Source organism: Rhea pennata, chromosome 3 (assembly GCF_028389875.1).
Source record: "Rhea pennata isolate bPtePen1 chromosome 3, bPtePen1.pri, whole genome shotgun sequence".
Lineage (NCBI taxonomy): Eukaryota > Metazoa > Chordata > Aves > Rheiformes > Rheidae > Rhea > Rhea pennata.
Genome location: NC_084665.1, coordinates 89471784 through 89608209, shown reverse-complemented (window position 1 = coordinate 89608209; position 136426 = coordinate 89471784). Strand labels below are relative to the sequence as shown.

The window sequence follows — 136426 nt, the reverse complement described above, 5'->3', positions numbered from 1 at the left end:
ACTTTGATCCTATAACATCTGCATGAGGGATTTTCATTAGCCAGTGCTGTCTCACAGTCCCTCTCCTAAGCTGCTTGGGGGCCAAAGCATTGCCATCTCGAGTAAAGGGTTACTGCTACCTAACTCCAGGTGTTTCCCTTGTGTTGACTCCAGCAACCTTCTGCTCTGACACCATCAGCTTGCAAGGCTGTTCCATGCCTTCCTGTTTTCAGTCTGGCTGGCCCCAGAAGTGCTCTACATGCTCTACGATGCCAAGGTTCTCCCTTCCCACTGGGTGGAGAACATCTCATGACACTTTGCTCCTCCTTACTGGCTGGAGGATACAGCTGAGCCTGCATCTTCCGGAGCAATGGGAGTTTGGCCATGTGTTTGCTTCAAGCAAGGTCTTTCGGGTTCTTAGATGCTGAGCTAATGCTTCTTCTCCAGGTCCATTAAATTTGAAAGCAAGAGCTACATGCTCTGAAAGCATGCTTGAGGGACACCTTCTAGGCAAGAAGCATGTGCCAGCAAGACTGCAAACCAACGTTCCTGTGGGAGAAGTCAAGTTTATCTATTCATACGTGCTTGAGGCCTGGGCTGCTTCAGACTATTCTCTACCGGTAGTACTGGATCTGAGATTCAGCCTGCCTAAGTATCTGATTTGCCTTCACTGTGTAATGTTTTCTTTCTTTCGTAGTGTTTTGCTTAATATTCTCTAAAGCTTTGTATCTCATTTGTTACTTGTTAATCTGAAAACACTGTATAGCATTTTGAATTTGAGCTCAGGGGTGTAAAGGAGCTTGTCTTTCCCTTTTACTGTAGGTGATATAAAGTCTAATTTGTTAAAGGGAACTTTCTGTATTTGTCTTTTTTAGAGGAACTTTTAAAAGAGTAATCTGTGCAGTCTGTTTTCCTCATACTTGGAAAAAAACAGAAAACAGAAAGTGAAAACTCTCACGGAGATGCATCACTCTGCAAAACTAAGAATTAAAGATAAATGTCACAGATTTCTTGTGGAACAGTTTAATTCATGTCAAATACTTCAAATAGACATGGTATGCTCTGGCATTATTTCCGACATAAATGTCTGCAAAAACCTGACCTCACTAAATTGTGGAATTTTCTTCTATATAGCTAATGCTCTCTGTTCATCTCTCCTCTTATGATCAAACGAAAAGAATCCAAACTTCATTTTTACAGTTGTCTAACCAAACGCATAGCGTGCACAGAGCCCAAGAGAAAATTTCTGCTTACATCCTAAAGTTCTATAGTCTTAAACACTTCATAAGCGCTCTAAAACTATTTTTAAAGATCTTTACATGTGTTAAGCATAAATGTCTTTGGAAACTACACCAACAAAATACTGGAACTAAAGTACTAGCAGCTGCATCCTGAAATGCCTAAAGCTGCTGAGTGGTCTGGGGAGGAACAAGCAGAGGAAAATAGAGGAATAAGGGGCTAAAAGGGACTGGCTGCAAGCAACCAGACTGCTGGTCACTACACTTGTCTGGCCATGCCCTGCACCTGGTCCCTCCAGTCTGTCTTATCTTCTCACTAAACTCCACTTCTACCTGTTCACCTGGGTGAGGGGCTCCCTCCTGTGTGCACATGTGTCTGGAGGTCTAAGACTGGCTTTGGGGACCATGGGTCAAAGGGGCCTGTGTGCCTCAGGTGCCCACCACTAGAGAGACAGGGTAAGTGAGGGGTCTGTATGTGCCAGCCCCTGACCAGGGGCCATGAGCCCAGAGTGACAGCGGATGGAGAGCCTGGAGGAAGTATAGGTTGTGTGGCACGTGTGGCAGTGTGTGAGCACTAGCAAACAGCGAGCCAGACTGGCCAGCGAGTGGGATAAATGGCTTGGGAGCCAGGTGTTGAAGCAGCCGTAGATCTGAGCCAGGTACAGGGAGATCGGAGGCCCTTTGAATAGCTCCTGGAGAGGCCAGTAGGTGCAGCCAGCTACTGGGAGAGCCGTGGGCCCTGGGGGCCAGCAACTGGTCCAGTCTCTGGACCAGCTACCAGAGATCCACCTGCCTGCAGATCTGTGTGTAGGCACAGGGAGGCCAGGGGCCTGGGTCAGTTACTGCATAACTGAGTGTCCATAGCCAGCGACTGGAGGGATCCATGTTTGTTTACATACATATATATACATACATACATACGTATGTATGTATATATATGTATATATAAACTGATAGGCTTTCATCCTGATCAACTAGAGAGAGGAACAGGATGAGGCCATTGGTGGTGCTATGTTTGCATGAGTGCTGGTTTTAGTCTGTGATGATCTGTATGGCTGGTTGTGCATGTATATACATATTTATATATGTATATACATATACATGCACTCTGTGTGTGAGCGTCCATCGGGAATTCATGCTCAGCCTCACTGCCAGCTGGACATAAGGACACAGAGCTGCAGCAGGCTTGTCTCAGCTGGGCTACAGGATTCGGTAACTCCTAACAGTCAAAAATGAGTATTCCGCGACTTGCATTTTGGAGAACCAAGCTGAGGATGAAGTGCTTCAACCCCTCACGAACAAACATTTCATGTCCTCTTATGACAACAAAAAAGTAGAGGTTTTGTTCTTTTCCAGTGGGGAGAGTAGAATATAGTCATCATATACACCTGCAATGCCTTGTTGGTAGCATTTCTTTCAGGAAAAGAGAAGTCACCCTGTCTTCTAAGTATCTAGCTAAGCCTGATGTAAGGATTGTAAAGTTTCCATTCTAGTTGTATGCACAGCACAGTATTAATAGTGGCTGACATATGAACAAAAAAAAAAATTTTATATTCTGTAGGTTTCTGCATGTCAGATACTTAACTGTAACAAAATCTGTGAGTAAATAAGCTGTTAGTAGCTAATAAAAATTGGGACTTCACACATACAAGTGCTCCTTTCATTGCATGAAGCAGAGACAACATATGTTTGTTGGCCTGATTTGGCTTCTGTTTGCAAAGGATTGCTGCCTGAAGTACACTACCCACTTCACTTGCCCTCTGAATCAGAGCAAGCGTGAATACACGCTTTTTGAATGTTTGTCTGAAGGATGCAAATGAAGAAGCTTTCAGATAACATCTGGACCCTAGGGTACCGGTGACAGCACATATTAACAGCTGAGTGTATGAAACGAAACCCAGAATGGGGGAGCTGTACTGCTGTAATGGGTAATGCAGGAAGCAGGATATCTCTATCAGGCATTCAGGATATGTTTAAAATTACCAGAATGTACCACAGGTTTTGTGTCTCAGGAATAGTAAAACCTTCTGTCTAAGGCAATGTTATAAAAGACTGAAAACTGGGTTATCTAATTACTGTAGCTGAGCAGCTGAACTGATAGGGAGCTGCAGAGTGTGGCTGATAAGCAAGTAATTAATAAACAAGAGACATCTTGCTCATTAGTGCCTCAAAGGTCTGCAGAATAGAGCTGTAGTGGCTTAAAAGGAGGATAAGCAGATTGTCGGATGTCCGACTCAGCAACAGATCAGTGCGATGTTTGCTGCCAGTGAAAATATGGTGGAGTAAGGAAACATGAGTGACTAACAATAAACTGCATTAAGTGACTGGTGGGAGATACAGGTGCTGGTACAGCTAGTATCAAGACAGCATTAATAGTATTAATATTAATACTATTAATGCTGGCTAGCACATAAATTACATGTGTGTTCTTGGGATATCCAGGAAAGGGTTTTGCCTGCAGAAGTGACAGGAGTGGCCAGAGGGAAGGACAAATCTTCTCCAGTGCAAGACGCTGGGATTAGCAGTTAACACATTACCTTAGCTGTCTTTGGTCCAGTGAGATAATCAAGAGTCAGACAATCAGCTTAAGTAACAAAAGCTAGCAAACTAACTCCAAGTAGAAAGGTAAATAAAACAGCTGTATCCCAGCTGTGACATGGCTTGTCCAAATCTTGAATCTTTTGTAGCTGAACGTTGACAGTTTTTCTTACTCTTTCCTAAACCTGTCTCTAGCACTCACTCTGGTTTTGCTTCTCTTAAAGGTATGGCTGCCTTGTGCTTGTTACTGGATTATGCCTTGGTTTCTTACACTTAGATTCTTCCAAAATACAGCTGCAGCCCTGTCATGTTTGTCCTAAAACTTCAACTTCTTGGCTGACTAGAGAAAAATCCTACCCATCAGGGTGTCTGAGCACCATAGTTTGCCATTAATTTTTTCTTAAGATCATATACTTCTCTCTTCTTCCAAACTTTTAAAAAGGCATGAACACTTTTTGTTTGCTTCTCTGAAAATTCAAATCACATTATAATAGGAATATTGCTGGTCAACATTCAGCTTGACTTCATTCTGCTCTGCTTGTGCCCCGCTCCCTTTAACCTGACTTAACCTGATATTTACAGTATTTAGAAGTCTGTTCAATTATGTGAAAATTTATTTTTCCCAGGTACATTTGGGGAAGAGAGAAGAAAAGGAAGGAAGAGCAACTCTTGCATACTTCTTTATGTGACACACAAAAAAAAAAAAAAAAAAAAAAAAAAGAAAAGGAAAAATCAATTCTTTCTCTTTGGCTTTGCCTGCACATTGCATTATGCCATGCAGCACATAAGATAACCCATCCAGAGCTATTTTGAGTACCAAGACGGAGAACTGTAATAGAATTATTGAGATTTGTGTGAACATAGAATGAAAGGCAATGTCTGGGTGTGGAAGCATGAGAAGGAACAAAGGCAGGAGCAGGGCTATAAGAGCAGCATGTGCAGCATGTGCTGCTGGCAGGTCATCAAGATACTAGCACATATCAGCTTGTGGCTTCTCAGGACACCAAGACCGGGAAAAAAAAAAGGACAGTGAAAACATCCTGATGACTCACAAGGATGGGACAGGTTAAAGCAACCAACCGCTGTCAGCTCCTTCAGGGTTCAGAAAGACATGTCTAGACCAACACAAGGTTATCAACCCAAGAAGATAATCTTGGAGCCTACATGTGGTGAGGACTTTATAGGCAATGTTCTTTGTCCTCTGTGTCATTGCACTAAATCCTGAGCAGACCACCTGGATACAAGCATCTTTTTGCTTCTGAGTATGTGGTTATGTGAATGTGAGTTAAATCAATTTTGTTTTAAATTGAATTTGCCTGTGGAATGCAATACACAAGAAATGAACCCTATATAATGTCTTTTTGAGGAGGAGGAAGGTATAATACTGAAAGAGTATTGCAAAGGGAAATCATAATGCTAATTCGAGTCTTTCCACTGGTTTGTCATTAAGTAGAAACCAAATCATAACACAGAGGGTTTTGAGAAACTGCACTCTCAAAGCCAATATTCTCTCAACTCTTTTTTAGCTTGATTAAAAACATAGAGCTTTATCTTTTGGGCACTGACTTACAGCATATTTAAGGTTCTCTATGGCTGAGATAACTTTGCAGTCTTCATAGTAACACAGGTAGGTGCTGACTAGTGTGTTGGAAATAAATAATCCATATAACTCACCTATTACTTCAGCAGAGAAAGTATGAAAAATTTGTTACAGAAACTTGTGGAGGTTCTTGCCAAGGTATAGTAGGTGATGTCATGGCTGAACATGCATGCAAGTCATCTGAAGATGGGCACTCCTAGAAAAAGCAAAATGTAACCTGGTGCTTATGAAGAGTAGCTTTCAGAAGAGTTGCTGGAAAATGGTAGAGGAGAGTATCAGAGAATCTCTGAGGCCTGCAAACTCTTTAACTCAAAACAGGCAGGGTGCACACATCGCAGGTGTGTCAGAGTGCTAACCTGTGCATGGAAACTTCATCAGCACGTTCCCAGCACTGGTAAACCTGCTGTCTCAATGCTCACAAAGTCAACACAGAAACTCAGGCATCAATGTTCTTCAAGGGACTGTGGGGCTAAAAGTGAGCATTTTGGGCAGGGTCATTTGTGGATATCTCTTAGTCTCTCCCCCTTTGTACAAAAGGAGGGTTTCCCCATTAAAAATGGAAAATTGCTCTGGGCTGGGAGTTGTATATTGAAAACAGATGTTCCCCTTCACTTTCTGAATCAGATAATAAACACATTCTCTTCCCTACTAAACAGAGATTAGCATTATCTTGAAGTAAGGCCATATTTTCACAACATAAAGTCTCTACGGTAAAACTGAACTAAAGTGTTGTCTTCCCCACCCTCTTTTATCCTGGCCAAAATTTCCTGCAGTGCTGTGAACTGGATCAGGGACCTGGCTCTGCTGTAAAAGGGAGCAGCTGCACTGCAGAGTGTGTATGTGCACAAATATATGAAGATCTGTTATGAAACAGGACTTTTGCTCTTGTATCGATAGAGAAGAGGGCAACTGCTAAGTCGGCAAGTCGAATGTGTTATCGTCAGTCACCTGTGGAACGCAGAGGAGAAGCTGGCCACTGCCATACTGTGTGTGTTGAGCTCTTCCTAAAAACTCCTTCCCATGAGTGATTCCATTTTTTTTCAAAACTTGCTTCTCAGCTAGACACCAGAAGTCACATTACTGATTAGTTGTGAGCAACAATCTGGATGAGTCTAGATTTAAAGTCATCTATCTTAAGAAAGTTTCTTTAAAGGGTAACTCTCCAATTCCTCAAAAGAAAATAAAGCAAACTGTAAATGTGTTTGGCTTCTGACTTTGATCTATAAACATGGAGAACCCAAACATTGCATCCTTGTGCTGAAGAATGAGAACCAGAAACTGAAGATGACAGACTCCATCATTGTGGAAGGGAGAAGTAGATCGTTTAAAGAAATCTTATTCCATCTCTCTCATTCCTCAATGAATTCAACCAGTATCAGAAAACAAGTCTTAAACCATTATTATCTTGTAGCTGGTTTATATTAGTTACCCATTCCATTCAGGGATTGTTTCAATATAAATAGCAATTTATCTATAGATAATTGAGAATGGAAACTGAATAATATCCAAGCATGTACATACCTTCAATATTATCAACCTCTTGCTTATTGAAGAGATACCACTCTATACAAAACTTACTGGCATCTCTGGACAAGGGCTCCTATATGGTTTGGAAACTCTATTTGCTGATGAGAAGAATCTAGTCTGCATCATGAACTGGCCCGATAATTTCTTCTTCTGTTGCAAAGCATGTTAGATGAAAGCTATTGCTGAATCAAGAATATAAACTTGTGCAATCTCACACAGCATGTGAAAGAAAGTGTGTTGCAAAGCATGACTCTACGGAGAGTCACATGAAAAAATGCTGTAATATTTGTTCCAGTTCAGTTAACTGAACTTTGTAGCTGAAAGCTCAGAATTACTAATATAACTTCCAAAGAAAATTTCTTACGCTCTTAATTCCGCTGCAAAAATTGAATGTTTTGGCAGGCAACTAGAGACTTCCTGTCTGACTGCTGAGAACCATAAAATATTATAGAAATGCCAGCCACCTAATGTGCTGCATATGAGGCATGCACTGTAATTCACTGACAATATTACTACCGCCAATTAGAGATGCAAGTACGTGACGGAGACGTTCATCCCGTGTCTGCGCTGTGCAGACTGACACGCGCTCTTGTGTGCTTGCCAGTTCTGAACTGAACCCCCTGGCGACTCCTCCGAGTGGTTTCACTGGGGACAATGAAGAGTTGGATTCCTTTCCTAGTATGACATGGGACCACTTTGATCTTCATCGTGCCAGAGAATTCCTGGAAAGTTGCTGGAACAACAGGTAAAGCTCTCTTTCATTCCATTCAAAAGGAGAATAACCTGAGATCCTCTACGCACACCAGCAGAACTCTTTCAGTATAAGCCCCAAAACTTTGTAGCCTTAAATTCAAGGTTAAGATGTTGGAATGTACACTGTTCAAAGGCCCTCCTGAACAAAAAGCTTCTCATACTGTAAAATCGTGAAAGCCTTGGGTTTGCCTCTTTCCGTGCTTGCTTCTGTCTATTGAGTGACTTGTTAATGGGTCTTGAAAGTCTGGAGGATGAATGAAGAAGATATTCAGGGTGTTGAAAGACTGCTTTGAAGACCTGAGCTCATTTGGGAAGGGAGTTATATGGGTTCAACTCTGCAAGCAGTTTCTACAGTCTCTGCTGCTAACTCTTTTTTTCTTTAGTAAAATTATTTTTCCTATTAGAAAACTAAAACTGCCTATCTTTTTTTTCCCCTAATAAAAAAATTTGTTTTTTGGTTACTCTCATCCTGAACATATAATCCATACGCATCTTTTCCTAATTGCATTACAGTCTTACTTAGGACGAAAAGATATGAACTTCTGCAAATTACGGGTCTGTTCTCATCTAAATATCAGTGCAGGAAGTAGACTGGAGAACCTGAGAGACACATTACTCTCTAGACCCCAGGGGAAGAGCAAGAACAATTACAACTCCACGGGAAGAATGGCAGCTGCTGCTTGAGGGTGGCTTTTTCCTGAATTTCAATATGTTCCTGTCAGATTTTTTCTCTCTCAGGCACCAAATGTTTCGGTAAATCCCATCTGCGGCATTAAGGAGTGTCTGAGCTTAAACACGCTCTGCAGGTTTGTCACTGTAGCCAATGCTCAGCAGTGCTGCTGCAGAGCTCCTGCCAGAAATCGCAGCACTAGCGCTCTTACAGCACCTTCTAGTGACTTAGCTTTTTAACAGTGGAAATCGTGCTTCCTGTAGAAAATCTTGGAGGCATAGCAATAATCAAAATGTGCTGGCCAAGCTGAACATCAGCTGGCCTCAGTGTGACTTTATACCAAGGCTGGCAAAGCTCTTCACCTTTTCCCTTTCCCTGCAGGTTATCTGGATGAAACTGGTGTGTGTGGACTAGAGAAGTGGTGAGCTGAGACTATCAAAAGGATGGGCAACAGTTTAAGAGCCACCCTCTTCAATATACACTTGAGGCAGGAGCTTCTTGAACAATATTTGGTAGCAGTTTCTTTCTCCTTTCCCCTAGAAGGGATTGTCCTGCGGTGACAGAGTGTGTATGTACATGCACAGTATGCTCGCAGAGGGGAGAAACTACACACTTTTTAGAAGCATTTCAGTGGCTTTGACTGATCTGCCTAAGTCACGGGAAACTAGCACAGGCACAGAGGAGAAAGATCAAAGCTGGCTATCTAGCATCTTTGAGGAATAACTATATGCATATACACTCATCTCTCGGCTTTATCTCACTCCCAACTGTATGCATAGCCCATTTCTCTTACCTTTTAGGTTTTCCTCTTCGTTTCCTGGCTCCAAATGATGGAGTTTTTCACTCCGCTACTGCCAAGACTAACAAGAAGGAAACATCTTTTCACTATCCATAGCCCTTTAGCTAGATCAAAGGATTTGGGCGCTGACGATCGAAAGAGCTTTCGCCTTCATGCTCTGGCCAGAAGCTGCTTCTGCATCTTGCTCATGGCTGCTCTGAGTTGCCAGGGTAGGGAATTCAAACCACTGCCTCACCCCACAGGTAGCCCCAGATGTGGGGGCTAAGAATATCTCTATTGGAGGTAGGAGATGTAGTGCAGGAACAAAGCAGGAGGCAATTTCATGCCTGCGCTGAGTACAATAACATTCCTGTCTGGGAGACTGTAAACGTTTGATCTGTTCTTCATATTTTAAGGTGTGGTGTTGGCAGCCTCTACCTGGCTGGGACATAAACAGGTTTATTGTTAGATATGCCCGTTGATATGTCGCTATTAATTCAAGCTCAGTTTCACACTGTAGGTGTTTCTTAGGCACTTTTGGAAGAATTCTGTTACAGAGAGGATTCAGATCTGAGCAGGCTGTAAACTTACATAAGTTCTTTGGATATTTTGTGTTTATTTACCCATTTAGGTGTCCATTATCTAGAGTGCTGTGAAGCTCCCAGGGAAAGCAAGAGGCTGAAGTAATGACCAGTGATCTTTCAGCAAAACTTGTTTGCAGAGTTTCACAGGCATTTCTGAGCGCTTCAGGGGTTCACTATTCAGAGTTATCCACATAACTTAGAAATAATGTACCTCTAATGCTAGTGAGGGTTTTCACCTTTAGAATTATTACTTTAGGAGGAAGAGAGTATTCTTCAGCATGAAGAAAAACAGGATACTCTTTTGCAGAGTGGTTCAGCTTGCTGAAAAGACAAAAAGTCTTCTGAAGTAAAGAATCCCATCAAGTACAGCCATTAGGCTTGGAACTGACATGAAAATCCTTGCTTTGCCCAAAGTGTCTATTTTTAGGAATATATAAATTACTACTTTTTGATAGCATGGGTAAATTTCAATCCTGAGTTCTGTCTTTGTGTTATACACTTGTGCTGACACTTAACGTGTATGGACTTTTAAATCTCAACCCAGAGGCTATTTTCATTTTTAATTGATCCTTTTCCTAATTGAACTTCTTAAAGAAGTTGGGAAACTTGAAGTTGTACACTTAAATTTAAATCCTAAATGGTCTTCAGGTTATAGCTTCCGACAAACATGTAGGTAAAATCTCTGGATGTTCTCTCAGCCTGCTGTATACAAGCTTCTCTTCTCTGCTGGTATCATAAAAAGGGAAACACAGATGACTTTTAGTCTTTCAAATACTGTAAAGCAAGACTTGCACAATTAGGTTAAGCTGGTAATTGTGAGGTTAAAGGAATGTACTCAAGAATAGAGAAACTATGTGAATTTGAGCTTGGAGTAGCATTTCAAGAAAATCTCCATTACTTAAATTTCAGCAATAGGGTGACGGACAACAAGAGAAAAATAAATGAAGTTCAAAAGGATGAGCAAAGCCTAGCTAGAGAGAAAGCCCTGAGAACATCAACTAAAACCACAGAAGAACAGCAAAACAATGACTTCCTTGCCTGTTCAGAAAAATTCTACAACATACATGGCATTGGTTATCTCAACTGTTTGCAAAAACAAAGCATCCCTTGGTGACATTATTGCTTTGTTTTCCAAAGACATTTACATACCTACTAGGAGCTCTGGGAGAGGTTAATTAGCCTGCTCTGGGATCAAAGGTATTTCTTGCAGCTCTCCACTCTTCCTTCTTTGAGGATTCAGACCAAGAGATGACTATTAGCATGTTAACGTCCCTCAAGCACAGGTACTCATGCATGCATGCCAAGAGTTATTAAGTATCTTCCTCTGAGGCACAGCTACAGACACCTCTAGGAGAAATTCTGATTAAAATGAGATTGAGTACTGACAAAGCACTTTAGTGTGAAATTTTGCTTGGAAAGTTCATGACTAATGCAAGTCTCTCCACCAGCAGCAGGCCAGGATACGTGTAATGGAAGGACTCTCCTTTGAAAGCTTGAGGACACATCACACAGCAGTTTACATGGATATAGATCAGGCTCTGAGAAGCTTACTGCAGGCTTTTCGGTCACCAAGAAAGAGAGGTAATGTGGAAGTGTGATCTGTAGCTGGATAAGAATGAGCTGAAAAAGACGTTAACTTAAAAAATGTGGAATGGTGACATTCCCATAATCAGTACGGCATCTGTTTTTCTCTTTCTCTCCTCTAACAGAGTCAGAAACACAGCAACATCCTTCCAGTAAGGAAATTCTGAAGGATTCTCTCCTTCGTCTGCAAACTTTGTAGCTCTGTCTCTGTAATTTGGAAGAAGTTCCTATTGCCTGAACTGAGAAGAAATTCCTCAGTTCTTCATCAGCTGGTAATCTCACTGGTGTGGGATGCTGTCCAGCAGCAGTTTCTTATACTTATTCAGCTTGCGGGAATTTTTTTTTTTTTTTTTTTTTTTTTTGCTTTTTCCTTTTGCAAATGACTAATCTTAGCATTGATTACATGAGAAGGTGGTCTCCTCTAAAACAGAGTGTTAACATTTCCGAATTTTTATTGGCTATACAGACATGAGAACAGCCAGTTCAACCCATGAAAATACCACTGCGTGCTTCTGGCTGAACTGCAGCTCTTGTGAAACACAACTCAGAAGGTAGAGATGGGATCTACACGGTCTCTAGCAAGTAGCGTTTCACTAGTGAGCCCCAGGCCTGGTTTTCAGCAGCTTTTTTGTTTGTTTTTTGAGTGATGCTTAAGGTAGAAAGCCCTTGATCTCTGCTATTTTTATCAACGCCTTTGACTGAAATGTTAATGTAAATGGTGTTTAGGAGCCTTAGGTGGTGATTCACCTTGATACCGCTGAATAATGCATCTTTTTTTCTGGAGTTTCCAGTCGAGGCACTAAGCACGGTATGCCTGGAATCTCTCCCTCCCTCGGCACAGCAAATGCCAGCCTCAGAGGGTTTGAAGGCCAAATAATTCCCTTCTCCACCCTTGTCTGTAACCTGGCTAATACAGTGTGTCCCTTGTGCTTGAGAAATGCGCCCTGCCGACAACAGCACATTTGTTAACTGGGTGCTCCACAGCACTGTTTTTTCTTTTTTTTTTTTTTTTTTTTTTTTTTTTCCCTGAAATGCTCAAATTCAGGTGAACCTGCTGTGCTGGGCTATCTGCGTACAAAGCCTGGGAGGATTTTTTTTTTTTTTTTTTTTTTTTTGATTGTTAAGTTCAAAGCCAAACTGGAGTTCCTTGATCGGCAAAATCTTGCTGCCATGCAGTTTCACACTTTCAGCATGATGGGGACAACTGCCAGCTTTCCCGAGCGGAGTACCCTGCGCAGGGTGCGAGAGCAGCCTAAGCTCCTCGCTTCGGCCAAGGGGGCTGCAGCGGAGCCCCTCGGGGCTGACGGGCCGACGGGGCGGCCCCGCGCTCAGGCCGGGCCCCCACGCTTGCGAGCTGCGGCTCCTTCCCCCTCCAGCTCCCTGGTGCAAGAAAAACCCAGCGGTAACTGTGTCTCGGGACCAGCAAAACCGTCGGTTTTATTAGAAGTAAATGCCTCGGGCACGCCACTAGGGGGAATATTTTACCTATATTTCAAGTTAGTACAAAGCAGACTATTTTTGAGGCTTTCCAAGGAAAAGACAAGACTTTAATTCTACTTGCAGCAACACTGGGTAAACTCTGCCTCCACTCCCAGGAACCGTGTGTGAACCCAAAAGTTAACACTAGCTCTAGGGGAGGCATCCAGACAGTTTGACTACAAAGTAGTTTGTTTTGTAGTCAGTGTAGGCTGCAACCTAAAGAGTTGATGATTTCCATGGAGACAATTTGCTTTTTATAAAAAAAAATTAAAAATCGACTTTTTTTTAGGGAACTGGAAATGCTTGGGAGTAACGGAGGAGAAGAATGACACACCTGTAACCATGCTTATAGTCTACAAGGAATAATATATGGTCTACTTTCAGGACATGTGCAAAGAGTGAATGTGGCCTCTTTCACTCCTGCGAAAGGAGTGAGGTGACACTGCGACAGAGTCACTCAAAATATTTATTCCCAGGGTTTGGTCTTCTGAGCCAACTGCTCTTTGGATTGCAGATATCCTACTGACAACTGGCAAGATGGAGTTCGTCAGGGAATGTCAGTGATGTCGAGTGCCGAAGCAAGACGTTCTCGTACTCACTGTGCCTGCCACTCTTTCTGCTATCCCTTACCCTCACAATCTCTTCTGAAAGAGATACATTTCATGTATATGTACGTGTATGTACACATATATATGTATTGCATGCATGTGCATATACATATATGCATATGTCTAAAATATTGTGTGTGTGTGCATATATATATATATATATATATATGCACACACGCACAAATAAATCAAATCTGCAAATCTGCGCCTGGCAATCTTCTTGTCTCCTACTAAACTCACAATCTCTTTTGGAAAATATGTGTGTGTTGTATATATACACACAGAGAGCGTGTATTTTGTATATACATATATACATTTTGCATATATACTTATGCATATATGCCCATACCTGTTTTCTATATACACACACCTACGTGCTTATCTTTGCATATGTACATATATATTTATCTACATATAACTATACATACGTTTATATATATGTATATATTTATCTACGTATAGCTATACGCTGGGTATATGTGTTTATACACACAGATGTATGTACGTGCATAAGTACATAAATATTTTGTATATGCACATTATGTTTTGTATATAACAAACATCCATATATATATATATATATATAGCTCCACACACACAGAGAGCTATATCCACGCAACACACACGAGCAGCCGCGGGCACTGCCTGCCGCGCACCTGCTCTCCACGGGCGCATGCGCAGGCCGGCGGGGCCGACGAGGGAGGTGGGGGGCGGGGCCGAGGCCGGGGGCGGGGCCAGGGCCAGGGGGCGGGGCCGCAGTGGCGGCGCCATGGCAACGAGCGGCCGCCGCGGGGCGGGCGCGGTGGCAGGTGAGTGCGGGGCGCCGGGTAGCGGTCGGGGTCGGGGCGCCGCCGCCGCCGCTCTGAGGGGCCGCGCGGCACCACGCGGAGTGGCGGGAGCAGCGGCCGGCGCGAGGCCGGGCCGGGTGAGGCAGCGGCGGCGGCGGCGGCAGCAGCAGCAGCAGCAGCAGCGTCGTCGTCGTCGTCGTCGTCGTCGTCGTCTTGAGCCCGCGAAGGCCTGGCAGGAGCCGGGAGCAGCCGCGGCCGGGCCCAGCGCCGGGGCTGCATCTGCTGTGCTGGGCCCAGTGCTGGGCCGCCCGGTGGAGGAGAGCACGGATGTACCGGAGCGAAGAGCCGCGAAGATGTTTAAGGGAGCAGGGGAGCATCTCCCCTGCGAGGAAGGGCTGAGGGAGCCGGGGGGGGGGGGGGGGGGGGGGGGCGGGCTGATCAGCGTGTGTAAGCACCTGATGGGAGGGTGTGAAGAAGGTGGAGCCAGATTTCTCTCAGCTTTGGCCTGTGACGGGGCAGGAGAATTTGGGCATGTGTGAAACACAGAGGAGATTCCTTCTGAACATAAGAAAACACCTGTGCACTGTGAGAGTGGTCAGATTCTGGCTAGAACGGGTTGTGCGGAGAGGCTGTGGAGTCTCTGGGCTTGGAGACGGTCAAAATCTGGCTGGACCCGGCACTGGGCAACCTGCTCTAGGTGATCCTGCTTGAGTGAGGGTCTTGGATTAAACTATCTCCAGAGGTCCCGTTATTTCAACAACAAATATTCTATAATTTTGTGGTTCTTGTCAGTGCCTTTGTCATGTCTAGCAGGTGTTTGTAAACATTAAAGCCTCACATTGGCTTTCAATTGCATTTATAAATAGCATTTTGTTCCTACAGAACTGTCCGTTTTTTCCATTCACCTCTTGTCAGTTGCTGAATTAATCTTAATCACTCCATGAGAAATATTCCATATGTCAAACAGACTACCTGGAAGAATATTTTTATAATCAGCTTTCATTTTTCTTCCTGTTGATCTTGTTTTGCATTAAGTTCTTATTACTTGGAAACACTCGTGTCAGCTGTGGTCCATCCAGCCATAAATCATCTCTGCCACCTTTAGCCGACTGGTTTCTGAAAACATGAAAGCCTGAGAGGCTTTGCAGAAAATACACTGTTGTTGCTGCTGGTAAATAGTACAATGGGGAAAAGAAACACTGACAGACAAATCTAAAATATATGATGATAGATCTAAAGCCCATCATTATATTGTTCATTCAGGATGTCTTGCCATCAAACTGAAAATGTCATAAAGAAAATCATTCGTGAAATAGGACAAGAGTGTGCCAGTAAAGGACAAACTGTTTCTGAAACCTTGGTAGCTTTCCTGGTAAGAATAAATTAAATATTTTAAGTTTTTTTTATTATTATTATTATTCATTCACCTGTTTTTTCTAATAACATTCAACTTCTCTTATAGTCAATAAAGTATTAACAAATAAATATATTTTAATAGCAGAGCATATAGGTCAGAATTTTCAAACCTGGGTGCTTTTAGCTTTTTTTTTGAAAGGGGATCAATCTCAATGTTGTCATTGATAGACAACTGTATGTATGCTAAAACATTATACACTTTGGCAATCTGTTCTTACGAACCACAGCATTGTTGCAGAATATAGCCTAAATGCACCTTCAGAGCTTTGTGTGTAAAAAGATGGAGCTTCTTTCTTTCAAATGTCATAAGAACAGAATTGATAAGCTCTTGGTAAGCTTTTGTAAGAATGTAAATGGTTCACAGCAGTATTGTTAGTCTGTCTTTTTTCTTTCTTTTTCTCTAGATGAAGAAGACACTGTGGCTTTAAAAAATACACTGGGCTCAAAAATAGTATTAATTAAACATTAAAAATCTTATGAAAGAAAATCTTTCTCATGCGGCTTGCAAAATACAGCCAAGCATGCAAATATTTCCGTGTTTGCAAAACACTATGAAATTTTTATCCAAATAGTATTTTTTATATGTGCATGTGTAGTGGTGCATGCAACACCAACCTAGAAGTGTGTAAACAAGCATGATAGATTTTTATAAAATTTTACTTAGAAAAACATTTTTCCAGGAAACTTTTATGGAGCTATATTTAAATATTTCTCTGCAGAGTTTGCATCCCACGTAGTTAGATTTTTTTTCCACTGGTGTCAGAGAACTGAAATTGAAACTGTCAACACATGAAATGTGGTAGCTTTATGTCATTATCAAAGATTGCCATGGAAAAAAGAATAGTAAAGATAGTATTTGCACAGCTGGATAATCTGAAGTATATTGGTAATCCTCCAAATGGGAAAATCTGTAACTTTCCACTGTTTCTTTTAAACCACAGCTCTGTCACAGTTCCTTTTGTTCAGTAAGTATATAAAGAAATTCTTATGCATTGCACTCTCCAGTTGTTGGACTCAATCATTGTAAACCGTTGTTCCTACAAACCTATTCATTCCATCAGAAAGTCTCATGAATATGTGTCACTCTTGGTTACAGTAAAGAAGGGAGATTACAGGGTCATGAGTTGTTTATAATTCACAAGGATAACTAAAAATGGGAAGAATTAGTTTCAATTGTTTCCTTTTAAGCTAAAGAAATATTGTCTTCATGTAAGATTTTTTTAGGAAGAAAAAAAGGCAAGTCCCAAAGACTATATGTTGAGATATAAATTAATAGCTTTCTTTTGGCAATCTCTAGGTGAAAGCTGTTGTTCTAGATCCAAGAAATGACTTTAATGTGGATCGAATCCTTACAAAACAAGATGTGCAAAATCTTATCCAGGTAATTCTGATGTGGTATCGAATTCCCTGTCAGGACTTAGCTAAGACTATAGCATTATTTACTACCTGTTCCTAAAACTAAAATGCCATTTTGTTTTGATATGTAAATTTTCACACCTCTAATGATACTTTATTCTTGTAGTTCTGTACCTCAAGATTGGACTGTGTGTTCTTTCATGTTAATAATGCCTTACACTTCATAGTGTTCACTATATGTTGGGAGAATGGGAAGAAAAGGACTTTCTTACTGTTAAGAAACATGTGTCATAGTCAATGACAGTTCAGAATTTTCCTCAGTGATTTGAAATAATTCATTTATTCTGTCTCTCTTCATAGCTCTGTGTTACTAGACTGCTTGACATAACAAACCCATCTCTGGACACGATTAAGATGCAAGTTTACTTTGATATGAATTACACAAACCGCGGTAATTTCAGTACAGATAAATTATTTAACTGAAGAAATTGATTCTGAGTTTAGCATTTAATAACTCTCTGTAGGGATAATAATGACTCCTGTTAAATCACTGCTGGCAGTAAAGCAAAATAAAAATCCCTGAATAAGTGTACTACATAGGAGTATGGTGTTTAAGTGTGGATATAGGAGGGGAAAAGATGTACATTAGATTTCAGGGCACACTCATCTCATCTTATCTGAGAGATTTACTGAATGGAGTGATTTAGATTCCTTGAGATCAATTATGCTTTCAGTTGCATTGGCTTGCTGTGTCCAGCTGGGCACCCAGCACCGTACTGGTGTATCTGAGGGAGTGCCCCTACCCAAAAGTGCACAAATGTATCTGAAAGAGAGCTTAGTGTTTTATCAGTTTCCATAATTCAGAGATATAAGCAATCTTGAACGATCAGTTATCGTTTCAAAAAGACCAAATTTATCTGATTCAGAGATTTTAGTAAATAAGAATATTTCAAACCTCATGATATTGTCAAAGCCGAGTATGGTTTGGTCTGGCCAATGGTAACTTCACACGGTCTTAAAATGGGGATGCGGAAATGGAAAAAACTGAGAAAGGGAGAATGTCTCTGTTGTCACTGTAACTTTAAATCTTAAAGGGACAGGGAGGGCTGGGACAAAGATGACGTCAGAACAAGAGAATAAACTTTATTTGGGGGAGAAGTCATGAAAATGTTGTTTTATTATTTTGGGACATTAAAAACAAAAATTAGCAAAACTGAAGAGCAGCTCTAAAGCACTTTTGGAAGGAGCTCACTAAGTTCAGTAAAATTCTGAGACCCTGGGTAGTCAGATTTGGGCATGTAACTTTAGGTTTGTGCAGAATACGTGTGTGTGAATGTGCGTGATAGGTTCCTACTACCAGAGTCAGAAAGTTGCTGACTGGGCTATATAGTTCTCCTAAGGTTGGGCTAATGGGTTCTCTGGACTCTGCTGACTAATTATATCAGTTATGCTGATGTTAAACTCTGCTACTGTAAATTATAATCGTCTATAATGGTCTTGGACATCTCATTCACCTATCTAGGCTTCAGAACTCTTGAGCAGGCACTGATTCTAGGAATTGCACCCTCTGTATATGCCAAATTGCAATGAATTTACGTCGCACTTTCTAATAGTCCTTCTCTCTTAGCTGAATTACTCAGCGAGCAACATCGTGTTCTGGAGGGAAGGCTGGCCCCTGTGGTCAGAGATATCACGGATAGTCGTCCTCGTACAAAAGAAGAAATGGAGAATGTGTATCGAACAATTGTTAGCTATGTGCTGCTGTGCTCTGGCCTTGGATCCCCAACAGATATTGAAGTTGTCAGGGAGGTAACAGGTCAGTAAACTCTCAGTAGCGAAACAGGGCTTTTCTTACTGGAAAAAAAAAATTGCCTTCTCTTTGCTGATCTTTAGCTATAGATGTGGTAAACTGTGATGTGATGAATGGTGAGTATCCAGACTGGCACTGCCCAGCCTTGAAGACAAAATCTACCATAGGCTTTCCACAGTTACTTTCCTCAGTTGTTCAGCAGAGGAAGTTATTTGTTTGTTTAATAATTTTCTTTTCTGTTCCCTCAAACTGAGGGCTTTTTTCACCTTCTGTAATCCTTCCAGCTGCCTTGCAGAGTGTATTCCCTCAGACAGAGCTGGCTACTTTCATCTCACTCAGTAAGAAGAACAAAGAGCAACAGCTGAAAACTCTTACCATGCTTGTCACAGGGATTCGGTTGTACAACAAGGAACGGGGGAAGGGAGGAAACAGCATTGATGACTGTAAGTATACAACAGTATTTTGGTTATGAATTCCCAATTAATTTGTCCTGGTCTTCTTTATTACTTTAGTTCCAATGATATCCTGTCTCGTTAGATAAACAGCTTTGAACCTAAGGGAGAAGTACATGTTTTATATTTGAGTATAGGTTTCCAGGTAGACTACTGTTTAGCTATGAGTCCTATGCAGTCGAAGTGGAAGGGTGATCTGTGTTATTTTCATGTCCTGCTTTACCTCATAACTTGTTCCCTGATCTCTTGCCACTAAGTGATTGAATTGTGTAATGTTTGCCTTAAAAACAGTTAATTAAAATCTCAAAAGGAAGCTGTCAGTCCAGTTAGAATTTTCGGTGAAGTGTGTTAATTAGAAGTGATAAAAGTCGATGGGGCGTTATCTCTATTCTCATTATTTAGATAAACTTCTTCAGATTCTTACCACGTTCTCAAAAACTGTGAATCTTTTGGCTTGTTTAATAAAAAAGAGGCAAAAACCTTGAAGCCTTGTTCAGAGTAGGACAAAACTTTCCTATTGCTCTTATTTTTAAAAGTTTTACTCTCTTCTGTCCTCCAGAAGTCAACATGAGTTCTGGTAAGCTTACAATTAATAAATAAATGCCTGTTCAGGGGAAATGTTTTTGAGAATATGCATATAGCACGGAATATAGTTCAGTGTGGGGACTTATTCATAGGAAAGGTCTGCAGCTTAATTTTAGGACAAAAACTTTATTTTAAAAGACCAAAGTTTCTGGAATACAGGCTACAGCCTCTCTCTCTGCTGCTGAGAAAATTGTACTTTACTGGAAAGCAAAGCACTTGCTTTAGGTAGTATTTAGGTAGTATTTTAATTAAAGTAGCATAAGTAGGAAACGTATATTTACCACATCCAAGAAAGAAGGAGGCAATTTTTCTAGATTTTCATGATACCTTTTTCTGCAAGTCTTATGCAAAATATTTTTATTTTTCTATTTTTATAATACATACTTTCCTGCAAATGCCGCCTTTCTGTGTTGTGGTTGGCTCTATTCTAGGTTCACAGGGCCTTGTTAACAGTGTGACCAAATATTCAACTATTGTGGTTATATAGTAGGTGCGATTTACAACACGTTGTGGCCTTTGTCACTGTAATATCTGTGTTTCTGTGGCTGATTAAACTAGATAATGTTTGTTAATCCTGTTACTCTTCTTAGCTTACTATAGTACGGATTCTATTGTGTTGGCCTGTCTATGCATCACTTTTGAATAGTTAGGAAAAGACAGAGCATGAATGCTCTTAGAACAGAGGTTAAAATGCATGTCTTTATGCTTAAGGTCAGGTTAGACCCCTAAAACATATTAGCAGCAATCTTGCTGGGGTAGGAATGTTCATTGGTTTTTTACTCTGCTTATAAAACAGTAAATCAGTCGAGGTTTCTCCTGCTGTGGTTAGATTGCTTATAATACCTGAGCAAATTTACTTCCCAGTCTAGCTCTGGTAAATCTAGCCTATCTGTGCCTATAGTGTTTTGAGTAGAAACACCTAAACTCCAATTAACGTGCTGCTGCTTGCCAGTGTTTCTTGCATTAAAAATTAAATCTGAAGAGGAATAAACAACAAATCTCTGTGCTGTGCACTTCAAGAAAGTGGCTGGACCTTCTTATCTCATTTCTCTTGCAGAGATATCTGTTTGCATATCAAAACAGAGTGTAATGGATGTCCTCTGTTGATAATGCATTTTTAAAGAAAAAGAATTATTTATTGAGTATTTCATATCAGCTAAAATGTTTTAGATTAACCTGTGCCATTTTGGGGAATTTGTTTTTTTTTTTTTTTTTAAGTACTAATATTTAATTTTAGTAACTGCACAGATATATTCTTTTTCACATAGTACCTTTTTTGGTGTTTAATAACAATCTATGACTCTTGCTTAGAGCACTGTTAGATCTCCCAGAATCCAGGCAATGGGAGCCTGTTTTTGTTATTCATATTTTACAAATGAGAAAACTGAGAATTGAAAATTATGCAAATTGTCTAAAGTCTCTCAGAAAACCCATGTCAGTATTTGCAACTGAACTGCATCTATTATAAAACTAATTTTCTCACAGTCCTTGACTTCACTGTGATGTTTCTGCACTTGTAATTACTCCTCTTTGGAACCACTTGATTAGTGAGATACCTCAGCTGAATGTGGTACACAAGCATTTAAAAATTCATGAATAACAGGATAAAATTTAGAAATCAGAGTGTTGTTGGAAGACTGCTTTGCTCATAAAATTATATTGTAATGATTTGCTAATGATTTAAATCAATTGTTTTATATGTATCTCACATTTATTCTATACAAACAGTGCCAGCCATTCTGAATGAAGCTATTCCGTCAGCTACACGGGCTCTTGATGAATGTCTTAATACTTGCCATATGCTAGCCCCCTGTTTCACAGCTCTGTTGGAGTCAATGCATGAAGACCATTGTAGATATATGCAGCTTAGTTCTTTTAAATTAAAAGAAGCACTGTTCAATGTGAGACAATACGAAGCTTTCCTTTGCATCCTCCTGGTGAGATATTCTTATGTTATATCCTATTTTTATTGCAGATGGGATGTATTCAAGTTACCTATTTGTACAAGATAGAAAGGTGAGGGGCTTGATTCAGAAACCAGTGAAATCAGATTTATCTCAGTACATGAGAACTTACATAATCTGTCATGCAGAACTTTGTAACTTGCTGGTTTTGTCTACTGTCAGGTAAAAGACAAAACAGATTGTTTGATCCACTGTGGCTATGCTTCCGTTTCCCTTTTGGTTTTTATTTTTTTTCCTAGATTAACTTTGTTAGCAGAGGATTGAGAAAGTAGGATTTTTTTCTTGTTTCTATACTGATGCTTGGTCTGCTTGGACACTGTATGATGACTGGAGAATAAGTTGAATTCTGTCATAAAATATCTAGTAACAAAAGCCAGATTACCGGAAATAACAAATTAGATTTCTTAAAACCTGAAATTTGAAGAACAAAAAAGTTGGACAAGAAGACTTGTTTCTGTTAATAGCTATACCACAAAAAAAGCATGATAGAAAAATTCTCCTTGTTCAATGTTTATATCATCTCAATTTTGATCTGAAAGCACCTCCAACACATACTGAGTGATCAGAAGTCTCTTAAGAATACCACTTAAATCCTTGAAACTTGCTTTCTTTATAAAGACCATTTTATTTGTCTTTTGAAAAACTGTAGGCTTTTTATTACTTTGCTGTATATCATAAAGCTATGAAAAATATTTCTCATTTTAAGTTTTTTTTAATTCTCTTTATTGTTAAAGTGCAGAGATTTTATATAAAAAATACTAATATATGTTTGAGAGAAGTGGTGCCTGGTTTTATATACTTGAATACTTAAGGAATAATATACTTCATTGAAAGTTACGATCCATTTCATTTCTTAAAATAGTTGTCTGAAAACAGTTGATTGAAGAGATCTAAATGAATATTTAGTACCTAATACTTAATTTTTTTGACTGTCATAGTTCTTACCTGAGGCACATTCTCTTTCCAGTCTGAGGTAATTACAAGTGCTCGAGAAGTTGAAGCGACAAACACACAGTTTGCAGCAACAATGGAGCAATTAAAAAGCACTGTTCAGAATAAGGTTTCTGTGGGTACCACCGAAGTTTTTGTAAGTATTTTGAGTGGAAAACCTATTCTTCTTAATTACAAAACATTAGAAAACTATTACAATATACTTGATCCAAGTATTTTTGCATAGTTTGTGTTAAGAAGAAGGGGTTTCTTCTCTATTGTAATTCCAAGTGATTTTTGAAGGGGCAACTAAAATAAAGATTGGATCTCAAGGTAGAAGAAAAACAGGGTGCAGAAAGGGAGGAGAAAGAATTAAATGGTATTTTATTGTAAGTATCTTCAGTCACTTGTCGGTATTTGTAGATTTACAGTTATATTCTCTTGTTTGGTGTAAATACTCTCTCCTGTTTCTTGCAGAAATGGCAAGAACAAAATAATAATAGATAACAGCACATGATTCTTTTAAAGTTCTTTCAGATAGCAATATCCTGTAATTGCAATAGGACTCTGGATAACATTTTTCTAAAGAAGGTAGGTTTCTAAATAGGGTTTTCAGTCTCTCTGGCCTTCCCAATAGCTTCTGGATCTGTTGGCCAGCTTCAGCCAAGTTAGCTGGAAATCTCAAAAATAACTCAGTTTCTACGAGTTTTGTGAAAAATAAGCAACTGGACAGACATAGTTAGAACCCTCCTAAGATGAAGTCTGCAATGGGAGTGCCTCAGTTAACATGTCCAGCCAGCCAGCCCTTCCAGCTGGTCAGTTTGTGTGTGCTGCCCGGCCAGTGAGCAGACAGGTAGCTCTGTACCATCCATACTCCTTAGTTGATAGTTACAGGACGCAGGAGGAAGGTGTGGGAGGAAGAGTGAATTAGTGACAGACACCAGAAGTATTGTAAAGGCAGGTGCTTGACAACGCTATGAAGACCTGAGGTTATTACAGTAGCACAATGTAATGGAAGTGGGACACAAATCTGACAGAGACCACGCTTCATTAAATTTGCTTTTCATGGATTAGAGCATTGTCTTCCATTTTAATTCCTTGTATATAGAATGCCTGAATCAGCATGCAGCTAATGCAAATTTAGGTTATATTTCATCCTTCAAAACAAAAGATGAAGTGAAATGAAGATGAAGAAATGAAGTCTAATGTGGATGGGGGGAGGGAGATCCTGTCCCCTTTACCTACTCAGAGAATTTCTTATGCTTTCCTTAAAGGCATCTGCCCTGCAAATTCATGAGTGGCACTTTGACTGAGGTGCATCTCAGGCATAATCTGACACTCCAGTTTGTATAAGCTTGTGATTTTCTAAGCCAGACACCTTCTCATTTTGGAGAACATTTTCCCCTTTGTCCAGCTGCTCAAAGCAGTTCTTTTTTTCCATCTTTGTGGAGTTTAAGTGCCAGGTGTGTACTGTAAGATGGTCATAAAGGCACAGGAAGGAGGAGAGTAAAGAGGTGAATGAGCTTCTCTCAAGGGCAGGTCAGAGAAGGAAGCCAGGGCTATGTTCTTTGACTTGTTCTGAAAAGTCTGTTTCTTCCCCTGGGTGATAAAAGGAGCCTATGAAGATTCAGTTCGCTAACCTGAATTTAACCTTTTTGAATACACATTACCCTTTTCCTTAGAAGCTCTTTGCACTTCTCTGCTTCTTTCCTAGATTTTCTTCTCTCCTCAGCTTGGTTTGCTGGTTTTACTTCTCTGTGGGAGAGAGAATATGTAAGGTCATTTGATTTCAGGTCTTTCTCAGGCAGAGATTTTTTATTACAGAACCCTTTAAATAACTCTTGTTGTCTTCAAGAAGTTGCTGAGAAGCTGCATCCAGCAGGAATGTAGAGAAGCAGGACATTCTACAATTTAAAAATTGTAGGATAAGGCCTCTATTTATAATAAGCAGGTGTTATAAGAAACATAATAGATTTTGTTCATATTCTTTTCTTTATTCTAGCAAGAATAATTTTGATCTTGCTTCCTTTCCTTTAATTTCTTCCATTTTTTGTAACTGTAACATTTCCACAGTGTTAGTGAGACTGATGTATTCCAGGGCTAACTCAGTTGGCCATTCTTAACATAATGTTAATACGCATATAATGTTGTTAACACGCATTTCAGTTTCATTGTATCTCTTCTAAACACTCTTGAGTTTAGATTTAACAGGGCACATTTTCTCTCACTGTCACTGAAATCAACATTTATCCTAAAAGCTCACAAGTTTTTTTTCCGCATATGTGTGCGCATACATGTCAGCATCGTTGCTGGGAATGGCAACTTCCAGTTTTGTCCTGAATGTTGCACCCTCTGAAGCTTGCACACCATCATTTGGGCACATACTATGGCTTGGGTATTGTGGTACTAAGTGAATGGAAACAAAATAATACAGCCTGATATTTTTTTTTACATATGAGTGTGTTCTGATTTCATTCGTTAGCTAACTAGTTGCATTTTGTCTGATCCTAGCACAGAAATTTCTCTGCCCCATCCTATTCTTGCATTTGCAGTTATTAAACCATATTGGCAGTGAATCATTCAATTCAAAGTATGGCCTCGGCGTAACCTATTTTGAAAAGACTTTGTAGTTAAATGAATAAAAAGAATCATTCTGTCCCTGGGGTCTGGGCATATCTGCTAGAAGTTCACTTTGAAAGCCCAAGAATTACCCTGAATTTCTGGATGATGAAGGCCTTGCAGATCAGACCTGTTTCATTCATAGCTGGGATTGTTGAGCACAGCGTTTGGATTATGTTACAGGCATAAACAATTATGGATTCAGATCATTTTCTTTTTTCTGCCAGCCTCTCTTTGTTGCACTTTCGAACCTATGGACCAGCTATCAGGATGAGATACTGCTGCTAAGTTTGCTCACGAATATGACTAATAATCTGCAGCAGTTCTTGGAAACCCAATCACAGCTTTTTCCTGAGGAAGTGCTAACATCTCTTCTCGAAGGAGTGACTGTGAAAAGTGATGAGGAAAGGATAAGAGAAACCATGGGTACTAAAAATTATTACCTTTTCTTTTTCTTCACTTTCTCAGCCCTTGCAAGATTTTGTAATTTAAATTCTATTTATAGAAGGTGCTACACATTCATTTTAATAACTGGAGTTTGCAGAGAGGTTAATAAAATGAAGCCCTAGAAAGGTATGGATTTATTTTTAATGTAGTGTGGTTCAGGCTTTTATTTTTACATTTTTAATATATTTTTATTTATATGTTTTTTTATGTATAAAATTAAAATGTATCTCTTTACCAGATAGAAACATGCCTTATAAAAATGGCGGAATGTCCAGAAAGAAGAATATGTCTAAAATTATTTTTAAGTTTCTTAAGGTTGTCTGTGTCTTTTATATCTTCTGGAACTTCTGAAAAGGGGAGGTAGAGGGGAATAAAAATGCTAATTTAATGGAGCTTTGGGTACTAGAAATATTAGGGAAATCATCTTACAAGGAAATAACCTAGTTTTACTCTAGGATATCTGTAATGTGTGAGTGGGTAAAAACTAAATAGAATCATATCATCATCTTCTTGTAATCTCTGTTTCCAAACAAAATTGATATTAAGAAAGGACCCTGAAGTTAAATGAAGCTTTCTTTGGAAGGATCTCTCCTAAAGCAGGCCTGAGGTTTGGCTTTTGGGATCTTAGCACTTCAGGCAATCCTGTGAAGATAATGGGAGTCCAATCATCCTGTAACTTTATTATATGCTAACATGAGATTTTTTTTTATTTTTTTTTTAACTGCCATCCTTCCTTTGTAAACCTTTTTCCAGGAACCAGAGTAAATGTTTCTGATTTCAAGAACCAAGAATGGCTTTTTCCAGAGACTACCACTAATTTTGACCAGTTGCCAATCCAGTACCATGGTTTCTGTGCTTATGCAGTTGGTGAGAAGGGCCTCATTCTTCCAGGTATACTTTGTAGTTACTTTTTCTTTTTTTATTTACAAGTACGTAAGCACCAGTGAAAATGTAAAGTAGTGATCTGAATGCTTTCTTTTGTGCCAGATGAGGAGAACTGTATTTTCATGCATGCAATTTCCATCTCAGATAAACCTTTAAAAATATTTTTCTTTAAAAAATATTCAGATAAACTGTCCAAAATAGACTGCAGGAGAGTTTCAAGAGAAAGTAGGCTTACTCAAGAAGAAGCAGAGACAAGATGTGATGATTAGATGTTTCCTTCTGTTATCTGTGCATGTGTATAACCTACATGGCAGCTGAATGCAGTTTTTTGAGTTTTGTTAATGTATTTTTAACACAGGATAACAACAGTCATTCCTTGTATTTTGTGTATCAGTGTATTGTAAGCATAATCATGTGAGCCTAAATCTTACGTATTTTTAAACTGTGTCTAGAAAGTACCAAAATTCTTCTCTGAAGAGAATGGAAAATTGCATTCAGTGGTCAGCTAGTCATAGGATTTTTTGGTCTGGTATAGAGTCACTTGTTTTGAATGCAAATCTTATTCCAGCTAACCTATCAGTTCATGTTGCCTCCCTATTCTTTATAGGACCTATCCATATAGAATGTTTCTAAACCTACAGCTAGTTTTAGGGAGTTAGAAGGAAAATACTGCCATTTTGGGGGGCAATATTAAAAAGTATGTATTTTAATTGTAATGTAATTCACTTACATTTACTTAGTCTTGCACATGACAACAGTTGTCCTGGATCAGATTAAGAATCTCTCTAGCCTTATGTCCTGTTTCTGGCTGTGATCAGTCATAGACACTTGAAGATTATGAGAAATCAAGCAGGAATAGTCCTTCCTTAATTATATCTTTCTGTGTTCTAGCAGTCAGTGGTTGTGGGATTTTCTTAGATAAATGTTGTGTCTGGACTATTATGATGAATAATCCTTCGTTGGAGTTTCTTCATTTATCTATTTGCTTTTTGAATCCATTTAGACTTTACCATGGGATGTTCTTATTGTCAAGTTAATCCCACAATTATATGTAGTATGAAAACATACTTCTTTGGTTTTAAAGAGAATGTTTTAAACTGTGGCTTGGTAATTTTATGAAAAGTCTGGTAGTTATTCTGCTGGAAAATTCATGAATAGTCATGTTGTGTCAGTTTTGCTTACAATTCATGGTTTTAGAACCCTGTATCATGTTCTTTTTCAGCAGTTGACCCTTTTTCATGTTGAAGAGGCCTGTTTCTTTAGCCTCTCTTTCTATGAAAAGTATTCCATGCCTCTGATCACTCCTGACTCCCTTGTTCTACTTTTTCTTATTCTGCTGTGTTGGAACAAAATACAGTATTCCATAATTGCATAATGATATTGTTTGATTTTCTCACTCTCTGTTTGTGTCCTTATACTGACATTCTTTTTGCTTTTTTCATTGCCATGGAGTAATGCAACATAACATTTTCAAGGCCCTGCCTGTGATGATTCTAAGTTTTTTTCCTGGGCAATAACATCTGAAACAGAACCTGCTACTATCCTTGAGCTTAGGCTGTGTTTTCCTGTATCTGTTATTCAGCCTTTATTGACATTTAAATTTCCTGTTATTTTATTGTCCAACTTCTTAGTTACTTCATGTGATCCTTCAGATAATTTAGGTGTTATGGCTCTTGGTATAGATGGGCTGCTGCTGTGCTGCAATCAAATATTTGTTGGAGATTGTAGGGCAAACATTTGTGGGTGTGGGAAACATATATAGGAGGGAGTGTGCGTTTACTTATGCCCTTGCTATAGGAGTTCTATCCATTATTTTTCTAGATATGGAGCCTCATCTCGACTCAGACATGCTGGATGTGAACTTACCAAAAGCAGTTGTGCTGGCCTGCAGAAATACATACTTCTGTATTTAAAAGCTTACATTCAGGGATTTATTCTGATTACAAACAGAAAAAGAACTGAAAGAGGCTTCAGGGAAACATAAAATCGTAATTACAAGTGCCATTTCTGTTGGATATTATACTGATTCGCTATATTATTTTGTTTTTTAGGAAACCCTGCTATTGGAATTTTAAAGCACAAAGACAGATGTTACGTTTTCAGTTCCAAAGAATCTGCATACATTTTTGCTCAGAATCCAGATAAATTTATTCAATTGAATACAGAAAAAGCAAAAGAACATGCAGAGCTAATTCAGCTCCTCGAACTTCATCATCAGTTTGAATACCTTGCTCCATACGCACAGGTACACATTGCCCATGCCTCTTGCTGGGTCACTGATCTGTCTGTCCTTTCACAGGAAGAGAACAGATGATACCCATCTTCAGAAAAGAAGTATAATCATCTGCCTTTCATACAGAATGTCTTCAGGTCTTTAGGGTATAGATAAGAAACATTTTCTCTTAATGTTGTTTGCACATCATCTCTGCCTGGGAGGATGCATACAGCTGAAGGGTTGTGGCACTGATAAAAGCTTTTGTCCTTAGCCTAGGAAAATTCTGTGGCCGATGTTCATATTCCTTGTTTTGTAAAAGTAGCTTGAAGGAACCATAAATAAATGCAACAGAAGAAGATGAGCCAGGTAGCATATTAACAGGAGCTTCCACTCAGGAGTTCATCAGTATGTACTGGTGCGGTTGTAATGACATCTGAGGACAAAAGTTACAGGACAGATAACAATATTAAAGAGGGCTCATTATTAATGAATGTGACAGTACTACCATGTGAAATCCAAAGCCTTGATTTGGATGCACAGGCTTTTTCTGATACATTGAGAATTGTAGCTACCAAATGATGCAGAGAATGTAGCCTTGAAGTTGCCTCTGGTGAGAAAGATAATGGCTTATGTCTCTGCCAGATATATAAGAGATATATATCTGGCAGAGATATAAGCTATTCTCTTAAATAAGATTCATGATTTCGAGCCCATTCCTGGAAATAAACTGAGATGCATGCCTCCTAAAATACATTTGCTGGTTGTGGGGTCCTTTTTTATCCAAATTCCAATGATTAAGCATGTAGCCAGGATGTGGGAGGCTAAAATTCAGCTCTAGTCTAAAGGGTTTTCTGTCTGATTTTAACTGTGTCAAATATATATATTTTTTTTCACTGGGAAGACTGCAGGGCAGGCAAAAGCACTGTTGACTATAAAAATCATTATTCACTTGTCGTTCTCTCACCTGCTTTTAAAAAGTATCATGAAAAGTGTCATGTCAATATGACATTTTACTGAAATGCCTGTATTCTTCTAATAAATGCCTTTTTTTTTAATACAGGCCAGAAATAGAGAAGAATGTTTGATGAGACCAATCACAAAATGTGACAGTAGTACTCAAACTGATACTCATATTTTGCCCCCAACTATTGTGGCATCCTATGAATGGAATGAGTGGGAATTGAGAAGAAAAGCTATAAAACTGGTTTGTACTGTTATTACCAGATTTTCATGTGTAGGATACCAAACTTCAGATTAAATTATTGTAAATTGTTGTTCCTTTCAACATAAATGTATCCCACACATCTGAATGTATCCAATGATAAACACTTCTGTTATAACCAGTTGTCTTTTTTTTTCAGGTATTTTCTATCCTTGTTTCCATACTTTTCTTCTCACTCTCCCACTTCTTCCATATTTTTTTTCTCCAAACTGTTTTTGAGCAGTCCTTTTGGTGCTGTCTATTCATTCTAAATTCTTTATTTGCCATGATTAATTTCTTTATTAACAGTGAATTTTAAAGCCCTTTATCTACACTGAAATAACGTTAAGAGTTTAAAGATAATGCTACATACTTTTGCTGTAGAGAAATGTTATAATAGGGTTGGTTTGGGTCAGGCAAAACTTCATTGCCTGTTGAGTGATGTATATTAATATTGTAAAATTGTAGTAAGTGGCAGATAGAATGGTTAGGAATACCTTTGATTCTGTTTGATCCTGCAGGAAACTTTCTCTAAGCTAGCTTATCCATCTCAGGAGATATCAAAGAATGAGGCCTTTATTTTTTGCATAATTAAATATTTTTTCATTTTATTCCAATACCTCATGTTTACTAAAACCAAATCTACTTTTTTGAAAATTTTGTCTCCCTCTTCCATGTAGAACCAGTTAGGAGAGGTACAAAAGAGAGCAAGAAGGCTTAGCATAGGATATAGAATGTAAAGGAAATGTTTGTTATACAATCATACTGAAAATCTGGTAGATTGGGAACCACAGTGTATCCATATGTCACATACACAAAAGCTTTTAAAGTAATGGTATCTTTTTAAAAAGCTGCTTTTAAGGGCTTGTTAGCATGTGCAGTTGTTAAGGTATAGCACTTGATTTTCACCACTCAATCAAAATGAACTTGATAGTGTAGGGAACAACCAGTTACAAGTAGTAGTTACCAATAATAGCTGGGCACAGAATACTGCTCGTACATTTTTGTGAACAGTGCAGTTTGGAGCCTTTTGGTGTGCTGTGCAGCCTATTTCCTTTCTGCTGTTCTTTTTGCTCTTTTGCCATGAACTCTCCAACATTATATAAGGAGAACAAAATTCTGGAGTGAGAATTCTTGGCAGTATTAACTTATTTATAAAGGCTTTTAATAATAGTTGTTATTGAGGCATATAAATAGAAGCCAACTAAGTTACAATATGCCTAGCTGAAAGCTTGTTTGCTTCTCTAATAGTATGTGCTGTAGCACAAGTAAGACACATGCATTCAATGATTTATCTTCAGCATAAGCAAAGGATTAAGCACAAAGAGCACACCTAAGTCACTTTGTAGTTTCTTAGTTTAGAGACTAAGGATGTTTTAGTATCAGTTGTCCATATGAGACATTAGTGATGCTGACTGACACAAAAATTCCAAGATCCATGCAGTTATTTGTCTGCACTAACTGTGCTGAATTTAGAATACAAAAGTGATACAGTATTTAAAATTAAAGTGCTTAACTAACAGAAGTCAGTTACCATCTCATCTGTAAATTGGATGCTGGTAGGGGAGAAAAAGACACATTTGTGCGTTTTATTAGAGGATAAGCTCAGATGCCTGGGTTTTCTTTTCTTTTCTTTTTTTTTTTTTCTCTTGTTCATACTGCACCAGAAAATTTGTGTTAATATAAAGCATTAAAATATGACTTTGTTATAACATTTATTTGATGTTAGAAAGTAAAGTTTTTGATCTATGTCTGTTTCTTTGTGCAAGCATACAGTATTTCTTGCAATAACATTCATTCAGTTCTTGAGAGGGATAAGCTTCATAGAGAAACAGTATTTCATGCCCAGTCTTGCTTTAATCATCAGTCAATAGCTTTCTCAGATTAAATGCTAAAATACCTTTCTTTACATTCCATCTCTTCTGTAAATTCATTATTACTCTTTCTTCTGAAGTTTTCTTGATGACACCATGCATAAAATTTAGCTGCAGATTAAGATACCAAAATATGTCTACATGTAGGAATTTCAACTTCCATTACAGTCAGAGATCTAGTTAGCAGAGTCTGGAGAGTACTTTGGTTTGTTCTTATATGAACACCTGAATTTGGTCAATTTAATCACTCTTCAGCCTCCACTGACTGGCCTGGATGCTAGGGAATTTCTCTCTTACAGGCAAGTGCATGAATCCTACCACATGAAACTGTATTTTGTATATTTCAGTGAGAACATTATGTTACATGTTTTGCATTATTTTGCATCAATCCTGATATGAAAAGCTTATGGAAGAAGGAACATACATTTGGTGTATTAAGCGCTGACTTTGTAATATTAACACTTCATAAGAAGTGTTTTTGTAGTCATATCTACAGCAGCTGCTATGATTAAACAGGGCTTTATTCTTGCAGTCATAAATTGCCTTACATTTTGCTCCTTGGCAAGGAGATAATGAGCAATGTCCGGAAGGGAGGCATTTTCCCCTTTTATCTGATACTTTGTGACAAAATCCCCCAAGTCATTTGACAGAAACCAGCCAAAGGCTTAATCTTCTAGTTTAGTTAGCCTTAATATTTGGAATCCTCAAAGTTGTTTTCCGTCGCAGGTGCCCAAAGAGATTTATCTGCATACTGTCACGTTCAGGCTGCTTTCAGATTGATTCAAGTGAATTTGAAGCACTGGAAGAACTTAACATGAAAAAGAACATTTTATTCTAACAAAACAAAGTCTTCAGCATTTAAAAACATTGAAACAGTTACCAATGAGAAACAGAAGTGGTAGGAAGCTGACTTAAAATGGTGCCAGCTATATGTGCTGCCGTTCAAACATACTGTTTAGATTCAGGAGTTACCAAATCACAGTTGCAAGTGTGTTTTGATGCTAGGGTGAACTGTGCCATGTTATGGGTTTTGTGAAGCCTAAAATATACAAATGAATAATGTATAACACTTAATTATACACTAGCACAAAAATGTTCAAAGAAAAAGATTCTTATCTGATTTTTTTGTTTGTGTGTGTGTGTTTAGGCCAATTTGCATCGCAAATTAACTCATGCCATGCAGACTAATCTCAGCCATATGAGAAGAGAGAACTCTACCCAAGTGTACTTGCCAAAAGATGTTGGCACCCAGACTAAGCGTGAGAACTCAAGCAATGTACCCAGACCACAGATTTTCTTGGAAGGTCTCCGAGGTGGATCATCTCCTACAGCTCATATGGTCAAAGTAGATTTAACAAGAGCAGTAGATGAAACATAGCTGAAAACGAGAAAGCAAAAGAAATCCAGTAAATGTATGTATAAAATTCTCAATGTATTTCTGAATTAAAATACAGCAGATTTTACTGTGGCTGTGATTCCAGGAGCAGTTGTTTTATTTGTCATATCCGTTAGGGCCTGCAGAATGGCATTAAGTAGTAGTAATGATAAACCTGAAACACCTAGATTTTAAAAAGCAGTTTAGAATTGAGGCATGTCTGAAGATTCTGACTTAAATTAACATTTTAATGGGAAGTGTGTGTTTGGGGAATTTGAATATTTAATAAAATGATTGTGTGCTGCAACACTATCCTTAAGAGCCACGTCTTTGAATGGTTCATAAAAGGTATAATGTAAGACAAAGAGCTGTTAAGAGATAACAAGGCCAATCGTGCAATTTCTACTGAGGCATAACTCTCACTGATGGGAAGTAAGAATGAATCCCAAGACAGTCATCCAAACATCACCTCTTAACCTTAGAGCAGCAGCATCAAGAAGGTAAATCCAGCAAAGGAAATCACCCTGGGTCCTTAAGCCTGCTCATTTGTTCTGTGGATAATGCAAATGTCCTTCCACAGTGATTTGCTTTAGAAGTATAGGCTAAGGCTGGGAGGTCTAGAGGAGGGAACAAAGGATCTTGGATGGCTCGGGCAGTCATTTTAGCTCTCCAGCAGTTTCTCTACACATTGGCTAAATAGTGTGTGTAAACACACTAGAAACAATAGAAACTAGACTTCAGGGCACCCTTTAAAAATTTCTGTTTTATTTATGTTTTTTTAAAAAAAGAAAAAAGCAAAACAGGAAAAGGTTGTTAGTTTTATTTCAGTGTGGCAGTGAAATATGCTGCAGGCCTGATGAGCTCAACTGCAGCTAGCATTTCTGTTTGTGAAAAACAGAAACATTTAAGCTTTAGAATGAAACATCTTTTTTCAAAGTAAGGAGTAATGAAAAAAGGAAACCTCTCAAAAACAAACAAGTCCAAAATGAAGTTTCTGGAAAATGTGTGTGTGTTTTGGTCAGGTGCAACATGATGCATCACAATTTCTTGGTTCTTCTTATACAAAATCAGTGATAATGAAGTTAGAGGATTCCAGCAGCCAGGTGACTTTTCTGTGGTTTTCTCCAGCATTCTTTACTTGATTATAAAAGTGTACAGCTGGGACAAATTTACAAGGCATTAAAAAAAAGGGGGGGGTGGGGGGGAGCAGGCACGGAGCACAGAAGAAACTTAAATCAAGTAGTGTCTTAGTATGTTTTTTCACTTCTGTTAAAAAAAAAAAACTAATTAGTAGCAGTCAGATGTGCTGCTCATTGTTTTTCAGTGATGGCACTGTTTTTTAGATTTATTATTAAAGACATGAATGCTGTTACCAGTTGCAGCTTTTTTATTCAGAAAAAATAACCTATTGCTGAGCTGCTGTTAATGCAATACTTCATTGTTGTTATCTCCATGTATTTTTATTGTCATTTACTTTGAATATTTTAAGTCCCTTCTCTGAACCAGCAAACAGGTATTTTAAGAATACATAACTACATTTATTTAAAAGAAAACTGATGATTGAAAATCCTTTTTATCCTGCCTATTAGTTCTTTGTTTTCCATTCTAAGAAGCTACTGTAGTATTTCAAAATACCAGAGAATACAATTTTAATCACTTCAGTTTTAACAAGAAAGAGTTTACTGTTGGCAATGAGAAGTGTCTGTGTGAGATTATATAACTTCATAAAATAGTTTGGAGAAAAAGGGAGAATTATTTTTCAAAATGGCTTTATTCATGTGAAAGCAGACAGAGTTTTGAGTCTGATGACCATTGAAACTTTGCCTTTATTTGAATCTCTGGTACTTCTGTTCTTTTCAGCAGCTTTTGCATGGGAAGTATCAAGTGTACCCAGGAGGGAAAGATCACCTAAAACATAGCTTTTGCTTTTACTTTATAGCTGGTAATGAATTGTAAAGCTTGGAATTGTCAGGCTTTGAGGTTATTCAAAGGATAGCTTATCATAGCACATTGTAGTCCTTTGTATTTTTCAGTTAGTTAGGCAGGTTTGACATGTTTTTTCCATTTTAGGTTTTGCTATTTGGGAAGCACAGAACAGAGGAAGAGATGCAGATTGCAGCATAATACTTCATTTGAATTCCCTGAACTTTATTCAGTAACTTGCATGCATTGGTTCAGCCATTAAATGACCTGGTGCTTTTATGAATTATCTGTGTTGCTGCACAGCTTAAAATATTCCGTCTTTTTCATATCCTTTAAGTCTCCTCAGTTTCCAAAGCAATGCATCTTATGTGGCCTCTTTTAATTGAAATGTGTTTAATCACAGTTTACTGCTCTATATTGTGAGACTCATCTGTGATCTGAATGAAGAACCTACTAAGCAGTATCCCTTATAAAGCTGGGGATGTGTGTTGTTCTGAAATAGAACATAGCCTCTAGTTATTATTTGGTCTGTATCCTTCCAAATATTTTGGAATATATGATTGTGCATTCACAGTACAGAAACAAATCAGCTGAATAAAGGTTATGAGGGGAAGTAAATATCTAAATGAAAGTGTCTATGTTCAATCAGTGCAAATCAGAAAAAAAATTGTTGTTACAGTCTCATTAATAAAACTTCTGTCTAGGTCATCTGGCTTTCCTCTTAAATCCTAAATTACAAATCATCCTTAAACCATTTTAGAAGAAAATATGGAAATGCCCCTGCTGTGTATCTTTCAGCATATAACCTTTATTCTGAAGTTCTCTTTTTGACTTAAAGATAAAAGGTTGTCTTGGTATAAAGCAGTGCAAATCCCTTAAAGATAGGAATTCTATCCAGTTATTCTGGAGATGAAATAAGCCTTTGCATTTAATCTTCAATCTAATGTTGCTTTGAGACTACCTTCAATGTAACATTACCTTCACCTTGAGGTGTGTGCACTGTACAGACCTACAGTTCACATCCTTTAGACAAATATGTTCTAAAAAGGTTAACACTAGGGTATTTTTTTTATTTAAGGTGCAAAACCAGTAAATGCTGCGAGTAAGCAGGCTTGAGTATAATTGTTGCTCAGAATCTCTAAAAATGAGCACACTGATGACGTTTTTTCCTTTAATGCTTATTAATAAAATAACTCAGTGGAGTAAGAAGACTTAGACAGGGCTAATACAAATATTCTGCTTTTTATAGCCACACCTAATGGTGTCTTTTCTATGACGTTCTTTTGCTTGGAATAAGTCACATTAATAATTCTTATTAATATATTTTATATTTTTATTCTGCCATCCAAATTTAAGAACAGAAATGGAAAATAAAGTAAGGCCTTTCTTAGTAGGCACTGTTATCATCTAAGCCAAAAATAACCTTTTTTCTTTGCATCTTTACACCTGATCTTTGTCAGTTACGATTTTTTTTTAAATTTTTTCTGTAGCTAACTCCTTCCCCAGAGCACCTTCTCCTTCCCTCCCGGAAAGGGGCGCACAGGCAGTGCTGCGCTGCCCCCCGCCAGAACTAATGCAAGCCTGGGGCTTTTGGGCGCTTGTTTGAAATCATCATCAAGTCCGTGTAGTCCTAACCCATCTCTTCTTCCTCTGTTTAACTGAATTACAGTTGCTTAGTTGAGGGAGGGACTGCACGGCCCTTCACGGAATCCCTGCTGCCCCGCTGCCTTCTCGCTTGACACGGGAGGCGGCGAAGGGCGCGGGCGCGGGTACTGGCCCGAGGCGCCACAACAGGGCCGCCCTCACCCTCCTTCCTCAGCCCCAGCGCAAGCTCCCTAACACCCACCGAGGCGCGGCGCCCGCGGCGCGCGCGCGCCTGGGCGGGCCGGGCCGACGCTGCTCCCCGAGCGAAACCCCGCGTGAAGCGCGGCCCGCAGGGCGCCCGCCCGGCCTCCGACTCTATGGTGAAAGAGGGGGCGGGGCGCTCTAGCCGGCGCCGCCGCCGCTCTCTATGGTGAGTGGGGAGGCGCGGCGGCTCCGGCGGCGACGCCGCGGTGGTGGCGGCGGCACCCGCCCTCTCCGGGCACGATGTCGCCCCCGAAAGGTGAGCGGGGCAGGCAGCGGCGGGGCGGGCGGGAGCGCAGGGGCACCGTGGCCTTCGGCAGGGCCGTACGGGAGGAGAAGGGGAACAATTCCGCCCACCCGCCCCCCAAGACGAAACGCGACCTGAGCGCCGTCGGCTCCCCTCCCTCCCCCCCAGCGAATGGAACCGCCCTGGCCGCGGGGGAAGGGGGTGGTGGCCGCGCCGGGCGCGACCACCGCGGGGGCGGAATGGGGGGAGAGGGCGCGCAGAGGAGCGGCGCCCCCCGCGCGCGCCGCTTCCCGCCTCGTGTAACGGCTCTCGCCGCCGCGCGCCAGGCCGTGGCGGTTACGCGCGGGGCCCGAGCGGCCGCGGGCTGCCCCGCTGCGAGGCCCGGCCGCGCGAGGGTTGGGGGGGAGCCCTGGGCGTAGCCCGCCCTGAGCGGCGGTGTGGCGGCGCCCCGAGCGGCTTCGCACCGCTGAGGAAGGCGGTGGCTGCCCTGCGAACAAAAAGGTGGGGAAACTAGGAAGAAGGTGGCCAGGAGAAGGAGAGAGGGGAGCTTCTTGCAGCGTGCGCCGCGCGAGGCGGACCTGAGGTGTGCGCTGCCGCAGCTGTGCTTGGCAGGCTGCTGACAGTGCTTCGCAGGCCTGGTCTGGCCCCAGGTGGCTATTTAAAGAGTCTTGGCAGCGTGGCTGGATTGCTCTGGAGAGATGTAGGAAGCCCACGTTTATGTCCTAAGGCCTGTCTGGTGCCTTCCCTAGAAATTGTTTCAATTCAATGCGATTCACTTAAGCCCAGGAGAGAAACACAGGCAGAGAAACAACAGCTTAGTTTGCGGCTTCCACCTCTTTATTTTTGTTTACTTATTTATTTTTAAGCTGGTGTAAGTTAGGGCTGTCAGCAGAAGAGATGTGCTCCCCAGTTGTGCTCACCTTCTGTTGTCCAGTGCTGCACTGGTATTGATCCAGACATACTGTGACCCTGGCTGGGAGAATAATCTGGTTAGTTGAAAACGAACTAAAAATAGTTTTTACCATACTGCTAGAACTCTCTGTGGGAGTTACTGGTTTCATTATCATGCCCTGGTGCATTGGGTTTACTCAAATTTGCAAACTTTGCTGAATTGAAACTTAAAAAAAAACTTTTTAAAAAGACCAGTTAGTGTAGAAGAACATTAAATTTAATTTCTTATTTCAGTAGGAATAGACATAAACTCTTAACATATAATAAATAAGGGACGTTGTTAATGCTATTTTAGTGCTGTCAGAAACAATGTTGTGAATTGTATTTTTTTTGCATGTCGCTTTCTTTAGGTAAAACTGGACTGGGTTCGTTTTATTTCCTGGTTGTTATGCCCTTAGATTCCTCCTGCCCCGTAATGCAATCCGAACTTAATTTTAAAATGGCTTATAACTTGTAAGTCTCTTTTAAACATCGTTCGTCCAAAACCTAATTGGATTTACCTTTTAAAGTGGTTACTGACGTGGATAAGATTTTTATCTACAAGGAAGCAGCTAATTTAAATAATTACAGCAGCAGGGTGTATTAACTGTACCTTTCAGAAATGTTATGCAATGGAAGACTTCACTGACTTGAAAGAAAAATGAAACAAATCATTACATCCTGGATTCAGCAATTCATACCCATATTAAATGAATAAAGTTGTTATCAATCTGCCTGGAGTGACGTACTGTTAGCTCATTGCTTAGTCGCCAGAGGTACATAAACTTTGGCCAATTGAATAACATTTCTTTAGAATATTCAGAACATGACAGATAATGCCATAAAAGATGTTACTGAACAATGAACATCCATCCACCAGATGCCATATGTAGCAAAGAATACTTTGCTAATTTGAAAAAAGGCTTTGTCACTAAGTTACTCAACATATTCACGGATTTCTCCCATTATAGATGATGGTTTCATACACAGAAGTTGTGTTTAATCAGATGCTAGTGTTTTCACTAGTATAGATGTAGTCTTTACCATTCTGACACTGTGGCCAGACTATGCCATTGGCTTTGTCTGTACTGTAAAACTCCCAGGCTTTAGAGTGGAGTGACTGTATCAACTGTCTGTAGATAACATAGATGATATGTAGTCCTTGAATTGTTTAATTTACTTAAATAGCTTAGTATTTCTGTATGGGATAATTTTTCAAAAAAGGCCTGTTTGTGTGAAGTCCCATCACCATTCTGATGAAATTTCTCTTCTCATACTAACTTCAGTGAAAAATAAGGCTGAGGAAAGTGCTGCCTTGTCTGTCAAAGTTTGCTGGATTAATTCCCTTCTTTACTAACACTGAATTTTTCCTCTCTCTTTACTTTAACTAGTCTGACACTTCATGTCAGACTTCAGTGTACTTATATAGAGAAGACTGACTGTTGTTTCAGACTGAACGCTTACTGTCAGACTATTATCAAATGTATTTAGAATTCCTATACAATCTTCTTCAAGAAAAATCTTTAATATTTAACTTAGATCTTTATAGAAGTATTTCACAACGCCAGAGCTATTATTCACTATCCTGATAGTATTTGGTCTAATCATACAACTGGAGAACATCCCATGCAAATTCATAAATTAAAACGAAGGGTCTGCTGAGTTATCATCTCTGTTTTCTTTCAGAAAATGTCAGCTTGCCGTTCAAGTTGTACTGCCTCACAGTGATGACCCTAGTTGCTGCAACATACACAGTAGCATTGCGCTACACACGGACAGTAGAAACAGAACTCTACTTTTCAACTACAGCTGTGTGCATCACTGAAATTATCAAATTATTATTAAGTGTGGGCATCTTGGCGAAGTAAGTATGTGAATGTTAATTAGTATTTTGAAAATGAATCCGTACGTCTAACCTCAGACTCTCAAGTATCTGAGGTGCAGGTGCATTTGCAAATATAAGTGGAGAATTATGCTGTGGAGGAGTCATTTTAGAGCAGGTCACAAGGCCTGTGAAACCTTCTCAACTGAAACTGCTATGTAAACAGCACAATATTCAGGTGTGTCCTTTCTGCATATTTTCTATATTTGTATGCCTTGGAATGGATTCAAAATGTCAACATGGATTATCAGTGGTGTGCTGGGTCTTTAGAATACTAGTGTACATGAAAGCTTGACAAAGGGCTGTGCCTTTCAAAGTTACATAAAAATTGGACTGTTCCTACTAATAAATTTCTCTGAACAATATTAGGGACAGACATTTTGCTGCCACCATTAACCCAAGGAGTTAAAGTGGAAAGACTGGAGTAAGTGGCATTCTGGATTGCAGAAACTCTAACAGGAGTAGAAGTTGTGTACTTATATGAATACTGAAGACATATGGAGGCCATCAGTCAGCTGTCTTACTTCTCATTTTCCCTAAGTTCCATGGAAGCATCTTTATACTCTGGACATTTCCAAATCCCAATTCTTACTATTTTGGTAGAATTAGTTCTTTCAAGGGTCTCTACCTCTCTCTTTGTGAGTTTTGGTACATCAGAAGGCCTGTCTGTTTTGTGATAGAGGATCATGAACTCGCATAGTGTATTTCTGTTTTTTATCAGACCTTTTCTTCTTAACATCAAAATAGTATTTTGCTTTAGAAAGCAGCTGTAGCAAACAGCTTCTTCTTTTCTTTTCTTTCTTTTTTTTTTTTTTAATGTTAAATATAATGCATTAGAAGAGGCAAATGTGACTGGTGCCAAATTTGGAAGAGCAGTTTTGTATTTTTTTTATGCATCCTAGGCTCTTCACTCTGTCTACACAGACTATTATCAGAGGTGTCTGCTGATGAATGGTTGCACTGTGATTCTCACAATGTTGTGGCCAGTGTGGATCCAGTGATCCTGATCCAGTCTGCTTTTTGGAGACTTCAGCAGCCAAGGTCTCTGAATAATGAAGGACCTGTGGGTGGGATATGGTAAGCCATACCTTCAGGTGTAGCTTCCCAAATCTGTTCTTGTGTATGTGGGACTTAGGCTGTCTACAGTATCCCCAAGAGGCCTTGTTGCAGCAGGGTAAGTAATGTCTTTTGTTAAGGGTCAATTATATTCTGTTTCATTGAAAGTATGAATTGTCTTTTTGACTGAAATAATTTAAGACATTTACTTTTAATGCAGAAGTCTGTTATACTTGTTAGAATAGCCCTGCACAGGCAAAAGGCCATGTGGCCCTCTATCCTCCCATTGATAGTAGCCAGTACTGGATCCTTAGGAAAGGAGGATAAGCGATAGGGCAAGCACAAACTGACTCTTCCTTAGCTGGTGGCAGTCAGATGCTTATAGATTTCTCAGGCTGTGTCGGTGCACACTGTGTTTGTAGCCCCTAATGATCCTGTCCACTGAGAGACTGTCCAATTTCTCTTTTGAACTGTTAGTCGCTATAACATCTATGAAATAAGTTCTGCAGTATAATTATACAGTATATGAAAAGTACTTTGATATAAGCAATTTACGTAATGATTTCCCCAGATGTTCTCTTCTTGTATTAAAAAACATAATGAATAATTTTTGTGTCTTCATATTTACCATTTTTATTTTTGTATCTCTGCAGATCTGTATTGTATTTTCATCACTCACCTCTCTTCCCAGCTAAGGAGTCATAGTCTAATTTCTCTGTGATCATTCTTGCATCCTTCTCATCAGGTTTTCCAGTATTGTTACATTCCTTTTGAAATAGGATCCAGAGTTGCATGCAGCATTCAGGATGCTGCACATACTGTGGCATTATGCAGAGAAGTAAAGATACTTTCTGTCTTGGTCTCAGTTCCTTTCCTAAGAATTCATAACATTCTGTTCATTTCTCTGAATACAGTTAGACCTTGACCTGACACTTTTTGAGAAGTAGTCACATCTTTTCCCCGCAGATCAATAACTAGTTTAGAGCTTATTGCTCGATTTTGGGGTTGTTATCTCCTGTGATTATTTTGTGTGTATTGATATTGAGTTTCATTTGTCATTTTAGAGTCCATTCACTTAAAACAGGATTAATCTGACTAGCCTATCTTTTCGAAGGTTATAATATCTATTCTGATCTGGTCAGCTAGTCTTTTTTATATAAAAGCGAGAGAGAGTTGATAGGATGTCTCACTTGCTGGTGGATTTGAATCCTTCTTTTACTGCCTAGATGACTAGAAAGCTGTTTCTCGGATGGCAAAAGATCAGGTGAATTCTGCTTAATGTAGCATAAGCAGCAAAATTTAGCAGTTTGATAGTAATCTCCCATTTTAGGTCAGTTATGGATATGTTAATACTGTAAGTTCCAGCATAGTTTCTTGCAGAGTCTGTTTGACAGCTTCCTTTAAAATTTCTAACTATTTACTTTGTCTTGTGGGAGAGGAGGTACCTTGGTAGTTTTAATAACCATTAAAAGGTAGAGGACAAACCATTTGTTCAGTACTGTTGGATACATTTGAGTACCTCTCTATTGCTGAAGCAGCCAGATTATTACGGCAATATACAAGATACTGAAGTAGTTTGATTTTTAAATTGTTCCAGTTAAAGAATTTGTTTTCTTAGGTATTCTTACATGATGCCTTTGCTGTGTTTACTTTTGGGGTTTCTCCTCTAGAGTATATCGAATGAATGAATGAATGAATGCCAAAAGGTTGCCCTTCAAAAGGGAAGGTTATGATAGTTTTAAGCTGTGTAATTATTTATTCAATATTAGGAGAAATGACTCAACTTCTCATATTTATTTAAAGTTTAGTTGACCATTAGATAGTTATGCTTTTTTAGTTCTTAGATGATACGTTATTTCTTAGCAATGGATCAATTTTGCAAGTTTGCAATCGGTTTGCAGCTGATTTGCAAACTCTAGTTTTAACTTAAGCTTTTTAAACAAATGTATATTTAAGTTACAGAACTGATTGCTATATGTATCTCTTATTTGTTCACACCTATGAAGAAAATTGAACCATTTTTCCAAGTCAAATATAAAGAAACATTAAGAAAGTTGAATTCAAGCCAAATCATTTTTACTTCCTCATTTTGGTTGTGCAGTGTACATCTCTGAGCACCTTATTTTGTATTATAAGCTATATACAGAGAAAATTTTTATAATTTTTTTTGTGTAGATTTAAATTGATCTAAACATGATATTTGTACTGAATTCAACTTACAGTTAGAAATTTTTGAGTACATGCTCCAGAAAGTAAACCCACTGCAAAGGTGAGCTATTAGATAAAAACTGAAAGTGAAAAACTGAAGGGAAAATGCAATAGTTATTTTTCATTGATGAAATTCCATGACAGAAGTCAGAAGTAGACATTAATAGCTGTTACTGCTTTGGTTTGAGTTTGAATGTGTGATCAGTTAATTAATTGAGCATGATTTGGAAAAGAAGTAGGTATAGTTCAAATCTTATTTTTGTATTCAACAGACATTTGAAATAGATGATATTGTGTACGTAAGCTGTACTTGCATTATTACCAGCGGTTCTAGGTTTCTCTCTAGATCTTCACCTCCCTGTGCCAAGGAAGTATGAGAAATTAATTGAGGAATAAACTGATACTTTTTTTCTATAATTTAGGTAACTCACAACATTTTATGCAGTTCCATATCTTGTGCAATCAACAGTGGTCATCTGTAGCATGAACTTTTCCTCTTCCTTGTAGCGTACTACTACTCTGCAGATTTTTGTATTTGGGGCTGTCTCCTGTTAGCCAGACATGTCTTGCAGAAGACAGATAAGTGATTCACTTAGTGTCAGCAAATCTGGCCCCATGTAGAATTTCTCTTTAGGTTAGGAAAGTTCTGCATGTGGTCTTGCTTGTACAGTGGGAAGTGCAGGAAACCATACTTGCCTCTGGTAAATGTGCTGCCACTGACACTGCTTTTTGTGGCTGCTCTCTGCAGCTGCCTGTATCCAATAAAGACTGTTCTAGCCTAGCTCTCATTAAAAAAGAAGGAGAATAAGAGATGTGTCCTGGGCATCAGGCACCGAGTAAGGCAAGAGAGGGGGGAAAGTTGGATGGAAGGATCAGGAGATGACAGAGGCGCACATCTTTGGAGAGGCAAAGCTTAAGAGTCTGTAGCACGGAGTCAGGAGGAATCAGAAGTAGAGAATATGCAGGAACTGTGGAGTTTGCAAAGGAGCCTGGAAGCCTGGAGAGTTGAAAGATTGCTAATTTTGCGTATTAGGGGTTTGGGACAGGTAACGTGCAGTTGTAGGAAGAAAGAAGGTGGCACATGAGTGAAACGTGTGGAATTGGGCTCTCAGGGCTCTGAGGAGAATGTGAACCATGTGTTTATATACACGCATGGGGGAAGCATAATGAGTGTTAAAATTTAAAGAGTGGCAGAGGAATGCAGTTGAGAGGCCTGTGGAGTAATTGGGAGGAGAGAGAAGTGATTTTGGATGCTGATGCTTTTGTCAGTGGCCAAATAGGAGAAAAATGGAAAGGGGGACTGTGGGTCTAAGGGAGAGCTGAGAAGGGAATTTGAGGACTCTGGTAGCAGGGACAAGGAGACAAGAAATGTCAGCTTGGTGTATGAATAGTAAAGGAGGACTAGTGATGCAGAGGTCAGATTTTAATAAGCTGCAGAAGAGGGCAAGGAGCAGGAACTGACACATTCTTCCCCATTGCCCGCTCTCCCTCACACGCTGTACTTGCGTGGCAGAGGCATGCAAAGGCGCAAGGGGACAGGCAGCTGCCATGCACTCTGCCTATCCGTGTCTGCTGCGGGCTCAGCTTCTGCCTCAGCTTCCTGGGGCTGGCTTAAAGGTGGGAAGTGCTGCAGACTCGGGAGTGCAAGGGTGTAGTCTTTTTGGTTTTGTCTCTTTCCTGTATTGTGAGGGCCATGGCAGCACCACAGGCAGGAATTTCACTTCTAGTTTAAAGAGGAGCTGGAAAATGACAGACATTTGACCTAAGACCCAAATATTAAGAAAAAAAAAAAAAAAAAAGTGGGCAACCTTCTGACCTTCTGTCCCCACTCCCTGTTCACTTATTCCACTGCAGTGTTTATGGTTGTTGAATTTGTTACACACTAATGCATCTAAGCTCCCAATTCCAGAATGTCTTTTTCTCCTTCAGTGGATTCTACTTGTTGAGAACCTCTCTGATTTTTCCAGTTAAACTTTCTGCTCGTTAAAGGAAAAATTAACCAATTATTAAGAACAAATTCTCAGCCTTTCCAAATGATTCATTGAATTGATTTCTGTTTTCAAATACCAGGGGAATTAATATTTTATTTTGCAGAGAAACTGGAAGTCTTGCAAGGTTAATAACATCTTTAAAAGAAAATGTATTAGGAAGTCCTAAGGAATTACTAAAATTAAGTGTTCCATCCTTGGTGTATGCACTCCAAAACAATATGGCTTTTGTGGCTCTTAGCAACTTGGATGCAGCAGTCTACCAGGTAATTGGCCTTTTTTTTTTTTTTAATGTAGCTGATCTGTAAATAAGTTTCTCTTCACTGTTTCATGAGGCATGCATATTAGGTATCTGTCTACCTAACACGGTTCTCTCTTCAGCTTTAGTGTAAAAGCCAAATGGTGCTTTGTTATATGCAGAGCATGTTGTAGTGCTCCCAGTGCAGTTTTCTGAGCTCACCCACTCACTGCTGGAGATTTAAAATTCACATTATTGTAATTGAAAATGGCAAAGATAAAGAAAGCTCTATGGGAAATCAATGAATATAAAATTTTATTTGTCATTCTCTAGTTGAATTCACTATTTTATTTTCTTATTTTGGAGGAGTTCATAAAACCAAATACTGTTTGCTATGTTCCCTTTTTCTTCAGGTGACATATCAGTTGAAGATCCCTTGTACTGCTTTATGTACAGTCTTAATGCTAAGCCGCTCCCTTAGCAAATTGCAGTGGTTCTCTGTCTTTATGCTGTGTGGTGGTGTTACACTTGTGCAGTGGAAGCCTGCTCAGGCTACGAAAGTACAGGTAAGAGTTTACATGTCACCATTTCATGATAAACAAGGCTTGAGGCAGCTTATTCTATTTCACTTCACAGTAGCTGGGGAATACAGTAATGCCTCTGACATTCCACAGAACAGTATCCATTTCCTATTTGCAGCCACTTCATTTACAACATAAACATTAGCTTGATCTTTTACTTTCAAATTTATTGTACACCAGTTTAGACAGGCTTGTGGTATTGCTCTAGTCTCATTTGTTGGAAAGGCAAGTGATTGCTACAATTAGTATAAATTACCACAGTTGTCGTAATCAGTCTAATGGCAATGCAACATCATAGAAATATTTGAGTAATATATTATTTCTGGCAGTTGGCCTTGGTAGCATTGTAATTGTTGGAGCAGAAAACTTGGAATTGAAGCACTTGTGGAATTAAAAATGAAGCTCCAATGACTTTGTGGGCATGGACATGTCATTTAAGCATACCCTTTTAGAGACATTAAATTAATTCCATTCTAGGAAAAAAACAAGTGTCTTTTGTTTCTTAGGTTTTAGTTGCTGGTCTTCACCATTAATAGGAAAGGAAGGTCATACACCTGAAAAGACTGGCCACAGCCAAGCAGACAGTGCCTCTGAGCAGAGCAAAGACTGGTAAAAGTACATGTGGAAAATGAAACACCACAGTTAACTCTCATAACTCTACAGAGCTAGTCTGCAGGGCAGCTGTAGCTAACCAAATACATTTTATACTGTAATGAGAGGATAATAATTTTCACATATTGAACAGCTCTGGAATTGATTATTGTAAATTACTGAAGTGTTGCATTTTTTTAAATTAACGATTGATGTTGCAGGTGGAGCAGAATCCATGGCTAGGGTTTGGAGCAATTGCAGTTGCTGTATTATGTTCAGGATTTGCAGGTAAAGTATTATTTCAGTATGCAAGCTCATCAAGAGGACTGGGTCATTCATGATGTGTAAAATATAAAATTTTACAGTAGTTAACTATCTTTGTTGATCAGCAAGATATTAAGGACTTCATCCCCTCTGCCCATAATTACCTTCTGCTGGAGGTAATTATAAACCAGATTTATGACGTGATTACTTTACTTGTGAAACAGATGCCTAGGAGCGTGTACTGTTGGTTTTACCTGATGCAACTCAGAAGGCTGGCTTGCACATGGAAGAATCTTTCAAATCCTTAGAGTAAGAGTGAGGGGAACCTCTGTAATGACTTGCTCAGTACAGCTTATTAGTGTACATTCATTTTACAAAGTTGGCTTCGCAGTGAATAGTTCTTTTTTTTGGTGATGATCGCATAAAAAACTTGGATTTAGCTCCTCACTCTATTTTTTTTTTCCTTTTTCTGTTTGGTCATCCCCTAAAATACACATTGCTAGAGTCCTGTAGGTGATAAATCTAACTGAGATGTGGGGGCCATAAGTAAGGTAGGGAGGAAGATGAGTAGTAGGAAACCTAGATGCACTGCTAAAGCATTTCTTTACAAACAGCATTTCGCCTTAGAGTAGTTTTTCTTTCTTGCTTCTGCAGAGGGAGACAAGAACCTGAGGACAAGTGAGCTGGTGCTCAAAAATAAGGAAATACGATTACTGCTTAATCTGAAATTTGACTTTTTGAATTCAGGGACATTTTTTTTCTGGCTAGGAACTAGACTCTCCCTCCCCCACAAGAAAACAAGGTATTATCACCTACCTCTAGCACCATACAATTCTGTAAGCGTCATCTTGTGCTGTGGATACGTGCTCCTTGTTACTCACGGAAAACACTCTAGTTAGCAGGGAGAAAAGGGAGGAAAGATTTGTCTGTCTTTGGCTTTTTTTTTAGCTGAAATGGCCACTTTGAAGAAAAAATAATAAGACTATGCAGAGCTCACACAATGTTTCCTGGAAGGAACAAAACTTACTAATTCTCATAGATGTTCCCAAGCCTTGAGACAAAATACAGCATTCACAGTGAAGCCTGCTGAGTCTCCTAAAGCTCTCTGTTTCTCTGATAATATAGGTGAATAGCTGTACCTCTAAAAGTCAGCAAATTCAGACCTTTAAAGGAATGATGAGGGCTGCTCTAGAAGTATGAGAGGCATACAGCTTTCTTCTCCAGCAAAAGTATTGCAGCTTGGGTTTTTTCTGACTGTCAGCTGAAGCTTTAAGGCATCTGGGAAGACAGAATAGCTCATTCACAGAGCTCCTGGTTCCCTTGGGCCTTCATATGTTGAAAACATAAATCCTATTGAACTCATTTCCTCCTCCTCCTTCCCCACCCACAATATGAAGAAGTTATTTTGGCATCAAAACTTCAGTTTCTGGACTGATCATATTAAGTGTTTTATATAATTTCAACTAAGGCCAAAAAGTTACGTGTTTTTGTCCCTCAGAGATGGAAAATAATCTTCCTTCAAACTGCTGATCCTCTAATGATTTCCAAGTATCTGAGGACCCAATAATGAAGTGTTTTGGACAGATATAGAATGACAGATCCCTTGTGACTTGAAACAGTACTGAAGAATAATCTGTCTTAAACATCATCCACCTTTTCCAATGTCTTGCCTAATATAATATAGTGATTTTCATGTACTTACTCTTAGAAATTTGAAAACATTATTTCATTGGCTTAGTTATTGTTTTCATATTTTATACAGTTTACAAGTATAGTTCACACTTGAGCAGAATTCCTGGTAAATTGAATGAATCTGGTTGTGTTCTATAAATAAGGCAGAAAACCCAAGAAAAAACCCTGTGGATTTTTTAAGCGCTACAGTTGTTAACAAGACTGGGTTTTTTTGATACTGTTTAGACTTTTAAAAATGTGTTTTTGTGTGAGATAATATCCTATTTCCTTGCTTAGCTTTTAGTGTTTAAAGACCTGAACTATGATCTGTTCTCCAGCTACTTTATTCACTAAATGTATTTAATATATATTGTATTGAATTATGAGTTGTTTTTAATGAGTTTAAAAGCAGCAAGACTTTCCTTGAAACTAACTCAGTGATTTTGGGAGGATCCAGCACTGATCCAGGACTTCTAACGCATAGGCCTGATCTCTGTGCTGCCCCTGTTCAGCAGTAAAGCTAACAGTTGGGGAAGAATAGTATTGAAAATTTCAAGTTTCATATAATTAATTTAATTAGTAATTCAAATTCATATATATTAAATTGCTAAGAATAAATACTGATAGAGGCAGTCATGTGAACTTACTGTCTCTACACTTTATTAGGACCAGAAGAATACTTGGTAATTATGTGGGCCTGTGACAAGATGGAGTGATAGAATTGTTGATGCTGAATATTTGTTCAGAATTAGAAACAAAAAAAAAGTCATATAGTTTTCTTACGTTATATGAAGAATCTTGGGCAAAGTTAATTACCAATAAACATTTAATCAATAGGACTTGCACCAGAAAGTCATAGAAATGAATGAGATCTGAGTCCTGCAAATTGTTGTATAGATTTTGAAATGCAGAGGAAATTCTAGAGATTAGAAGAGTCCTGGTATTAGCAGCAGTAGTTAAATGATAGCTAGTGGTGATATGGTCAAATACCGGCCTGTTAATCTGACATACACATCCTGTTGAATAATGAAAAGGTAGGTAGGGAGTTCAAATAATGCAGAATATAAATTCTTTACTTGCTGTTTTAACCCCTTGAAGCTGTGACTGCAGAATGTGCCTCCATTATGCCAAGCACTCTATAAGCACAAGGTTTCACAAGGTTTCAAAGGAATTTGCAGTCTCAGTACTGATGTAATATAGTTCCCGTTTTGTGAAGGTTTTGATTTGATACTGCTGAATATCCTGATGGGGGGGGGAATCATTCTACCTCACACTGAAATACATAAATACCATCCTGAAGATAAGATACCAGGTGCCAAGGTAAAAGGCTTTTTGTGGTGCAGAAAGGCACAGAAAAAAACTTTGCTGGACTCAGGGAACTGAGTTTCTATTTCCAAATAGAAATGAGAAGTAATTTTAACAATGAAGCCATTGACAATTGAAACTACTCTGAAGGCATATAGTCCAACTTTTGATGTTACATAAAATGCAGTATATTTTGATGTATGTAAAATGATTCTATCCTCAAAGACACATTTGCAGAACATACTGGGCATTGTATGAACTTCTGTGAAACCTAGCAGTCAGTAAGATAAGATGAGTTAATAGTTCTTTTGGCTTTAAAACATCTTTACTGAAAAGTGGGTTTTTTGTGTGTGTGTGTTTTTTTTGTTTGTTTTTTCGTTTTTTAGGAGTTTACTTTGAGAAGGTATTAAAGAGTTCAGATACTTCCTTATGGGTGAGGAATATTCAGATGTACTTATCTGGAATTGTGGTGACTTTATTTGGTGTCTACATGTCAGAGGGAGCCCAAGTTCTTGAGAAAGGATTTTTTTATGGCTATACATACTACGTCTGGTTTGTGATATGTAAGTATCTTGTGGTTTTAAGCTCTTGTTATATTGTTTTCATAGAATCATAGAATCGGTAAGGTTGGAAGGGACCTCTGGAGATCATCTAGTCCAACCCCCCTGCTCAGCAGGGTCACCTAGAGCGTGTGAGACAGGGTTGCATCCAGGCGGGCCTTGAAGATCTCCAGAGAAGGAGACTCCACAACCTCTCTGGGCAACCTGTGCCAGTGCTCCGTCACTCTCACAGGGAAGAAATTCCCCCTCACGTCCAGGCAGAACTTCCTGTGCTTCAATTTCTGCCCATTGCCTCTTGTCCTGTCACACGGGACAACTGAAAAGAGTTTTGCCTTTCTTTCTGGTGAAGGGAGGGAATTGATGTTCTCTCTTGCTATCAGCTGGGAGCAACTTTCTTCCTCTGTGCTTTTGCTTATTTATTTATTTATTGACCTATGCTTTAAAAATCTCCTCTCAGCCGAGCTGAATAACAGCGGGGCGAGTTTCCCCCTTGGAGCACACGTGCACTTTTTGTCAGGGGTTTAGTGCTGCAGAGGGGGACAAGAGTTTGTTTTGCTTTTTTTAACCTATGGTATAAGTGATTGAACCTGCAAAGGCAATTCAGCCCACTGTTTCTTCCTGTTTTGAGAGACTGTTAAATTATTATTTTCTTTGGAATTATTTACTTATTCAGTTAAAAGCGTGCCGAAAGAGCACTGAATAGCAGGTAGAGCAGGTACATGAGTCATATTTTATGTACCAGATGTCAAACAGGCATGCAGTTTTGCTGTGTGTTGCTTTAGACTACATAGTCCAAGCAAGGAATACATTAATGAAACAGTGTATCACTATCTGTTACCTGCAGCTACTTTACTAATAGAAACATGTTGTCTGCTTTCCAGTTCTTGCCAGTGTGGGTGGCCTCTACACTTCAGTTGTTGTTAAGTACACAGATAACATTATGAAAGGCTTTTCTGCAGCAGCAGCCATTGTTCTTTCTACGGTTGCATCAGTCATCCTCTTCGGTCTCCAGATAAGTAAGCAGTTTTTTGGCCGTCAGTTGGCTCTCATATGCATGTTTCCTTCCTGTTTGGCAGGCTGTATACACGTCATACCAAGGCAATCCTTTGTGCCTCCTTTGAAATTTTCTGATTTTTAACTTGAGGAGTCTTCTCCCAGGAATCATAAGCACTAATGTATTATCTATGTTGTAAATGTTATATAAGGTATTTGACAACCCTGTACTGTCAAAGGGATTAATGATCTTTCAGATGTTTCGTACAATTTCAAAAGGGAAGGTTGTTCCCAGTTTAAATAGCTTGCCAATTTATATAGCTTTTTTCGTGAATCATTTTTTGATGCTGTTCAGTATGCAAATTGATCTAGCTGTATAACTGAGGCTGTGTTGATAGGTTATTCTTGTTTGTTGGCTTTAGTATAGCCAGAGCCAAATTAATGTCCTGGCTATTTCTGCTGAGGCATTGCCACATCCCTGTTAAGTGATACCCCCTGCAGATTTAACCTGTACCTTTCTGCTTGCTGTGCCCATCAATGCATGAGAGTGACTCAAACGATGACTGGGGTCATGATTTATATAGTGAATATTTCTGAGCAGAAATAGCTGATTGCTTTGGCCTGTCCTGCAGCTTCAGAGGATTTTCTTCCTGCCCAGTTCCAGGTCTGACATCCAGTAATTCCAACTCAGTCCTTCACTGTTTTTTACTTTGCTGCCATAACCCGAAATGGTATGGTGTAATGGTAGAAGAACTAACTCTGATACGGTATTAGTGAGGTGAAACTTAATGAAAGTTGCATAAAGAGAACAGCCTCACAGTTTTGCTGAAAAATAGCACCTTAGATCAAGTGATTAAAAATACCACCAGTTTTCAAAACTCACCTGAACAGGAAATGTTCTTGTTGGCTGACACAAATAAAGCATGGATTGATGGTCTTTCTGTGAAAGCCTCATTTATAATACATTTCAAATGTGTCTAGACTTATAAAGGCAAACAGAATGCTTTATCACTCAGACTATTTTTATCCCATCATGTGCTTATGAATTTATGTAATAAATATAAGCCTGTCAGAGCACATCTGGAGCTGCAAGAAGCATTTTATACTTGGTTTTCTGACCGTCACCATGTTCTTGCTGACATGTGACTAACTGAACTGGCATAGGGATTGTAAATACTTGAGAGTTTTCAGTGACAGTGTGATTCTAGATTTTACAAGTTAATACTAACAGCTAATTTTCCTGTTTCGTTCTGAGTAATTTAAATACCATTACTCAGACTTCATCTCTAAACCATATAAATTAGTCTTCTGAATGTTCTGTCGTACACGGAAGTGTTTATTATTTAAACTGTTTTGTATTTTTTCAGCTATTACCTTTTCCCTGGGTGCTCTCCTGGTGTGTATTTCTATTTACCTCTATGGATTACCTCGACAAGACACTACAAAAATCCAGCCATCAGAGACTAAGAGTTCCAAAGAGAGACTTGTTACTGTGTGACATTGTCCACAAAAAAATGGACACAGACAAGAGAAAAAACGGACTGGAAAAAAAACTTGCATTTCTTTTTTTTTTTTTTAATTAGCCTTAAGCTAGACATGATACAATTTAAGTGGGACAGAATAAAAGCAGAAGTCAGTTCTCTTTTACATGTGAAGTTTTCAGTGGCTGATGCTGAGGCTACATTATTGCCAAGGATCTGGACGAGTGTTTTATTAAAGGTATTCTTCATTTATGTTGGACAATGAAGAGTCCCATTTACAAAGAAAGCACTATGAAAGAACTGACCCTCAGTTGTATATAATGTACATAATGGAGGTAAATTTGGTTCTTACTGTGTATTTGATAAAATGCTCTTGCTATTTGAAGGCATTAAAGCTCAAAAGCTTCAAAAAATTCTATTAAAAGAGTACTTACTGCCAGTGTTTTCTTTTAAACGATTTGGCAATTGTAGTTTGATTTATCACAGGAAAAAATTGTCTTCTAGTAATACAGATCAGATTAACAGAGTATTTCGCTAGTGTTTTCATTAATAGTATTTTCTAAATGCAGCCAAGTCTGGCTGTCCTTTCATATCTTCACTAGTAGCTACCATGTTCATGCATCATTTACTTAGAAGTAATTTGAAGTAGCTCTTGCTAAAGAAAAGCTTTAGAAAATGATTTTTAAATTATTTAAAAAGTTAAAATGAAAAAAAATGTCTTAAATATCATTTAAAAAGTGAATGCAACTTACTACTTGCTGCTGCTATTAGAGGAGTGTTTTTTTTTTTTATGTGCTACTTACTTACTTATCAAACAAATCCCAGTTCTACATAGGAACATCAAGATGTAGGTATGTGTTCTTGTATCTCCAGCTTAGTAAGAAGGAATCAAATCAAGGCATTAGACTAGTTGATTTTTTTTGTGTGTGTGCACGCATTACAAAGTGATACTTGAAAACAGTTCCTATAATGTAAGTCAGGCTTTGATTTAATTAATGAGTGCCAAGTGTATAATTTTAAAGCCTCTCCCTAATTGTGAGGCTTCACTCAGCTCAACCTTTCCATAAAATTTAACTGCATGTAGGGAAATCTAACTTTGGTGCATTTCAGCAACTTGTTTAAATCTAAAATGGATTCAAAAAATCTGACCAGGTTTATAGCCTGGTTAGATTCCTTCAGATGTGAGTTAAACCATCTGGATTTTTTTTAAAAAGTGAAGCATGTTAAACACAGCAGTAACAAACGTGCTTAAACTTCATTCCAGTGGGAGAGGATGTGCCTGTCTGCATTTTGCAAACTGTTCAATGCATGCAGAAGACAGGGTGCCACCAAAGTGGCACTGTGGTGAGTCAGTCTGTGGTGGGGAGGGCTAGGGTACCGTCAGGCAATGCAGCAGCTAGTGCAGCTATATCAGCATTATCTTATGCATAGATGCTCCCCCCTCTTTACAGCAGTGTCCTGGCTCCAGTCTGTGTGCAACCCGTGATGAGGGAATACTGTGGTTCCACCAGCTCAGCAGCAAAACAGTTTTCCCTCAGTCATTGTGAGTATCAGTTTAGCAGGGCAGTGGGTGAGGAGCAGGTCTGTCTTGGCTGTTGATATTGGCTAACATTACTGAAGGGAGGGTAAAATACAACACAGGCATAAAACCTCTGATAGCCCACAGATAGGTAACTAAGCACAGGTCTGACTGACTCTTTTGTAACATAAAGACAGCTACCGTACCATGAAGTCTAAGTAAACAATGGTAATTAAAAAAGCAGAGAAAAAATTCATTATATAGAACAGCACAGTGTAATGGCACTGCCTTTACCAAAAGGATGCACTACAGTTGTGGAGGTAAATACAGAACATGTCTCTTTTATGGGAAATACTAAGTACACTAGTATCCAAGTACACTACTAATACTAAATGTCTGGGAGAAAGTGATTATGACAACTGTGGCCTGTCCCAAACGGCTGTGCCATGCACGCTCTTCTGCCATCAGTATGATGCAACATATAAATCTCTTAAGAGCAGACAAAGAGCTTCCAGATTGCATTAACAGTGACTCACAGGAGCATATTTATATCTTCTTGAAAAAAATCTTTTTACTAAGATATTTGACTTTACCGATGTAAACACATACAGATTTATTACATTTGAGTTACAGGTGTAATGCCGAGAAGTTTCATTCCATTAGCTAGAACCAGGCGTGCAGCTTGAAAGAGGCAGAGCCTTGCCTGCAAAATAAAAATCTCAGTCACATTGCTATGTAATAGGACATAGTTCTCAGGACAGCAGCTAGAAGCAGGCTGTTAAAAAGCTAAGAACACAATGGCCCTTCTCTGTCCAACTCAGTCTAATAATGACATTTATACGTACAGAACAAAACAAATGAAATCCTGCACCCTCAGAGCAGTGACCAGAAAGGATGCCTGCAGAAGAGCGACTGACTGCTAGAAAATGAAAAGCTTTTATGCATTGCACAACTGACACTAGCAGCCACAGCACAGTCTTTAGAGACTGAAGGTACATCTGAAATCCCTCCTCCCACTACGCCTGGATCAGATTACTGGATTAGATTACTAATCTGGATTGCTAGACTACTATCAAACAGCTATGGGATGCGCTGGAAATTTCACTGTTCATTGTTAGTATCTCCTTACTTGTTTGGGAAGGGTGATGCCAAATCAAGCTGTCACGTTGTAAGACAGACGGCTAAGAAGCTGGAGTTTTCCTTGTTGCTTGAACTTTCTTAGCTCATCTTCCCAAGAACATGGAACTGTCTCCAAAGGCAGGACTATCTATAGTATCTAAGATCAACTGAAGGGTGCAGCTTCACCATTTTCACTTACTTCCTCCCCCTCCTACCCTTGACCTCAATGACCAATATGGCTTAATGCTTAAGAATAATTTCTTACCAAAAGTAGACAGGTAATTGCTTTTGAAATAAATAAAAGAGAAAATAAAAAAGACAGTGTATACTTTTCCCTGAGCAGTTAAGAGTCAAATGTCTCCTGAGAGACTTAGAGACTTGCAGGAATTAATTTGCCTCTCTTTGGAACTGCACATTAAGGTGAAAAACTGTTAAGTGCTCTAGCTAGCACTAGCTAGAATGGCAATATAGACAATTTGAGGTAGGGAGGTGGGAAGAGGGAAGAGAAATTCAGTCATCTCCTAATTCTCTGTCCTCCCACATAAAAGCTAAAGTAAACCATGAGAAATTAACCAGCAAGTCAAATACTCAATATTTGTTTAAAAACAGTTCAGAAGGAAGGATGCTGAGAAGAAAAGAGTTTCATTGGATTTGGAGCAGTTCTCCTTATTGAGCATTCTGTTTTGGGAAGGTCAGGCAGAGCTGCCACGAACAGCTCCTGCCTTCCTGAAGTGATGCCACCAGATGAGCCCGCCCATCAGACCAGTAGCCTGAAGGTGTGTATTTTCCCAAGTAGTTCCAAAGCTGGGCTCACAGAGCCGTAACACCCCATTCCTTGGGTGCCCTACACAGACTCTAGCCACATAACATAGCGCCATACCTGGGCCCGTTCAGGGGTGCTGCCTTTCACAAGAAGGGTTTTATGTGCCACAGCTGCAAGATGGCTGAAATGAAAAGCATAGTGAGAACGAGCAATTTGCTTTACAAGAGCAGTGCTGGGGGCTACAGAAAGGGTAGAACTGGAAGAGCCGCAACTGCAGCATGCCATAGATGATTGCTATTTCCTACAGCCTGTTCTAACCCAGCTAAGGGAGGATGTGGTTTTCTCGAGCCTGAGTGTTGTCACAGCATGGCGTCCACAAGGTAATACTCTTGAAAGGACACAAAAAACACCAAATAAAACAGGACTAGAAACACTCAAGAGCCATGTAGCCTGCCCTGTCACTCCTGATGTGCGATTCCCTATACAGACTTGTCTAACTTCTTAAAGACTTTCCCAAGCACAGATTCTTATGTTTTCCTCCAGCAAGCCTACTCTAGTGTTTCTGGTAAATCAATGTCTCCTGTGGGGACAACTACCTATGGAGGTAACATACTGTTTGATTTACAGCAATAACACTTTGTCCATCTCAAAGGTTTAGATGAGTTTTTAAAAGGTTTCTTGACAAAATCTAGTTGAGGTTGAAAGCTTATTATCAGCCCAGAGCTACTCTTTAAGGCATGATTTCCGGTCTAGGCGCTAGGTTATAGTCAAGTGATTATTTTGGCCAATTAGGTTTTGAGGATGCTCCTGACTCTTTTGTTCCTAGTTCCATGCTTGCTCTCTACTATTTATATTGTTTGCTATCCTGTTTTATACTATTCCTGCACCAAGGAGACTGGCCAACAAATTTATCTCCTTTTACCACCATTTAAACTTTTCAAAGCAGTGCAGATAAAGAGGCAAAGCCAGGTCAGAAAGATGAGCGCTGCCTGTGCTTACCCAAGAGGTTTGCCAGTACCAGCAGTCACCTTACCTAAGTGTGAGGAGGTAGCTGACAATGTGCTTAGGTTGCAGATCCTGAGAAGATCTATACAGGACCTCATCGTACCTAGGAAGGGAGAAAAAGACTGATGTTACAAGCGAAGGAAGCCGTGGTCTCAGGCTCATCAGACTTACTTAAAATCAGAACAAACACACAATCACAACTGCAGAATTACCTATTCTTCTGAATCAGGTCTAAGCCATGCAATTAACACATAATTATTTCTTTCTCTCAATTTGCTTATTGTTGGAAGGCGGTTGTTGCTACTCCTCATCAGGTAAACACTGTAGATGCCAGAGCGCAAACTTTTATGCTATGGCAAAGAAAACATAAAAGCTGTATTTGATTCTGGAACACCATGTCTGGTTTTACCTTTCATCACTGATTCCAAGTGCCAAGGAGCAAAAAAGATATGTTAAACAACTAAGGCAGTCAAAAAGTAGTCCCTTAAAAGATGTTGCTTTTAATAACTGCAGCTTAGAATTTTAAGTAGCCAGTGGGGATACTGTAACATTTTAAGAGACAAAACAATATGGGTTTACATAATCCTGAAATAAAATCTACTTATGTAAGACAGTGTTCAACTGGAGAATACATGCAGATTCATGGAGCTCCGTGGTTCATCTTCATGTGTTCTGCTACTTGCGCACATGCTCCTTTTCACAGCCTTCAGGAAGTTTAGGAAGTCTCTGGGGCTGAATAGCTTTCAAATTCAAAGCTAGGAAATGGGGAAATAGACTTCCTGGGCTCAGCTCACAAGCACACCCCTGCCAGCATGCCCAAGCTGGACTTCTCTGGAATCTCCCTCCTTTAAAGGCAAGTTGCAGTAGAATCAGAGAACAGGCTCTGATAACACGGGCTCAGTGGTCATGTGGAGCTGTAACACCAGGAGGGAGGGAGCGCTCCCCATTATCCGCAATGGGTAAACCAGAAAAATGTTTCTTACATGTTCATTCAGAAGCTCCCCTCAGCTAGCTTGCCCCAGGTGGCCACAGTTCAAACAGGGAAGGTTACTCCCATTATACCACTTTAACAGAGGTGGTGAGACAAAGTCAGGGGAACTTATGCATCATCTCAGGTACAAATTAGATACCAGCAGCTGTTGATTCATCAGAGACAGTGCCATAGTTTAACAAATGGCCATTAATAAAGCTTCCTGAAGCAACAAAGCTAGTATCAGATGAAGGGCACACCTGGCCATATTAATGTTGGCCTGTAACCACTTGTTAGGTTATTTATCAGTAAATAAGCCCCATTTCTGCAGGGGTATACATGCTACCTTCAATCTACTATTCAGTGGTCTGCACGGTTAATGAGCAAAAATTTCTGCTTGAAAGCGGACAGGTATCAGGTGTGCAGCAGTCCCTGCTAAACAGCCTGAGGTACATGAACTCGGTCAGTTCCACCCACAAGATGAGCAGCTATGCACTAACTCAATAAAAACTGAGAAGCAATCCACAAGTTCTCTGTGAAATACGATTGCTCTGGATAAATAGGACTGCCAGTCTCATCCAGTCAGAGTGTTGTTATTGCTCAAGAGCACACACAGCGTATGATAAATGGCTGGCAGGCATGCTGAGGCAGTGACAGTGAATGGCAGGACTCTGCAACCTACAATCTCAAGTAGGAGGAAGCCAGCTGGGACTCTGACATGAGCAATGTCTTTTGGAGGTCCAAATTTTAGAAAGGTGTCCTCAAAAAAGCCTTACTATGGCCAAAGGAGTCTTTGGGACTGCACAGAGTGCAAAGCAGCTGAAAAGACCTTTACTAGAAATTCTGAAAGCCTCAATTATTTCCAGCTCTAGCATGGGCTGTGTAACATGCCCAACTCCTCTGGTCCCTGTACTTTAATTTCGTGCTTATGAAACGGGGAAAACAGCTACTGCTCCACTTGAAGGCTGAGTTAATGAAGAACATTACTGCTGTTAACAGGTATTAACTGTGCACATCCTTCACAGCTACTGAATGTGTATGTGCGTGTTCCATTTCATTTCAGCCAGGAGCACTCCCTCTCCCCTTTTCAACATGACCAAAACAGAACAAGAGAATCCAAGTCAATCTGCAGCTAATATTTATACAGGGTTTAGGATATTTTTGTGAGGGCAAGAAACAGTTAAGAGACTAAGTTACACAGAGTATGTTCAAAATACTGTTTTTTCCACTCTCATGGTTTCTAAAGTCTACATATTCACTTATGCAAATCTTTCAAGGCAGGATTACTGTTGCAATCAGTATGGTCCAATGGACAAGCCATTTCTTAAAATACCACTACTCTCTTATGATTTTGCAGTCTGAGTCTGCTCAACAGGCTGGCAGCAAATGTCATAAATTAAGGGAACTGGTATTTGGAAAGAAAATTAGACAAACCTGAGAAGATGCTGAAGAACTGAGATGGCTTCTGGTTCTTGCAAGCACGCTACATTAACAGCAGTCAACTCTGCATTCCCATGCATCTGCTCTAAACTAGAAAAATGTAAGAATAAAAAACAAATGCTGGATGAAAAAGCCTTGTTAGCCAAGCTGAACAGAAAGTAACAATTTGTACTTTAAAAAGAAAATGTCGGCATTTTTTGCTCAAGCCGAATAAAACATTGAGACAGGCTAACTGATTTCGGTCCAAGATAAAAAGTCATAAAGTCATTTAGAATTTGGGCTAGACATTCAGTTTCAACCAATTTAAAAATACAGATTAGACACATGCATGGTGTAGAGGCTGATGCTACAAGGACTATGGAGGTACTGAACATCCCTATTACAACAGCTGTACATGCTAAGAGAGTACAAGAGGAACAGACTGCAGAAAGAGATCAGGCTTGCATGCACTCCCTAAATAACATCTTCTATTACCACTATCTCAGACAGAATACCAGGCTGGATGGACCATTGGTCTGATCCAAGAGGATATCTCACATGCTGTTATGAAAATACATTGCCATGTCTGCATTAGAAACGCTCTGGAAGACCACTGGAAGTGATGAAACTGTTCAAATTGTTCTCCTGATATTCTTTAAATAAATAAGCAAACATCTGTCAGATGTTTGACCTGGGTCGATAAGAAGAGTTACACCTTTAACCTTGGGTTAGCAACAATAGGAAATAACAGCATGTGAGATAACACTAGCTACAGTGGCAACCAAAAAACATCTAAGTCCTGTAACTTGGTATATTTTGCAAATTCAGGCACATTGATTTTTGGATCATTGATTCCCACATCCTAGGGCCAGGTTTCTTCATCACTGACACCAACCACACAAAGCAGCTGTCCCTAAAACTATGAAAGAAGAGGGTCAGCTTAGCTTAGTTCAACCCTATGGAGATGAGGTAGAAATTTCATTTTATTTGGCTTACTCATCTGGGAAGTCCCATGAGTTCCTATTGTAAACTCACACATCAGCTGAAAGATGATTTGAAAGAAGATTTAGAGAAGATTCTTTTCTTCCAGTAGTAAGTTAGTGAAGCTAAAATATATGTCAAACAGTGCACTGGTGCATACAAATGTTCCTCTTACCTGTGGAGCCTGGCATGTGTGTACTGCAGGAACACTCCTGTATCTCCCCGACTTTGAAGAGCTCGATCCCAGCTAAACTGATAATCAGATGACAGAAGGCCCTGGAAGTCCTAGAACAATAACTCAAATCAATGTCACCTAGATACGATTCCACATCTCAAACTTACAGTCTCTCACAAAAGATGCTAACACCACTAGAAGCAGCTCAGACTCACCTGAATTATTAGTGCTGCAAGACCGATCTTCTCTGCTGTGTCTGCAGGGTTTTCTATCTCTTTGGTTGCTGAATAGAAAGAAAAACAAAATTTTAGATCTGTAATAGTACACCTCCCTCATTCAGACCTGGAGATGCCCAAGAAACAGCAGATCTTAACTAGCAACATAGAAATTGTCAGGATGAACACAACAATAAGTCCAGGATATAAATCTTTCCTAGAAGTTATAAAATACAGCTTTTTCAGATTTGCTTTTTTTTTCCTTCCCTTAATAGGCATGATACAGATTTTACAGTCAGAAAGGTCCATTACAACAGCCTAGATTGGCTGTCTGAATCATGAAGAGAGAGTCAGTGTAATCCCTAACATCAATAAGAGAATAATAAAGGAATTCAGTTTTCATTTAAAAGCTCCAAGTGATAGAGAGACCTAAATAATCCAAGAAAAATTGATCTAATGAGTAATGATTCATACTCAGAAGCGCATTTAGGGAGTATTAACACCATCTGCTGTAGGCATCTAAACTGACTATATTCAGAGAACCTACACTGAGGGGCCAGATTTCTCTATTGAGCCAAGGGAGGAAACTAGTTTTACCTACAGATTAGCTAAGTAAAGGCAAAGAAGGGCATCCAAGTCTAAAGAAGCCTAAAATCACAATCTGTGAATACTGCCTTTATTTCAGCTCTAAGTTCACCTAATTTTTCCTTCTTTCACTAAACAATATTAGTACTTTGATTAAAATCTCTTTTTGTTAGGAGCCTTCTGCCTGGTTATAGACATAGTTAGAACCTCTCCAGAGCTTTTCTAATTAAACATACTGGAGTCTATCACTACAAAAACTAATTATTCTGAAACAGTCCAAGAGAAAATGCCCTCACAACAGTTGCAGAGACACGTCTGCAAGGCTATTTCCAGCTTTTCACAACTCAGTGATATTCTTCACCAGATAAGCAGCGCACTGATTTATAGAAGTTCAGTGAAGGGTCTGTTCATTCCCTGTCTCACAGGAAAGTTCACAGGGCCAAGCTGGCACAACAGTTCATCAGAGGTAAACTTGCTTGCATCAGCAGTACTTTAGATGTTGGACCTTCACAGAAATCAATTACTTCTGTCTGGACACAATGACCTTGCCTAGTAAAAAGGCACTGCTTTTGACATAAATAATGCTTTTTTTCCCCTGTTTTTAAACTTGGATCACAGTGCTCTTTTTCAGGGTCTCCTCCTCTTCCTATTTGTGTCTTCTGAAGAGAAATGAGAATTCATAGTTGCCTTTACAGGGCAAGTCTGGTCCTCTTCAGCAGGACCCATAGTGCATTTTTTAACTGTGGTCTATGAGTTAAATTTGCAGAGTTCAGGCTACAATTTGCTGTCCCAGTTGATCTTTCGCTAACAGTAGAAGATGGAGAATACAGCTGTTACCTTAAAGCATGATTTAGGTGAAAACAATTTTGCAGTATAGTTTTAGTACATGTAGATCCCTGTCTTTTGCTCAGCTATTTATTCTGCCAGGTCTGCAAAACCAACAAAGACAATTTTGAATAGTTTCTACTACTTTTCTGATTACAAAATTCAGAAAAGTCTAAGCTTGAAATGTGTGAGAACAGCTTATAGCCCTGAGAAGTCTCAGGCTGTCTATTCACTTATACTGAGAAATACACTTAATTACGTTTCATAATAAAGATTTATTTCCAAACAAATTAGCTCAGAGTTCAGGCATTTTTGTCGTTTTTGTTCTTAAAGATGAAAACTAACATTCTGCAAAACTAAATCAGCAGTGGGTACTAGATTTAAAATACTGTGCCATTTGGCCAAAGAAAATCCTTCCTGGTGGCACTGTTAAGTGATGCTAGATGGGACGCAGGCAAAAGTATCTACAAAACAAGTAAAGAAGCAAAGAAATGGTATTACAGAGGGGGCTTACGTGGAGAGCAAGGCTCATTTGGATGACAGAAAAAAGAGTGTCAGTAATGGAAACTTAAACAACAGAAGCGGCATGTTATCTTTGCTATTAGTCATCCAAAGACAAGAGTTTATGCAAAGGTATTTGACTAACCAGCTCACACAGGCATGACTTTTAAAGCTAGCATTGGCTGTTAGATGCTCAGCTCCCAAAGACTCTTCAATAACAGTCAGGCATCTTGGTGTCACATACATTTATGGTATCTTCCACTGCATATCTAACACTTTGCAAACACTATAGACATCACTGTGAATCAGGAACTTATGATTTCTATTTTAAGAAAGGGGAAACGAAGCAGGAATTCAAACATAAGGAGGAAAAATTTTCACAGGCACAGGTATGATTTAGAATCTAATGGACAAACTCTGCGGAATTATATAGTGTCATCTGAACTCACTTCCTTTGGCTGTTCTCCTGCTTATTGCTTGTGCACATTGGTTCCATTTGTCATAAAAATGATTCAGCTTTGTGCTCAGCTATGATACTGAGCTTTAAACTAAAGCTCTAGCTCCTTTCCTCTCTGCAGTAATATTGGTTTGAATAGTGGATCACCCTTCTATCATTCTGCCTGCCTCTCTTTTCCTTGTTCAATCTACAAGCAAAGTTAGCTGGATTTAAAATGCTAAGCAGGCAGAGTAGGGAATGTGGACATCACTTAACGTAATCAGTTCATTATTTCAGTTCAGCACATAATCCGTGAAAGCACGAGAGAGGGCAGCACTTCACTAAGAACTGCTTAAATCATCTTTACTTCAAGAGAAAGCAACTCTAGAGCCGCAGCCTGAAGTGCAGGCAAACATTCCCTTTTACAGATTCTGTTGCAGGGATGTGACCTGCTGGGGACTCAGGAGATAGGCTGGGAGGATGACAAGACAGCTGAATCTCAGACAAGCTACAGTTAATCTTGCCAGAGAAATCTGACAGAACTCCAGTCCCTTGGCTGAAACCTGACTGTGCCCTGAACTTCAGTCCCAACTCCACTATTGGCTACTTTTTCCCTCCTGAGAAAAGCAGCGGTTGTCACCCCAGGAGTAGATACTTCCTTTCCAGTGCAAGAGCATGGTGAAATAATTTTACTGAATAATAAGATCTGCAAATCTGTTATTTAGGGAAGTTCAGAGATGCAAAGGATTATTTTAACATCGCTTTATATAATGGAAGATGGAAAAAGTGCAAAGATGAGAGCATATCACTGATTGGTCTGATTCAGGGGAGAGTGAATGGTAGAAAAGACGACAGAGTTTTGATCAACATCGAACATCAAATGAAATGAGTAAGATCTGAAATAGCTAACTTTTTGCAGAGGCCATGTTTTGTAACATCCTTGAGCGAGCTTCATCTAAAACATCTTCCAGGAAGATAACTTCTCCTCTCCGAGTCTTCATTCCTTGAACTAACCCAAAAGACACATGCTGACACCTGTGTTGAAAAGCAGCAGGACCTAAAATTACATTTTAATCAATAGAAAGGTTTGCAATGTTTATTCAGAGCTGGACTTCAACCAGGAAGCAGCAATAACAGCTGAAAAAACAGTGCTCCAATGTAGGAAGCTTGGTGATATAACCAGTAACTCTTATTTCAGCAACCAAAGCTCCATACATATTATATGATGGGAAAGTTATGATCAGAATTATGATAACCTGGTCATCTGTGTGCTCTTGGGAACCTCTCTTGCTGCTAGCTTTAATTCAGAGGGCTCAATGCAATAATTTGACTAGAGGCAAGATCAGACAGATTAAATTAATGTGGTAACACAAATCTGTTAATAACATCAGAAAGAGAGTCGTAATAATTTTATTGTGGCTACACTAAACTGAAAGTGTAATTAGTCATTACTACTAATAAAACATTCACTGTTTCTGCCCACAGCAATCTCAAGCACTAGTCTGGACCCATAACCTAAGGTAATTTAAGTGCAACTTTAAGGACAGTGAAATTAGACAGACTAATATTCCTGAAGGCTAAAATCCTATCTTTAACTGTAAAGGACATGCAATGTAAGAGACATTTCTCTCTTAGAAAGGAATATGATTTAGTCTCCAGATTCACTATTGACCTTTGCTCAGGTTGCTAAGAAGGTTGGTAATTACACTGAATAACAGTGGGGATACTTATCTCCACTAGATAGTTCAACTCTGAAGCATGAGGAATTCAGATCTTTGGAATAATGTACTCTAAGTATTCTTTTATTATGTGAGCACATATCATCCCAAAGGCTATATGCCATAAAATCTGAAAAGTTGTTTTCCTTTTCCCCACTTTTACAGTAAGAAGTCATGAAAGGCCCACTAAATGAATGATAGGGCAACGCATCTTGTAGCTTAGTTTCATTCAAAATGAATCAGTTCACACACTCTGAAATGCCTACGTGATGTGCTATAGCACAGTAGGTGGGGACAATTGTGAGTCTCTTCAAAAGTACACTCAGTTGAAATATGAATGTACAAGCACCCGTTCCTACCCACAAAATAAGTATAAAATTAAGCCCCATATATACATACCTTTCTGCCCAGTCATAACCCATTAGCTTCAGTATTTGGAACAAATGTTGAAAGTGATTACTTTGACTTTTATCTGTCTGAAGAATAAAATTAATGCGTATTAGAAGACAGTCCAGGTTAGATAAGTATTAGCTTTTAACGTGCAAAAAACACAACACCACAGATGCTGTGTCATTATGTCATTTCAAGAAGAATTAAGACCTATAAAAGCAGAAAAGACCTGAAAATATTTGAAAATATCCGGAATATTGAAATACTCGGAAATACTTTGCATCTTTTCAGAAGCAGTAATCTACCTCTTTGAAACTGATTATTCCTAGGTCCTAAATGCAAAGCCATAAATGGAAATTAAACTTGGATGTTCTTTAGTTTTAATTAATCTGTCAGCCGCCCATCAGATAAGATGCCTCTGTTTTCACTTCAGAGCTCTTGATATGTTTCCATGTTTTACATGACCGAACTTCATGAGCTTTCTTTGGCTTAGAGACAGAAAAACTGTTAAAGTCTATCAATAATATAACTAACATAATGATGTACCCACATAGGCTGACATGGTTTCTAATGAAAGTCAAAAGCCTTTCTAATGAAAGGTTTCATTGGGCTAAACTCACTGTCTCTAGAACCCATTAGTTTCTGTTGTCTCCCATGTGACTTGTGGGGCTTTACATATAAGTCGGGTACGTAATTTAAAAGTACAGATGATCACATTTTCATATTAATGATGCATCTTCTGTGCCCTTCAGCTTTCACTTACTCTCTCCCATGACTCAAGGCAATTTCTACCAGAATTTCTTTATATCCAACAATGATCTTTATGTGTTTCCAGCCACTATTGCTGCTGCAAAGTTAATTTTCCTTCGCAGTGACTACATCACTCAGATTCTTCTATATCCCTCATTAAAAAGGAAAAAAAGGCAACATTGGAGTCATCTTTAAACAAACAGTATTTCCTCCTTTGCTGGTGTTTCGGGACAATGAGGGAGCAATGAGTAAAGTGCTTATCTGTGTTTCTTAACTCAACGACTGCATCAAGCCTAAGCATCTGCCTCAATTTTCATAGCTTCGCAAAATGTATTAATTTCCTATATATCTATAACCTTTCACTGTGCAGATCCATGAACAAGGCTGATAAATGAACAGCAGTTGTCAGCAATTCAGATGAGTCCTTCCAAGCTCTTTTCCACATGCCTCATGTGGGAGAAGCTCTCTGTAACCACTGCAGCTCTCTTCTGCTAGAATACCTAACAATAAACTTTTAAGTTTAGCTTCAGACCAGCTCATTGTATTGGCCAGTATTGCCTTCTTGTTTCCTCTGCTCCCCACCACACCTGAATTTAACTCCTTTCTCATGTTTTAGGATAGATTGTAAATGCTGTGACAGGAACTGTTTTTGTATCATGTGTACACAGCACCTCCTTCAGCACACCGTTGGACCACGGCCACAGCATTTAGGAGCTCTTTGAAGAACTGGAGCCATTTGTGAGCAGATATTGAGAAAAATCATCATAACACCCGCTCACAAAAGACTCCAGTCCTTCAAAGACTTTATTGCTTCACTGTGACTGTTCACAAGGCAGAGTTTACAGCTACAACTAAACCAAAAGCTGACATCAGTTTGTAATTGCCTGCAATTGAACAGTGTACATAAGAACAGCATACAGAAGAATATTTAAAATTATTAATAGACAATAATAAAAAAATAGTCTAGTAGATTATTTTTAGAATCCTGTAAGTTTTCAAGGACATAAGGACATTAAAACTGAGGCCAAGTTGAGAATACCTATCAGGCAGTACAAGCTAAATTCCAGCTTTCAAATGGCCACCTGAAAACTAAGCATCAGTCCCCATTTTGGATGCTGTGTGATACCATAAACAGCATAGTAATGGGCGCTATTTATAGCTGAAGTTAAAATTGTGTGAAATCCAAAATTGTTAAGAAGGATGGAAATAAACAGTAGTACCATACAACTTCATCTCTGCCTAAAAGTAATACTCAAAAAGTGGATAAGTAAGTAGGAGTAAAAAAAAAAAAAAAAAAAAAAAGGGAAAGAAAGAAAAAGGACAAATTTGAAGACACCACAGTTTCATAAAACACTACTTTTTGCACAGCATGACAAAAATTACAAAATGCTTAAAAGAAGCTTCATATGATGAATAGCCATGTTTTGCTTATAGGCCACAAAAGTATGTATACAAATATACTGCCTAAGCAGCCTAAGTAGTTACCTTTGCAGGAGACATTTGCAGACTGACTGTGGGGATATACTGAATTTTTCATATACAGAAGGAGTTTCCAGTTCCTGCTTTAAGTGCAACATTCTTAGCAGCTCTTTAATAAATATCATGCATTTTATAGCCTTTTTGGATCTTGCTCATATCACTGCATTTTTATGAATTAAATAGTGATTTTTAAATATAAATCAGTATATGCACTGATTTACAGTATTACAACTATATTAAGGTACAACCTTAGCAAGTTGAGAGAAGAGGACTAGATGGCGCAGTTTGTCATCACCAACTTGAATGCGACCTTGATTGTAACAGCCACAATCACATGAAAGGATAGTTTTGCTGCATATTTTGTTTGGACTATGAATAGATCAAAGAGGTCCAGATAGGGAAGTGAACAGTTATTGAAGTTCTGCTACGGCTGGCCAGCCAGCTTAAGACCACTGTTTTCACACTTGCTCATTCTATTAGCCTAGCATCCAGCCTACATCCTAACTTGTGCAGAACGTCTAGTTATTTTATCTCTTTCTAATTATTTCTTCTTCCTTTATTATGCCTGAGCACCTCATGGCATGATAAATACAAATAGAGATAACTACCTACATGTATGAACGGCAACAAGCTTCTTTAGTTCCTAATGCACTGCACTTCCATAGACACACTGCTCTCTGATGCCAGTGAATCTAGTATCTTGCAGTCAGCAGAGACCGAAAAAAAGGAAAAAGAAAAGCCAGACCACACCTGTATTCTATGAACACATGTGGAAATTCCAAGCTAATGGAAACTTCCTAAAGATTGAAAATAAAAGGAAAAATGCAACTTAGCCAAAAATAAAGTTTAAAGAATCTAGGTATTTAACTTTATGCTTACTGATCTCCCCACTTCCTAGAATCATGGCATTTGTAACGTTTTATTGGCTTATGAGCAAGCTGTACCAGAGAAGATAGACAGGATTACCAAATACTTCACAAAGCATGTGGAAAAAAATTGCAGGTTTCTGTCACAAGTCATTAACTGACTTCTTATAATAGAACATGGTTTTGAAAAAAAAAAAATCTAAATCTGCAAAAAAGTGTAAAAGTATCATACTATAGGCCCTTGATAGTTTTAAAGCAAAGCAGTTTCAAACAAGTGAGGAGATAATCCTGCTATTCGTTATTGATTTTGTTGGAATTGTTAAAAAACAAAACTACCAACCCAGAAATAATAAAAAGACTCCCTTGTTTGCAACTGCTTTGTCCAGATTGATTAATAGGACTTTATGTGCAATTCCTAGTTAATGAAACTGATGTACTGATCAGAGCTATAAAAATCTACACTAGTGATAACATCAGTACTTTAAAATATTCTTAGATTCATTTCAGAACATTCCCTTACAACATTTTTTTATCTATTTATAGTACTAACAGCTTTTTCTAGCTTGGTTAAATGTTAATTACAACTTTTATATAGAAAATACAATGTCAATTGAGTAAAGTTCTTTTAAAACAAATTGCAGTGAATTTTTAAGGCAGAGAGTGACTCCAGAGACGATTTTTCAACCATTTTGTGGGTCATGAACTGAAAGAGAATAAAAAACACTGCCACATTAAGGCACAGCTGCTGTTCAGTAAAGACAGTCTATTTCAGTGCCAAAAATACCATGTGCCAAAGTCATACTGGAAACAAGAGGCCCCCCCGGATTACTGGAGAAAGTCGGGCTCAGTGAATCTAGAATTACTTACCACATATATCATACTATCACAGTTATGTTTATTCATTCGATCTATAGCAGCGGCAAGATCTCTGAAAGAGATAACGAGAAACTATTTGGACTTTCATTTAAACTAAGTATACCTCATTATTTGCTGTCTGGGAAAATCAGTCTGGCAGTTCTCTCCCACTGACTGGGTGCAAAAGCCAGCAACATGAGTCAACGGGAGCAGCTCTCCAGAGCACCTTTTAGACTGAGAGGGGTTATCGCCTAGAGGTATGGGACACATTATGGGATGCATGGAAAACGCATTTGGGGATTGTACAAGACTTATTATGGAATGTTTAAGCATGGGACCAAAGGCAGGAAAAGGGAGGGATCAAGATGGTTTGGGAAGGAACAAATGTGGAAAAATAGAGGGATAGGGGATAAAGAGAGCTGCTCCCCTCTTAACAAGGCTGGTCAGTACACTCGTCTGGCCATGCCCCGTGCTCCATCAGTGCAGTCTATCCTGCTTTCTTACTAAATTCCACTTCTAGCTGTCCTCCCGGGCGAGAAATTCTCTGTTCTCTGTGCATGTAGGTCTAAGTGCCAGCCACTCGATTTGGGTACCACAGGTTGTAGGGGCCTGTGCGCCCAAAGTGCCTGCCACTGTAGAGACTGGAGTAAGTGAAAGTAAGTACTAGTGACCACAGTCAGACCGCGTATCATAGACACTAAACATCAGTGGTATCTGTGTGTCTCTGCCCGTGTGTGTGTCTGAGGGGGATCAGGCCAACTGCCAGAGGGATTATAAGGTATGGTGCTCGACTGAGACCCATTTGTCTATATGGGTCTTTTGTGTGGGAGGCAGCTGGGGAGAACAAGGATCCAGGAGTAGCTACTGAAGGGACTGCATGATTAAGTTCAGCTCCTGCAGGGATTCTGTGTGTATCCAAGTAAGTGGAAAGGGGCTGTAGACCTTGGGGGCTCACATGCCCTAGTGCCAGCAGCTGGGGGCACCAGATGACCAGGCTCAGCTACTGGACAGACTGTCTAAATCCAGCTACTGGAGGATCCACATCATATATATGTAAGTATTTCACACTAATGCACCCTCACTCTAATCAGCCAGACAGAAGAACAAGATGATGCTGTCTGTGTTTGGGTGCATGGGTGTGTCTGTGCTGAGTGTTTCTGTCCACGCTGTTCTGTGTGGCCAGCCATGCGTCTGTGCATATCGTATACCTGAGTTTGTTTGCATCCCTACTGGTAACATGTGCCGAATCTCACTACTGCTCAGACCTGGGGGCAGGGAGCTATGGCAGCTTCACCTCTGTTGGGCTACCATATTCAGCAGCTCCCTTACACTCAGCATTGATATCTTTAATATCAGCATATCTTTAATACCCTCATCCTGAAAAGTTGTTCACACAGTTTACCCTGAAGGATAGCCATTTGATTTATTGATACTACTGGCCCAGAGAAATTGTTAAGACTTTCTCACTGAAATTCCAAGAGGAATTTTAGGCTACCAGTGAAAAGGCAGAAATGTAGTGACAAAATTGATGATACTGTGCAGCCATTGGTTTCTGCATCACATGTTGTCATTAAACATTTTAAGCAAAGTTCCTTCTAAAACCCTCACTATTGGCAATTATTTGTTAGGTGAAGAGAAGCTAGCCTTGTTTTCAAGGTTAGTAGCTGGAGAAAGTATTAAGGTTACAAAACTGGTTGTTTGAGGAGAGGAAAAGCATTTAAAAACAGGTTTTTCCTAAGCCACTTCTGTCCAGTCATAGCTACACTGCCAGTTTCAATTACAACTATTCACTAGCCAAGGTGCCCCATCCCAGAAATTAAATGCTTCAAAATCTGTACTATCACTTACAAATGTACATGTTTACAAAAGTTTACTAATGAAATAAACCCCAGTAAGCACAAAGGAATTGATTTACCTTGTTATATACAGAGATGTCCCATCACTACGCATGACAGTGGAAAATGATGAGAGGTCTCTCTTTTCTGAGAGATCAACAATTCCTGTGCCTTTCCTGTAATTTGAGAAAAACCACTGAAGTAACTGCAAGCCAGATCCGAAATACAGGTAATTCTGGGAAGATGGAGGTCAAAAACAAAACAAGAGATCTCTGGCAATCTCATTCTTTTTCTTGAATGACTGTCTTTTTGAAAACTATTCCTTTATGTTTTTTCTTCTGATTATGTCAGAGAGCTGCCTGCACACATTCTGGTGCATTCTATGAATATAGCTTCTATCTCAGTTAAGACAGACAGCACATCAGGGCAAAGATCTCACCTGTGATTGTGAAATGGCACATACAACTACTAAACTAATCAACAGCTTATCAGGCCATTAGGAGTTGACCATTGTCACTGAACCCAATTTGGCACTGGCAGGCTTCTGTGCTAGCCACAAGAAAACCACAGACTTAATTTTTCAGCTGTTATTGCACAAATCATGTTGGTCTTCTATGAGAACAGCTACGGAAACCATCTAAAGAAAACACATGCCTTTAGATTACATTACACAAATACCTCATTCATCACTTCTCATTTGAAATACAATTAAAATATTAAGTAAAACTCACAAATAGACTGAATAATCAGGTCATACATTGTTTTCTGAAGGAGTCCCTTTTCCTCCAACATCTTCAGAACTTCCTGGGACTTCTCTTGGTAAAATGATTCACCAGAATATTCATCAAAGTGTACTCCTAATCGCTGAAAGGAAAGAATATCAAAGAAGAGAAACATTGTCAGACTCAGGCTAATCATTTCTTCAAGTCAAGTCAGATGACAGGTCTGTGTCAGAAGTCAGATAGCAAGAGAAAAGATTAATTCTATTCCAGAAAACGTTACTGGGTTGTTAAAAAGAAAGGGTTTTGGATTTTGACTTAATCTGTTTTTTTATTACAATTAATCTTCTCCAGTTGGATATAGCATTAGATAAACTGTTACATGAGAAATTAAGAATAAACTGAGGACAGTGCTCAGTACAAAAATTACAAAATTACAAAAATGCTGAGGTAGTTTCATTGACTGGCTGAAAGGGGAAAAAAAAAAAAAAACACACAGCAGGCTGCACTGCAGGTAAAACCAGTGAGCTGCTGAGAAGTTATTTAGTCTTGAAATGAGTTCTATTTTAAAATGATACTAAAATTAAAAAAAAACTGCTCATAAACTTTGCTCAGCACATAGAAATCACCATTACTAGGAGGGATGAATGTACATCACAGGAGTGATAGGTTAACCTTAGCTGCTGAAACACAGTGGAATTTAATGGTACAAAGGACAGTATTTTTAACGGAGGATAACACAACTGTCAGTCCTTCAGCCAGATACTTATTAGTAGGAAAAGAGAAAGGGAGAAATCTGGCTGCGTTAGTCATCATGTGATTAATAATGAGTGACCATCATGCTGCAGCTGCACATACAGCCCAATACTTCATTTACCCTAAGAGAGCAGGTTTCCACTAGAATTATCAAGAATGCATCTCACTTTGGAGATGTTAACTTGGAGCACTTAGCATGAATCCAGTGATATATTTCAGGAAAGAAATTAAAATGCAGTCAGGCCACATGGATTATTCGGAGAGGGGGGAGAAGGGGGAGAGGGAACCACTTCTATTTTAACCTTGCAAAACAAGAATGAAAGACGACATAACCACTTTTATAAACACACAAAATGGAGAGAGATGGGGAAATGCTATTTGAAGTAAAGAATAATGTGAGCAGAATTAAGTGGTATAAAATTAGTCATGAATTCTTTGAAGGTGAAAGTTAGGGAAAAGAAAAAAGGTCCAAACCCATCAAAACTATGCATCCATTCCAAAATCTCATTGCAAGAATGTGCAAAAGCAAAACTCTCGTTGGTTGTCAGATGGGCCTCAGATTGTTCTTCACATTGTTCTTAAGACTTTACAGTATTAATACCAAGAGACTAGTTTCAATGTCAGAAGGTGCATGTCAGTTCTGTTCTCAAATCACAGCACTCATTCTGTGGCCAGTAGCACAAACCTCTCCCATGAAGCAGTGCACAGCTCCGTTAGTGAGATTACAGTATTCAACAGATGGTTGTATATTAGTTGAACTCTACTTGCAGGTAACTTATGCACTGATTACTATTATAAATTCCAGTTGCTATAATTTCTTACACTCAATTTGATGTGCAACATATAGAGGTCTGCATTATAACATTAGCTCATAAATGTGAAAACAGAGTTATCGCTCAATAAAATTTATAACAGAAACTGCTAAACTTAGTGGGTTGCTGACAACTGCAAACATAAAACAGAACTGAGCAATATTCACCTGACATCAATTTGCTTTGTTGCTTAGCACCAAATTCCCAGCTTCAGAGATTTGGAGAAGGGAGAGTTAGTCAAATGGCTAAATAGATGGACTCCATTAAATAAAACCTATCTAGGTTCTTAGCAACTAAGGTGATACTGTGCTTGGATGTTAAACAAACTACCATGCTTTTCTCAAACAGAGCCATGAGCTGACATATTCAGAAATATCCCCTCCACAACACTGCGAGTTTACTGTAAAGACAATGAACTGACAGCACTACAGCAGTCTCTAATCCTGAGCTGGCTGACTGCTTGGCACTCTCTTGGATGAAAAAGTGCTACACAATGTCAATTATGAGTCTGATGGAGCAACAGATAGAAGATGATCACTTTACTGACAATACAGAAAAAGCAGTGGATGATTTGCACCTTATAAATCCGGATGTATTCTTCAATACTGAAGCTTCTAAATTGTTTCCAAAGTGACAATGTCTCCTCATCATGTTCTTCCAGTTTTCTAAAGAAATCGCTAGCCAGCTTTCTAGTGTTTTCATCTTCTGCTGCTTTATTAATCTGTACATACACCTAAAAAATAATGGCATCAAAATGTTGTAGAAGTATAATCCTCTCCTGAAATAAAAATAAGCAGAACAAGTTCTACAAGAGCAGTACAAACAGGTTTAAAGATGACATTTTAAATCTCAAAAATGTAAAGCTCTTAAAAGAGGACGTATCCTATTTAAAAGATGAATGAATAGTTCAAACTCCAATATGAAAATGTGCAGCTTATCCTAAATTAAGACAGTAATGCCATAATTTTTTTACTAGGTTTGCTATCTTTCCTCTTCTTAATCTTGAAAAAGGTGCAGCAGCAGAATACAGAAGAACTAATTTATGCAAAGATGGAAAACCATCACAGAGTTTTAAACCAGAGACTCACACCACAAGACCACAGTGTTGTCTACATGTAACAGAGCAGTCTGAAAATGGGCTGCAATTGAAGCCTCAAGAACCTAGATGGATCCAACTCTGTAGAAGTTAAAAAAAAAAAAAAAAAAAAAACAAAAAACTCAAAAAACAACAAAAAAAACCCACAGCTCTGGTACAAAAGCCACTTCCTTATACTACTCTGCAGTCACAATAATACATACATGCTGCCTCTATATGGCTAGAGTCAAGCATTGAGTATCAGCATACAACTAGAAACACACACGTGAAGTGTCAGCTTGCTAGAAGCATTACAAACCTGGTATTGGCCAACCTTACATAGGTACACTGAATTTGGCTCTCCTGTTCATTAATAAATTCCTTTACACCCTAGAAGACCAAATGTTTGCCCAGACTATGATTCCTCTCTCTTCAGATGTTGCATTCTGAAAGGCCACAGAAGATTAAAAAAAAAAAAAAAAAAAAATTAACGACTACGTAAAAATAATTAGTGTTTACACTAGGTATTTAGACCCAAATAGCTCAACGCTAATTAACTTTTAAGTCTCTGTAAAACAGTTTTGGTCCCCAAAACATTGCAATCTTAATAAAAAATAAAAACTTCCTGCAAAGTTCAGACAATGAATTAGCTAACAGTACCAAACACTAGCTCTAATGGGTTCAGCCTATAAAATGTTCCTACAGCTAAACACTCTTGAACTTTAACTTTTCTCCTTCCTTTTGTGTCCCAAGATTTCCAGAGATGGAGCTTTCAGACAGAACTGCTGACAAGCCTCAAATATTAAAAGTTTTAGTTCTGTGATGATAAAAAATAAAAAAAAATAAATAAAGTACAGGGAAAATTCAGCTTTTCCCAAGAACAATTCTCCCCCTCCCTCAAATTACAGCTTCAGGTATTCTAACACCTCCCTCTAACACCTCCTCCCCAAATCATTAATTTTGTAAAGCAAAAATAATGCAAAGGACATACTTGCACCTGACTCCCGACCAGAACGGAATGTGCAAAGCTGATTGGAAAACTGCATTCAACTATATGTTATATAGTCGCAATACTTAACTATTTGTTCAATTGTGCCTGATTAATATTAAATACTGATATGAATTTCAAAGTGGGGTCTTTCTGCTGTTGTGTGAAACTAATCTCTCCTACAGATTGTTTAACAAGAAAAATTCCACAGCATTTTTTTTATTTTAAATAATTAAAAATTAGGACTATATAAGAAATTGTTCTTTATTCTCAACTGTTTTATTAGAATTTATAACAAATAGACTGAATATTGCTCTCTAAATCTGAAGGGTTTTTTTTTTAGGTCATAAACCTACACGTTGAGATAGATGGTATTTTAAAGTTTTAGTGCAAAATTCAAATACTTGAGTTTTAAAATCTTAAGAACAGCCTGAAATTACAAATGAAAATTAAATAATATGCAGCAATGCATAACCACAAAAATATGACTGCAACACACATAAACCACTTGGAGGACAGATGGGAGGAAAGAAAAAAAAGAAAAAAAAAACATAAGCACATCATTTCTTCTTGTCTCTTGAAATCAGTCCCACAGCTCTAAACACCTCTAAGCTGAGAATCTGTTGATTTCCTTGAGCAAGCCTCCAAGATGATGAAACAAGCAAACAAAAATTTATCTGCGTCAAAGAAGGTGACAGATTCAGAAGTAGCTATTCTGTCATATGAACAATCTGCCTAATACGTGTTTAATTGTAGTATATCTGAGCAAACACACTTTGTTCCTGAGCCAATAAATAGATTTAAATGAAACGGTTACCTTGTGACTTAGTATCCAAATGCCAGCATTACTAATAGCTCTCATATCCAGCTCAGAGAGTAAAGCATAGCTTGGCTTTGTACTACAGAACACTTGAGAGTGCCTTGCAAACAGCCTTGGACAAGCCTTACAGTATTTGAAATGCTTTCTTTTGAAGGATGAGGGCTGGAATATCAGTCACACAGAAAATTTTGTCCACCTGTCTTCACAGTGGCTGGATTTGTACAGGTTAAGTGTCATAATTCATGTTCTCTCATTTCTGATAACGTATTATATACATGTTATAGCCAATATGTATTGTCAACCAAAGATCACATTACAAGCATCAAGAGAGTCACCAAAGCTTTTTGCTCATTGCACTATATGCAACAAGAAGTGTTCTACATAGTGACAGAGAGAGAGAAATAAATACTAATCCATATGATCTAGGCATATTTGGATGGAGTGAATCAACATCCAGAACTCTATTATCACTGAATAAACAAAACTTGCTCAACAGCCACAAGCTTTATTGAAAATCTGGAGAACTCAGTAGGTCAGTTTTGTTCCCTGATGCAGAGAGATGCAATCTGTAACGCTTGCCCTAGGCCGCCCTGGAGAACAATCTCCTGCAAGAAAACAGTCTTTTCCGCTGTCAGAAGGAATCTCTTGAATGTCAGAAAGAACCTCCTGAATGTCTATCAGCATAAGCTGCATCTTCTACTGGTCCTGGCTCTCTTTTACACCCTTGAAAGAAAGCAAAACATTCTGCAGAGCCAGAACAGCATTCTGAAAAATGACAGCCACTCCTTGCTACCTGCATGTGTTAAGACTCCACATTAGATACAAAATAGTTTAAAGATCCTTTTCCCCTACCAGAGTGGATGGTGTATTCAGCAATAGAAATTAAATATTCTAAAATACTATCAGTAAGAAGATTTTACATCATAGTGGAACTGGATACAGCTGCTTATTACAGCTAGATGCAAGACTTATTTCCATTGCAGCTACCACAGTAACCTCAGTGGTCACCTAAACCCAGCTAAGGTGGTTGATACACTTGCACAGGTCTAGCTGTGTGTGGCCAGAGCAGGCAACCAATACGGTTTAAGTATACACACAGTTACCACCTCTTGGGGTGTGTTTTTCAGCCTACTGATATCTGTCTCTACTGCCATGGCCCAGATTATCACTGGTCTTTAAAATAATTTAAATCCAACTTGAGTGTCTAACCATAACCCTGCACACACAGTATTCTCTATAGAGTTAGCAGCTAAGTTAAATGTACTGTCTTAAGTCCTTAGATACCTCTGAACTTACCTCAAAAAGGTGTTGTAAAGGACTCGATTTTAGCTTTTCTTTGTCGCCAAACTGTTGGAAACCAACACCCAGTAAGCCTTAAACAACAATTACACACAGAGTTAGACAATAGCTCAGAGTGTATCGCTCTCATGATTAAATTGTTTTCATAAGCTCAGAGTATCGCTCTCATGATTAAATTATTTCATAAGCAAGTCTTAACATCATACACAGTAAAACAAATGCCTTCCATACTTAAGCAATATAATAGTGTCTGCTACAGCATAACCTATTATTCTAGTGCATGAAAAAACTATAATAGCTAGAAACTAGTATGAAATACTACATTGATTTTCCAGTCTCTCTCATTGTAAATGCTAGAATTAATGCTACTGGACACATACAGAAAATCATCTTTTACATGGCAACCATGTAAAACTTGCATGTGAAACTATACACCAGAATGTTAGACAGCAACAGAACACACTCCAGAAGCCCCTTCTTTTGCTTCCCCCCTATGAGTTACCATTTCAAAGACAGTAGAAACTAGGACAGAACAGGGTATTCCACATACCACTCATGCAATATTTTCAAGGGAACATTTTGCTGCATGCTGAGAATACGCAGCAGTTTTGGGAAATGCTGAAGTCAAATCAGATATATTAAAAGCCATCTGAAAAAGCAAGAAATCCAAAGCCCAGTTTTACTTTCTAAATCAAAAGAGCTCATTAACCCATTTAGTAGTCTATCAATATCAACTCCATAGTCTGTTAGATTATTTGAGGTTTCTTTTAAGGCCATCTCTTTCTTCTGAGACGACAAGGACCAGGACTGATGCGAAGACAGCATTTGAGGAACAGCTATGCAGGCATCCCTTTGAAAAGGCCTCTGTAGCTAAACAAATAACACTGTCTGAAAAACTCATCTGTTCCATCTTCAAAACTGACTGTGATAGAAAGCCTTGGGCAACTTAGATGAGAAAAATAAGAAAGGATTTAGGAAATAAATGAGTCTGATTCTATTCAAATGGAGTTTCTCTAAGGGTAACTTCCTTTGTCAGCAATCAGAGCTTGATTTCCTAATGATTCATCTTAGGTATTAGTGCATATATACATCTCCCTTTTCAAGGCTGACTCCAAGCTCCAATCTCCTGCTATACTTTCAGTTTTACCTCAGTCCAAACACATCCTTGCACATGTTTCTACACTTCCCCAAATTACTCCAGCCACTTGCTATACTTACAAATTATTGGCAAAATGCAGCATGTGTGGGAACTGATTCCAACTTGTATTTGTTGACTGCTTAGCTGGCAGGCTAAACACAGAAGCTAATTTTCTCTCCCAGAGGTCACTACTCTATCTCCATCCCTACCCTGCTGCTGATGATGACAAAACTAAGAGAAATTTGTTCTTCAGGACATTTCTCTTTGTCAGATCTGGCTGAAGTTTGCCAACAGTTTATTAAGCGAAAAAATTTATTAGAAGTAAAATGACAGAAAGACAGATGGACAGACAGAATGTACGCATAAGCTTTGTTACCTTAAGAAACCTGCCCAAAACCAGCTTCAGGGTTGAGAACGCCTTTGCCACATTTCAGCAGAACACAATTTCAACCATTATGTTTTAAAGCCTTTGACAATAACAGTTTTAATAGAAATGCTGACAGATCATTAATTATACTGGCACTTCTGGGAAAGGACCACTATAATAATATTCCTATGCTACAATTTTGTGAAGCATCACTATATAATTTGTCATAAAAACCTGCCAGATATTTTAGCCGAGCCAGCACACACAAATGCGGAGAATTAATTTTGAAAGCAACACTTGGAACTATTAGTTCACAAGTATGATTATAACAGCTGTGCTATGGATAACAGATTCACATGTAAATAACATGCCTTGTCATTTTTATACTATCAGGAAACTTCACATTGCAATACACAAAAATTCATGATATTCAGACTTATGAGTATAATTTAGTCTTATGAGTAAAATTTAGTATCTTCAAATCCACAGAATGGATGCGATCAGTTGAGAAGTCCTTTAACTACTTTGTATTTTGTTGCTTAATTGTCCTTGCCACATTCACTATACAAGACTATGTCATAAAACTAGGTTTATGGAACAAAAAGAAATGAATGAAATATGTAATGATGAAATTCATTTAATTTTAGGCAAAAAACCATCCTGTATTCAACTCCTATGAAATAAATCCTGAGTGGATCGAAGCTGTGCTAAAAATTATTGTTTGATGAGAAACAGAATCGGGAATGAAAGAGCTGTGGAGGAAATAATTTGACAAAGGAAAAAATAACCAAAGTCATAAAAACATTCAATTCAACTGTCTAAAAGGCAGGAGTTTACTTCAGAATAGACGATGAGTAGAACTAAATACATTTTAGTTACATATCCTATCGAATCTGAATATATAAATGGAGCAGAAGTAGAGCATTTCAGTTAAATTTTTCACCCAGCTCAGTCTCCAAAACTCATTTATTAGCGTTCCCACAAACAGTTGTACCAGCACAACTGAACGGGGCAGCATAAAGGATGGAATAAGCAAAAGTTACTGCTTGATATAGATTTGGTTTTGTTCATCATTTAAAAATAAATATATTGACACTGTTTTCACAGCCCACTGTAAAAGAAGCGGGGCAGTTTTATAGTTACCACAGGCATATCAGCTTTCACAAACAAGAAAGTGAACATGATTATATTTTTTAAATGCCAAAGGTGTTTCAAATTAGCTTTTTTTTGGGGGGGGTTATAAATGAAGAAGGGAATAAGGGTCAATTTAAAACATAAAACTAACAACAGACATTAATAAATGAATCCTATGGATAGGTCAACTGGCATCTAAGAGGAATATTTACAAATCTAGTAAACAGGCATAAATGCTCTCCAGTCAGGGAATAAACATTGACCCATTTTGGGTTGCAGATAAGTAAGAACTGAAAAATCATCTCATCTGATGGACATTTCAGAGGATGTAGAAATTCACGTGTGTGTGCACCTGCAAGCATGCCTACATGCAAGAGTGAGAGATGCAAGTCTTCTACAGTTTATTCATTTGCATCTTCTCACCCCTAGACACCTCTCTTTTGCAACATTTTAAGGGGGAAACTGAATAGTTTGATGAAGTTTTTGTGTATATTTAATGATGTAAACTCCCTGGGCCCCAATATGCCAAAATACAGTTTCTGTGCAAGTTAGTAATGCTCTACGAATAATATCTTACAGTTTCCAGAGGGAACAAACAAACAACAACAAACTCCATAACACACAAAAAGGCAATCAAATGTAGAATATACATTTCTTTACAATTATTCTATTGTTATTTGTACAGGTGTAGCATACATTAGAAAGCTTATTATTCCACAATTGTTGCATATTTAAAATTTGAATAAAGAGGACAGTATTACAATAGACATGCAACAGCTATGATTGTATGCTCAGCATTTTATCTAGAGTAAGCAACAGTAGCCCGTTCTGCTACTAGGTCTTCATAGGTATAATTACCATTCTTAGAAGATATTTACACAACCCTTTAAAAACAAACCTCAGATAAACCATAGGAAAACACAGAGAGGAGCTATGAGGAATAGGGGGCCTGCTGGGTAAATTTCTCTGTATTGCTCCCACACGGTAGCATAGCTCATACTGCTGATGAATCATTCTGGGTTGCTCATATTTTCAGAATATGAAATATGCTCACATTTTCAGAAGACTGACTATGTTACATAAATGGAAACACAATATTACTCTTTATGAACCCAGGATAAACCCAATTTGTCTGCAAAAACTGAAGATGGAAACCTAGACCATGTCATCAGTAGAAAAGGGAACACAAGAAATCAAAATCAAAACATACCAAACTGCATGCCCCAGTCACCAAGGTAATTTATTCTCGTTACTTGATGTCCCAACGCAACTTTGAGATTTGCTATAAAATTTCCTGGTAAGGAATCAAAATTAGTATTATTTTTCAAAGTAGTCAAAATTCTCTCATCCCAACAGATTGGTTTTCTGTTTTTGTTTGAACTGCTTCTGCTTTCCTTCTTCATTTTGAATAGTCAGATTAATTACTCCACAGAACACACTAGAATTCTTTAAAACTACAGGTAATAATTTTTTGAACAGAATAAGGGCTGCGTATTTCAAAGGTGCTGTAAAGTATCTCATACAGTGGTGATAAAAACATACGTGTGCATATGTTTACGCACATACTGCAAAGTACATGAACATGGAAAACACTTTTTATAGTCCCCTCTATCCTCACAAGATGTGAGGTAGTATACACAATTCCTTTTTTATAATCAGGCAACCTCATACGAGGAGGTTGAGTAAGAACTCAAATTCACAAACTACTGTTAACTGTGAAGCTACACAGAGAACATTACGTCCTGGATCTCTCTATAATGCTGGAGTAGTACTGAACTCTGCACTTAATGCTTGATATGGTCCAAACTTACTATTATAACCCATGGGCATTTCTTGGTTTGAACTTTTATTACAAGAGAACTCCTCCATTGTTCTCCTCAGCTTAGCTGTACTACAGAAGTACAAAGAAATACCACCTTCCTTCTCCTGTTTCCTATGATTCAAGGGTACTATTTAATTGTCATACAGATGTAGAAAAGTGCAGAAAACTTTCACTTCTTCTATTATTGTAATATCACAATTTAGCTTGCAATTCCATTCATGGTATTAACTCCATAGATGCTTTTAGCATCTTCTGCCAATAACCTACTACTTTTTTATAATGTGAAATGGGAAGTCCAGGGAGAAGGGAGAACTAATGATTTCCATATGCCATTAGAGTACTGAACAATAAACTAATTAATTATTCCATTAGAGATGACAGTCCCTGTGCTTGTAATACTGGCACAAAGTACTTAAAATACAAAAGCAAACTTTTCATAAGGTAACTGCTAAAACACAACAACCTGACTGCTCTGCCGTCCATTGCAAATTAGAAATTTAGAATTCAAAGGACTCTCAGTGAAAACTGTCATGGGTGTCTTTGTTGAACAATTTTAAACTGCTTAATTTAATGTTCACAATCACAAAACTATATTCTGTGTGACTCAGTAAATCCGCCAGCAACAAATCAGACTTTTCTTCACTGCTTAATGAGTAAAAAGTTCTTAGTCGGCAAGTTCAGCCTGACACGGCCCTTCCACTAGGAGAAGGAAAGGTCAGCAGTGATCCCCTGTCAAGTTAAACATGAAGACCAAAAAAGCCCTTTTAGGTCACAGTTAAATGCTTACTTACCTATTATTGTGGAACGCAAGTGTCCTATGTGAAACTTTTTGGCAATATTAGGGGAGCTGTAACAAATTTCCACAAATAATATTCATTTAGTGTACAAAGATTGCCAGATTCAAAGATTCTGTAAAGGATTTTGAATTACATGTATAGCAAAAGAACTGAAATAAAATAACAGTTTTGAATATTCTTTTAGAACTCCCTGATTAGCTTCTGTTCCAAAGAGCAAAGTTTCCTATCCAAACAACTCTTCCTCCTGTATGAGTTAAAAGCCAGTGCTACTTGGAAGAAGACAGACAGACAAACAAAACCAAAAAAAAACTATGCAAGTAACAAAAGACTTAAACTATCTTCTCACTTTCTACATGTTTTGGCACAACAGATTATTATCCTCATACCTTCACTAGAGATAAATCTGATACCAGAACATAAGACTTTTGTATACAAGAATCAGTCACTACAGTTAAGTTTTCTTCAGCCAAATGTGTTCTCTTCAAAGCTTGACAATAGTGTATCTTCATGCCAAAGTCTAATACTTAATGTGAACATATGTTTTACTTTATTGTTTGTATTTCAGTTCAGTTTAAACTTACTCCTACTGGTATATTATTAGTCTTAAGCATTTACCTGAAAAATTTTGCAAAATAATCAAGTTAGATCTACAGATTATAGGTTCTTCTCTATTGACTAAAGGAAGGAAAAAAACAACAACAAAAAAAACCCACTCCCTCCACAATTGTTTGTCCCTGACAATAAAATGGAGGTTCAGCTACAAACATTCAGCTCCCAAATTAAAGCCAAGAGCTTCCTTTCTAGGACCAGGAAGCCTGCAGAGGGAGTGTAAGTGGACAAAAATATTTATACATAAAGAAGTCTGAGTCAGATGCTTTTCTTTCCACAAGCAGGTGAAAGCAAACAAAATTGCACTGGCCAAAAACATCACTGGGCCAACAATCCAGAAGATTCAGCAAGATAAATGCCTGGCTGCTTTAGCAAGTCAGAAAGGTAGGTATTAAAGAAACCTAAGCAGTAGAGTTGGAAAACAAATCAAAGCCCAGGTGGAAAAAGTAGTAGGCTAGTGGCTGAAAATTCAGATGATGTTTCTTGATCAAATAAAATAATAAAAATAAAAGATGCCTACATACAAAGTGAAAGCTATTATTCACCAAATGAGAATATTCTTAGTGAGTGGCAGAACTTTTTAAATACCAAAAGGCAAATATATCAGAATATTAAATACAGCTGAATATAATATGGTTAATTTCACAGGCATCATACATTACAGTAATGAGTATCAGTCAGTAGATAAGGCAACCTTCTCAAAGGATTCATCACCTATTCTTACCTGAACTCAATCACTGCCTTTTGTCTAGGCACTGTAGAGAAGAGTTCACTTTTTATTTCATATTCTGAGCCATCTTTCAACACCTGTTGCAACACAGTCTAAAGGGCAACAAAGAAAATGTGAAGAAATATGCTTCAACAACAGAAAGTGGAATCAGAAAAACTGTTAACCAACTACCCAAGAGTCAATACTACAGCCTTTACTCACATAAGCAATTAGATTGCTAGTTAGCCAAGGAACAAGATCTAATATGCAGATGGAAATACCATTTAATTTTGAAAGCTGTATCTGATCCATTAAAAAATAAATTCTAAGCAAAGACTAGGCTGATTTTGTTGAGAACTTGAAAGGATGGGAAAAGTCTCATGTTCTTCAAAATCGTTCAGTTAGGTAACTTGAGGGGCCAAAAGAGTAATCTGGAGTTAATTAGTGTGCAGGAAGTGAGAGTCACTCCCAGAACACAGGTAGGGTTGTGACCTCATATAAAGTGAAGGAGTCTTTATGCAAAGAGGAGTCTCATCTTACTCTAACCAGGACACTCACCTCTCCTTATTCAGATAGCAGATTTTAAAATAAAAGGTATCCTGTAGAACTAGACTATTGATTTGGATGAAAAAGTAGGACAGCCTAAAATAGGCCTGACTAGAGAATTTACCTCACCATGCAGAAAGTTTTCTCAGCAGGCTTTTTTTAATTAATAACAGAAAAGCTACATAACATATATCTGAGCTTCCTGAAAAGTGTCCTTCTCCCAAGAAGAAATCTTATCAAGGAACACTTTGCAGAGTTTGGCTACTTGCCTGAAATTCTTAAGAGTCCTATCTTAGCACCAAGGCTTTAGTCAAAGTGTGAACATTTAGAATGTAGGGGATACCACAGCACATGGCATGGCCAGATCACAGGCACAATCCATTTGGGACACATGAGACTTCCCCCATACTCCTTGTGAGAGAGGGCCTGCAAGAAATCCAATGTGCTCTGACTGCATGAGCATTACCAGGTTTATACAGACCACCTAAATAGCACATGAGCGCTCTTCTCTCTCTCTGTCTCCAGGAAATCTCAGAAATATGAGAGTTCTAGTCTTCATAATTATCAATAAAGCCACTCTAAAAGACAAAATAATCACTGTGGTATCCTCGCCCTCATTTTACTGCAAGTAGACTGAAGTAACAGCTCACTGAAGGTACTTTAGGAGTTGGTCATTATTTTACTATTTTTTTTATACTAAAGGGATATTTAAACATTAACCAATGGTTTAAGTGAAGACAAAACAGAGATGAAAGAGGCTTAGCCATTTCTAATTTAAATAGTATAAATATAAATTGCTTTTGTTAGGTTATGTGATAAAACTCCTCATTCTCATGCACACAAAGCAGCATAGAGGAACAACTGCAGGTGGGAGAACTCCAGTAACCCTGTCAGAGCAATGAGCCCCTAATCCAGTCCCAACTAGGGCTGTTCTAGAAGAGCCATAAGCCCCACTGTCCAAGTGTGAAAGCCAGCAACATGAGTCAATGGGAGCAGCTCTCCAGAGCACCTTTTAGACTGAGGGGGGTTATCGCCTAGAAGTACGAGACACATTATGGGATGCAAGGAAAAAGCATTTGGGGATCATACAAGACTTATTATGGAATGTTTAAGCATGGGACCAAAGGCAGGAAAAGGGAGGGATCAAGATGGTTTGAGAAGGAACAAATGTGGGAAAATAGAGGGATAGGTGATAAAGAGAGCTGGCTCCCTCTTAACGAAGTTGGTCAGTACAACACTCGTCTGCATGCCCAGTGCAGTCTGTCCTGCCTTCTTACTAAATTCCATTTCTAGCTGTTCTCCTGGGTGAGAACAGTGTGCATGTGTGTAGGTCTAAGCGCTAGCAACTGGAGTGGGTCCACAGACCAGACAGCCTGCTCATCTGTGGTATCAGCAATTGGAGCCAGTGAGGGTATGTGTGTCAGTGCATGATCATTAGTAACTAGGAATCTGGACTAGCTGGTGAGTAGGTTAAATGGCCTGGGAGCCAAGTATGCATGTGTGTGTCTCTACTGGGTAGACCACAGGGGCAGTTGGCTACTGGGGGAACCAGGGGAGTTCCAGCCAACTGCCAGAGGGGCTGTGGGGTCTCGGGTCATTAAGACTTGCTTGTGTGTATGTGCATCTCTACAGGAAAGAGAACATGAAGAGCTGGCTACCAGATTTGTCTCTCTGTCTCTCTCATTGCTCATCCTAGAACACAAGACAGTTGACTGTTTCTACCTTTTTTTCCAGTTACATCACTGCCCATGTTTAGTATTGCTTGATTAGTTCATTCATCTGCCTAATGTTTTTTCCCCTTCCTTTTGTAAGACAGCTTGCGTATACAATGGGAAAAAGAACAACTGGAGACTTTCACAAGAATTCAGGTCTCCTGGACCATCAAGTCACTTCAACTTAAATTCACAATACAAAAAGGAAAAATACCCACGCACATACTACTAAGAACACATGCACATGCTACTAAAACAGCTAGGTCTTTCTACATACCAAAAGCTGTCTTACTTTTTACTCTTAAGCACTAAAGAAGGCCCACTATTCAATCCTCACGTGTTCAAACACCCCTTCCTCCCTTTACTACACCTGCAAGTCCGTAAACCCACTACAGATAGTCTATACAAAAGTATGTCTACTTTGAAAGCGTGGAGACTGGCTAAAATGCACCAAAATATTCCACAAAATGTTGAATGCTGTTTGTGGAAAGAAGAATTCTGTGCTGACTATATTATCAATAATGCATTTATAGAGTAAATAATTTCCTGTACATACCTTGTATACTCCTGTTTGTCACACAGATGCCAATGCACTACAAAACTATATGAAGCTGTAAGTATTGGACAAACTCACTGAGGAATATAGAGGCCTTTAACCATACGAACTAAAGTGGAATTCTTTCATTCAGTGGAATGATTTTTTTTTTTCCAAAATAGCCTTAAAATTCTTTTGCAATAGTTATTGGAGAAATAGAAGAACAAACTGCTCCTGTAGAGGAACCTTTAATTCTATTTGTATTATGGCACTTAATAAGGTAAGCCACAAACGCATAAATCATGACATTTATCATAGACCTGTTCTCCTTACCAGTGAGAGTCACAGCTAAATCTTATCTCCTCCTCTTCACTGGTGACATAACGCAAAATTTTATGTTCTAATTCCACATTGTTTCCAGCACTTTTTTTCTGAGCCTACATAGTTCTGCTTGAATCCTAATGCTGACTGGAGCCCCTAAAGGGAGGGAGTCTTGTGAAACCCTGCCCATGAATAAAATTTAATCTTGAAACTACTCCAGTGAGCAGTCAGCTGCTACGCTCTTATCAAGGTGGATTATAAAGAGCCAACGCAAAATTAAAGGAATTTTTTTTTAGATAATAAATGAAGCAATTGATAGGAATGCTTAAGCCTTAACAATTCATAGGAAGGAAGAGCTTTTATCAGTCAGGAAAAGTCCTTAAGAAAGAGGGTTTCTCCAGGGTCCCTTCTCGCCCCAGCGCGGCCTCTTTGCACAGAGGGAGTTAAAGGTTACATGCGGCAGTGGGGAGTGGGATGTCGGTTCTGTTGTCGTTAAATTTTTCCCAGTGACTGCAAGCAAATTAGCAAGTTGCTAATGAGATCCCAGGATAGGTTGTGGGAGGGCTGCGGCAGGGGTGGAGAGGTTAACGCACGGGTCCTGTGCCTGGGCAGGAAATGCGAAGGGCTGCCTGCTCTGGGAAGGACTTTGTAAGGGTAGATCTGGCCTGTTGTCTGCATCTCTTCAGTTCTTGGCTGCTTGACATCAGTTTGCTAAAAACCCCATCTTTCACAAGTTGTCTGCCAGCTCTTTATGTTTAAAACTGTTTGTTTTGAAGGCAGGAAGATGATTTAACAACTAAAACACTTTCAGATTATAGAAAGAAAATGAGGAAATATTGCTCTTGGCTTAAACCTCTCCTAGCAGCACTCCACCCAACGTGAAGTGCATGGTACTTGCAGCTACTGGGGGGTCAGCTGTGTCCTCCCTGCACTTGCACAGGTTCAGCGGCTAGGTTTTAAATTGGCACTTGCATTATGCTAAAAACAAACCTCAGCTTCTCAGAGCCAGCAGGCTCCTGCTGTGACTTCCTACCCCAATTCACATGCAGTCATTTTTCCAAGACCACAATGTCGTTTGCCACAAGCATTGCCTAGCCTATGTAGTAATGCTTTGAACAACACCCTGATGTAGTTTGCTCCACAAATTAGCTGAACCAGCTTAGCAAGACTTTCATCCAGGCTAAGTTTAACAGAACTCTAGTCTATCAGTACCAGCCATCCATTTATCTTCCCAAAGCTCTTGCAAATAATCCAGAGTGCAATTGAGACAGTACTCTAATAGACTGAGTGGTATCTTCCTTTCACTATGTTACTGCTTTAACAAACGAAGCTTTCAATTTTGGTTAGATATTGGGCTTCAAGGAGTACAGCTTCCTCTGTTTTGTAGCAAAGTATACAATGGTAAAACTGCAGTCAGTATTTTCAGGTATCTTTCTATCCTCCACCATCTTAAACAAGGGTCTTTATAGGAAAGATTAAAATTTGAATTTATACTTTAGAAACTCAAAGGACCTGTCAAGTCTACCTTTTAAAGGGAGAAGTGTGAGAAAAGAATAAAAGAGTTATAATTATCAACTAAAGGTAGATACATTGTTTCCTCACATATTTTTAAAGAATAAACCACTGTGACCCTCATCCTGAATTCTGGGGCTACATAAAAAGCCATAACAGGAATCCCTGAGAGAACTCATGAAAGACAAACAGTTTTACACAGGAAATTCCTTTCTAAGACAACCATAAGTATTTTTCAGGTTTGCACAGAAGACCTTATTTTTACCTTAGTGCATCTGAAATATTAACAGTACTTACCTTTGCTAATAATTCCCTGTTTATTGTGAAGTTTACTGTTCCTGGGCCAGTGCTGATTTCACTCACGACAGCATCACGTTTTAGCTAAAACAAAAGCAAAACTCATTTATGAAAACAGATAAATTGAAAAAAGAATCTTTATTAATTCAATCCACACGTAAGTGTTAAATAATTTAATAGATTGGAATAATAGATTAGATCACAAATGGATCATTTAATCCATCCTGTACAGAAAGGGAAGATTTTATTACTTCCTATCCATGCTTCATAATTCTGAATGTAGCTCAGCCCTAAATGTTGTACATTCTTTTTGCTTCAGTCCCTACATACATCCAATCTGCATTTATTTCTTTGACTGGAAGCAGTAGCTGATCTCTTTGTATGCACAGAAGCAGAGATATATTTGACAGCTTACACTGTATGTGACAGCACACACACACACACACACACACACACACACACACACACACACACACACACAACAATCAAGATCAAACTCTTAAAGAAAACCTGAGACAGAAGTTTCAGGCTGCTGTTTCTTAAAACTCTTGACTTTTATGACAAGTAATGTTCCGCAGCACCCAACGGTATAAAACAAAGATGTTTAAGGCCAATATGTTAAGAATTGCATTTAAAAATTCCATAAGGCACATATTTTGAAAATTCTGAACCCAGGAGTAATATTTGGGCACCAAGGCTCTAATGTCAACCTCCTCCTTGCACAAATTTAAAAGACAACACAAATCACTTTATCACTTGGTTATTATCTTTGACAGAGGCAACAGAGGCAAGTCATATGTTCTTACAGAAGAACATAAGCATGAAAAAGAAATTCTGACTCCATGTTAGGTCTCATGCTTAGATACTAATTCAAACACGTGATGAAATCATGGTCAGCCTTCAAGATTCTCAGCCTTCAGAAGCTCCAATAGAAACAAATCCGATCGTTTAATCACAGGCTATATGAAAATGTATTTCTTGTATTGATTCTGAATTTCCCATACCTGTTAATTTTATTAAAGGTCCTTTTAAACTTATAGGAACAGAAAAAAATGAAAATTTTTGATGGACTTTGTCCATATTGTTTATTCTGCTAAACACTTTCCAAATACACTGTCATTTGAATCGCAGTGTTTTTCATCTCTCTTTAATAAGAGTGTTCATCTGGCCTCTCTAGAGCTTTACCAGCTTCTTCTCCAAACATCCTGTGGTTCTGTAGTAACTAGATCTCCTCATATCTAAGGATTGGACTAAAACGTCACTATGCTGTACAAAGGCATAAAAATCAAAGTTCTCTCAGCAAAGAACTAACAGTTCAAAGATGAGACAAGAATCAGCCAGGCAAGAATCGTCTTTTTGAAGAAAATCAAAAGCACGTGGAAACAAGACAATTACAACCTTTCTGACAGACAGTTCTTGGCATACCATAGCACATTATGTTCCATTCAGCATCATGTTACCATATTACTTGGGCCTTTTCAGTCTACAAGAAAAATTTCAATTGCTTCTGCCTAATCTATATCTCTGTATTTTCAAATACTGCAACCTATTTGATCAGAAGGACTGGAGCACCTGCCCTGTGAGGAATGGCTGTGAGAGCTGGGCCTGTTCAGCCTAGAGAAGAGAAGACTGAGGGGGGATCTCATCAATGTGTACAAGTACCTGAAGGGAGGGTGTCAAGGGGATGGGGACAAACTCTTTTCAGTTGTCCCATGTGACAGGACAAGAGGCAATGGGCAGAAATTGAAGCACAGAAAGTTCCGCCTGAACGTGAGGGGGAATTTCTTTGCTGTGAGAGTGACGAAGCACTGGAGCAGGTTGCCCAGAGAGCTTGTAGAGTCTCCTTCTCTGGAGATCTTCAAGGCCCGCCTGGATGCAACCCTGTCTAACATGCTCTAAGTGATCCTGCTGAGCAGGGGGGTTGGACTAGATAATCTCCAGAGGTCCCTTCCAACCTTACCAATTCTGTCAGTCTATTTCCTCATTTCCTAAGTGACTGAGAACATACCATTAAATCTTGAGGCACTCCATCAACTGCTTATCACAATAAAAACTTACCGCTACTTACTTTTTGCTATCTCTCCATTATTTTCAATATAGAATATTAAGCTGATTTCTACATTACTTAACTTTCTTTGTGGATGACACAATCAGTTCAAATAAATTATATCAAGTGCTTCTCCTTTATCCACTCTCCAACAAAAAACACTCTAAAGGATTAACGATATTTTTTCCTTTTTTTAACCCACTCAAATGCGGGGCTTATATAACCTGTTCTTCCTTTCTGTTGTAACTGTTGTTCTACCTAAAGATGTGAGCCTCAGTGGCCACAGTTTCCTTAATGACCCACAGTCAATGAAAGTGACAGACATAGTATTTGTAGCTTTCTAATCACTAGGAACAGCAGCTGCTTTTAAAATAAGATTTGACACAGGGAAAAATTCTGGAATAGATTGCCCACAGATGCTGTCATTCTCTATCCTTGGAGGACTTACACAGGAAAAGTCCTGAGCAACCTCATCCAAAAGCTGCAACAACCTGCTTGGAGCAAGAGGTTGGAATGGATGACTTACTGAGGTCCCTTCCAACCTGAATTATCCTATGATTACAGAACATACTTAAGTTGTTCCAGAACTTTTGGTTGTACAGGTATACCTGGAGGCAAACACAGCCTTGATACTCTGCACAATCAGCTCTTCTTTCACTTCAGTCAGAATATTCATCTGTTACAAGAATGAGTCCAAGGCATGGATCTTCTCATCTCAGCAGTAAAGAATGAAATGGAGAAATAGTATAGCTTCTCAGTAATATTCTAACCATCTTTATTTGTCCTTTTTAACTCTTGATTATACAGCAAGTCCACGGACTTTTGCCTCAAACTTACTTTTTCCGATGCAGATGAAGAATTTTGCTTGTACTTTCATTATTTAATCGATTCATTCTTTGTGACTAGCTTTGGCACAACTTTCTCATTTATACTCCTTTTCATTGGCATCACTAAGACAGTTTTAGATTGGAAATGATTTTTTCCAGTTCAAATGATCCCTCAACCATAGCGATTTACTCCTCACCTTCTAGTCTGAGGAATAACGGCCAATAGATAAAAAAAAACGGTCATATTTTGAGAATATGCCCTCTATTCAGTAGTCTTTTGTACAATCAGATTTCCCTCTAAGCCGAGTAATTTTTCAGATGCTGCCTTAAAAATTAAGCATACAGCTTGGGCATTGCATTTCTGAAAACAGGAGCACTGGGTAGCTCTGTACTACTGCAAAATCAAGCGCAAAGACTTTTGCCATTAGGAAGATACAGAAGCAGCCCTGGCCTTAGCTAGAGCAGTTCTATACTGTGAGAACTGTGTAGAGCTTGAAACTGGCAACAAAGGCTATCAAATATGGGAAATTATCAGTCTGACTGTTTGCCTTGTTAGCTTTGTCATCATTCTCTTCTAGCATGTCATCTATCTCATTTTAGCATGGCCAGAGTGGTGGAAAAAATGGTAACAACTTTTTTTTCAAACACTTCTTTTCAAGTTTATACATGCCACACTACTCAGAATTCTTATCCCTTTCCTCATATTCAACTTGCGTTCCTTCAAGCTTTGTGTCACATTTGTAGGCCACTTCCCATTTGTTTTGCATCTTTTTCATGCTGTAGTTACTCTTAATGCCTCAGCTACAGCCATTTCCCAAACTAACACTATGCTGAGAACACGAAGCTGTCTACATATGCCTGAAAAAGTTACTATTCTAAGAAACCTCAGTTTCAAGCACTTGGGGATTCTGAACTCAGTCCTGTTTGACTCACAAGCTAAACTCCATTTTCATTCAAATATTGAATCTTGTCTTTGTTTTTTCAGGCCACTGCATACTTACTTTTCCCCCCTTTGAGGTCTGAGAACCTTTACAGACCACACTACAGTCATTAGACAGTGCCTTCTAACTTTACAAGTATTAGCTATTTACCCTAAACTATATTAAAACAATACTTTCTCAGGAAATTATCTAATAATCTTATGTAAACCTACTTCTTAATTCTCTGTGAAGATTCTATGTACAATTATACTAGCTACTCTAACAGATGCTTGGCTTTATGACAGGGGTTACATCTCTAGTCTGTAAATTCATTATTGCAAATATATGAGATTAATATATTAGTGTACCTTCTCCGCTAACATCTGTGCTCGAAGCTGAAGAGCTTGTGCTGAGTGATCACTAGAACGGTCTTCTGTTATAGAATCAACAGAAAACTGAAAATCAGCAACTTGCCTGAAAAAGGTAAACAGATTTAAAAAAAAGAAAGAAAGAAAGAAAACCTGTTAAAATGATGGGGAGATTTGGTAGAGCCAAGCTGACTCCGTGTATGCCATGTCTAGTTAGCAAGCATAAACTAGTCACAGCTGCTTGAAAGTTCACTCCTCATAAATAAGTGAAATTTACTTTCTAAGATTACAGCTGTCAAGCACGACACTGAAAAAAATCCTTAACTTTGCATGGGTTCTAAGCAGTTTCACATTCAGACCCTAAAGGCTGTAACATTCGCATACAATTTTTAGTTTTTTAGAGCAGTTAAATTTGTTTTGAATTTGCTTGAGAAAAAACAGTGATTTAATTAGATTTAAGTATCTTCTTATAATTGGATTGGTATATTAGCTGAGATTTGCTTTTCTGAATTTATTTTCCCTTAAAGACCTGTTAAGCTTCTGCAATAATAAGCACAATAAAAAATATAGCATAATATTGTAACATAAAATGAAAACATTACCGTTTTTTGGAGACGGGAACTGCAGATATAGACTTTATTAAATTTTCTGGTGGTAGATCCAAAATTTTTGAAAGCTAAATTTGAAACAAAGAACAAAGTGGTATATAGTCACATATGTAGTTTTACATAGTTATAGTTTGAAGTGAATTTCCACCCAGATAAAGAAAAAACAGGAATACTTATTAACTATTTCAAGCCCACTGCTTTAAAGTATGGGACACAAACCCATCAAATAGTAAAGGTGTCCTAGAGAAGATTAGACCAAGCACCATACATAGTTTCTTTTTTTTCCTTTGAGGAACTCGATTATTCCCTTAAATGCCTTTTTCTACCTACGCAGGCTCTCCATCTCACTTAGCTTATCAGGTACGTAGTAAATGACAGACTGTAGCATATAAGGGCATCACTTCGATATGAACTACCAATGCCTGCATTATGGCCAAAATACAGTCTCTTATTCAATGTTTCAGGAGCTTAGGTCTACGGGGAGGGGAATGGAGTAAAGCTTGAGGCGCTGCTGCAGGCCTGGTTCGTGAGGGGAGCCCTAAAAACGGGCGCTACGTTAAACACGAAGGGGCGCAGCGGGGAGGGTGAGGCAGGCGGCAGCCCCGCATCAACCGCCCCTCGGAGACACCAACCGCCACCGCGCCCGCGCGGGGGACGGGGCGTTGCCACGGGAGACGCTCGAGTGCCCCCCCTCCCCCCAGGTGCTACCAGGGGGCGGGGCCGGGGCGCATGCGCCACGCCTCGAGGCAACCGGTCGGGACCAACTGTGAGACTCCCAGGAAGGGGGTCGGGGTCAGAGGTGGCGTCCCGGTTTCGGCGGCCCTTTTGTCCCCAGAAGGGCGGCTCTTGCGGGAGGGAGCGGCGTACCTGGGAAGCAATGCTCCTCCGAAAGGAGCAGGCTGCCATCGCTGCGCAGGCAGGCGGAAGGTCATAGTAGTTGTCCCTCCCCCCCCCACTCCATTTCCGCTAGCCCAGGGGCGGGTCGGATCGTACCATTCTCAGGACAGGGGGAGAGGGAAGGGAGAGGCCATTGCTCCCCTGTGCTTTGAATGGCAGAGAGGGGACAGGCATACGGAGAGCCGGCCGTACCATTGGACGGGGGAAGGAGGGAGAACAGCGAAAGGAAAGCAGCAGGTTTCTAGCGTTTCGCGGGTAAACAGGGGCGTCCTCTTGGAAGTGCGCATGCGCCGCGTGTCTCTCCCCCCCCCCCCCCTTTGCCTCCCCCCGCCCCGGCCCCCTCTCTGGTTGCATCCAGCGCGGGCGGTTCGGCCGTTACCGCCCGGAGCCGGGAGCGCGAGAGGGGCGACATGAGCACGTGCTCCGTCTCCAAGGTGAGCGGGGGAGCGGGGCGCCGCCCTCCCTCCTTCCAACCGCCGCTCCTGGCGCGCGGGGCCGCGGCGGGCGGCTCGGGGCCTCGGCGGCGGCGGCGGGCGGAGCGACCCAGCGCTGCCCTGCGGGGCGCGGCCGGCCTCGCTCCCCGTGCGGGTCCCTGCCGAAAGCGCTGACGCCTCTCCGGCTTTCGCAAATAAGAGACGGCTGCGAGCAGCCCGCGCACCCCCGTCGGAGCCGTGTGCGCTGAGCGCAGCCGGGCTCCCGTGGGAGGGACAGGAGTGCAGCTGTGCGGATGCTGGAGGCAGCTGACCTGCAGAGCTGCACAGGCAGCCTCCGTTTTGTTATTTGCTATCTTCTTTTCTCCTTCACTCAAGTGCTTCCTGTGGTGACCTTTGCTGTAATATATTTTCAGCATTGCTATTAAAAAAAGAAACTATTTGGCATTCCTTTGTCTTCCCTTCCCTTGCAGCGTCCAGTCCTGCACTGTCTTCGTCACATCTGTGCCTCTGCCCTCACGCCCACCCTGTCCTGCTTTACCCAAGGCATTTTGGTTTCTCAAAAACGTGTGTTTCCCCTCTGCCACTTCTGCCTTGCTCCTCCGTTTTTCTGTTAACATACAAAGCGCTTGCAACTGAAGTAAAATTTACATACAACTGCACTGAGCAGTAGAGTTAAGGCTGCACGTTTTGCCACGTCTAGCTGAAATAACATCGCTTGGTGTTACTTCTGCAACATTTGCTGTATCTTCTCCCCGAAACTAATTTTAATGGTGAAATATAAATAAGACAGTATTTGTTAACATTTACATGTAATCTTAAATTTCTAATTTTGCCTTGAATTTTTTTTCCCTCTGAGTTGGAAGTTTATATTGGCATGTAGTTAGGATTGGCTGTATGGGAATTATGCTCATCAGAGTGTGTTAATGTAGAGGGAGGGTTAATATGTCATATTGAAATGCTAAACTCCTTGTTTCCTGTCCCGCCTGATTGTACAGTGAGCAACAGCTGTGCTTTGCAGCAGACTGGAATACATTTTTTTTCATAGACTCCTTTTTCTTTATATTGTTTTTCATGGATTTGCGATGTGCTTCTGGATAGTGTAGAAGTTACTGTGCGTATTGTTATGGTGAGGGGTAAAAGGAAGTACTTCTAAACAAAGTTAAAACTTAATCCAAAACAAGCAGATTTCCATTTCAAAAATGCCTGTTATTTTTAAGTAGTTGTGTAATGGAAAGTCCCTTGCTTTTGTCCAGTGTCTAACATATGGCACTTCTTTCCCATTTTATAGTATGGGCTCTACTATGTTGAGTGATGCATGGAAATCTGATGCTTCCAAAGCATTAAACAAAGGATATTTATATTTCATTTGATTTAAGCATATAGTGTTTCTTCTTATATATATGTGAATTATACAGTAATTTTGGCTTATTCCAATTATGCTGTCATGAATTACTATTCTGGTACAATGTCTGTACTGCAGTATAAATGAGGTTCTAGATGAGCGTTTTGTAGTGAAATTGTTCCAGAACGTTAAGAATATGTAGAATAACCACAATTTCTCTCCTATAATTTTTAGATGGTTGTTAGTATATGTGGTAAAACAGGAAGTTTCCAAGGATGTACAGAAACATAGTTTTGATGTCAAAATCCTCATAACTGTTTAATGCATTCAATGCATTGATTTTATATTGTTTTTAACTGCTTCATATTTTAGAAGTCAAAAATTAGTAATATTTAGAAAAGCTTTGCACTCCATAAAGCTCTCTTTCCAGAGGAGTTGTTATATTGTTATTGATGTTTTGCTTCAGTTTCCTCATTTATATCAAAAGGGAAAGAACTTGTCCAAAGTCGCTCAACAGACAGTGATCAAAACTGAACACATTTCTGGGTTTTATTTCCACTAGATCATTCTTACAACAGCAATTGAGCTATCTTAGACTGAGTTTGGTAATTTTTGTTTATCTAAGCATCTCTGTTGGGAAACAAGGTGCGTAAGCAGACTAAGTCAATCCCATGAACATTTGTATGCTTCTCCTCCTCCAGCAGGAGCACCTCACAGGGAGAGTTGAGGAAAGCATATAATTTTTGATCTACAGGAAACTATGACTCTTCAAAAAAGATTAGTTTTGTTGGGGGGAAGAAATTTCAAAACTTCTAGAGGAAAAATGAAAAAAATCTTCCAAAATTCAAAGCTGAATACTTGTGTTTGTTTTCCTTTTCCCTGGTGAAGCAGAGATCTAAATGAGGCATGGCTTCGGTTTGGCAGACTGCCTGGGAGGCAGGGTCTTCATTTGCCTGCATGCTTTTCCAAACAGTCATCTTGCTTCTAACCATCTTCCTTAAAAACTTGCTTGAGTTGGGATGCATGTGTTACTCTTGGTGGCTAAATTGGGATGCGCGTGTTGCTCTTGGTGGCAGGGCAGTGTCATTTACTTTTGTAAGTGACTTAACATTGTATTATTCTGGATCTTCTTTTCTATGCATCTCAGCCTCTTATTTCCTCCATCTCCCTTTTTATAACTGAAGCTCTACTGCAGACTTTTTTGCAGTGGCCTTGGGAGATCCTTTTTCTGTAAATTTCAAAGCTAGTAAAGGTATATGAAAAGTTTAAAGATTCTTCTCTGGTGTCATTCAGTTGGTAAATGAATTAAAAGACATAATGGAAAAGTGGAAAAGCCCCTCTCAAGTATGCTGGGACGCTGCTTCCACTAGTTTCCCAGCTTGAAGTAGAAAAGTAAATGGACAGTGTGGAAAGTTAGTCTGTCTGGAACTGATGTCCTTAAGACACTGGCAAGTTGGTTTAATGGAACACCGAGGTTGAAGGAGAATAAAGTTACTCCTCTGGCCTCAGGAGTCCTGGTCAGATTGATGCTCACCTTGAAGTTTGTATTTTTCTTGTTATTCTCTAGGGCTGCTTTGTGTTTAAACCAAGTCCCAAGAAGAGAAGGGTATCTCCAAAAACAGGTTAGTGCATTTTGGTGTACATTGCTGTACTTTAGAAGGGTTAATCCTGCAAGCTTCAGTTCAGATTGAATTTTGTGACACCTGTGTGCGGATTTCTGTTGCTCCTTGATGTCAGTATTGCTGCAAGCTGTCATTTCTTCAGAAGTACTTCAGCAAATTGTGGGGTAGTGTGAATATTTTTTTTCAACTTCAGCAATCAAGAGACTGTTGCTATCATTAACTCCCCCCCCCCATAAAAAAAAAGATGGAACTCTTTTTTTTTTCAGTGCCACTGTAAACAGATTCTTAGTCAGTAAGCTATCTGAAAAGGCTGAGTAAGTCCTTTCCAAGCTGCGATGGTCAGAAATGATAATCCATTCAGACTGTGTTTTGGACGGCTTGCCTAAGTCTCCACAGGAAAAGAATAAAGAAGCCATCTGTGAAGATCCAATGACTTCTATCTACTAGTCCTTATTACATGGATTGGAGGAAAGAAAGTATATATGCTGTGTATATGAGTCTTTTTGCCCATCTGAGAAAGACTGAACAGGACTGAGCCTTGCTGGAGCTACAAATAATGCTGCTTAAATAGTTAGTGTTTGAGAATTGCTCAGGAGACTTACTGTTTCTATTCCCAGGTTAAATTTTTTCTGGCAGCACCTGAGCTGTCAAAAGCTGTGTCTTTTCCTTTAAAAAGGAGAAGAGGGGGAAGTAATTAAATGAGATTTTTTTGAAATTGCCACGGGCTTATTTTTTACCAGAGGGACTTACTACAACACCTGCTTTAAAGTTAATCCAAAGTTGTTTTTTTTCTGCGAGAGTTGGGACATTTGTAGCTCAAGGAATGAGAGGTAGGGAAATACAAGACAACCTGTCACCACAGATCGTTGCAAGGTAAATAAACTAACAACCTAGACCTGTGCACTTAAGCCATGTTGGAATCTTACCCTTTACTGAATTTTATGGTTTTGTTATTGTAAAATTAATAATGCTTGGATAAATCCTGTTAAATATATTTTTCCAATAAGCAAACACTCTTCCATAGAATGGATTTGACTGAACTACTCCTAAAAGACAGGCAGAGGTGAACTAAGTTGATAACAAGCAGGTGTTTAGAATATTATTCTAAACAGGTATTTCTTTAAATGTGCATGTATCTAGTTTGGAAGCCCAAACCTGGCAGGTGTGAAGTTTGTCGTGTTTGATAACACTTTTGCACCCTGCAAAGGCCTTTTGTGCTTTTTATGCATGTTGTCTGAATTTTGATAGCGTAGAAATAATACTATTCCTTGTAATACATAAATGGTGTGGCTTCACTAAAAGCCTAAGGCCTGTGTAATCAAAGTGTTGTGTGTTTAAGTGATATTCTTAGGATAAAAATGAAATATTTCTTTTGGAGGAGACAAAGAGATGGAGAGAGAGGGAGGGCCCTTTTTCATCACTTACTACTTCAAACATTATATGCTCATCAACTGGTTCTTTCCTGGAGATCAGACTGCAGCTGATACTGCACTGAATAGCTAGTAAATGAACCTTTTTATAAAACGTTTTGTTTGCCTGTCTTTAGAAGTAGAAAAACCTAATGGTTAAGTTTATTGCTACCTTTAGCAACAGTCAGCAGGTTGCTTACTTAATCTTCAGTCCTTCTGTCCTTCCAGGTAGTGTTAGCTAAAACTTAAAAGCTATTCTGGACCTGCTAAATGTATGCTGGGACTGTAGAAAGGTGATTCCAATCTGTATGCATTTTTTTTTTCCAGAGAGGAAATGCAGACTGCTGGAATGTGTGAGAGGGGGGAAAAAAAGAGACAGTGAGCAAAATCTCGCACTTTTTTATTATTTATTTATTATCATTTATTTTCTATTCAGTCTTCTGTTTCCCTTCCAGCCTGGCCTTGGCTTCTTAGTTGGAAGCAGATGGAGAGGTTCTGTACTCATCATGTCTCTGAGGCAGAGCAGCATCTGAGAAACTGAATACATTTAGAAGGCACTGTTACCAAAAACAATCTGATTTTAAAGGCTCGATGGCTTTTTAGGTGAAGCTCAGACACTTTGCATCTTCTTATTATTTTCAAGAAATTGATATTAGTTGCATCTTTCTTGGGAAAAAAAATGGATTTTTCATGTATCTATCCTGCTAGGCCCTTTTGGCTTCATATTTGACTGTAATAGTGTTTTTGCAAGGGAAAGTTTTTCTGTTTTTTAATTTGTTTTAATAATGAATGTTTGCCCCGATTGAGCTTTTAGAGACTTGAGGGGAAGCCAACTCTTACCTTTTACCTGCACACTTGGGTAACAGATTCTGCTTATTTCCTCACTTATTTTGCCAAATACCTGCAATTAATTGGTTAAGAGAAATAATCTCCCTGGATTTATTTTAAGATAATGTTCCTCTTTCAGCCAGATGCTTCAATTTATTCTCAAAAAAAAAATGTTTTGTCTTCATAATCTTATTTGTGCTCACCTTTGCTTTTTGTCTTTCCAGCTGACTATTTCAGAGAAGGAAACAATGATCCAGAGGATAGTGCACTACGATTTGCTACTTGTCAGTCGTTATGGAAACAGATCAAATCTGAAACGGAGGTGAGTCTTCCTGGTAATACTAAAACAGCAGTTTGCATTTGTAACACTGCTTGCTTGTTTTTTTGTTTCTGAAGATCTTTCTTTCACTGCTTAAAAGAACAATTCATTAAAGCAACAAGAGGGCCAGAGATATTAACTAAGACTGGAATTGCTGTCCAGGATATAAATTAAAAAAAAAAAAAATCAGTTATACGTTGCTGTTAATCAGAGCTATATGCTTTTGGCGCTTCAAGCAGCTTTTTACGAGCTTCTGTTTTTACTGATTGTCATTTTTATTAATTCCTGGCATATTGCTGTTTCTATCTCTGATTCAGCTGTATTCCTGCAAGCCCTGCAAGGATTTTATGCTACTTTTGACCTCAGTGTTGCAGAGTTTATAGCAGCCCGAGATTCATAATGGTTTTGTGTGACTACAACTTCATGGACATCAAATACTGAATAACACATCTGCAAGCTTAGTTTATTGACTTAATATGGACAGTGTCAATGGGCTTGTCTGGTCGGAATGGGAGTTTATTTCATACTGAACTGTGGCCTACTCATTGCTGTGCGTTAGATGGCATGCTGTTGTTGGGTCCATATAGCCAGCTGGCTTGTGTTACAGTATGAATAATTGCTTCTGTGCAGAAAGGATTTCCTCCTCTATTCAAAGTCAAGGATTCTGGGCAAGTATTCTGTATTCCTGTGCCTGCTCTTGGGCACTAAGCATTATGAGACTTTTTTTTCCCAAAGTTTGTTTTGGGATATACAGTGGAAGCCAGCTGGATGCAGTTTACAATCTGGGCCTAAACTCAAAAATTCCTCTAATTCTGTTCCTACCATTTCACAGTCCAGCTCACTTTAACTAATCAGCTCCCTTTCAAAACATTTCTGGCCAGGATGTGCAAAACAGTGCACAACATCATAGTGCTGATGAAGGAGAATACACAGAAGTTTGTGGAGTTGTTTGATATCTTCCAGCCAACTCCTTCAGCTTGCTAGTTAGCCACCAGTTTTAGCAATAATGTTGGGAGCTGCTCCAGATACTGCTTTGGCAGCCACACGGTGGGACTACAAGGAAGAGGATGTAGCAACTTTTGGAAGATCTATCTTGGGCACAATGTTGTGTGAAGGCCTTTGAAACAGTACTTCTAGACAGCCAACAGTGGCTTCATGATTTTCAGACTGACAGTGTGCTTTTTTTCTAGAGTTCTCTAAGGACTTGTCATGGAGCAGCAGGCATTGCCTATCATTTTGAGAGCCTCTTTACCAGCTTAGAAGCACAGGGCCGTTGCCACCTGAAAAATTGTCTTTCTTGTCTTTAATTCTTCTACTCTTGTTTTCTTTAAGGCTGCTAAGAGTTTGCCAAACATGTTCTTCTGTTCTCCTCCATGCCAAACATGTTCTCCTAATGGACAAACGGTTCATCCTGCATTAACTAATCGACATGGACTTTGTCGTGCTGGTTTAGTTTATCTGAGGGCAAATTACATGCAATTATTCTTGCTGCTTTATGTGGAATTTTCTTCATCAAGCTTCCAGGGTACCTATGACATTTTTCTGTTGAGTTTTGAGTTACCAGCCTCTTATCCCAGTGTTGACAGGGTGGAGATGTTAACCGGTTTTGTTAGAATCATATGATAACTCAGGCTGAAAGGGACCTCAGGAGATCTGCAGTTCAGACTCCTGTTTGAAGCAGGGTCATCTGTGAGGTCAGATGAGATTGCTTGGGGTTTCAGACAACCAGGGTTTTTCCTTATGTGCCTTCAAACCTCGATGTAGTGAACCTGATCCACGGTAGAATATCACATATGAATCATGAATGATGAATATCATGTATGGCTTGCTGATTGGGATTGTTATTCTAGAGGTTCCAGTAGTGTGCTAGTGGAGCCAGCAAGACGTTTGCTGAATTTTTTTGTTGGAACTTGTACCACCACAAGTAGCACTACAAGATTTTGTTGGTAGGCTGTGTGGTTGTGCTGGTGTTCAGTTTTCTTGGACATGTGCTGTCAACTTGGTGTCTTGAATAGTGAAGAGATTTTGACTTTCAAGTACTGAGTAAGGCTAAAGTGCTCTGCAACAGACAGACTTTGTCTGTCACAAACTGTGTTGCATCTAGTGATGACAACCTTGCTGGCTGTTTACAACATCAGCAGGGGAAGAAGTACTGCAGGAATTCTGCTTTTGTTTTTGACTTTTTTTTGACCTTTTTTTATTTCAGTGTTGTGGGGTATCCCAGTTGTGATCCCCACACTGCTGTCCTTTCAGCAGCAGCAGCTTTGTTAATGTTCTTATTATCATACATCTCCTTGAGGGCGTTCAGAAACATTCCCGTCCTGTAAGGTGAGGAGTTTAAGAATCACTAGAAGGATCCAGGTAGAAGGACGAAGCCCAAATGCAAGGCTGTAATATGGTAATTTTAGCTGTAACGTGCAGCTGCTGATTTGCAGATCATACAACAGATAATCATGATGAAACCTAGATAGATGTCAGTATCTTAGCTGGGGTTGAACTTCAGTCGATAAAGCACTTCCAGAGTAAGCATGATCATGCAAGTAAATCAGGTGATCTCCTTGAGATGCAGAACAGTTTAGTATTGTTTCTGGCAGAGAGTCAAAGAAGGGCAAACAGACTGCAAAAAGTATGCTTTGAATGCTTGCATTCATTCCAATGGCCTTGCATGTGAATCCTTTATGGAATCTTTATATGTTAAGAACAGTTAATGTAAACACAGATTGTGCAATTGTGCAGAAGATGAGGTTACTTCTCATCTCTTACTGGTCAGGCTCTTTGAAATCTTTAGTGAGTATGCCACAATGGTAGCCACTTAAATTGAGTGACTGACCTTTATAGTAACTAAAGGTTTTTCCTCAAATGAAACAAGACAAGATTAGAAATAAAAGGCTTTTTAATAATTTAATGTTGTCAAATTAGGTAGATGTTTGGGTGAATAACTTCCACATCTGATGACTGTTTTATTATTATTATTATTATTTTAGGCAAAGCTGTGTGTGAAAGTCTGGACTCTGAACTTGACTCTGAAAACATGAAGCAACTTCATGCCTTTCTTAAATAAATCAGGGCTTCTTCTTGTACAACTAATCTTTCTAATCTCTTAGCACTGGAGTCATTACTATGGGTTTCTGTCATGAAGTTTTCTTACTATGCACTGTAAAAATCTTAGGACCGTTTTTAGCTAACATTATCAAATGACTGTATAGAGCTTTATTACTAAGACTAAAATTTGCAAAAAAAAAAAAAACACAAAAGTGCTTTGACAAGAAAAGACTGAGGAATTTAAAGCTAAATGTGTAGCATTATGGTAGACTGAATTCCATATTCACAAATGCATGTTGGAAGAAATAGACTGTAACCATGCAAAGTAAGGATTCAGAGTCTTTTTAGATTGGCTCAGTGAAAATTTTTTGTACAATAATGTTTTAAAACTCAAGGTAAAGATACCTAAGGATTGTTATGGGATGTGTGGCAATACAGAAGCTATTATGAGACTATTATATAAAACTAGCAGCACAAATGCTTCTTAAAATGTTATGTAAAACTCTATGGCAACTCGAGAAGAAGTATCAGTTGCGAATTCACAGATGGACAATGAACGTCAAAAAGACCAGAAGAATATTTTGAATCAGTAGAGGATGAAAAAAGTAAGATTATTTTGTTTATAGTTGTATCAGTTATTGAGGAGAGCAGACCTGGAGATGTGATCTTAACTGCTTTGATAGCTGCTTCATCCGTACTGTTAGGGACAACCTTTGCAACCTCATTTAGAATCAAGTTCACAGCTGCCTATGTATATTTTTGTTACTAAGAAATCTTGACAATGATTTTGTCAGGGTAGGAGTTAATCTTGTTTCTGACATCTATGTTCTAGAGCATGGATTGGTATTCTGAACTTTAGTGTGCGATTTCCTGGTCTATTCTAGTAAAAGTGGTATTTTGAGTTGGAGACAGAACTTTCAAATGCACTTACATAATAAAAGAAATAGATCTACACAGGCAGAATTTTCTGTCTTTAGGAATAGTATTTCTTTCCCCTCTCTGCTCCTTCCTCCCCCTGCTATCTTATATGGAGATCATCCTGAAGGGCAAAGGATAGTGCTGCAAATGAGGCAGTTGTGTAGCTTAGGGTTCCTCCCCCCATAATGTATACCTAATGCTTTCCGTTATATTTGCTTATCTGTTCATTTTTCCCATTTTGAATTACAAGACCTGACTGTTTGTGGGTGTTTTGTAAGCCAAGAGATAGTAAAAGGAGTTTGAACGCTCTTCGGGAAGTACTGTATTGTTCTATTCGTGCTATGGTCGCTTATGCTTTATCAGTGTGGATTTTTTTTGTCCTTTGAAGCCTGTTGTGTGACAATGCAGCAGAGAAGTGATGCACTTACTCTCTGAGTTATTGTCAAGGTATTTGTCCAGAAGTTCCAAGATAGTAGGAAATGTCTGTTCTTGCCACATAGCGAATAAATTAACATATTTATAGTTCACAGGTAACCACTGTGGTGTTTAAAATTTTACCTGCAACTTTTAAAAATTAAAAGTCATGAAGGGAAGGTCTGGGAAAAGAAAGATATTCCTGTGTTTCCGCTTTTATATTTATATTATTATATATTAATATATATATATTAATATTATAAATATATATTATATATATTTATATTTATATTTATATTATTTATATTAATACAAACTCTCTGTTTACAGCAAATACAAGAAGAATTGAATAAGCAGTTATTTGATAACCTAGTAAGTTTTCTAAGACAGTCTCATTCTGAGTTCCGAGAAGAGACAACAGAATGGACTTGTCGGATGAAGTCCAGAGAAATCCCTACTGCAGCTCTTGTTTTAGGTAATTTTTTTAAAGATGTTTTGTGTTGTGTTCATCAGCTTTCTTAGAGTTGCTTAAAGTTGGCACAGGCATAAAAGGAAATTATTGCTGACTTGCGGCAACATGAGCTTCAGAAACACTAACAGAAGAGATTGGACTTGGAGTAGGAAGCAGGATTTGATTTACTTCTCTTTTGTCTATATGCATAATGGTGCTATAAAGGAACACTTTTCCTAAAGGGCTGTCTTAGGCAGCGGGTAGTGACTTGTGTTTTTCTTTTTTTGTAATGCACTGGAGGTGCTTTCGTTCTATTGTCATTTTTGTCACTAACTTTCTTGGTGGTTTCTATGACTAACTATGGGATTATACAGCTTCTGTATTTCTGGTATATGTTAATAAGTTGATTCTTGCAATTCATCCTAGATGTAGGAAAGCAGCATCTTATCTTGGACAAGAAAAAGCAGCGTGTGAGAAAGATAGCTGAAGATCTTATTCTGAAGTTGTTTTCCATCTGTCTGTCCTTCCATCTGTCCGTCCTTTAAATGGTTGGCACTGTAATCCTAAACCTGGTTCAAGGCAACCTAGTTGCAATTTCACTGTCATTCTAGGGAACCTGAGATCAGACCTGTGCTGTGGATTTATCAGTTGACCACTAAGAAAATCTAGGAGGTTAGTCTCCTTCTGTAGTTAGTGGAGAGAGAGGTTCTTACTCTTAATAGATTTGCAGAAGAAGCTATATGTTACCCTCTGAATGGGCTTGTCCTTTTCTTTGTAGGCTGAAGATATTAATGAAGGGAATAAATGCTGAATAACTCATGATAAATTCAGACTGTAGTTAGTACTAACTCACAGTAATTTTCCTCCTTGCATAAGCCCTGTGAGGATCTAGGTCTCAGGTGTCTGTACTACATTGCTTTTAGAGCAGATGACTTTCAGCTGGAAGGCTTAGATGACTGTAGGTAACTTCTGAGGGAATGAGTGGCAGGGAAGTTAGAAAAGCAATACTGTTCCCTGTAGATTTGTACCCCTGAGAAGTCTTTCCTACAAAAAGAAAACTACTAAAAGAGTGATCTTGATAGAGCTTCTCTGTTCCTTTAAATCAGCTAGTACTAATATGTATGTCTAAACTTTTAGTTTCTTAAAAAAATCTTTCCTCACAGATGATTTTTAACTCCTTCCTTGAATATTTGTGGTATATTCTGTTTTCTCTGCTGTTCAGTTTATCATTCAGTGACTGTAGTCACAAGTTGCAGGAAAAACACACTTCATTTCTTTTTCTTCTAGGTGTAAATGTTACAGATCATGACTTAACATTTAAAAGCCTCTCAGAAGTCCTTCAAAATAATATTACTCCTTACGTAGCTGTGCTGCAAGCCAAAGATTGCCCAGGTAAATGCTGCAATAGCTTTGCTTCTTCATCTGAATATACTGTCAATTAACTAGAAGTTCTAGTTTTTGTCACTAAATCTAAGAATAGTGGGATGGAGGTATCTTGAAAGCCTTCTGAAGATTTGCTCAATCCCATATTTATGTAGTAGTTATGCCTGTTGTATTTTAAGAGATGTCCAGTTCTGTTTTAAAATAATGAAGATTTAAATACTAGTTAGTTTTAGTATAAATGTCAAGATCACACTATGTAATGTATTGCATGTTGATGTTGCAGATCGGCTTGCCTCTAGTTTGCTCAGACAATATTTGTATGTGTTCCACTTTTTAAATGCTTACAGTCACTTTATTTCAGGGAAGGAATAGGTAGAATAACATTTCCTTCTCCCCTACCGCCTAGTTTCTTTTTATTATTTAAATAAAATATGAAAATCACTCATGGTAGCGTTCCCAGACCTCTTGATTGGCCTTCTCATTTTTAGGTCACTCTAATAGCATGTTACTGGAGCCTAGGAAAGGTAAATGTCCCACATCTTACCCTCAATTCGTGCTGTCTTGGTAAATTGATAGGATAACTTTTTATTGTCTTTACAGCATGCATACTGTGAATACTTTCAAGGTCCCTGGAGCATATGAGATGAGTCGTCTTGAGAGAGAAAGAGAATAAAAGTGAAAAAATAAGTAGTAGTAATTTGGGGGAATTTTCTGCAGAATGGGTTTGGAGAAGATTTATGATTCTAAGTAACTAAACTAATGTCTCTTTGCTGTGTGTCTGCCAATGTGTTGTGAAGGCATAAAAAATCTGATGCAGAAGTTGATGGGGCAGCTGATGAACTGCTATGTAAATGTGGATTCATCAGATGAGGAGGACTGTGTTCAGGTTTCCCAGAACAGGATACGTTGTTCGATGGCTTCTCTTATCAGCTGGTATGAGAATATAACAAAGGTATGATTTTTGTATTGCTAGTTTACAAAACTGACTTTTAGGTTCATCTTCTAGAAAATAAATAGAATAACTCAAGTTTATATGCACTAATGGAAGAAAAGCCAGAGGTAGCCTATTTGTTTAATACTAAGAAACAGCGGAGGTGATTTGAATATAAAAGCTTCTGTAACAAATTTGTAGTTAGTTTCTGATGAGGTATACATGTCTGCTCTTCTGTCAGAATTCTGAAAAACAGACAGAAATAGACAAAATGTAGTATTTTATTATGTTTCCATTTGAGCCAGGAGCTTAAAGTGCAGTGTCAACATTGTGCCAGATGCTCCTCTCCTAAGAGTGCTGAGATGTTTTGTTTATCAAAACAAACTTTAAGAACAAGGGAAAAGCACCATTTTTGTGTTAATGTGCCAGTATGTCATCTGTAGCCCATACTATGTTGACAGGAAGTGAAAAGATGATTTCTAAATGTTTTTTTTTTCTATTTTTTTTTAATGTAATCAAGCTAATGATGAACACTGTTTTATAACAATGTCAAATAAAAGCTAGAACTGATTTTTATGACTTTGTTGGGGCTGTATGCTGCAGAAAAAATAATTTAGTACACACACTATTTATACTGGATAAACCAGAAAGTTCTGTGTACTCAACTACAAATCTATCCCCTTGGTCCCAACAGAATTTCAACAGTTCTCTCCCACAGAGCTATCCTTGTCCTTGTTGGAATTAAGTCTTTGTTTGTTTAGATCTATTTATTCTCTGTACTTCCTGCTATACCAGATAGAGAAAACAAAAAATACGACTCTTAACGTTAATTACAAATACAATCATAGCAAAATGTTGTGTAGCTTTGCAGTGTTATAATGTTAGAGACATGAGTTTCAATCTTTTTATTTTTCTGTCTTCCATTTTATAACGTATAACCAATGTCTCTAAAGAAAACGGATTCTGAAACTCCAAGCAAAAAAAACCCTTCTTCTAGATCCTTGCAGTCTCCTCCGGTTGTGGTTATCTTCAAAGATATGGAAAGTTTCACCACAAAAGTACTTCAAGACTTCATTGTCATCAGCAGGTAATGTGACCCGAGGTTTTGTTCTTCTATTCTTTTATTTGTTTTCTAGTTGGAGCTATTCTGAAGTGTAATAATGAGAGAACTCTGTCAGCGGAGAGCTGGTATCAGATATTGTTGCTGCTTGTTTATAGCACTGGCTAACTATTTGTTAAGTTTTGGGAATAAGTTAGCCTAAAGCTAACTAAAGCTTCCAGTTAAAAAAAACCTGGAAAATAATGCTGAAATTACTGAGTTTTGCATAAAGATGTTGTATGCTGTTTCAGATGAATGCATCATTAAGTCCTGGTTATCAGTTCTCAAAGCATATGCTAAAATTATATGAAGAGGAAAATTGAATCTGGAGAAGTTTAAATATTTTATGTACGAGGGGAAACATTGAACTTTAGAAGACTTTTGCATCTCTTTTATGCTGAATAAATGATGTATGTTTTGTAAATACTCTTTATTCTTAGCTGTTTATACTTAAAGTCACTTCTAGGATATATTTTTTTTTAATTTATAAGGTTCAGTTCTCTGAACACATTTTGTTTGGCATGATGAGACCATAAAGAGAGACTGGAGCTACTGGAGAGAGTCCAGTGTAGGGCTACGAAGATGCTCAGAGGGCTGGAGCACCTGCCATGTGAGGAACGGCTGCGAGAGCTGGGCCTCTTCAGCCCGGGGAAGAGAAGACTGAGGGGGGGGTCTTACCAGTGTGTACAAGTACCTGAAGGGAGAGTGTCAAGGGGACGGGGACAAACTCTTTTCAGTTGTCCCGTGTGGCAGGACAAGAGGCAATGGGCAGAAATTGAAGCACAGGAAGTTCCGCCTGAACGTGAGGGGGAATTTCTTCCCTGTGAGAGTGACGGAGCACTGGCACAGGTTGCCCAGAGAGGTTGTGGAGTCTCCTTCTCTGGAAATCTTCAAGGCCCGCCTGGATGCAACCCTGTCTAAAATGCTCTAGGTGACCCTGCTGAGCAGGGAGGTTGGACTAGATGATCTCCAGAGGTCCCTTCCGACCTTACCGATTCTATGATTAAAATACTGTAACTGAAAAAGATGTTTCTTATGTTACTTCCTGAAATTTGGCTTCTACAAGATTAGTTCTATTTGCTTTTCTACTTCAGTGCTTTATATATATTCTGTTCTTTTTCATTTTACCCTACCTTAAAAAAAAATCATTACACCCAATTCTTTTTCATTATGATTTTCTGCAGCTAAGTTATTTGATTCTTGGATGTTCTTATTATAGCATTGAGCTCAAAGTAACATAACTGTTATCTTTTTGTGTCTCCTCCCACCACGGTCTAGTCAGCATATCCATGAATTACCTCTAATACTGATTTTTGGAATTGCTACATCTCCAATGATCATCCACAGCTTGCTTCCTCATTCTGTTTCCTCTCTGCTATGCATAGAGCTTTTCCAGTCCCTTTCCTGTAAGGAGCACCTCTCTACAGTAATTGACAAGGTAATTCTCTTTCTGCATAGAGGAAGGAGTGTGTGTATTCAAGCACAATATATATGGATGTCCTTTAAAAGTAAGTTTATCTGTAGTTTCTGAAATCGTATCTATTTCTGAGAGCTGTGTATTTTGGATATTTCTACTCAAAACTGCAAAGTAACTTATTAACAGCGCGAGCTTTCTCTTCATGCGTTGAGCACGTTCACATACCTGGTTTTCTTTCATTTGCATTGACATGTATGGATATATATTCAGACAATTATACTTTGTCATTCCCACCACTTCATTAAAATGATGTTTTGATCTAAGTTTCATTGTGTTCCAGAAGAGGATAGCTTTATACAATGAAAAATTTAGCTTTAAACATAGAAGAATTCATTTCAGTCTGAATTCTACTTCTTGTTAGAAGTAGCAGTTACCCAAATGGTCAAGTAACGTGAACGCTGTGCCTGTGTGATTTTATTTTTTTGGTACACTTCTTTCTGCAGGATTTCCAAAATCACTGTCATAAATGGAGGCAGTAATAGCATTCCTGTTATGACAGTTTCTGTTTGTATTTTCTTTTAAAATTATTAACAATAAAAAACCAGAGTTAAGTAAAACTAACTTCAAACACTGTATAATTAGCAAAAGGTACTTACAGAAATATGGTGAAATAAGTTGAAAATGAATCTTAGCACAGATACTTTATTAAAACTGAACATTGTTTTTAGACATTGACAATATATTTAGTATCTCATTTAGCTGAATATCAACACATGCTGAAGGTTGTACCAGATTGCATATATGAATTTTGCTGAATTTGTATTCATGAAGGCATTTCTGCTATAGTTCCTTTTTTTTTTTCTTTTTATCTCCTTTAGCTACTTCTAACAACTCAGTTTGCCTTTAAACTGAGTGAGAAAGTTCTGCAGGTTCTCATCAACATATTCTTGTACCATGATTTTTCAGTCCAAAATTTTATCAAAGGATTTCAGGTAGGCAATGGTAAAAAGAACTCAAATTATGGCTGGTGAAAAAGAGGTGTGATTACTGGACACTGACAGACTTTTTCTATCCTAATCTTGCTGTAATTGAATTTGATGGAAAAATGGCCTCTGAAAACAGCTCAAGTCTGTGAACAAATGTTGTTTCTTTTCTTTTCTCTCTCTCTCTTTCTCTCTCTCTCTTTTTTTTTTTTTTTTAGGAAAATTTGTAGAACAGGTCATAACCACTTAAAAGTCAGCTTATTCTGCTGCAAAAACTATTTTAAGTTAATTTTAAAAGGAGAACCTTCCTTATAGGGTAGAAATATTTGTATTTTCTGTGTATTAATTTGTAGCTTTTAACAGCCCTGGTAGAACTCTCCCAGCTGGATGTGTACTGTGCTGCTACTCGGATCCTCTGTACCAGACCTTTATGATCTGAACTGAGTTTCTTGAGGCATGAGTAGCCTGTACAGCAGTGTCTCTTTCCCATTTTCCCCACATGATAACGTGGCCTGGAGAGCTACCCTTGCTGTAGTATCTCTTCCTGCAGACAGGCTTGGCAGGGTCCCTCTCATTTGAAAAAGTTGCCAGGATTTAATGATTATCCATTGACCTGATGTGGAAACAGAAGTCCTGACTGACAGCGTATGACCTGTCTCCTTGTGCATTGAACTGTTCAAAGGTGAAGCAATTTCAGAAGTTCAGAATTTGTAAGCAATACCTAAAAGAGGTCGTCATCTTAGTTATGTCCATGAGTGACATTTAACGTTTCTGATGGAGAGTGACTTTCCACTTTGACAGTGTATGTTTTAAGTTGTTAGTGAGATGTTATGGATTGTTGTGCATGTGAAATACAAACTGAAGTGAGGACATTTGATACGTTTGCTTTGGAACTATAATTGCTTTTCATATATTGAAAGATATTCTTTTCTATTTGTGAATATTGGAGCTGCATATAATCTAAATAATGCAGTGTTTTTCGTAAGTGTATATAAAAATACTTGACAAGCTGTAGCAATTGTTATGTAAGAGGATAAAAAATGAGTTACTGAAGCAAAAAAGGTAATTACTTGACTGTATTCAAAACTGATGATTCAGTTTTCTGTAGTGACTGGTAGAGTATCTGTGAGCTGTAATTAAGATTGTTTTTTAAAAAATGCCATTACTATTCTGGCATATACACTTTAATAACAAGAAAGCCTTTAAAGGTAGTTATGGCAAGAAGAGGAATTTTCATGAGCACCACTCATTCTTGCTTTCTTTTTCAGCTCTGTATTGTGGAACACTTCTATTCTCAACCCCTTAGTGTACTGTGTTGTCAACTGGTGGAAGCTAAGAAGAGAGTAAATTCCTTATCACACAGCCAGTGTGAAAATATTCGAAGACTGCCCTCTTTTAGAAGGTAAAAGGGGATTTAAGTTTTTTGAAGTCTTGTACTCAGTCATCCTTAAAAAACATAAAAGGAATCTGTAAATTTAACACTGGAAAATGTAGACCACTTGTGCATATGTTTGTATAGCAAAGATAAATCCATCAAAGGAGGACAGTTCTAAGCAATTTCAGGAACCCTTAATCTTTTTGTCTAGAGAATATAGCTTCTATGGTGTGTGATTTGTTATATCATTTGAACTTCCCTCCCCCCCACCCCATCCTTAGTATAGAAACAGACTATCTTGACAAATTGCCCCAAATCACTTTTCAGCTTGTTAAGCTGACTTGGAGCATATCTCTTGAGTTTTGTTGTGGCCTTATAACTTGCTGGATCTGACTATTCCTTTCTGAATCCTTCTGGGTAACTCCTTATAGCAGCATAAGCCTCTCAAACTTGTTAATTCTGTAATTTTTAAGGGTACTTTATAATTTTTTTGTGTTTCTTTTTTCTTGTGGTCAGGTATGTGGAAAGTCAGGTATCAGAGAAACAGATTGCACTACTGACAGCAGATAACTTCTTAAAGGTAGGTAAAATTTTAAAAATATCTTTGGAGAGCAAAAATAACTTGCAAAATGCTAGTTTTATGTGGAAAATGATAAAATAAAAGACTAAGTATAGTCTGTGTATAGTTCTGTATAACATCTTTCATAAGGTAGGTACTCTGCTTTGCATCCAGGACTGGAGAAATAAGATCTATAGGTCAAAACTCCAATTCACTAAGCTTCCGGGGTGTACCTGTATAGCAAGCCGCACGGTTTTTCTAGCGTCAACTTTAGCTGTGTCTACAGATACAACTACTTAAAAAGATGGCTTATTTATGGCCTCATCTTTTAATGCCTACTCATATTGACTTTACAAGAAAGTTACTGAAGTGTTTGTAGAATGCGTAAGTACTCCTGGAGCTTACCTCATAAGCTCTTAATTCTCCATATCCTCTGTTCAGTTTCCAGTTGGATTCAATAGAACAGCCTGGGTGTACGTTCACAGTTGATGTTGTGTAGGATTAATATTTTATTATGTTAGATGTTTAAGTCAGGCTAATAGTATTGTGAGCACTTCAGGAATTCACCGTGCAGAGAAAGATAAATGTATTGGTTATTTTCATGAACTGAACATTCCCAGCAGAAGCATACCTCAGGATGAAGTTTTTCTCCTAAATCCTCATCTCAAATGTAGCTAAGCTGTCATGGCAAATTGTATTACCAGAGATGAAACAAAAGTTATTCTAGCAGAGCTTCCTGGTCTGTAAGGTTTTCTTCAAGTGTGAAGAACAATGTTAATGATTAGAAGAGAAATTGGTAGCACACAAGTTTGCAAGTGCAGTGCAGTTGTATTAGTCAATTAGAGATGATTTATATGTGGTTTTATTACCCAAGGTCTTTAATGGCAATAATAGCTTAAGCTATGGCTCTTTCCTTGCTGCTTAATCACACTTCAGATGTGCACAGCTGCTTGTGTTGGCTGTACTATGAACAGAATCAGGGAAAAAACCCAATAATAATAAAGTGCCTTCTAGGGTTTGCGTGTGTGTGTTGGGGGATTATTTCAATACACAAAGTTAAACAATTTGCTTTTATGAATTTTCCTCAACTGAGAACCTAGGAATCAGGAATATTTGAAGACTTCGTATTATATTGACAATAAAATACAAAGTCTTCAGACATCTTCATAATTGTCAATAATCATCTGAATATGAGCAGACAGACAAAAATATCTCTAAAAGGGACAAGCCTCCCATTAGAAAACACTTATTTTATGGAATCTTGACAGTGCAGTGTTTCCAGGGATGGAGTTCACTCTTACTTTAGAGATGGTAGTGGCCTTAGTGTGAATCAGGAGCTGGGGGACCTTGACAAGTACCAGGTGAGGGTGCTGTAGAGTAATGAAAGTAGGGGGACCTTATTAGGGACTCCTGCAAAGACAAGGAATCTCAAAAGATTTTAAAACAGCTCCCCCAATAACACCATTACACTGCCCTGGAATAAAAGGGCTTCTTAAAATTCTTTTAACCTGCAATTATTTGAGGTTTTTCTCCTCTGGGAAGAGCTATAGATAACTAGGAATAAGTAATTTTTGCATTCCACTTTCTCTAATTTAGGAGAAGTCTTGGGTATAACTAGATCCAACACTTTATTTAAGGCAATATCCTATTTTTATTTGCTATATCTTTATTTTATGTTGTTTGGCCATGGAATCAGGAGATTGTTACAGACCTTATGACAGTAGGTCTTGTACCAGAGTCCTTCCCAGTCACCTAAGGCATTGTTACCCTTTATTTAGCATGCTCCCCAGCACTAGGTTGCAGCCCTGTCTTTACTACTACTGAACGACCTGTCATGCCAGGTGTGTATCTGCGTGACACACAACGCACGCTCCTATGTGCTGGCAGGAGCGTATAGGAGAGACCCGTTCAAACCCACAGCACAGCACTTTGGAGACTTGAACTGCAGCACAGGATGTCCCTTCGTGTCTGAAGTGCATCAAAATGGGAAAGGTAGTAAGGAGGTTTCTGATCATTGAAACTGGTGTGCTTCTGATCACACCTCCAGCATATTTGGATACTTTGATTTAAATTCTTGTGTACTTAAAATCATTACCTGCTTTATCACAACAACAGATTAGATTCCTGGAGTCTGTCTTTACATCCTTTTTGAGTTACTTTTCTAAAATTTTCAGAAATTGTCCTTCAAGAAATTACTCAGTAAGGAATTGGGTAGGTGAACTGTGATATTGGAGGCTTTACACTGCTTAATTTCAGCATATCGGGTTTATTTTGTATTACTGTTTCTTATCACTTGGCCATGAGATAGGATATGTATCTATAAAATGAGTATCTTAAAATGAGAAGTTGGTCCAGGATTTGACTTGCCATAAAGGTATTCTCTGAGAGAGATTCTGCAAAATAATTCTTGATTTTGGTAGCTGGATGTATATGATAAGCAGCAATAGGTTAAAAAGTGGATAGAAGAATCGTTATGGAACTCCTTTTGAGTCATTGTATTGTTCAGTCTTCTTGGAAGAGTGTAGCTTTTTCTCTTCCTGATTTCTCTCCTCCAGAGTGTTTCAAGATATGAAGTTAAACATTTGCAGAAAGATAAAAATATGGAGCTCGTATTTATATCAGGTTGCATTAAGTCTGAATTCAGTGATCTGAGTGTTATTTCTTTATATTTAAACTTCAAAAATGATATAATAGACTGCTACTTTGAGAGCTGAATGCTCATCGTTATGTTAATAAGCAAAACCCCTTATTTCAGAAGCCTACCACCACCCTGGAAGTGTGGTAAAGAAATATCCTGAATTTTACTACTTGTGCTTATGTGCATGTGACATTTCTGGCAAGTTTTATCTTAAGGCACCTGTTCTAATTTCTAAAATAGGGGCAGGACTATTATTGCATTGCCAAGTTGTCAGTGTGTTCTATTTGAGGGAAGAATGCTACTTCTGTGTTAATGAGCTGCTGTTTGTTCTGTATGTCTTGCTGATCTACAGCATCAATCCTAATTTTAGAAATACTTCCAAAGATGTTATGGTATTACTTCATAAAAATTTACTGTTCGGGGCAAGGTAGATTTACTCCTTAGGCTCAGCTCCTAAGATTGCAGTATCTTTTGTTAGCTGCTTTATATCTTCTTTTTTTTTTTTTTTTTTTCTTTTGGTAGCTGTGGGAGGACTTCCACCTATGTATAATCACCACCTTTAAATGTATTTTTTCTTGGTAGTTTTACATCCTAATTAATTACAACTTAGTTTGAAAGGTTTCATGACAAATTTTGTTTTCATTTTGTAAATATGTTAATCTACATTCTTAGAAAGAATATTATGTAGTCTTTTAATAATATTTTCAATCTCTCGTAAAACAGAATTAAGGAAAGAATATGCCTTTCAACTTTATTTGACAAATTAACGTGGTCCTACTGCATTTAAATATATATATGTGTGTGTGTGTGTGTGTATGTATGTATGCATGTGTATATTCATAAACCACATCAGTCTTGATCTGGGGAAACAAGATAAAGGAAATATAGTTGCTGTAATGCACTGGCTTTGAGAGAATGAGATTGCTTTGGCAGCATTAAACAGAGCTTGTTTTCTTCAGCTTTTTCATAGTGTGGATAACTGCCTCTCCTCCCCCTGCCACAATCCTGCTTAAAATATGAACATACGAGTGTCTATCTAAGATCTTGGAAGGCATTTCAATGAACTGTATCAGTAACCCTTAAATTTTAATGAATAAAAAGGCTACGAGGAGAAATATGTTTAATATTTTAAATCATCTCAAAACTTCTTTAACATACCAGAAGGCTCTCTACAGAATTAAGTATCTCTATTACTTTCAGTCTTTGCAGTCAGAATAACAGTTTAAGTGATATTTGCATTTTTTCCCCATGTCAGTCCTTCTTTTTATAGCCTGCAGACAAGGTTGTAATTTTCCTTGATGCCCTTAGTTTCAGTTTAACTTTAGGGGACTTGAGTGGCTTGTTTTGTTTTTCTCTCTCCATTTGGACCAATTTGCTCAGAACTGATGAAACTGCAGTAGAAAATATAGCAAATCTTATTTCCCTCTTTCAATCTCTGATTGAAGTCAGATGAGAGATGATGATCTGATTCAGAAACTTAAATGTGCTAAGCCCAAAATATTATAATGCCTTTAAATACCTAAAGATATCAGTAAATTCTAACAAAATTTTTCCTTAAGTGTGTTACATATGCTTCCTTTGAAAGCTGAGGGAGTCCCATGATAATGAGATGCAATCCTGTAAATTCAGTAGCAACAGTTAATTTTTTTTCTAGTATATGATTTTTTTGGGCCTAAGTTCTCAAATATGAGCAAATAAAAGTCAAGAGTGCATAAAAACAGCAACTATTTTTTGTATGAACTGGTCCTTTAATGTACACTTTTAACTAAAATAACCCAGCTGTCGCTCACAATATAAGTAGTACTTTTTATGCATTTATAATATAAAAATGCAAATAAAAGATCTGAATAAATGTAGCTATAGAATTTCTCAATACGTATCAGAAGTGTGATCTGTCATCTTATTTTTAGAAATATCAAATGCAAAGGGTAAATCAGTTGAAAATAATAATACTAATCAATGACAATATTCCAGTAAGAGAGAGAAAGAAAGTAAAGTTAAAAATATGATACGATTACAATGAACTGTTGAAATAAAGCTTTTCTGCGAAGTGGTCTTGTCACTGGTGATTTAAATCAGAGTATACCAGGTAGAACTTCAGAGTCATCTTAGGTAATTTTAAGTAAATGAATGTCAGAATGACTTAAAACAATTATCCTGTTACTATAGGAGGTAATACAGAAGTTACTGGAGGACTTGCATGTTTATCATGAAACATATGTTCCAGTTCTGAGATGCCTTCATGTTTTCACATCTTCTCTTCCAAAGTATCCTTTGGGCAAACAGGTGAGGTGTGGTTAACTCCGTTTGCATGAAACATGGACTGTGTTTCAGAGTATGCCATCTCAATACTCTTTTCCTACTGTTCTGCTGCTTGTCCCCTACCTCCCAAATGGAGGCAGATGTATTCTTATTATGGATAGGGGAACAGCATGCAGTTTCTTCAGCGGCATGGATCATACCTTGTTCTCATTCAAAAGCAAGGAATTTGTAGGAGGCAGCAGATGCACAGATCAGCAAGAGTTTCTGGTGGTTGGCTTTCCCACATCTCGAGTTTTCTGTATGCATTGCAGACTATGTGTATACCCTTACTACCACCTTTCAGCTTGTGGTCAAATTCAGATGATGAGACTGAGATTAGCAACCTTCTATACAGAGTAAAATGATAGTAAGAGAACAGTAATAATTGTTCTTGATAACCAAATTGCTATCTTGTAAGTCATTAAATCCACCTTCTCATACTAAGCAATTTCTTCTTCCTTTAATGGAACAGTATATTTTTTGCACATTCATTTGTTTGTTAATTTTCAATGTGTTACACACTGCCATTAGAGTTTGTTCCTAATGTAAAATCAGTGTGAATTGTACAGTACCTGAGAATAAAAAGATTTGAATAGAGGCTTTTGATTTGAATTCCTTTCAGGCCTTTGAATTTATCTTCATCTTAGTGTTCAATATTTGAAACCTGGTGCAGAGTAGCCTGCCCAATCTGACTACACTGAGAACTCAGTTGAGCAAGATACTAAATGTTTTCAGTTTCTACTGCAATCATTCTGCATCTCTGGGAAGCAAGCTCCAGAGGACTTGCATATTTGAAAAGCTTTTTGTTAAGAGATGCCCATTGCTCTGTTTGTAAAACATGTTGTCCTTTCTTCACCTGCTGGGTAACAGATCAGGGAGCTGCACTGTGCATGTTTGGAAAACAGAGTGTGGGAGACAGAGGAATATGAGTCATCTCTTCAGCTAGCAAGGTGATATTTTTTTAAATTTTCTGTTTTGTTTTTTAGTACCACTGTATGCATGCAGATTATTAGTCATCTGTTCTAGAAATTTAAAGTTCTGTTTGGAAGCTTTTCAGCTAATTGTAGGGTTGCTTGCAAGTGTAATTGCTGTTTTTATTTTGTTTCAACTCTCTTCAATGGAACCCAACCAGATTTTAGTATCTTTTATGCCCTGAGTAATTCTGTTGAAATCATTGAGATTACTTTGCGTGAGTGCAAACATTGGTTGGTTTACCACAAACTGCTTTAAAAACAATTTTTTAAATGTCTTTTAAAATCTGATTCTTAGATCTTCTTTTAATAAATATATTTTTGTGCTATGTTTTTATGAAACCCTTTTTATTAGCAATTTACCAATCAAGTTATTAGTTCTTGTTGGCCTAAATTTTTCCCTGTTTTGAAAACTATAATCTGTTCCAAATGAATAGTTGATGCCTTTATTTTACTGTGTTTTTTTTTCTTTATTTTTTTTTTCTTTATTTTATTTTTTTCCCCGGCAAACTCACCTCCTGGTATATACCAGGATTGGGTTAATTGCTGCTGCTGTTGTGTGCTTGGGTAGGAGAACCTACACTAGTGTTGTCTGACAAAATTTAAAGTCATCTGACAATTTTCTAAATGGAAAACCCTTCAATTGTAATGGTACAGCTATAAACTTTTGTGTGTGCTTTATCATGACAGATGACTCCTTTGTGCATCCATTGAAATACTACATTGGTTCTGATATACAAAGAGCTGATACAACATTGTTACCATAACTTCCTCTTCATCCGAGTGTGTAAAGTTTAATGTCTCTGACAGTAAAATTGAATGGAAAAAATATGTCAATGGAAAGTGGAGGATGACTTTCTGAGCTCATATACATAAGGAAACATATTCTCCAAACTGTACCTTTGCCATACTGAGTTGTTCTCCTGCACTGTCACTTCACTGAACTTTTTTTTTAAACATTCATCCCTTTAAGAGAGTTACTTGCTTGAGTTGTCATTTCTGCATCACTTGTTCTGAGTTCTTTTCTGACTCTCTTGAATCTTCACATCACTCAATCACCCATCAGCCCTTACCCACAAATGTCATTGTGCTTTCCTGCATTGTTTTACCGTCTCTGACTCTGTCACTTTTTCTCTCCTTTTCCTTCTGCTATGTTCAATTAACTTTCCTCCACTCTGAACTCTTATACTTCTCCTATCTCAAGGTTAATGCTGTCATTAACTTTGGGTTTGCCTCTCCCTTTATTCTTATCTGTTCATCTCCTTTCTTTTTTTTTTTCCTTTTTTCCCTTAATTTCCTTAAATTTTCCTTAAATTTCCTTATATCCTTAATTTCTTACCTTCTCTCTCATAACTTATTTCTGAAAAATATCTATTGGAGGGACAAATGTAGTGACCATTTCTGAATAATCCAAGATCTTCCTTTCTGCTTTAAGCCTGTCTCCTAAAGAAATTAAAATCTTGGCCTTCTCTCTTGTGAATACCTTGCAATAATCTCAAGTCCAAAAGGCTGAAGGGGATTGTTTGTTTCCCCAAAATGTTCTGCGTTTTGCATAATTTTGTGCAGCATCATCACCTTACCTGTTGTTTTTGGACCTCATTGTCATCTTAAATACACTCTTTTCTAGGTTCTTTTATCCAAGACACATCTAGAACTTGCAAATTCTTTTGAGTAATGTTAAGTTTGATTGAGTAACTAAAATAAGTTAATTCTTTTTCACTCACGTACCTTACTCTTGTCATACTCTCTCCATGTTTAACTGCTGCAATGTTGTTTTTTCTGGCCCAGAAGAAAATCTCGTGTATTCGTTATCATTTACAAGACAGTTGCAAAAATGTTTTCTAGCCTTTTGTGTGGTCAAGGTCACCCTTTCTGGTTTTGGCTCCTGCAGCTTTTCTGTAAAAAAAAAAAAAAAAAAAAAAAAAAAAAAAAAAAAAAAAAATCTGAAGAAATGCTTGCCTTGCAAAAATCTATGTCCATTCATCAGATAAATGCTCAAATTTGAAAGTTCAGTCTACAAGCATTTAACATCAACTGCCAGTCAGGGGTCAGAGCTCCAATTCCAATACAACTCCAGGCATCCACAAAGCTTCATCAGCCTCCTCTTCTAAATTTCTCCTTAAATCTTCAGGCATCTCAGATGCTGAGACACACTTCCTCATGCATCTATCACTGTTGTCATTGTTTTCTCTGTGCTCCCTTTTTTGTGTATCCGTTTTCTGAAATCCTTAAACTGTTAGCACATCTGCTTTGTGTTTTGTAAGGACTAAGCAAGCAAAAAACACAACTGAATGGGCTAAGCAGGGCTCTTGGTAATAGTGGTCTTAAAAATGCATGATTGATTTTCAGAACCACAATATTTATCAATTGGAATCTCTTCTGTTGCATGAAAATCATGACATGCATGTGTAAAGATCTGGACTTGATACAGTGACCACAATTCTTGAGTTTAATTATTGATATTTGTTAGGACTTACTTTGATAGCCTTTTGAATGAAAATTCTGAGACTGAACAATACCTGGTAACACTTATAAAATGTTATACTACACAATTAAAATTTAAGTTAGTCTAAAAATAAACACCATTAGCATTTATTAAATGCAGAAAAGAATAACTTGTATTTTTTTTTCAAGAACTCTTTCTGAATCCCAGAGTAAAGAACTTTGTCAATGTGTGAATATATACTAATCCAGTTTTATCATTTGCCCATTTTTGGGGGAATGAATTATGAACTGTACCATTCTCTGTCTTTGGGTTTTTTTTCCTTTGGAGGGATGTGGGGGGAGGTAGTGTTGGTTGTTTTGAACTCCAGCTTGCAGTTTCAAAACCTAGAACTCTATATCCAGCATGTGTTTTTTTTTTATCTAGGAGCATCAGAAAAGCTTTGCTTGTCAGTTCTGTAGAAAAAGTGAAAAACACCTACTTTTATCTAGATTGATATTACTTTTTACTTAATGACAGCAAAGAAAAAGTATTTCAGCAAGACTTGATGCCTGAAGAAGTCTTGGAGGTTATTTTCTCTTTTTAAAAAGCTTTTCAAATTATTTTAAAATATTTTTTCCCCGATAAGCATTTCCAAAGATACTATACTTCATCTTCAGCTAACAGTTGTGTCTTTTAGGATGTTGAATAAGTCTGACTTAGTAACTATGCTTCAAAAATGTGTGGAGATTCTTGTGTCGTCTTCTGGAAAAGAGTTTGATAAGGTAGTAGAGAAGTTGAAGGAGTTCTTGGCCCAGTTTCAGAAACTGGAAGGTAAGTGTTTGTCATCGTACAATTCATTATAAAACAACTTTAAATAATCTGCAATCTGACCAACGGATATCACTTTCTCTATTAAAAATAAATAAATAAAATAAGGGTTTTATTAGCCCTTCAATATTTCAAGGTTGTTTTTAAGTACATGCACAAAACTAGGAAATGCTTGCATGCTTTACTGATACATGGTTCATGCTTTTTCTAGTAGAGAAGACTAATGTAAGACAAGAAATTGGACAGATCAGCAAATGTTACTTACTAATTTTGTCATGTTGTTTTTGAGCATTTTACCAGATGCTGCAGTCATTAAAATATTTAATAAATAAAAATAGATCTTGAAATATTAATAGAAGACTTTCATGTGATACAGTATTGGTTCTGAGTATGTGAAGTTTTTCACCTGTACATTCAGTTAGATTCAGCTGTGAGTTAGGACCTTCTAGCTCTCATGGATTCTGTGCAACAGCTGTGCTGTGGCAAATGACTGTTAGAAAGTAAAGCATACGTGTATTAAATCCTGAAGTTGTTTAAGCTACGCTTAATATGTGCTAAGATTGTATACATAGCATCGGTTGTCAGAGCTCTGGTGATGTGCTGTGACTTGTTAAACTACTGTAGGGCATGAATTGGAAAGTTTAAGAACACAGATAAGCAACAGCCTTCCTGCTTTCAGTGGCTGATTTACAGAAACTGCCGTATTTTAAAAGTGATTTCCCTTGGATTAAGAAGTGCTGCCCCACCTTTCTATTTTGGACATAAAGTGGCTATCACCTGGTCTGATTTATGTGTATTAAATTAATTTCATTGTTGGCTGTGCTTGCTAGCCTATATTTAGACAAGTAGGCAATAAGCCACTACATGCAGTCTGGTATTAAAAGTAGTCATGTAGCACTCTAGGATAATTGAGGCTTATTTAGAAGAATTCATTACAACTTGAATCACTACATCACTTCAGTAACGGAAAGCAAATGAGTAGATTTTATACTACCTAAGTAACATTGTCATTTGTTCTATAGCTGTTATCTGTACTATGTAGCTGTAAACAGATGGAGTAATATCACCACTATGGTGCCAGAACATGGTGATTGCTTTGAAAAGGCTATATATGTCAGCAAAGATGCTAATGCTGAAGAATCTGAACAACATGGAAAACCTTTTTAAAAAACATCAGTGATATGCAGAACTACAAACCAAAAAGGCTGTATTTATTTTAAATTTAGGATTTTGAGGATGTTAAAGCAAAGAAGACCAAATGAATTCATGAATGATTTTCATCTGTTTTCAGAGGGACTCGAGGGTGTAATGAAAAAGTAAAAAGGGAATAATAAGACAATTTTTAAATGAATAGGTTGCTGAGTCAAGTGACTTCCTGTTTGTTTCTGTTGTTGTGTTGACCTTTCGCAGTTTTCAGAAGTCTATGGAAAAATGTTATGTATCAAAATCTCGTTCATAACACCTTAGAATAAAGGGATAGCCTCAAATCTGCTTTTCAAACTATTAAAAATATCCTTCCCAAGACTGCCTAATGGATTAAAGAAATCAAAACATGGAGCCTGGGGAAGCAAAATATACTTCTGTTGAGTCTATTGTGAACAGAAGGATTTGATTTAAGACATCTCAAGTTACATACATCAGTGTAATATTGAATAGGCGAAAGCTCTCTTCGAAAACTTCAGTGTGAATATAAACATTATATGCATTTTTCAGTTTTAATCTGCTTAGCTAGTTATTAAGTCTTCATCATTTATTCATACTGAGATCTTCAAAACCTTGTTTCAGTTCAGCATTGGAATTGCTCTGACAGCATCTGGTTCTTTTATTCTTTCACAACAGTGAATGTGTCGGCAAAAGGTCTTTTATTAAAAGACTTCTGCTATTGTGTGTGTATACATGTATGCTGTTGATAACATCAAATATTTGAGAATTGTCAACAGGAGCGAAAAAGATGAAGTTGCCTTTGTATTTTAAGGGGTTTTTTTAGTACTATTTATGAGTGTTTATTACTTCATATTGTGGACTACAGCATCCTATTTTCTTATTTTTCAATAAAAGCTGAAGTTATCCTACAGTTTTTTTTTCTCTAGATTTGGGAATTACTAAAATGAATCAAGACTGCAAGGTCATAATAAAATTAGGATTGTGCTACATTGAAACTAGGCAATAGTTTGCAGTCCTATGCTATTCACTAATATATTTTGAAATACCGATTATAGAATAGAAAGGGATAGTTTTGTTACCATTTTCTGCTAGGTCGTTACTGTTCACACAAACTGAATTGCAAGAATGTTTATCAGTGATGATGACACCTGCACACAGAGCACTAGATTGAAAATACCAGCTTATTTTATATAGATCAACAAACAGCTTTCATATGTTGTGATTGTTTCTGCTGATCAGATCTTCACTTGTGATCTGTAGATGGAATCTCCATCATACTATTATCTTCATAATCAAGGCAAGAAATCTTGTGCTTTGGGAGGTTTTGATAATTTCTTTTTACTTAAAAATCACTAAGTATTGGTGTAGCAATTGGCCAACAAACTATATGGCTATGAAAATTAAAATTTTGTATAAATTAAGATGAGAATATAACTGGGCAATTAAATAGTGTAGCAGACTTTTGGTCTGGTTTTGTTTGTTTGTTTTTTTCCTCAAACTAAATAAACTATACATACGACTTCTTGAATACTCACCGAACGTCAGTACCATCTGGTACTGATCTTCGAATATACAAATATTGAGAATACGACGCAGGATGACATAACTGGAATTCAAGTGATGTACAGGGCTAGTGCTGGATCTTTGCTCATGTATGAATTGCTTCAGTTATTTAATTAGTGTTACTCTTGGTTTGTGTGTGAGGGGGTTATTTATTTGGTTTTAACAATCATTTATCTGCTTAATAGCAGCCTATGTTTGGCTGTTCATCCTATGTGAACAAGTAACTGAACAGTTCTCAGTTTGCTTGGGTTAATGGGTTTATATAGATATTCAGGAAAAGTTTATTCCGTATCAAACATGAGTTTTATTCTAGTAGCAGGAGCTTGCCAAGAACAAGGTGAATCCGTATCGTCACAAAAGGAGCTCCAAAAGAAGACAGACCTTTATCACCTTCAGAAGGTCAGGCTTGTGTAGGCTTTACAGCTGTCCATGATTAGGTCTTCCCTGCTTGCTGGAGTTCTGTGTAAAGCATACATGTAATGTAACTCATCCTAAAAATGAATTGAATAAATACCAAGTATGTACCTCAGGCCCACCTGACACACAGAAAATGATAGAAAATAACTGAAGTAAACTAGGATTTCAAAAGGCAAATTAGGCGTTCTCTTATGCGACTTGCAAATTATGCATCCTGCCCAACTCTTAATTCTTCAAACCTCAGGCTTGAAAAAATTCCCTGACTCCTACTAGTTTGAGGACTGAATACACTGGCCTAAATAGAAATAACTGCACAATCACAGCTTCCAACATCATAAGGGAAGACATGCCAGCAAAAAATAATTATTCATATTAAACAGAGCTTTTGTGTTCCAAAGAATAACTACCTCCCATGTAGCTTTATGCACCACTTTTTTTTTTTTTTTAAGACCTTGTTGGAGTTGAAGGAATCAAGGCGATCTAAGAAACTGACAAAGTTTGAAATGCTTCGTTTTGAAGTTGTTGATTTTATAGACAATCTTGTAAGGTGAGTGTTCCTGTTCTGTATTCCTCTATTAATCTGATACTGCACTGTAAGCTGCAACATCAAATTTGTTAACATGGGGAAGAAATCTTGTCAAAATTCAGTCCTTAGAATATGAAGCATACTTTTCTGCTTTTCTTTCTTAAAAAATAAAAAAATAGAAAAAAAATCTCTTCCATAGATTAATATAAGCAATTAGCACATAAATTGACCTATTTCTTTTGGCTACAGAATGTAGTTGCGGGAGACTTGAGTGTATGGAGTGTTTTTACCCCTGATCTTCGCTCATCTGTTCTGGTTATGAAACTGTATAGATGTCAGGTGCAATATCCATTTGGGGAACTGTTTGAGCAAGTAAGGCATAGCAGATAGGGTTTTGGAAGCAGCTCTGCCAAAGAAAATTTGGAAGACTTGGAGGGGGGGGAAAGGGTTGAAGACACTTCTTAATTTTATGGCTTTGAGGTGGCCTTGAAAGCATGGAGCAGAATGGGAGGGTAGGGGCAGAAAAGCTGAGAACCATGACTGTGCCAAGAAAAAAGTTTCAAATATAAAGACAAAGATGAGCAGAGACTCATTAGGAGACTTCAAGAAGGATAAAATATGTGCAGCATAGTAAATGATTGATGTTAGTGTTTCAGTTTGCTGCCCCTATTTTCAGATTTGACACTGGCCCAGCTAGAGCTCTTAAGTTAAATCTGTAAGAGGTTGAGTTGATGATCACTAACTTCCCTGCTTAGAAGTTGATTTCAGTGCTGTTAACCTGTTTTTATAGATTTGTCTGCACTGGTTGAGAAACAGCATTCTTGTCTTCTGAGTGCTGTAGAGCACTGTTGCTTTCCTAAAGGTGAAGCTTGTATCTTGTCTCCCCTTCCTCTCCTCTCACCCCTTGATCCCCACGTTGCTTTTTCAGAAATTACCTTGTTCCTGCAGACCACAAGACTCTGCATGAGATAATGTATTTCAACACAGCCAGTGTTCTTCGTGAGCATTTGAATGCTGCCCCAAGGATTGCACTTCACACAGCTTTGAATAACCCCTACTGCTACTTGAAGGTAAGAAACAAGTGAATTGTTTGTGGTGCTGTTAGCAGTTCCTGAAGGCTGCACATAAGGATGATGGTGCGTGTCTCAGTTTTGCTGTTTCACGACACTTGGCATGCATTCAGCTGTTTTGCAGGGAACCAGCAAGTTGCTGTTGATAAGCAACTGGGGACTTTGCAAAGAGCTAGTCTGGCTGAAAGGAAGAAAATAATTATGGAAAGAGTTTTGGATGGGAAAGCTGTTTTCCAGAGCTTGTTCTATTTGTGATTTTTTTTTTTCTCCTGTAGACATAACAGAAAAGCCTTTTTGTCTCTCATTATGAGTGGAATAACTGTGTCGACAGGGGGCAGGGAGGGAGAACCCGTGTCTGTGGCTCTTTCCAGGGATTTTACCTTTCCAGGACTGGTGTTTAGTCTTCACTGTGTGGACTGCTGTATGGTGTATGTCTGTTCATGCAGAGTGGTGAAACTTGTAATAGATTAAATACAAGGATACTTAAATGAGGGTGTTTTTTCTTGTGGGATGGAGGAGGAAGAACTAAAATTTATTTTAATATCTATGTATTGACATCCTGTCCTTTCTTAGTCTAAGAAAAGGTCTGTCATTGATTCTGTTAGTTTGACCTGTACCTTATTTAGAAGCAAGGGGGAGCAGATCTTTTCCTACTTCTTGCATATATCAAATTGTCAGGATGGCTGGGAAAAAAAAAAAAAAAAAAAAAAAAAAGAAGAAGAAGAAGAAAGAAAGAAAGGAATAGAGCAGGAGTTGGAGAAGTGAATGTTCTAACATTCTATTTTGTCCTTGACTATAGATGCTACTTGGAGTCATCCTTGTGCCCTAATACTTCCCTTAATGGTGTGATCACACTTTTGAAGAAAACTTTGGTTATAGCTAGGTGTGAGTTTGAGTCAAAGCCAACACTTAATTATCAGGAACCATACTTGATAAAGATCAGTCTTTGCAATCTACAACCCAGTTTGTATTGGGTTTGTTGATACCATGCCTCCGCTGTTTATTTGCATAAAGATTGTCAGTTTTGGTGTGTATATAGGCATTATTTCTAAAAACCACTTGAAGTGAAGGGCTTGTTTGTAAAAACAGTAGTTATTTAGCAGACTAATTTTGCAGACCATTAAACTGACCTAATATGAATCTCAGTAATTTATCTTTTATGAAACCTGTAAAGATATAGTTTAGGAGAGCTAACAAAATCTAGCTAGCAATGTGTTTAGTGAGTATTCTCTTTAACAAGTTGACTTAAAGCCCTTTATCTCTGTCATCCTGCACTTTGTTCTTTGACTTCTTTTAACATGGTTCTTATGTTATTTGAGTAGATGATGGAGGCTTTGGCATAGTTTCTAATAGCAGATGTATTGGCAGAGTACTTTGCTAGCATTTTAGTCCACATGAGTCAAAGAAGTATTTCTCTGAACGCTATGCATGACTTCTGCATGGCTTGTACTTTTCTGGGACATGACCAGAACAAAGTTCTCCAGAGCTCTTCCTACCAGAAGGCTGGAGTAGAAGGATCTGCTTCAGTGGAGTACCAGCAAGTGGTTATTAATGTAATTCACCTCTCAGGGGAAACTATTCCAGTTATTTATTTAGCAGCATGTGAGCAAGGATGATACTGAAAAAATGTGTACAAAAAAGAGCAGTTCTGTATTTGTTGATCCCTTGAAAATCCAATAAATTTTAAGTTGTTGTATTATCTAGGCACTGCTTAGTATTGCATTGAGCTCAAGGAATGACCCTACTGTCCATAAAGATATTTTCACTGATAAAAAACGAACAAACAAAAAAAAATCCTTGAGTTGCAATTAAGTTCTCATATCAGGGAAAGGAAATATCAATGTTTGTTCCTCTAGGAAAGACAATAGTATTGAATCCTGAGCAATGTATGTCCTCCACCTAGTGCTTCCCCCTCCCCCCCCCCCCCCCCCCCCCCCGCTCCCTCTCTGGCTTGAACAGACTTCAGGCTGTTCTGAGTCCCTTCTCTTCCTGAAACAGCACCTCTGTGCTATAGGTGGTTTCACAACTGACTGTTCCAGAGCAACTTCCGGCTCCTTAGTGTAGCTATTTCCTGCCAGGGCAGCTCACATGCAGCCGGAAGCTGAGGTTTCACTACTCACATCTGCAGCAGCTTCAGGGCACGCTGTAAAGACTTGGCCTCACTATCAGTGGTGAGGCTGAATTCTTTCAGATGGTGGCAGAGACTCTACAGTACCGATCAGTAATAGCTTGCTTGTATGATTCTCTGCATCTGCTTGTGGTCTAGCTATATATCAATTTCTAAGGACTAACCTGTTACAGGAGAATACAATTGCACTAAAAGTTTTCTCCCATAGTTTTGATAACTGATCTCACCTTGAAGGCAAGACATGGTTAGGGCGAAGCATCTTGTTACATCTTGGGCAGCTCTGACAGCTTGCTGCCTTAGAAAAGAGGAAAGTCAGGGTCCCTCTTTCTTTTTTTTAATTGTAGAATCATAGAATGGTAAGGTTGGAAGGGACCTCTGGAGGTCATCTAGTCTAACCCTCAGCATAGCCCGTACGGGGATTGAACCCATGACCTTGGCATTAGCAGCACCACGCATGTCTTGCTGGACCCTCTGGTAAACCAGTTCAGCTTGTTAATTGACAAGTTATTAAGTTGTATTTAAAAAATAAAACAAAGCCTTATAGTGGACAATCTTAGACAAGCATTTGTCTAAGATGAGAAAATCTATGTAAAGTGTCTAGCAGTGCCAGAGTTGGTGCAAGGGTGAGAGGTAGGAGGCCACAGAGTCAAGAGAAATAGCAGAACAGAAAAAGAAAGCAAGGCATGCACAGCTACCCCCGTGGGCAGTGGAGGGCCATTACATCAGTGAGAAGATGTAACTTCATCTGTACTAGCTGGTTATGCAGTGGTATATGAAATTACAGTCTGGTAGACAGATGTCTGGATTGTGACATTTTGAGGATTTATCCATGTTGCTGTGGATTTATTTGGAGACCATCTGGACTGAACTGACAGACATTAGGTTAATGTCTGCAGCTTTTGCACAGAATAAATAAATTATTAGATTGAGTTTCTGAAAACTGTGCATCTCATAAGTGCTAGAGTCCAAACATGAATCCTTGTCTCACAGTTTGCAGGAATTGATTTATATGTATATACATATACAAAAAATGTTAACTAGAAATTCTGTGAACAAAGGCGAGTTCTTTACCAAACCTTCTTTTCTATCTTGAAACACTTCTTGTAATAGTATCTTTGCTAGGGCTTTATAGACTCCCTAAAAATAACAGATGCATTTTACTAGCATGTAAAAAACATATTAGCAAAAACTCGTAGCAATTGAAAGCAATGACTAGTGGTGGCTCTTATGTTAAGAGAGCTGGCTTCTTAGATTGAACGAAACTGAAAACTGAACAGAACTATGAACTGATGTCAAATGTCATGAACTGCTGTGGCAATACAGAGACTTGCTTCTAGCTCAAGTGTTTTTTTTTTTTTTCCCTCAAGTAAATGGTACAGTGACTTGGATTTTCTGACACAATAATTTGTGAAAAATCAGATTTTTACTTACAGGTGCTGGTTTTCAAGCTAGAGAGAAATGATTTTTACATTTTAAAAATGCTTCTCTCATCTCAGAGTTTCAACTATGCTCTTTAGTACATTTTACAGATCTGTGTTAACACTTCCTCTTTCCTTTGGTGGGGGGAGGAAGACAACACACTTATTTGTGTTTGCTATATAGTAAATACAGAGACAAAATCATGATTGCTTTCTTTTCTTGAATCTGTAAAAATAGAATGTTCCTCTCTGACATGGCAGTAGAACTAGCAACAGAAATGGGAAAAGCCTAATCTCAAAAGCACTGCCACTAGAGTGGAGAATGCATGAAATATAGAATAGAAATATAAAATATATCTAAAAAACGCAGAATAGAGAAGCTTAATTAGTACAACAGAAATTAGGAGTGAATTAGCTATTTTTTCTGTTTTTTTTAACAATACGCTTTTTTTTTTGCTGGTGATTGTTGTTTTTTCTCTTTGCACCATGAGCTTGTCATTAAACACAAACAGTAACTATTTAGTTACAAAACTAGCTGTGAATTTGCTGAAGTAATGTGATACCTAGCCCTAGATATGTTCAAGATTAAAACTTATCAGAATTACTGCCTTTGTATCCTATCTTTTCATCAGAATCAAGCTTTGAAGAGTGATGGAGGATCCATTTCTAATAAAGCCCCTGACATATGCATAGTGTATAAGCTTCATTTGGAGTGTGGCAGATTGATTAATCTTGTTGATTGGTTAGAGGTATGTGACAATGCTAACAGTGCCTATACTGCTTTCAGTACTTTACTGATTTATTTTTTTGCTGCATGCTTGCTCTTCATTGCCCCTTTGGACAGCTGAAGTCATTGCATACCTCCGTCTCTCTTGTACAAGAACACACAGTATCTCCAGATCACCAGCTATAGAGTCTTCCTGTGGCTACTGTGAATCATTTATTGCTAACATTATTACTCTGTGGTGAAAATCTTTTGCTTCTGCCTTTATCTTGTTTGTGTTCAGTGCAGATCAGATCTTATGCTTCACAATGATACCTTTTTTCCCCTTTATTTTAACTCTTGTGTGACACTAATGGAAACAGGCCAGTGCTGTTGCTGAAGTGTGGGGCTCTTGGGCAGAATGCTTCTGCTAGAGAAGAGCAAAATTCTTGTAGCCTGGTATCCTGTCTCTTACTGTGACCAAAAGCAGATGGAATATAAGAACAGGATATATGATGCATTCTGCAAATACTGCTCAGGTAACCAACCATGTTTTAGGTCTACAAATTCCTTAAGTGGGATAGTTTCTCTGTATTTTTTTTTTTTTTTTTAGGCCTAACTGAATTACATTACCAGTGTAATTTTTTTTAGCAACCACAGCATCCCATGGGAAAGAATTTTGTAGCTTAACTACATGCAGTGCAGAGGACCTTCTCCTTTTCCTTGCTCTGAATTTGCTTCATTGCTGCTGCATTTGTATATTGTAAAAGAAAGCGGACAGCAGATCCCTCTCCAGCCTCTTCATGTCACTCAATTTTATATGCCTCTTCACAGACCATTTAACATTTTCTATTTTCCAGACTAAACAGTTTCACATTTTTCAAACATTTTTCAGCTCTATATTCCTCCTGTGAACAAGTCAGGGAACAGAATTGTATCAGTATTTAAAACGTAGGCACACAGAATAAAGAACACGCTGTGTACTCTTCCATTCTGTACTCCTGCCCTGGCAATACTCAACCTTGCTTGCTCTTTTGACTGCTCTTGCACTGACATTCTCATGGAGCTAATATCATTCTAAGATCTCACTCCCCTAAGTGATAACAGTCAGCTTGGAGCTCATCATTTTATATGCAGCTCTGTTTATGAAATTTAAATCTGTACTGCTTTTCTCTTTCTAGGCCTTCTCAACTGTGGTGACAGCAGTTGAGGGACCAAATGGAGATGCAGCTGCCTCAGACCAGGTGGATGACATTATCCAGTATCCTTTCTTATTTCTTTCTTATTGTGCTTATCTTTCAAATGCTTACAGGATTAGTGAACCAGGATTTTTAAAATGCATCTCTTGTATTGAGAACTAATTCCTGCCATAATAGTATTGCTGCCACAGAGAAGAGCCAACTACTTGTACAAAAAGAAGTTAACTACAGGAAGAATATTTGTATGCTACATGGCTAAAGCTATTTTTCCTTTAGTATAAGGCCCTTCACTTTTTACAAGTTCCACTAGTAGTTAACACAAAAGTAAATAATTTAACTCACAGATGTGTGCAGCAAGAGAGGTACAGTGAATAGTAAGTAAGAAGAATGTGGTAGTGTTTATGAAACCTCAAAAAAATCTTGTTTATAATTATCTCTCTTCACATTTTCTTGTCAAGGACCCTGTATTCAGGTAGCGGAAGAAATAGATTAGATTGAGTACTAGTGTTCTAGAGGCAGAGCATGGCTTGCAGCCTCTATTTCTAAAGTTTTTAATGTTTGCTTCAACATTTTGTGCAATCTGTCCCTCACCATGTCTTAATCTTCCCTCCTAGAGAGAAGGATGTTTTCATAAATTCATGTCATAAAATGCATACGTAGTTTCCTTTACTGAAGTGTCCAGTGCTCGTTTTATTCGAGCTGTTTCAGAACTGGAACTCCTAGGCTTCATAAAACCCAGCAAGCAGAAAACTGATCATGTGGCAAGGTTGACATGGGGAGGCTGTTAAGCGGCCAAGGTAATGAAGGAAGACCACAAAGATGTTATGTGTACCTCCAAAATTGTAATAAACAGATTCTTTATAATGTGGTGCAATGGCTTTGTTGTTCTAAATGTTACCAAAAACTAGCTGATTTTTTTACTCAGCATGCAAAGATGGCTGATATGTTCAGATTGCCTTGATGAACTGTTAACAGAAGGTTGCCACTTTTTTTTGTAAAACAGCCACAGTATATAATGTACTACTGTATTAATACTCATGTTTCAAATACTGCTTGCTGTACCAAATTGATGTGTGATAGTTAAGATTACGTTGATGTAATTCAGGCTACCAAGCCAAAATGAGAACACTGGATATGTAAGATACAGAAATGATGAAGCAATATTGTTAAGTTGTGCATCATCTGATGGGATTTGAGTTGTCATTACAACATGCCTTCCACATCCCTGAACACTTAAAAAAATAAAAAATAAATAAATAAATCAACCTACTGTGCTAAAAGAGATGGTAAGCTTCCATGTTCAGCATCAACAGCATACTCATCAAAGAAGCTAATATTTTATACACAGACCAGACCTGGTCATAGAACCCTGAAAGGCTCGTTCATGAAGAGAACGGGGCAATAATTTTGAAGATACAGATTTATGGCCTTGTCTTTTGCTCTTCTCAAAGGGTTAAACTGTTCCCTTTTAGTGTTAGCTGGTTAATACTAGCCAAAGCTGCGGTCAGTGGAATTTGTCAGTGTAGGCTAAACAGCGGAAGGTGGTCACAGAGTCTCCATCTAAGGTTTAAATACTGCTTTTCTGTTTCAGGATGGGGATGCTACAATAGGACAAGGGAAACTTGCATTATTCTCACATACCTATGTTGTTTGACAGTGTTAAAACACTGCTTATCTGACAGTCTTAGGTAAGAAATTCTGTTTCTGATGGACAAAATCTTCTAAGCCATTTGTGCCCTGGGCATGCTGTGAGCTCCTTCCAGCTGAGTTTATATGGAGCATTATCTGTACCTGACTCCGTGTTATCAAGTTCTGTGTTTGCAGGAAGAGGACTGGAATGGCTCATGGTGCTTATGCCTGCAGTCATGAAATAGATGTTCAGTCAGGAAGGAGCCAAGGATTTGCTATTCCTTGTCTGTTATCTGCCAGGGATCACTTCCTGACACTGTAACACAAGCCACAGATGCAGAGTGCTGTGCAAAAGAGATGGAAAATCCACAGGCATCCCTGGAGTATTGGGTTTCCAAGGACAGAGAGGCTGTGTAAGAAAAGTCTACACCTGATTCCAGGAAGCATAAGAACATGGCTGCATTGTAACAGGGTTTGGTTTTATTTTTTTATGACATTTAAAAGCTACACTGCAGATCTTACAAAGCAAATTATTTATGTTGATGCCCTACATTCATGTTTTCCAGCCATGGGAGAAGCTGTATTCCCTCTGGAACAACATATGTATCTTATCTGCCATAAAATGCTGCAAGATGTGTATTTCAGCAGGGTGGGTAGGTAGGGATATAGGTCAGTCTTATCACTTACTAAAGGGTTGCAGCTAGAGAAAAGCATTTAGACTTTGTCCATCCCAGCCTACTTGAAAGAAAAAAAATAACTAATTGCTCGCAGTTTACTCCAGAAGACTGTTTACCTCCAGGAAAACTCCCAGACTGCCTCATCTGAGTATAAGAGTATTACAGACTTTCCTGAGGGAAATAGGCTGTTTTCGGTGCGTTATATTCAGGTGTCACTAGAATCCAGATGCTTCTGCTTAGTTGCACTGGCACAGTTGTCCTTAACTTCAGGCTCGGCTCTTGAGAACCCACTAAAAAACACAGTAGAGAACTGCAGCCTAGAGCTCCAAATAGCAAATCATTTATATAAAGCAGATCTCTTGTGATAGGACATAGGAAGTCCCACTACAAAACCTGTAGAACTTACTTAGTATTTACGGAGGAGCAGAGGTAAGCCAGGTTAGCTTTTTAGCTAGCAGAGAAGATGAGGCCTTTGGTCATATTGATTGCCCTAGTTGCAGAGACACTGGATGGCAAAGAGACAGTAACACTATCTATCTGCTGTGCTTAATTAGAAAGGGCTAAGTTCCAAATGCTGTAAAGCAAATTAAAGAGTCTGAGGAAGATGAGAAGTTTATTGGGTTTTATATTGCCTCAGCATATAAATTGCAAATAGTAATGACAAAACTCAGGCAGCAGCAGAGCAAGATTTTGAAGATCACACTGAAACAGTTAGTTAGAGAAGAACTCTTCAAATTCTCTCGTGTACCAAGCCAAGAGGATAAACAAAAAACTCCAGAGACCAAGCCAGAGCCATCTAAATAGGACAACTCCCTAGTATCTGCTCTTAGGAAATCTTGCAACAGATTAAAATTTTAGTACAGCTCCCTAGACTCTCTTTTCAGAACCTGACCTACTTATGTTGTAAATACACCTGAAAAAAATCAAAGAGCAAAACAGCCAACTACCTCACTATTCAACAACCATACATGCAGCCAAGTGCTCTGCACCCCTTTGCTCTGCCCCTTCCCCCATCCTGTCCCCAGATGCAAGATAAGCCAGCTTTCCAACCACAGCTTTTAGACCTTTTAAGGGTAAAAGGCTTGGAAATAATAGGAGCAGGCCTCAACACATGGCTTTTAAGCTATTAAAATGGGCAGGCAGCATTAAAAAAATTAGTGAAATACTTTTTTCCCCCAGTGTAA

The 136426-nt window shown here is 38.5% G+C and overlaps 4 protein-coding genes across 9 annotated transcripts; 3 read left to right on the top strand and 1 right to left on the bottom strand.

Annotated features, from left to right (window-relative positions):
* The first annotated feature begins 15390 nt into the window (after nucleotides 1–15390).
* On the top strand, nucleotides 15391–33258 carry CFAP206 (cilia and flagella associated protein 206). The gene is made up of 12 exons (XM_062571036.1): nucleotides 15391–15498; nucleotides 16840–16923; nucleotides 17259–17349; nucleotides 18526–18714; nucleotides 18993–19151; nucleotides 21474–21682; nucleotides 22677–22796; nucleotides 25486–25684; nucleotides 26459–26596; nucleotides 28642–28835; nucleotides 29866–30009; nucleotides 33028–33258. The coding sequence occupies exons 1-12, from the start codon at nucleotides 15391–15393 to the stop codon at nucleotides 33256–33258; spliced, it is 1866 nt and encodes a 621-aa protein (XP_062427020.1).
* Nucleotides 33259–37177: 3919 nt separating this feature from the next.
* On the top strand, nucleotides 37178–53547 carry SLC35A1 (solute carrier family 35 member A1). 2 transcript variants are annotated; one of them, XM_062571033.1, is made up of 8 exons: nucleotides 37178–37282; nucleotides 39887–40064; nucleotides 45441–45600; nucleotides 45986–46138; nucleotides 46966–47032; nucleotides 50371–50547; nucleotides 51426–51560; nucleotides 52905–53547. In XM_062571033.1, exons 1-8 carry the CDS (start codon nucleotides 37267–37269, stop codon nucleotides 53033–53035), a joined length of 1017 nt encoding a protein of 338 aa, XP_062427017.1. In that variant the 5' UTR covers nucleotides 37178–37266; the 3' UTR covers nucleotides 53036–53547. The 2 variants fall into 2 exon arrangements, with proteins under 2 accessions (XP_062427017.1, XP_062427018.1); XM_062571034.1 differs by lacking the exon at nucleotides 37178–37282 and adding an exon at nucleotides 37731–37771.
* A 1561-nt stretch (nucleotides 53548–55108) lies between these two features.
* On the bottom strand, nucleotides 55109–95094 carry RARS2 (arginyl-tRNA synthetase 2, mitochondrial). Of its 3 annotated transcripts, XM_062571030.1 has the most exons (20): nucleotides 95030–95094; nucleotides 94157–94230; nucleotides 93555–93660; nucleotides 89393–89476; nucleotides 84485–84582; nucleotides 83146–83201; nucleotides 81743–81826; nucleotides 77891–77967; nucleotides 74289–74444; nucleotides 72182–72288; nucleotides 71505–71600; nucleotides 69602–69662; nucleotides 65649–65725; nucleotides 64442–64566; nucleotides 61185–61252; nucleotides 60970–61079; nucleotides 59829–59924; nucleotides 57453–57527; nucleotides 56537–56600; nucleotides 55109–55240 (listed from the first exon to the last, which is right to left on the bottom strand). In XM_062571030.1, exons 1-20 carry the CDS (start codon nucleotides 95066–95068, stop codon nucleotides 55154–55156), a joined length of 1740 nt encoding a protein of 579 aa, XP_062427014.1. In that variant the 5' UTR covers nucleotides 95069–95094; the 3' UTR covers nucleotides 55109–55153. The 3 variants fall into 3 exon arrangements, with proteins under 3 accessions (XP_062427014.1, XP_062427015.1, XP_062427016.1); XM_062571031.1 differs by lacking the exon at nucleotides 81743–81826; XM_062571032.1 differs by lacking the exon at nucleotides 95030–95094 and having other exon boundaries at nucleotides 93555–93619; nucleotides 94157–94510.
* Nucleotides 95095–95295: 201 nt separating this feature from the next.
* On the top strand, nucleotides 95296–133800 carry ORC3 (origin recognition complex subunit 3). 3 transcript variants are annotated; one of them, XM_062572779.1, is made up of 20 exons: nucleotides 95296–95314; nucleotides 98403–98457; nucleotides 100919–101016; nucleotides 105718–105862; nucleotides 107126–107230; nucleotides 108019–108173; nucleotides 109106–109239; nucleotides 110530–110689; nucleotides 111547–111660; nucleotides 112920–113053; nucleotides 113543–113606; nucleotides 118393–118509; nucleotides 119395–119474; nucleotides 122618–122751; nucleotides 125789–125874; nucleotides 126342–126439; nucleotides 127347–127488; nucleotides 131667–131783; nucleotides 132919–132998; nucleotides 133619–133800. In XM_062572779.1, exons 4-20 carry the CDS (start codon nucleotides 105823–105825, stop codon nucleotides 133722–133724), a joined length of 1866 nt encoding a protein of 621 aa, XP_062428763.1. In that variant the 5' UTR covers nucleotides 95296–95314; nucleotides 98403–98457; nucleotides 100919–101016; nucleotides 105718–105822; the 3' UTR covers nucleotides 133725–133800. The 3 variants fall into 3 exon arrangements, with proteins under 3 accessions (XP_062428763.1, XP_062428762.1, XP_062428760.1); XM_062572778.1 differs by lacking the exon at nucleotides 95296–95314 and adding an exon at nucleotides 95386–95493 and having other exon boundaries at nucleotides 125792–125874; XM_062572776.1 differs by lacking the exon at nucleotides 95296–95314 and adding an exon at nucleotides 95386–95493.
* Nucleotides 133801–136426: the final 2626 nt, after the last annotated feature.

Excerpts from the sequence above, each read along its gene's own strand:
- SLC35A1 (XM_062571033.1), top strand. Across the intron at positions 40,065-45,440 it reads AGTGTGGGCATCTTGGCGAA|AGAAACTGGAAGTCTTGCAA; the intron begins GTAAGTATGTGA and ends TTTATTTTGCAG. Across the intron at positions 47,033-50,370 it reads ATTATGTTCAGGATTTGCAG|GAGTTTACTTTGAGAAGGTA; the intron begins GTAAAGTATTAT and ends TTCGTTTTTTAG.
- RARS2 (XM_062571030.1), bottom strand. The coding sequence starts at position 95,068 with ATGGCAGCCTGCTCCTTTCGGAGGAGCATTGCTTCCCAG. Across the intron at positions 94,231-95,029 it reads GGAGGAGCATTGCTTCCCAG|CTTTCAAAAATTTTGGATCT; the intron begins GTACGCCGCTCC and ends TTTCAAATTTAG. Across the intron at positions 55,241-56,536 it reads GCACCCCTGAACGGGCCCAG|GCAAGGCTCTGCCTCTTTCA; the intron begins GTATGGCGCTAT and ends TTTATTTTGCAG.
- ORC3 (XM_062572776.1), top strand. The coding sequence starts at position 95,470 with ATGAGCACGTGCTCCGTCTCCAAG. Across the intron at positions 113,607-118,392 it reads CAGCAGATAACTTCTTAAAG|GAGGTAATACAGAAGTTACT; the intron begins GTAGGTAAAATT and ends CTGTTACTATAG. Across the intron at positions 127,489-131,666 it reads ACCCCTACTGCTACTTGAAG|AATCAAGCTTTGAAGAGTGA; the intron begins GTAAGAAACAAG and ends TCTTTTCATCAG.
- CFAP206 (XM_062571036.1), top strand. The coding sequence starts at position 15,391 with ATGTCTTGCCATCAAACTGAAAATGTCATAAAGAAAATCATTCGTGAA. Across the intron at positions 15,499-16,839 it reads AAACCTTGGTAGCTTTCCTG|GTGAAAGCTGTTGTTCTAGA; the intron begins GTAAGAATAAAT and ends GGCAATCTCTAG. Across the intron at positions 28,836-29,865 it reads ACCTTGCTCCATACGCACAG|GCCAGAAATAGAGAAGAATG; the intron begins GTACACATTGCC and ends TTTTTAATACAG.